Here is a 144,179-nt window from a genome sequence, read left to right on the forward strand (position 1 = left end):
CCATATGACCCAGCCATCCCACTCTTGGGAATTTACCCAAGAGAAATGAAACCAGTATACAAAAGAGTTATCTGTATCCCCAGCTCAGTTCACAATAGCTAAGATATGGAATCAACCCAAATGCCCATCAACAGAATACTGGATAAAGAAATTATGGTATGTACACCTTGTAATACTACATGGCAATAAAAATGATCTTGTCATTTGCAACAAAATGAATGAAACTGGAAATCATAACATTTAGTGAAATAAGCCAGTCCCAAAAGGACAAATACCATATGTTCTCCCTGATCTATGATAGCTAACAGAACACCTAAAAAGTAATCTATAGAATTAAGATTATTTTTTGACAGGCAGAGTGGACAGTGAGAGAGAAAGAGACAGAGAGAAAGGTCTCTGTTGGTTCACCTTCCAATGGCTGCTGCGGCCAGCGCACCATGCTGATCCGAAGCCAGGAGCCAGGTGCTTCCTCCTGATCTCCCATGCGGGTGCAGGGCCCAAGCACTTGGGCCATCCTCCACTGCACTTCTGGGACACAGCAGAGAGCTGGACAGGAAGAGGGACAACTGGGACAGAATCCGGTGCCCCGACCAGGACTAGAACCCGGTGTGCTGGTGCCGCAAGGTGGAGGATTAGCCTATTGAGCCGTGGCGCCGGCCCTATAGGATTAAGATTGACACTTTGAAATGCAATGACTCTGAACAGCCCTTATCTTGACTTTTAAGGAAAGGGTTTTTTTCATTTTATTTGTTGTGTATGAAGTTAATTAAAAATAGGTCTTAGAAATAAGTATGGCAATAGGAGAGGGAGGAGAAAGAGGGGTGGGATTGTGGGTGGGAGGGTGGGTATGGTGGGAAGAATCACTAAGTTCCTAGAGCAGTATTTATGAAATACAATAAGTTTGTATACCCTAAATAAAAGTCTTATGGGAAAAATAAAATAAAATAAAATGCTTTGCATCATTCTCCTAATATTTATTAAGCTTCTGCTCTGCCAGGCATTGTGGTTGGTACAGTGTTTGCCTTTGAAAAGCTTGCTTTATCCTTGCATGGGAAGCCTGTGCTTTTGTGTAGGGGGAGGGGACACCAGGGTCACTTTTCTGTACATGACAACTGGGTGACTTCAGGGGAACTGAAGAAAGAATGCTACTAAAGCTATGAGACAGGTGCAGAAGGTTCCTAGGACCCCTTCCACTTACGTCTTATCATTGGTTTTTATGGATACAGAGAGAAAAAAATAAATTCTACTTCTTAAATGGTGTTTGTTGTGATAAAAGAATGATTTTTTATTTTTTAAATAATTTAAAAAATCTATTATTGAGAATATACCTTGGAAACCAGCATTGTGGCACAGTGGATTATGCTGCTGCTTTTCATGCATCCAACCCACATCAGAGCACTGGTTTGAGTCTCTGCTGATGCACATGGAAAGGCAGTAGATGATAGCTCAAGAACTTCGGTCCCTACCATGCATGTGGGAGTCCAGGTTGAATTTCCTGGCTCCTGACTGTGACCTGATCTGGTCCTGGATGTTGTGGCCATTTGAAGAATGAACCAGTGAGTGGAAGATCTCTCCCTCTCTCTCTCTCTGTGACTCTCTCTGTTGAATAAATAAGTAAATGAATCTTTTAAAAATGGAGAAAAGAATCCAAAATGCAGATCACATTGAAAAATTATTAGGGAAGTTTGTAAAATATCACATGAAGGCAGCCACATTGCCTACCAGGTACAAGAAGCCATGTCCTGTTAAGGGAATTCAGAAAGAACTTTGATTTCAGGCACTATGTGCCTAGTCCAATGATTAGAAATAAAGAAAGCATGGGCTCCCCTTAGGCTTTCATTCTTACTGTTTGCAGTAACAAACCATGCCTCTTAGTCTTGCTAAGACTTTACAAGTGCTTCAGTAAAATGCATTGTTGGGGGCCGATGCCATGGCGCAGTAGGTTAATCCTCCGCCTGTGGTGCCGGCATCCCATATGGGTGCCGTTTCTAGTCCTGGCTCCTCCTCTTCCAATCCAGTTCTCTGCTGTGGCCTGGGAAAGCAGTAGAAGATGGCACAAGTTCTTGAGCCCCTGCACCCACATGGGAGACCAGGAAGAGTCACCTGGCTCCTGGCTTCGGATCTGCTCAGCTCTGGTCGTTGTGGCCACCTGGGGAGTGAACCAATGGATGGAAGACCTTTCTCTCTGCCTCTCCCTCTCACTATCTGTAACTCTCTCTCTCAAATAAATTCATAAAATCTTTTAAAAAAAGACAATAAATGCATTGTTGGAGCTGCATTCTGATTCTAAAGCCACCCAGTTCAAGGTCTCCCATCTGAGGAGAAATCAAAGCATGGAGAGGTTAAACCACTTGCTCAAGATCATAGCATTATTCTGGAGAGGATGCCTTACTTCCAATCCTGCTAGCTTTCCTTTGGGAGTTAATAAGAAGCAGTCGTAAGATCATTTAGATTTTTTTTTTTTCAACAGTCAATTTCTGTCTACTTATATTTTCTTACTCTCTCAAGGTAAATGCTGGTGTTGAGACCCTTGGTGATTCGAGCTTGAATTGTTTGAAGTGGAATTCGTTACCTTGTAAAACTTCTACTCTTTCCCATTGCAGGGTCCTTCTTCTGTAAATAGTTAGCTTGACATGATTTATTGGTCTATACCTCAGCCATTCCTCTAGCTATTCTTACTATTTAATTTCAGATTTTATTAACTACCAGGTGCTAAGCATCTGGACTCCTCATTTGGGTTCATTCTAATTTTGGGGTTCCTCTTTTATTAGCCTCTGTTTTGTATAGACTATCTGAATGGCTTGGCTTAGTTCCAAATTACAAAATAGGTTTGTAATTAGTTAGATGCTTGCCAAATCCAGTTGATTTCAGAATGAGTCATGGTTTTTCACTGTTTTCACTAATTTTTAATACTGGGCTTACATGACAACTGTATTTGTAATCTTGGATTAAAAAGAAAAAATAGTTATCTTGATGTTCAAGACTGGGAATGTCAAGTAATTCTAAGTTTGTTCTTCATGGTTCATAAGCCACAGGCATTCAAACAAAGGGATTATTATGTTAGCTTTGCATTTCTTAATAAAGCTGATTTCTTGCAGGCATTTGTTGGATAAATACCTGGTTTTATTAGTGTCAAGAAAGAAGAAGTCTCTATCTTTCCTCTGAAGATCCAAGAGATAAACTTTTTAGCTACCATGTCAACTGGTAGTGATGGACATTCTGGAAGTCTATATGGCAATGCATGTGATTTTATGTTGACAGTTATATAGCACATCAGTAAGCCTATTAAAAGGATTTTTTTTGGTTGCCAAAATCTTCCTCAGTTCAGATTAACTGCACTCAACCTAAGATGACCTGGAATCCTAAGAACCTAACTTGCCTGGCTGGGCTGAGTCCAGGTTTACCAGCCATGATTTTCCTGCTTTTTGCTCAAGGTCAGTCAGAAGATCCCTGGATGAAAGTGCTTTTGAAGAAGTGCTGTTCTTTCCACAAATCCCTCAGTAGTATCTCCAGCTGGATCACAGATCCACATTTCAGCAACAATTCTCTCTGGGAAGTTCATGGATGGCAGTCTGGAATACTCACCGAGCAACTTGTCTAAACTTTTATAGGAGAGGTTCGATCTACTAAATTTCTTATGACAAGGGACCATTTATTCTATTAATTCTTATTAGAATTAATAAGTTCAAGGTGTCTACTTCCATTTTCTAGCAGCTTAACTGTACCATATAATGTTTACACATAAAATCAAATTCTGTTTTAGATAGTTAAACCGTTTAAAACATATCCAACTTCCTCCTCCCACAGTCATGTTCTGGGAGTACCTAAGAGCTCTCAAGGGTGTTGACTCCCATCACTTGAATAACTGGGACCTCCTCATCATGTCAGGCTACCTTTTCTGCCATCCTTATTCCAACTCCTTTTTTGTGAGTGAGTGCCATGGCATGTGCCTTCATTAATTTTAAGGATATAATGTTACCATAAGGATGATTAAGACACTGCATTGAATATCGGAGTGCCTGAGTCCCAGCTCCACTTCCACTTCCAGCTTTCTGCTAATGCACACCCTGGGAGTTCGTAGGTGATGACTCAAGAACCTGGGCCCTTGCCACCCATCTGAGAGCCCTGGAGTTTCAGGCTCCTGGCTTCAGCCTGGCTCCACTTCAGCTGTTACAGACGTTTGGGGAGTCAATCAGTGGATGGAAAAAAAAATCTTCCTGTGTATGTCTCTCTGCCTTTCAAATAAGCAAATAAAAAAAGTAAAGACTTCAAAAAGTTTATAGAAGTGAAATTGAAAATAAATTTGTCTTTTAAAAATGTTTTAACATATGTTCCACTTTGTAGGAGCTCTGCATAGTGAAATACACTTAACTCTGCAAAAAATCCATTTTGTGTGACTATTAAGATTGGTTCTTTGGAGGATCAGTGTCTTACTGGGTCCTTGTGGTACAATTTGAAGATCAGTGAAATATTTTATACTGGATGAAAGTTATTGAAACCAAAATATGAAAGCTTTTATATAGTTAGACACACACTGTATTTCACATAGATTTTGAGCACATTTCAAAATGTTTAATGTAAAGTAGGGTGAAGCTTCTAAAAGTAAGAATCTATCAGGTCTCCTAAGCTTTTTTTTTAATGTTTTATTTTTTACTTATTTGAAAGGCAGGGTTACAGAGAGGCAGAGGCAGAGAGAGGGAGAGAGGTCTTCCATCCGCTGGTTCACTCCTCAAATGGCTGGAGTTGTGTTGATCTGAAGCCAGGAGCCAGGAGTTTGTTCTGGGTCTCCCACGAAGCTACATGGGGCCAAGCACCTGGGCCATCTTCCAGTGCTTTCCCAGGCCATAGCAGAGAGCTGGATTGGAAATGGAGCAGCCGGGACTCGAACCAATGCCCTTCTGGAATGCTGGCACTCCAGGTGGCAGCTTTGCCTGTTACGTCACAGTGCTGGCCCCAGGCCTCATAAGCTTTTGAAGCACCCTGATTTCTAGGCATGTGGACATCACTGAAGACACACAGTTTGAAATTGGAAATCCATTAAATATTAGATGTGGCAGACACCTCAGAAGTCATCCGGTGAGCTCCCTTCTCCAGCATTTGGTGATCTGCCGGCTTATTTACTCCAAGGTGAGGAAATGGGGCCAGGGAGGAACATTGCCTGCCTGAGAGCATGGCCTCCTGCTTCCTGGTTGGCTCTCTGTGAAAGGGGCTCGTCATGATACACAATAGTTCATGGGTGTATCTTGGAAAGGCCCACTCAATTCTCCATTGGAGCTTAAGTTTTACATAATTTTTTCAGCAAGAATTTTAAATAACGTGAGAAAAATAAATTTTGATCTGTAGCTCTCATAAAATTAGGGCCGGTGTTACAGAATGAGGACTGTTGTGGATCTTGCTCACTCTGACCTTTATTACAGACTACACTTCAGGACACACAAAGTTGCAGAGACTCAGGAATTTAAGGGACAATGAATTATAATTGATATGTTTTGGGATGCTGCATACCAGAACAGTCGCAATGCCTGTGTGGAAGAGTTGGCAATTACTCATGAATATTCATGAGACGTCCTGCATTTTGGCCTTGCATGTGCCTAGCTTTGATCAAGGAAATGTGGGTGCTCCCCAGTCTTCCTTTCTGGCCCCAAACATGTGGTCGGAGGTAAAGAATTCCAAGGTGATAAAAATACTAGAAGCCAAGGTAGTAGATTCAGAGGTTGGAAAAGAAGCATCCAGGAAACTTGCCGGGCCTGCATCAGATTTTGAGGAAGAATAAAACTTTTACTCTGTTCTCAAATTGTGGGAGTGTTTGTTGCAACAGTTGGTATTAATTATCCTGACAAATTTATAACTGCTTTCTAAATGTTATTTACTTATTAATTTTAGTATGTGAGAACTGGCCACAGAAGACATCATCAGGAAATTTATTTTTACATAATTACCTTTTGTCATGTTGAATTCTGAGCGGTGCTGATTTTCAAATGGTCATATAGGGTGTAATGTATAATATTTGAAGTTTACTTCCAAAGTTTTTCTTTCCAGTAGATACTTGTCCCACATCAACTGCTCATGATTCTCTGGTCAAATATATTTTTAAAATTTTTATTAATACAAAGAGAACAAATTTCATAGGTACAATTCTTAGAGGATAATCATACTTCTCTCCTTCCCTCCCTTCTTCCTTCCTTCCCTTCTTTTTTACCACCAAATTTTGCAAAAACATGATTACAATCACTCTATAATCACAGGGTTAATGTACCATTCACCATAATATTCAACACATAGAAAGTAGAACAACCACAGTTCCACAGGAGTGTAAACAAGGGTCAAGAACCACAACCAAATCACAAGATATCTGTTTCATCCCTATACATCATTTGTCTTCAATAAGCCAGTCCCAGAAAGACAAATATCATATGTTTTCTCTGATATGTAGTCATATTTTTAAACCTTTGCTCCTTCCTTCTGGAGACTGATAGCTTTGTACTGGCTACTTGTGTTTGTTAGCAGACTAAAATGCTGTAACACAGAATATGCCCCACTCCCACAAAAACCAAAAGCAGCAACTCAGACTCAAACAGGGGTGAGATGGGCCAGGGGCACAGGGGCTTTCTTGCCCCTTTACCATCAAACTTGAAGCAAGTTCATCAGCATGCCAGTTGTAAGTTCCTACCTGCTTCACGGAGTGCAAGTAATATGCTTCCTAAAGGATGTGACACAGAGCTGTGTATACAGCTTCTTTTCAGATTCTCTTGGGTAAACCACAGTCCACTCCTGGCTGGAAAGTGTGGTCTACTCAGATGGCCATGTGCGCAGACAAAACTCAGGATTCTGTTACAAAAGGAAGAAAAGAAGAATGGACATTGGGGTACCACTGACAGTTTTCACCCAGTGAATTTCATTGGCATCTTTTGGGCACATGTCAGTATTGTTGTATCCTATCCTATCCTATCTTATCCTATCCTATCCTATTTACTTTCAGTGAGTAGCATTGACATCTCCTAAAATAATTGTCAATACCTTCAGTATGAGGTAGTCATCTATGTTTTTTCCATTACTAAGGAACTAATCATGGATAATATGCTTGCTTGTGAAATTTTTTAAAGTGCCATTCAATCACCTCCACTCTGTTTACGCTTAGATTTAGACAGGCTTGCAAGCAGAGGACTAGCCAAAATAGTTAACACTAGTCAATCATATTGGGTGTCAGTTGTAAGCACATTGCATACCCATGTAGGCATGTACCAGCTGAGTGTCTTGCCTATCTAGAAGGGAGAGCATACCTGGCAGGGATTTTAGAGTGAAGTGGGAAGTAATTTCTCCTAAGGGAGGTGAGAAGTTTGTTTGCAAGAGTTGTCGGGGGGTTAAAGGGAAGAGGATAAGCATTTGGAGAAATTGTTACGATGTCCCTTGGAAGGCCTACATCACCTGTAGGAGTGCCTGGGTTCAGATCCTGACTACACACCTGATTCTAGCTTCATACTATTGCTCTGGGAGGCAACACTCTGGGAGGCAACACTCCACATGGGAGCCTGGAGTGAGTTCCTAGCTCTTGGCTTTGATCAGGAGCATTGTTGTTATGGGCATTTGAACCAGGGAATGGGAGCACTGCACACACACACACACTCACTCACTCTCTCTCTCTAACTCACAAATAAAAGGAATGAATAAATAAACACAGTTTTGAAAAATACTTTCAATGGTTTTATTGAGTGAAGGAAGATTGTGTTAAGATCCATGCAATGTCTGCCTGTCACTCAGAAAGTCATAGTAAGTTCACATTTGAGTTCTAGGTCAAGGGATTTTCAATAACAAGACAAATAAACATGATATATAGAGATACATTTCTCCTCCCCCATAAAAATCTCTGTGGAATGTAGGAATGCAAGAGTTCAATAACAGAGTAGTTGATGCAATGGAAAGATTCTATGCTGGAATCTTTGGCAGTAATGAGAGACACAGCCCTTGGGTCAGATGACAATGCCCTCAATGTCTGGCACCAGCATGTTCAGAGTTGTATCACTAGGGACAGGTAACAGAGGCTGTCTCTTTAGTGGGGCTAGAGGCACTAACACCCTCTGTGGGTTGGCCCTGCAGGAGTTACAGAAATACTCAGGAAGGTATTGAGCGGTCCTCCATGCTCCTACATTGAGGTTAGAGGTTTGTACAGAGGCTGTTCAATGGCATCTATGGCAACACTTTCTCTGCTATCTCTCCCTGCCTCTTCTACCTTCTATTGCTTATTTTATAAATAAGGACCTCACAGTTAACATTCTTAATCTATTTCATCTAGTGCTGAAGGCCTTCTTTGTTGGGGCACCAAGCCAGTAACCTTTGCTACCCCTTTACCCCTGAACTGTCATTGATCTGCCACGATTCCCAGAAGAGGGAAGAGTCCAGGGTAACATTCTTTTTATTCAGCAATAGATAACCCTGGGGATGAAGTCAAATGGGCCTCTTCATTAAAATATCCTTTAATGAAGGATATCATTTAATTCAACTTCCTCCCCCATACCCCTTTTTCTGGTGCTCCCCTGGCCTCACTTTGAGTACCGTTTACTAATTGCATGACAGAATGAGAACCACACTATTATGCAAGTCTCCCTGTTCCAGCTTTCTGTCAATAGCAAGCAAATGAATTTTCTATTTTAGTGTTGCTCTGCTTATCATTAATCTTGCCTCTTAACATTTTTAATCTGGCAATATATTTTCCCAGAGGAAAAGATGTAAGTCATTTTATAAAAGAAACGGTTTGTAGGTTGGTTTAGTTGGAATATATTTAAACTATTTTAACAGGTATATTTTGTGGTTGAAGGATTAAGGATGATGACTTAAACTCAATAAGCAGAAAAAACCTTGTGAGTGCTACGAGGTCCTGGGTGCTGTATCAAGCCTTGGAAAACACACTGCTAAAGAGTTGTGATCTCTGCTCTTCATTGTTTATTAGACCTTTGGTTTCAGGTTAGCATAACCCTCGTATTAGAAAATCAAGCTTTGAAATTTCAAATGCAGTTCTAAAATTAAACCTTTTTGGATTAGAATTCTAAACCCCCATGACTTGGTCCCAAACTATCTTGAAAAGTGAATTTTCTTCTGATTTGTTTGAAACAAGACAACTGGCTCTTTAAAGAACTGTTACAACACCTAGTAAATTCTCATTATACAATTTTTCCTTGGCAAAATATGTTTTTCTTTAAAATTGCTTCAATGAAACATCTTCCATAAGCTTTTGCAAATATGCACAAATGGATGTAATCTTGAGCTTCTTCATCACTTCATCATGAAGTCCTGTATCATATTCTAGTTATCCTGTACTGTGAGGGGTGCTTCAAAAAGTTCATAAAAATGTCCATCTTATTAAAACTATGCATGGATTTCAAATATCCTCTGTAGCTCAAGAAACCTATCTTTTAATTCAGTTTTTCTACAAACGTTCTGAATTATCCTTAGAAGACAATACTGGCTGCTATCAAAAAAAATGGCATAGGTTGAGTGGCATATAAACAACAAAATTTCTCAGTTCTGGAGAAGTGGAAGTTCATGATCATAGCTTCAGCAGATACACCATCTGGTGAGGGCCAGCTTCCTGCTTCATCACTGTCTACCTTCTCACTGTATCCTCTCGCATTGCAGGAGTGAGATATCTCTCTGTGTGTCTTTCATGAGGGCACTAATCTCAGTCAAGGGAGCGCTTCCATCATGAGTTAATCACCTCTCAAAATCCCCACCTCCTAACACAATTTCATTAGGGATTAAGTTTCAATATATGACACAAACATTCAGTCTGTATCATTGGCTTAGGTCAACCCACTCAAGTTAGCATCAATGCACACATGACCATTGTGTAGACTAGAAATAAGCACCCCTTCCTCAAGATACTTTCATCTGTTGGGAAACTGTAAACTATTGATTGTGTTAGAATATGAAAATAGCTAGCTTTGTGGGAAAAGTTACAAATAAGCAAATCTACTTGTCTAAGTCGCATACAAGTTCCCTAGATTGTGTATTTTATGGTGGTCCTGGTTTCACTTCCAAAACAACGAATTGTCTTTGATGTATTGGTAATTGCTGAACACTGATTCTCCGGGAAAAGTCAACCAACCCTCCCTGATTTTCAGTGTCGGCTGATTTCAAGCTATTAATACGACATCAGCTAGCTCACAAAATTCCTGCACATTTAACAATCAGCTCTGATGAGCAGTTGGCAGCTAGTTTCAGCATCCTATTGACTGGGTTTATTCACTCATTTTGCTCTTTACAGAACTCAATAAATATGGAAAAATCTCTGAGCACTGTAAGTACAGAACTTAAAGGTATATTCCATTAAGAAATCAGCAGCAGTCCTTGTGTTGCTATCAAGGACAGCACACACTTGCAGTGTGAACAGCCCATTTTCATTTTTAATATTGAGGGATTTGGGCAATATGTCTTTTTTTATTACACACTCCTTAAAGCTCAAGTGCAGAAGTTCTTGAGAACATAGCAATTCATTATCAGCTTGCCTAAGGTAAAAATATTTCCTATAAATAACCTTTCAAGAAAATGCAATGTGCCAAACAGAGAACAATTCCAAGGCTGCTTTATGATCAGTATTTCTACAAGCCTGGGTTTCTATTTCCTTAAAGCTTTTCCTAAACAATTTATGTTTTAGCTACTTTAGTAGATAAAGCCATAAATATTTTTTGACATATTGAGGCTTGTACAAGGAAAGTCCTCTCAGTGGCTAATGAGGTTGCATGCTGAGATGAAAGGTGGGTGACAGGCAAGGCTTGCTAATTGCCAGATACCTCACCTCTGTGTGATGAATTATGTTTATTTTATAAAGGCCAATGTGTTAGTCTTTGTGTGAGTGAACCAATTATGACTACCTATTTTAGTTTAAAATAATACCAACTCATATGTAGTTGTCTCAAAATGATACTGTATCCATAAGAGCACTATTTAGTACCAGATAAGTGGAGAATAGCAAATACCTTTGACTGAGTTTATATAATTGCATGTATTTCACCATTAGAATATAAGATCTGAGTTTAGCAGATTTTTAGAAGGTTAAGAGAATTCTTAAGCATATCTACTGAACATTTACTTATACTGGGTGTTTTTCTATAGCTGTTGTGATAAATTACTATGAACTTAGTGACTTTAAACTATGCAATTTTATTACTTATAGTTCTCAAAGAAGTATATATGTGGATGACAAAAATGCATGAGATTTGTAAACTTTATTTCTGAGCAAACTAGATTCTAAAGGTGCTAAGTAGCTTTCCTAAGGTCTCTGGGCCAAAGTGAAGATCCTTGCATTATAATGCAAACTGTTTTCTTCCAATTATCATCTTGCTCAAAACTTCAATTTTGTTTTGAGAGTGCTCTTGTTTTTGCTTTTTACTTTCGAACAAACCTCTTACTAGTTAAAGGATTGCACTTTTTGTGCCTTTTCTATATCAAGAGTATCTAGTGAGAAAAATAATTCAAAAGGGATCAAGAAAGTGACACATTTACAGCAACATGAAAGCCAATATGGTAAAAAGAAAAAACAAAATTCTAGTCTTTCAGCCAAAAGAGATCATGTTTTTAAAAGATCCATGGAGCTTAATTAGTGCCAGAGAAAAATCAGAGGTAACAATCAAAGTACTGAATCTCAATGCAATTGAAAATATAACTTGTTGGCAACGTGTACACTATCCTTCCCAGAGAGGAGCAGGTAATTATGACCATTTTGTAGAGAAGGCAATCGAGGCTTAGAGGAGCCAAACGCTTCCTGTGTAGCTATTTGGCTGGTCTTTGCTTTGACCCTAGATGTCCCTGGTTCTATCTGGCTCTCTCCGGATTCAGATTTTTCCACAACACTGTGCCCTAGTTTCTCTTCACTGATATATTTCGCCATTCTCAAAGTGGTTGGTTTGCAAAACATTCCACTTGCCTGCCTTCTGGTTTTTGAGAAGGCCTTGATCTTTCCTAGTTCTGATTTTAATTCTGAGACCATGGGCATGCAGAGAAATAAGCTATTTGCTCAGAGCAGTGAATTAGCAACAGGACTGGAATAAGAGCAGGATTCTAAATTCCCAGGAAAGGGATGAACTGTTCTGCTTATTATGTAACTTCTAATAAATGTGAGAAATGCACAAGACATCTTTGAAAGTAATATGATAAAGAATAAACTTTAAGAATAGCATAAGGTACTTGAACAGCACATTAAAGCAGGCAACTCTGAATAGTGAAATAACTGTGTCAATAATTCAGTACACCCTCCCTTTTGCTGTGGTCTTCCTGCTAGCAAAGCTACAGAGTGATTGTGGAGCTCTTCCTTATTTATTTGTTGCTTAGCTTTGTTTAGGAGGTACTGTTAGGTCAAAATACCTCCATATCACCTCTAATTATCAAAATCCCATCCATATGTCAAATGCAACATAAATGTTACTTCTTCTAGGATAAATTTGGCATGCCAGGAAATTCCTGCTAATTTTCCAATTTTACTTTCTCTAGATTGTACATATTTATTGTGTAATATGTTTACTTACATTCATTTATGGTAGCCTTACTATATATTAAAAGGTCAATTGTTTTCATTTATTTTCACTTTATAATGAATGTAGTATACTTTATCACACAAAAATGGTGCCCAGTGTTTGATCACTGAATAAATGAACAAATGTAGTGGACAGTGTGGTGCCAAAGAACATTACTTAATCTTGCTTTTGTTTTCTAATTACTTTTATTTTTGCTTTAATATATGGTAACATTGTTTTCACATTATAATTCATACTAATTTTGCTATTTTTATTAGAACTTCATGATTAAGACACTAAATTATAAATTCATATGGTCTATTTAGAAATTAAATTGTAAATTAATAAAAATACTTTTAAGATGGGATGTGCCAAAAAAAGTTTAAATTTTTGTCAATAATCAGGATTCAAATTTGGTCCAGGCAAACAATTTGGTTGATTCTGTGCTGCGCATAAAGGTTACAAAGAACAAGGGAGTGGGAAAATGTCTGTAAATAAATTATTCCCAGATACTTTTAAATCAAAAGAAGTTAATACAGTTTTCACATGGATTAAATTAATATTCTAGTCTGTTGGAACAATGTATAGAAAATGCTTACATGACAAGAGATTTTTCAAAAAAGTAAACAGCACCCTTACAAATGGTAATACTTCTTTAAGCATATGTTAAAGTAACAATGTGTTAAAAGATTAAGTGATTTTTTTTTTAAAAATATTTTATTTATTTATTTGAGAGGTAGAATTACAGACAAGGAGAGGGAAAGAAAGAAAGAAAGGTCTTCCTTCCGCTGGTTCACCCCCGAAATGGCGGCAACAGCCAGAGATGCACCAATCCGAAGCAAGGAGCCAGGAGCTTCTTCCAGGTCTTTTGCACGGGTGCAGGGGCCCAAGCACTTGGGCCATCTTCCACTGCTTTCCCAGACCATAGCAGAGAGTTGGGTGGGAAGAGGAGCAGCCAGGACTAAAACCGGCGCTCATATGGGATGCTAGCGCCACAGCAGAGGATTAACCTACAGCACCAAAGCGCTGGCCCCAAGATTGAATAATTTCGTGTTAAAGAGTTGAAAATGAATGTGGAGTTAGCATTTTGAACATAGCAGATATCAAGTAAGTTTCTAATATAATTACTTAAAATATCCAGTGTTCTTTTAAAAGTAACAAAGGATAATATAAAGTAATACAGACACTGGCAAATATTATTGCTTTTCATTAATTTTTTTGAAAAGGTACATGTTTTAGCAATTGTTAACCATAACGAATGAGTTGATTTTGAAATGGAAATTTGCATTTTCTAGTGCTGTAGAGAGCTTTGATAGCAAATATTCATAGATTTTGGACTTTACCATAACTTGGGTTTGGTCCCTGGTCTTATCTTTTACTAACTGTATGAATTTGGGCAAATCAGTTAACCATTCTGAAGTCTAAAGTTACCATCTGTAAAATTGCAAAATCAACATTTACTTCACAGATTAGTTGTATTAAATGAAAACTATACACAAGCAATCTAAATTTTATGTCCAGTTCACAAGAAGTACTGTTATTACTCTTCCTTCCTACCCTCCTTTACTAATGACTTAAATTTCTTAAATATGAATTCTAACTAAAATGCATAGTGTCTTAACAAAATTACAACTGAGATAACACATACTAAAATTTACATGTGTGATATAATCCACAGTGAGGTGTTTTTCAAGCATTTGAGAAATACACAGTTCTGAGGTTTTTGACATCTCTCTTTCAGGAATGATGCTCGGCTCTACAGGGAATCAAAGATCATTTCTACAACCTTCTCACTGCCCAGGCCTTATCCACAGGGATGGGCATGGTTTCAAAGGGGCCAGTTTTCCCCTAAGATTTGTCTAATGAGTACAGCAGTTAGAAGTCTGGCCTTCCCCAGGCCCAGGAGGCTTTTGGGGGAGAGTTGTATGGAGAATCTTTGAGCCTGGCTATGGTTGATGATTTATTTTGGAGAAAGCCAATCGTGACAATAAACACATCGAGAGAAGGCCCAATTACTCATATCCACCCCACATTTGGATATATATTTTAGCAAAATCTCTAGTTTAAACTAGCATGAGTTTTTCAAAATATGCAACTAGTCTTAACAAAAATAAGCATGTGAAATCACTGCGTGGACTGGGTTTAGCTGTATCCTGCTGTCTCCTCCCAATTCGATCTTTAAATTTTAGTTCTGATCACCAGTTGAATTGTGACACTTACCAGGTGAAGCATGAAGGTCTAATCACCAAATGATTCGGTTTCACAGGCTCATCCTATATCCTGAATCTTGGTCAGGGTTTGGAAAATGCTAGAGTTTTGACTGGGAGGAGTACCAAGAGGGAGCATGTGGCTGGGTCAGACAATCCTTTAGCATTTTCAGGGAAAAAAAAATCGCAAAACCCCTGTAGATCTCAAGCTTTGTTCTCACAGAATCACTTCAAGCACCATCAGGAGAGGGTCCACCAACTTCCCCTACTCTGTGTTAAGCAGTCTGTCAAAGTCCAGTGTTTGATCTGGCCTGTTCTGGGCTAGGGTCTCTTGAGCAAAATCTAGTGCATTGGGTGGATCCCTTATCTCTAAGTTGCCTGAGACAGTAAACTGCATAGTGACTTAAATGAATTAGCAAAGCTTAAATTCAAGGACATTATGCTTCTCTTTTTGATCAATTTCTTCTTTCATTGTCCTTTCATATTCCCTGCCTTCTTCCACTGAAATAACATTTTAAAAATAACTTTAAAAGAGTAATGTTTTCCCACTATAGCAAAAGTTAAAATACAGACTACCTCCCTGCCCCCTAAAACACAGTAACAATCACTTAGAATACTGACTCCTAGAGATAGTCCTACTTAATTAAAAAAAAAGAAGAAGAAGATTATTCCAGAGGTAGAGAACCAGAGGGAGGTAGGGGATGGGCAGGGGTTATGGTGGGGTTGGGGTGGGAGCATTCACTCTGAAAATGTCTCTAACAGCTGGGGCTGGACCAGCTTCAGCTGGGAGTAGGGAAATCAAACAAGGTCTTTCACAGTCATGACAGGAACCCACTTACTTGAGCTATCATTGCCACCTTCCAGAGTTTGCATTAGCAAGAAGCCAGCTCATCAGGGGCCAGAGCTGGCAATCAAATCTAAACACTGTGATGCACATCAGCATCATCATAGATGTCTTCAATACGAGGCCAAGTATTTGCTCCCTCATGCTTAATTTTTGACATATGCTTTTCCCACTCTTTTCCTGTGCAACAATATTTTAATATAGTTGAAACAATAGTGCATATCCAACATTGCATCATTTTTGTATTTTCATTTGACAAATCTAATATTTTCTGCTATTTAGTTTTCTTTATCCCCATTTCTTTGGTATTTTGTAGCTGCTGTGAACTCCCTAGCATTAAACTTTTGATGCCATATTTCAAATGACATAGAGCATTCATGGCACATGTGAAGGATTTACACCAAGGTAAATGATAATTCAGGTACCTCATCCTCATGTGTGTTTTCATGGATACTGCGTACAATTTTCGAACATATCATAATATGAGATGATGAGATTGGTGATGGTGTCAAAACGAATTTAGAAGTGCATTAAGATGTTAACATGCCAACACTTGTAAAAAACATTAGTTGCTGAATATAAAGGAAGTCTGGAATAAAAACTATGATTTCCATTGCTTCTACACTTCCCAAGCTGAGGGTTCATCAACATTTCTGTCAGGAGTCTCTTTTTCCATGGGGCTTCTCTTGTGCAACTGGGATCCATTTTATCAAACAAAATAGAAGTCCAGTACTTCGTGTATTGGATTGTCAATGAGAGTAGCATTTCTCATTGTTCTAGACGAAGAGCAAAATATTGAGGCGTTAAAACTAAGGAAACATATCAGAGACAAGGATGAAAAAAACATGTGACATTCCAACACCAGACTCTCTTCTTCTCCTGGCCAGCCAGTTCCCTCAGTCTCAGGATGGTGCACAAAAGTTTTGACCTGACTTCCTAAGTTTTGTGACTTCCTGAGAATCTTAAAACAACTTTACTTAACTTTTTAAAACAAAGCCAATCAGAAAACTATGGTAAGCTTTGGAAGAAGGGAAGCTGGTGAAAACAAGAACATACTAGAGAAATAGTTTCTATCACTCATCCCATAGCTACACTTAAATACATTTTAAAAGATGGACAGATCAATATGGAGATAGAAAGCAAGGTAACAAGGATTGCAAAAAAATCATCAATGTAGATCAATCCAATAAATCAAAACTTTGAGGCTGTCAGGAAGTGTCAGATCATATAAAGACAATGACTTCATTTACTCTTAAAACTTTCAAGACATAATTGGGAGGTAGACATACCTTGGTGTTTTCAGCCTGATACAGAATTGATTAGGCTTAGAAGAAATGATATGAAAAATGTTTGATTGATTTCATTTTGTATTTTTGAAACTGAAACCCAAGAAAGGTTTCTAATTATTTTTCATTGAGAGAGTGGAATTTTATTTTCCTCCCAAATTAACAGATGTCTTCTAATATGAGAATTCAACTGTGGGAACAGGAATTATAAATACTTTTGAGAAAATTAGCAAGATTTTGCCCTATCTGAACACCTACTATCAACAACAGCATAGAACCAAACTCAATGATGCTTTGGTCTTGTGGTCTAACTGGACTCAGGCATTCAGATGGAAGTTCTGATGTTGCATTGCCTACTTCTCCTCTGGGGAACACATTCAGGGTAAGGGAGCACTGCACATGTACTCATTTTCTTGCTGAGAACTACTGGAATTTAATTCTATTTTAGTTAAGTGAGATAAGCAGAGGTCCAGAAAAATATAGCAAATGCTAAAGGTCACCCTTTTTGTATGGTGGAAGAGGATCAGAACATGGACTCATCTCCCAGGATGGCCTCCTTTCCACCTTGCACCTAGGATCCTTGTGGACACTGTAGTATGAAGGCGGACTCCTCACCAATGAGTATTGCAAGGAGCTTTGTCCTCGATGGATGAATTGCAGTATAGTCACACAACAGAATACATTCAGCCATGAGAATGAAAGATCTACAATCAACTCAACAATAAGGATGAATCTCACAAATGTACAAATGAGAGAAAGATGCCAGATGTGAAAGAATATGTACTGATTGATTCTATTTACGTAAGATAGTAACAGGCAAAACTAGTGTTTCATGTTAGAAGTCAGGACAGGAATTGTTCTTGGAGGAATGAAATCACAAAGGGGCGCTGCTTCTCAGGTTTGGTAGTGTTCTGTTTCTTACAGGTGCTGGCTACAGGGTTGTGTGAGCGAGAGTACACCTACAGTATGTTATATTCTGATATCATTCTTACAAAGGAAGATGGGAATTTTCAAGGAGGAAAGAAAGCCAACATTGCACTGTGGATAGAAATCCATGTTCTGTTAGGAAAAGCAAAGATTTTGGAAGTGCATCTCTTGTAAATCTTCAGATAATAGAATGAACCAACTTAGCCAAGAGGACAGGGAAAGACAAGAATATCAAAGCCTCAACAAATGAACTGCCATCAGGGACTAGACAGTTCCCATCTATAATGCTATGTGACTTAGCATTCTAGGGCAGGCCCCTCACTTCTATTTAGAAATGCACTTTCCAAAGCTACAAGAATGGCACTGAGGCTTAGTGAGTAACAGGTTCAAAATTTCTGTTTATTATCAAAATATTTCCATCAGATGACAAACCTGAAAAGGTAGGAGATGTAGCGCTACATAGATGCAGTTTCACACTTTGATCACAGTCACCCCCAGGATAGATTTAATTTTGAAAATTTTGCTTGTAAACCACAAGTTTACGTATCTCCAGACAACCGTTCAATGACAATTTTTTACCCCAACATTTGTCATTAAAGCTTTTCACCAATATGATTTATAAGTTTAAAAAGTCTCAAATGTTTATCTGTACATCATTTTACAGTTCTTTATAACTGTTGGTTGTTCAAAACTGTTTATCTTGGACTGAAACTTCTGAAACTTTAATATTCAATGATTACCTATAATAACAATGACTTCGTCATAAATGTAGTTAACAATTAAATATAAAAGCTATTTATACATTACTACAAATCTCTTAAAAAGACCAAGTTGTGTCTGTGCATGTGTGTGTGTATGAGAGAGAGAGAGAGAGATAGGGAGAGGGAGAAATTGTTTAGAAATCTGCAGGGGCTTTCAGAAACTTCAGTATCTGATCGGGATAACAATCATTTGAGATGTCTATTTTGCTCAGAGTGCTTAAAAAATGCTATGATTGCAGAATGAATAACTGATACATGGCAAAGTGGATTTACAACTACCTAAGCCCCAAGGCCTCATATGTATAAGAATTCTTTGGAAGAGTTTTGAGGGAGCATAAATGTTGCAAATGAAAGTGAAAACAAGTATGTAGGCAATGTATTTTAAACTGTCATGTCACTTTGGTACCCAACTATATTATTCAATATCTCCTTTTTCCCTTTGATTAGAAATTTTTGTCTTCTTCAAGTGGTTAACATTGCTTTCTCGGGACAACATCAAACTGACAGGTAACATGAGAAATGGAAATGAATGGTAATATTATCTTTAGAAATTAAACATTAATTACCCCTTTTGAGAAGTCGAGAAGTGATTGATTTGACAGAACTTAGGCCCTCTCCTCCCTCCACATCCTTTTCGCAATAACCTAATTTCATTTGTACTCGGATGCCCTCATCTTTGTGAATTATCCCTAAGTAACTATGGTGACCCCCAGGGCCCACTTCTCCAGGCTAGCAGGTTCCCCATTTCTGAGATGTTGCAGGTCTAGCCAGGGGCTGCACTGCTTCTTCTGTAGATCACCAAACCCGGCATTTCTTTTCTGGATTCATGTATGAGTTCTTGGGGCACTGAAAGGCTTCTGAAAACTCAACAGAGTTCTGCAAAGATCCAATAATCCTTTGAAATAGATAAAAAAAAAAAAAACACAGTCACCATCAGCATTATGATACTATGTCCATATCACATGGCAGCCTGGTAGAATTTCTCTATGCAGGTCAAGTGAGTGAATTTGGAATTTAAATTTTAAAGGAAAAGAAATACCCACAACTAATCCAATGAATCAGCTCACATCATTTTAAAATGAAATGATAAAAAAGTGTATAAAGCAAGAAGACAGATTTTGGAGACAGCTGCTTGGTTTGAATCCAGGGTATGAGGCCTTTTTGTGCCTCAGTTTATTCATCTGAAAAATGTAAATAAGATTAAACCTGCATCTACGGTTGTCTTGGAGGGCTGATAATTTATAAACACTCAGCACATGTTCATAAAGTCAAAGAGTAATTCACATGTGGAGTTACAGTTATTCTAAGAATAAATCATGATTTTGCACTACATCTAGAAAGGCTCACAAAATAACTAAATAGATATTTGATTCGATTCAGTAGAGAAGATAGAAAATTATTATTTTCTTCCAAAAGGATTCCTTCAATATCAGAAATGGGATTCAGCCTGAATAACTGGAATGGGCTGGTCAAATGCCAATTTCTTCTTATCTCTGACTCCAATGGGCAAAAACAACACTGCCCAGCCCACTATCAGCACCAAACAGGATTTTCAAGGGAGATAGGTCAGCACAGGATGAAGCAGTGGTGTTTCCATACCAGCCCTGACCAGCACCTTTCCTTCTCCTGAGACAAGGCACCGCAGTCACCCAAGCTGGCGAAGAGGGGCCCGGAGGCAAGAGGCCAGGAGTGGAGGGAAGAGCAGGGACAAGTGACAGGAGAGGTCATCCTGACTCATGGGTATCTCCATAAACAGCAGGTACACTGCCCTGAATTCAACCTACCACTCCTCTTCCGCTGACCAATCTCAAGGCAACAGAGTAATTTTTAAACACTTAAATCAGATTCCATACACCTATGCAAGGGCTGGAAGGAAATTCAGACTCTCCTCCATGGCCTTAAGCACCCTGGTGGCCCCAGCCTATTGTCGCAGCCTCCTCAGGACACATTTGCTTCCATTACTTCTTGGGCTCAAAGTCCACTGACTTGCTTTTCATTTCTCAACCTGTCCAAGCTCTTTCCTCTTTACGGTCTGCTGCTCCTGCAGGTTTTACTCCCTGGAAAGTTATTCCCCAGGTGCTATGTGGTCAACCCCTTTTCATCCTTCATGTCTCTGCTTAAACATCATCCAAGGCCAGCATGGGGTGCTCTGGTTAAGCCATTGCTTGCCATGTAGGCATCCCATATCAAAGTGCTAAGCGTGCATGTTCAAGTCCCAGCCACTTTGCTTCTCATTCAACTTCCAGCTAATGTGCCTAGGAAGTGCTGGATGATGGCCCAAGTGCTTGGTCCTCTGCTATTCACAGGAGAGATCCACATGAAGTTCCTGTGTTTGGCCTGGCCCAGACCTGGCTATTGCAGCCAACTGGGAGAGTGAACCAACGGATGAAAGATCCCTCTTTTCTGCTTCACAAATATATGAATGGATGAATGAGTCTTGAAAAAACACCTCCTTTTCAGCTTCCTTTGACACTACCTAAACTTATTGCTCCCACTTTTACTATCCCTATCAAAGCACTTATTACAGGGGCCAGTGCTATGGAGTAATATGGCACTGGCATCCCATATAGGCACCGGTTCATGTCCCAGCTGCTCTTTTTCCAGTCTCTCTCTCTGCTCACGGTCTGGGAAAGCAGTAGAAGACAGCCCAAGTGCTTGGGCCCCTGCACCCACATGGGAGATTCAGAAGAAGCTCCTGGCTCCTGGTTTTGGATTGGCTCAGCTCCAGCCATTGCGGCCATTTGGGGAATGAACCAGCAGATGGAAGTCCTTTCTCTCTGTCTCTCCCTCTGGAACTCTACCTCTCAAGTAAATAAATAAATACAATCTTTAAAAAAAATCACTTAACTATAATCTGTGATGATTTTTTTTTTGCCTTCTTTGCTCCCTGACACACCCACTAAAGTGTAATTGCTACCAGGCAAGGTATGGTGATTACCTCGCTCCCTGTAGCAACCCCAAAGCCTATGACAGTGGTTTGCATCACAGCACCTATTGAATGAATGGACTTATAACCTGGTCATGGTGATAACCTATATCGGAGTAACAAGGCACTGTTTAGTAATTTGTTGTTTATTTGCTGCTATGTTCTAACTAGACATGAAAGGAAGCATTTCCTTGTCCTCTCCTCATTTCAGGAAAGACAGACCCATGTGGACTTTCTGAAAGTGTGACTTTCTAATATGACACTCATCAACACATCAACTAGCCCTCCATCCCCCTACACCACAACTCCTCTAGACTTTGGGGAGGGTGAAAATGTTCTCAGTTGTTTGATTTTTAGGACTCCTGGAGGAATCATAAAGCTGCATTTAATCCAATCCTCCTCCCAATTGAGGAAGCACTAGACGCTGGCTAAGGGTTAGCTGTCATGGTGGCCTACGCATTCAGCTCCCTCCTTGATGGGATAAGCATTTGAAAGTCACTGACTGAAACAATTGCACTTTTTTTGTTTTTATTTTATTAAATTTTTTCAAAGGATTGTTTCTTAGATTTAATTTTATAGAAATATGTGCTTCAATAAAATATTTGTATTTCTCTAAAAACATTAAAGCAAATAAAAACAAACAAACATTACTCAAATCCTCCCCATTCCCACCTCCCCCAAAAGCTAACCACCTCAAAGAAAGGAAAGTCTATACAAAACACCTCTGGGAGTTGGCAGTGCGAAAACACTCCACCTAATGTGCACTGAGCGCTCCATCCCATCTCCTCTCTTTCCATCCAAAGACTTCACGGAGCTAATTTGATTCTGAATAATTAGGTCAACTACACACCAGGGCTTCACTTACTTTCCTAAAACTCTGATTAATGTCTCATGTTTATAACATCAACTCTTTGGATGGATGATATGAATCATCTATTTTGAAAAGTGAATTTATTTTAATAAAATTAATCCCTTCCCTGAGTGAGATCATATTTCACTAATAGAACAGAACACTTACATGATCCCCAAGCTATATGAAAATGGTGTAGTTCTTGTGTTTGCACGTCTAATAATAGAGAATAACAGACTTCCATTGATTATTTATCAAGCTTATTTACATGAATTTTGAACTGCACTACACAAAATACTTTTTTGGGCTGTTGCTATTTATTCTCTTAGCAAATAACCACTTATATTAAAGACTCCTGAGAGACATGAAGCTGAATATCATGTGGCCAAGAATTGATTTTATACCCTATACTATACCTGACTACTCCTGTTTGCAATTTACTGTATTTTTGAGCTATTGAAGTAGCTTTTTTCAATGATGGAGTCATCTGACAACATTTTATTATTTCTTCTGAATTAATGGCTTGGATATAAGGTTAACTGTCTTTGTCATGAAACCCTCCTCCAATCTTTATTATGAACTACTTTTTATGCTCTTTCAAAGCAAAGTCACATTATTAAGTGAATGTCCCACTATCCACTCATAAAGAAATAAATGCTTGATTAAATTTCCAGGTCTGCATTAAAGATTAATAGGTATTAACAGGGAATGTACAAGGCTCACCAAACTCCCATCTGGTATTCATATAAAGTATCAGGAGACAATGTTCACATTTAAGGTAAATGGAAGAAATATTAGTATTTCCAGGGTTTAGCCTAAGCATACTAATTTACACAATAAAAGGGAACCAAATAGTCATTTAGTTGAAAATGCCTACATAACACCACAAAGAATATTCTTTCAAATGTATTGCAAATTTAGCCATGAGAAACATCTCTTGCCATGATAATGGCAGTAGTTCTATAAAATGCCCCCTCTACTTCTCAGAAAATCAAAATAATTTGGTTTTTTTATAACTTGCTTTAAAAATGTATCAAACCTTTATATATCATAGTGGCTGTGGATGGTTGGCCAAAACTGGATTTCTATAAAAGAAGTTAACATTTAAATTATGGGTCCAATTTCTAGAATATTCCATATTTTGTTTGTTTTGTGTAGTACAGATTTCAAAAATTCATTTTAAAGTACATGAAACTTTAGTTATGAGGAATACAGCAACTATCAGTTAGATATAAATATGGTTTTACAGATTTAGCTTTATGTCAAGTATATATTGCCTTGTTTTGATATTGTGGCTAAGGGGCTGGCGCTGTGGCATAGTGGGTAAAACTGTTGCCTGCAGTGCCGGCATCCCATATAGGTGTCGGTTCGAGTCCCGGCTTCTCCACTTCCGATCCAGCTCTCTGCTATGGCTTGGGAAAGCAGTAGAAGATGGCCCAAGTCTTTGGACCCCTGCACCCAAGTGGGAGACCCAGAAGAAGCTCCTGGTTTCTGGCTTCAGATTGGCTCAGCTCTAGCCATTGCAGCCAATCGGGGAGTGAACCAGCAGATGGAAGACCTCTCTCTCTTTTTCTCTCTCTGCCTCTACTTTTTCTGTGTAACTCTGACTTTCAAGTAAATAAATAAATCTTAAAAAAAAATACTGTGGCTAAGTATAGGTTATAAATTTTCTTCTATTTCAGAAATATTTCTACACAAAATGTCAAGCCCAATTTTTCAACAGTAACTCAATGTCTATTAGTTTTTAAAGCTCCTTTAAAAGTATGTTTTATTTTGTACAGCCAGGAAGCAGCCTGTTTCCAAAACTAAATGTAACTTCAACCTTTTGCCAAGGAAATCCCTTTACCTCCAGAGAAAATAGTAATTTCCTTGACAAAAGGTTGACATTCCATTTACCCTTAAAAAACATTCATAACTTTTCTTATTATGAATGAAAAATAGTCAAGCGGCATCTTTAGAACCAGGACAAAAGAAAATTAATGATACAAATAATTTTACATTTGTATTTATGTAAACAATTGTATTTATGTAAAAATATTGTTTTTGGTTTAAAATTGTGGGTAACAAAGGAATACATTAATAACTCTGGCTTTTTAAACAGATTTATTATATTTACTTAAAAGGCACTGTGACATAGAGAGGGAAATATATATAGAGAAAGAGATTTCCTATCCCTATATCACTCTCTAAATGACTACAATGGCCAGGGATGGGCCAGGATGAAACCAGGAACCAGATCTCTGTCTCCCACATGAGTGGCAAGGGTCCAAGTGCTTAAGCTACCTCCCATTGCTCTCCCAGGCACATTAGCAAGGAGTTGGCTTGGAAGTGGAGCAGCTGGAAGTCGAATGAGTGCTCTGACATGAAATGTTGGTGTTGGGGGCAACAGTTAAATCTTCTGCGCCAGAACACCAGCCCAATCCTACATATCTGGCAACTAGAAGTCATTTATTAATATTCTGGACTATGCAGAATAAAAGAAATGAACTATAAAAAGCCTATGATTATTAGGTAACAGGGAAATGTTGCAAAGTACATAAACCTTTTTCACAGGAATTCTTATTCTGTTCATACATATTATATAAAAAAAAACCCTAGTACTGATTTCCAAACACATATACAGGGCATTTCAAAACGTTTACTGAAAATAGAACTAAAAGTTAGGTTTGTGGTAGGCATTTGGTTCAGCATTCAAGATGACACTGTGACACCCACATCCCATAATAGACTCCCTGGACTAGCATTCATGCTGGGATCCTGATTGCAGGTTCATGGCTAATGCGCACTCTGAGAAGTAGCTGGTTCAAGTAGTGGGAAGTGATGGTTCAAGTAGTTGAGTTCCTGACACCCACGCGGGAGACCTGGATTGAGTTCCTGGCTCACAGCTTCAGCTTGGTCCATCCCTGGTGTGGAGAGCACTTAGGGAGTAAACCAGAGGATGAGAGCTCTGTATGTCTGTCTCTCAAAAATATAAATATATTAAATAAGTAAATGAATTTTTTTAAAGTTGGGATTACTGGGGCCAGTGCTGTGGAGAGTTGGCTAAGATTCCGCCTGTGGCCCTGGCATCCCATATGGGTGCCGTTTCATGTCCCGACTGTCCTCTTGTTATCCAGCTCTCTGTTTATAGCCTAGGAAAGCAGTGGAGGATGGCCCAAGTCCTTGGGACCCTGCACCCACGCGGGAGACCTGGAGGAAGTTCTGGCTCCTGGCTTCGGGTCAGTCCAGCTCCAGCCATTGCAGCCATTTGGAGAGTGAACCAACAGATGAAAAACCTTTACTCTGTCTCTCCCTCTCTCTGTCTGTAATTCTGTCTTTCTTTTTTTTTTTTTTTTTTTTTTTTTTTTGACAGGCAGAGTGGACAGTGAGAGAGAGAGAGACAGAGAGAAAGGTCTTCCTTTTGCCGTTGGTTCACCCTCCAATGGCCGCCGCGGCCGGCGCGCTGCGGCCGGCGCACCGCGCTGATCCGATGGCAGGAGCCAGGAGCCAGGTGCTTTTCCTGGTCTCCCATGGGGTGCAGGGCCCAAGCACCTGGGCCATCCTCCACTGCACTCCCTGGCCACAGCAGAGGGCTGGCCTGGAAGAGGGGCAGCCGGGACAGAATCCGGCGCCCCGACCGGGACTAGAACCCGGTGTGCCGGCGCCGCTAGGCGGAGGATTAGCCTAGTGAGCCGCGGCGCCGGCCCATGTCTTTCAAATAAATAAGTAAAATCTTAAAAAACAGAAAGTTGGGATTATTTTAGTGCAAAAAAAATTTGAGATCATACTATGAGGGATCTTCAAAAAGTTCATGGAAATGTGTTATAAAAACTGTACATAGATTTCAAAAATTATCTGTACTAAAATAAGTTATCTTTTAATTAAATTTTTCTACTAACTTTTGGAAATTTTGCACTCCATTTGCCTTAACATTAACCCTCTAGCAACTCTTATAACTTTATTCTCATTTTACATATCAAGAAACTGAGTCATAGAGGTTAAGCCATAGCTAGTAAATGGTGGAGCCATGGTTGGAACTTAAGTGTTTCTAACTTCAAAGTGTCTTTTATCATATAAGGGTAACAATATGTTTTCTGAGCTGATCCAAATGGGGGAATGAGTTAGCTTCCAGCAGGCAATACAGTAAAAGGAAAAAGAAATATGGTAGAGACAACCATACAGAAATACCAGAATGAAAAGTCAAAGTGAGAAGTCAAAACGTATTACCATTGATGAGGGAATAAATAATTCTACACATTGCAACTTTTAGTGATTTCAATGAAAAATAAATGGCAAAATCATAAGTAATGACCTTAACAATAGTCTGTATGATCAGAAAAAAGGGGCTAGGTTTTATTTAAGAATATTGGGTTAAGAGAGGAGGGCAAACAGAGAAGTTTTAATCCAGTGGTTAAAATAAAAAAGCTAGCACTCAAAAACAGACAAACTTTACCTATCAAACAATTTTGCAACCTCTCATTCTCCAAGGATCGAGTTGTATAAGTTATTACAATAATATTACTTAAATTCACCTAGGTTTTATGAATACATATTTCAGTTCATATGGATATAAAAGGCAAAGCTTTTTGACAAATTAGAGTTTATGGTGGTTTGTGTGAGTTTACAGATGCTTTCTATTATCCCCAGAATTTAATTCTTATACTTTAACTTTGGAACTTCAGTGAGGAAAAAGACAAGTTTTAAAAGTTAAAACTGAAAGTTTCTTCAACAAATCATAATGGGAATTGATCCAGTGGCTTTTATTGCTCATTTCATGAAAAGCAATTAAGTTGGATAATCTTAGCAGGACTTAATTTAGCTTGGATTACACAGATAACAGGCGTAAAATAATCAGTGGTTAAGTGAATCAATTTTGAAAGAACTGTTAAGGGAAATTCTAGGTGGCGATGATAACAATGACAATAAGGACACTAGAACAAACAGCACATTCTTCCATTTATAAATGTACTACATTTTTATTTCATAATTGAATGATTTTCTCTAGGAATGAATGATGTAGGCGGTGAGCTCACATCCATTTTAGGTAGAGCTTTCAAATTTAGCCCATTAGTTGTCTCTGGATCTCAAACTCCGTTTTGCAATCACCCTACATTTTTTTTTTCAGACATTCTTGCCTGAGAGGTGTTTCCAATCAATGAGTGACTAAATGTTACAGTACATGGAGAAAAGATAATTTTAGGAATTCAGTTCTAAAACACGCAGATACACATAGATTTAGGACTTAACATTCAGAGGTTGGTTAAAGTGATTCATTTTCAACCCACTGTTCTCAGATTTTCTCTGTTGGGAACCATAGGAATCTTCTAACTCTATCCTTCACTCTGTAGAACATTTTTCTCTGGCTTTTTTAACAAGCTGTTTTCCAATATCTTCTTCATTGTACTTTCTGCTAGAGCTTTGTGGATAATGCTATTTGATCTTGTAGAACCTCTAATTAATAGGTTTCCCTTCGTATTGAATGGAAATCTTTGTTGACAATTTGAAACTCCTGGGTCTAGGCCTAAACCATTCATAGCCTCGTAGACATGTCTCATGTCAACTTTAAATAGAGCCACTGTTCTGAAGCAACGTCTTTGTTGGGAGTCCATTAAGCACTGAGCCTGAGACACATGTATTGTGGGGAATAGAGCAGCCAAGGCCGCTTCAACAAACATCCTGATGTGCTTCAGTGAGCCTATCTGTGACCCTCAAACACTAAACAAACAAACAAAAATACTGCATCTCCCAATGTTGCAGAGTCAGAGTTAGAAAAGGCCAATCTCAAATGGTAAAGCAATGGAGCCAATGTTGGAGCACTCCAGCTGCTGTTCTTACTCACGTACCTGAAATTGCCTGGACTGTGCACATCTGTTTTAATGGAATTGACTGCATACTCTGGCCTGTAGGTCCCACACCATACCTAGGGGTAGGGAGAGAAAAAGCAAAGCACTGTGTTCAGATTCAAAGATTATTTGGGAAGAGTAGGGGAAAAACCTAGAATTCTGTACACATTGACCGTGGACTCTTCAAATAATGCTCAATAATGGATAACCAGAAACATAATTGCTTATCATTAATCTGAACCGACAATCTATTATTAACAATGAAAGTCAGTCAAATCAAATGCTCTGCCATATTTGATTAAGACAAGAAAACTCAGCATGCAATTTCTAACTTACTGTGAAATTATAACTCAAAATGATTTCCATAATTATCAGTGAAGAAAGATGTGATACCTGGGCAAAATTCAAGAAGAATAGTTGTTTGTGATTGAGGTCAATTCCAGGAAGTAATTTTTCTTCTCCATTCTTTTTAACATAATTCTGATAGGCCTAGGCAGTAAATGAAATAGAAACATAATGTTTATAATTTCTAAATTTCAATATAAACCTATGTAAAAGACCATATAACCAAGTAATTAATCTTTTATATCAAACTAATTATACCAATATATTCATGTTAACCTACTACTATCACAGATTATTTAAAAGTGCTCTGAAAGGAACAAGACACTGCCCAGCAGATGTTAAGAGACTGCACATGTCAGATGATCAATAAATATTAGTTGAATGAATTAATGACTTAAATAAGTGACAAAAACTTATCTAAAGGTTTTCTACAGATAGCAGGATAAGTTCAGCAAGTTGGACAAGTGGATTGCTGGGAGAATTAGAAGTTGCTATATTTAGCTTGATTACTACTCTTAGCAAAATAAACTCACACCAGACTTAAGGTTTGAGTGATCCTTGCCAAGAGTCAAGGGATTCTCTTGAGATTCCTTACAGGGCTAGTATCCCAAGAGTCTAAGGATAAGGGTAAGAAACTATTTTGGTCTCTTGAAGACAGGACAAAGTAGATTGAACCCCAATTACACTAAAATGTAGGAATTTAAGTAAATTGAATGTCAGAAAATATTCTTAATCCTTAAGGACTGTGGCCGGTTAGCTCAGTTGGTTAGAGCATGGTGCTAATAACACCAAGGTCGCGGGTTCGATCCCCGTATGGGCCAGTACATATCTAGGCCGGCGCCGCGTCTCACTAGGTTAATCCTCCGCCTTGCGGCGCTGGCACACCGGGTTCTAGTCCCAATCCGGGCGCCGGATTCTGTCCCGGTTGCCCCTCTTCCAGGCCAGCTCTCTGCTGTGGCCAGGGAGTGCAGTGGAGGATGGCCCAAGTGCTTGGGCCCTGCACCTGCATGGGAGACCAGGATAAGTACCTGGCTCCTGCCATTGGATCAGCGCAGTGCGCCGGCAGCAGCGCGCTGGCCACGGCGGCCATTGGAGGGTGAACCAACGGGAAAGGAAGACCTTTCTCTCTGTCTCTCTCTCTCACTGTCCTTTCTGCCTGTCAAAAAATAAAAAATAAAAAAAATCTTTAAGGACTTATGGACATGATTGAAAAAAATATACTTTTCTTCACTTAACTACATTTAAAGAGGGATTCACAAAACTTTTGCAGTTTTTCACTCCCAATTTAATACAACATAAGATGATCAATTAGATAAGTCACCATCAACATAGATGCACCAAGCCTTTACTTTGTAAAAATGCTGGGGGTGTGGGGAAGGCATGTGTCTGCTCCATCTTCGGGATCTCCTAAACTAGCAGGAGGGCAAGGCATTACTGCTCAGAATTCACATATTTTAAAGGTGCAATGAAATATTTCTACAATTGCAATTTGTATTATTACCATGCTTTACTTGCCCTAGGTGAAGATATCCATGGAAATAGCATCAGCCCACATTTTTTAGGCTGGAGTTTTACAGGAGTGTTTCTTAATCTGGCTGTATAATAGAATCATCTTGAGAATATTAAAAGTGTCAATGCCTTCAACTCCCAGCTAAAACAGAATGGCAGGGACTGTATTTAACATGCTACTGAAACAACCAACCAATGGGCAAAATATACCAAACAGTGATTCACATTACACAGAACATCCAGACAAAAAGGAGAATGATCCCTGGAAGACCATCAACAAAGACAATCCTATGATTGCCCCTGCTTATCACCTTGAGTTTTCATGCTACAATGTGGGAAGCAGAAACCCAGTTGGGACCCCCTGAGTCGAGGACAAGAAGCTGAGCATTCAGGGATCCAAGGACAGGGTACTGTACAGGAAAAAAATCTGCTCAAAAAGAGAACTTCCGAGGTCAGTGATGGGTACTCTCAAGTATTCAGCTTAGTATGGATCTTAAGTGTGTGATGGGTGTGTGAGCAAGCCACACCCTAACCAACAGATAAAAATGCTCAGGACTCACACAGGACAAGACTGGAAAACTTCCAGATTCATACAGCAGAGTCTTGCTACAGCAGAGTCTTGCTGCAGCTGTGGGGACTAATCTTCCAGAGACTGCACTGTCCCAGTCCCATATAACAAGTTACAAAAGCAAAGACCAAAAGAATATCAAACTATTTCTAAGGAATTTACCGGTATTTTAGAATAAAGATCGAGAGTATTTTTAGGAACACAAAGAATATCCAGTGGCAGACATTTGGCCTACTGGTTAATTTGCTGGGAATGCACTGCATTTTATATCAGAGTGCCTGAGTTTGATTCCTGGCTGTGGCTCCCAATTCCAGCTTTCTACTGAGGGAGATCCTGGGAGACAGCAGATAATTAGGTCAAACAATTAGGTCCCTACAACCGAGTGGCAGACCTGGATTGAGTACCTGGTTCCTGACTTTGACCTGGCACAGCCTTGACTGTTGGAGGCATTTGGGGAGTGAACTAATGGGTGGGAGATTTCTCTGACTGTGTGTCTCTCAAATAAACAAATAAAATTTTAAAATAAAATAATACCAGCATGCAAAGAGGTAAAAAGCATACAATAAAGAAAGAAAGCCATCCAGCTAAGTATCCACAATCTACCATCCCCTGGACTGGGTTAGGACTCACTCTTTCAGAAACCTGGTAGCTGGCTTAATCTCCCAAGCCTTGCATAAAGATCACCCTTAGTCCGCCAAATTGCAGGCCCTGCCAATCACCTCTCCTGGTCTTGCTCTGGTGCTTCCTCTTCCTGGTCCAACTACTGATGTTCTCCTTCTCCTCTCTAACCCAGACATTTCTGTGGTCAACAGATAACCCTGCATCGTCATCTACTCCACAAACATCTAGCCATCCTTGTCTTACAGAAGCCTCGCTCCTCCTAGGGAACCCCTCCTTTGTACCAATTTCAAGGTCACTCTGCTCATTTTCCTGCATGTGAGCTACTTTAGGATTGAAAGTATTCAAAATCATCCTCACTCCTTATTGCATGCAAGACCATTATTCCTCCAACCTTATGTAAGAATCTCTACTTTTTCTTGGGTATGTGACATACACGATCTTTAATCCTTGCTCACAAAATCAAATAATGAGTTCTTTTATAGAAGGCTCATTGCTGCAGTGTTAGCACCTAAGAGTAGTGCAAAAATGCAGTGTAAACTGCTCTGTTGAAGGCAAGAATGAATGGGAAGTTAAATGACAGTCTAAGGGATGCTCCACTGGTAACTTCTGGGGGTATAACAGTTTGGTTGATTACAATGCATATGCTGGAACCATATCTCTTCAGTGTCTCACTAAATCACTGAACATGGACGGGGGTTCAATATCATGCCCAAGGTGTATGCTACTATTGGCCCCATATGCTGCTTTGTTTGCTGCAAAACTAAGAGTTTTCCTATTCATCATATTGATCGATCACCCAGAAGTAATCCTTCTCATGTGACAACTTTTCTATTTTTTTAAGTTATACAAGTTTCATGGGTTTCATAAATACAGAATTAGAAACATAATGGTATGTCCTACCCTATCCGCCCTCCTGCCTATGCTCCAACCCTTCTTCCTCCATCTTCTCCTATCCCAACTCTTAATTTTTACAAAGATCTATTTTCAGTTTACTTAATACTCATAAGATTAGCCCTATGCTAAGTAAAGAGTTCAACAAATAATATGAAGAAAAAAATACCGTTCCTCAACAGAAAAGAAAAGGGCTAGAAATAATCACTGAATCTCAAAATGGGACATCTTTTCTAGAAAAGCCATTTCTGAGATTATTTCTTAGAAAAATATTGCTTCTATTAGAAAAAGAATTCCAGGTTTCTTCTTCTTTAGTTTTTTGAAACTTAAGAGACTGATGTTCTGGTCCATCACACCCACTATTATATTTACAATCTTCTTTCTCATCACATATTTTTCATTTTCCATTCATCATTTATTATTTATAATAAATGTACCTTTTACAAAATATAATACACAACCCAATCACAAAAATGGGAAGACAATATCACCTACTCTGTATGCTTGGCCAATGCCTCCATTATCAGCAATGTTTTCTCCCAGTGTGTTAATTCCGTTGAGCTGTTTAAAATAAGAGATTTTTTTTAGCATAATTCACCTAAGATTGAACATACTTTAAACTTTTCAAGAAAATGCTAATGACATACGTGTTGTCCACCTGCTAGATCCCAGGAGAAGTTTCCATACTGGTACACCATGCACTGGGACTGTTCTTTAAAATTATTTGCAGACTGTTGAGTCCACCAGTCAACAAGGTCTCCATCTTTATTAAAATTTCTGCCTGTAAAATATTTATTTAAGTAAGATGAATACTCACAACTATAAGATCTACAATAATATATATTTTATTCAAGGCAAGAACCGAAATTGATGTGAGTGGGAACATTCAATTGAACAGATTATAACAGAATCTCTTATCTTTCCTCATCCACAGAGTTAGTAACCTATAGGCTGGGCTGCCAGAGATTTCTTTGCTGATGTACCTTAGTATTGATCCTGATTACTCACTTGGTTTTTGATGTCTCAGATGAGGACATCAGATTAAACACTCATAAAATAATGTCTTGTTCTATTGGATGGTTTTCACCTGAACCAAGTGTGTTTAATTTGATATTTTTTGTGATTTCAAAAAGTTTATCCATTTTTTTTTTGACAGGCAGAGTGGACAGTGAGAGAGAGAGACAGAGAGAAAGGTCTTCCTTTTGCCATTGGTTCACCCTCCAATGGCCGCTGCGGCCGGCGTGCTGCGGCCGGCGCACCGCACTGATCCGATGGCAGGAGCCAGGTACTTATCCTGGTCTCCCATGCAGGTGCAGGGCCCAAGCACTTGGGCCATCCTCCACTGCACTCCCTGGCCACAGCAGAGAGCTGGCCTGGAAGAGGGGCAACTGGGACAGAATCCGGCGCCCGGACCAGGACTAGAACCCGGTGTGCCGGCGCCGCAAGGCGGAGGATTAGCCTAGTGAGCCGTGGCGCTGGCCAAGTTTATCCATTTTTATCTTGATATTATTGATATCAAGTATCTTGATATTCATATCCCCAGGCTCTTCAGGAAATACAGCAGTAATTTTCCTTTACTTCAAGTACAAAATTTTTTTTTTCTCTTGGCTTTCCGACAAATTCTAACCAACATGGAGCTCTCCTCTTTTTAAGCTCTAACCACATTAACAAATGTCATAGGTGCAGCTCTAATCACATTAACAAATGTCATGGGTGCTGATACTTTTTTCATCATATTTATCTATGATGTAGTGAATAGAAAAGGCTATGAAGTCAACTTACTTGGACTTACATACTAGCTGCACAAATTCCTAGCTTTGTAACTTCAAGCTATTTTTTTTTATTTCCAATTTGGAAAATTCAAATAGTATGAATACCTATATGTTAACACTGTTGCATAGTTTAAGAGTTTAATAGACACTTACTAAATCTTCTTAAATAGTGTACCCTTCCTGATTCTTTTTCTTTCTCTCACTCCCTAAAGTTGGTTCTAGTTAATACTCAACTAAACTATTTTCTCACTGTTGCTCTCTTCCTTCTTTCCTTATCCTTATGCATTAATCTTTGTCATAACTTCCATTATCACCTCTTTCTACATCTTGCCTATTTCTCTCAACTTCCATTGAAACTCTAAATTCACTTTGACAGTTAGGGACATGTATAAACATTTAATTGCCTACTGTTTGCAATGTTGTGTATTAAGTTAAGATGGGAAAACAGAAGTTTCTGACTTCAACCATCTCATGAGTCTTATAGGTACTTAGATAAGTACTACTACTGATTTTTCTTCTAATTTTAAGACACAGCCCCTGCCCTCTATGAGTCCAGTGAGACAGCACATATACAATCATGAAATAAGGCCAAGCATTATTTCTGATGTTGACAAATGTCACAGTATTTTTTCAGTGTGAATATTGGCTTTATGTATGAGTATAAAACAGATAGCTTACCTGATTCTTAGAAATCTTGTGAAACACAGTTTGAAGAGAACACTGAGAGGGTGGGTGTTTAGCAGTTAAGATGTCTGCATCCCACATCAGAGTGTGAGGGTTTGATTTCTGGTTCTAGTTTCTGACTACAGCTTCCTGATAATGCAGACCCTGGCAAACAGTGGTGATAGCTCAGGTAATTGGGGTTCTTTCACCTACATGGAAAACCTGGATTGTGTTCCTGGCTCCTGGCTGTGGCCTCAGCCCAGCCCAGCCATTGTGGGCACTTAGGGAGTGAAACAGCAGATGGGAGGTCTCTGTCACTCAAATAAATAAATACATTAAAAAAAAAAACAGGAAATACATGAAGTCTGAACATTAGATTGATGATATATTAAAAATGAAATTTTTATTAATAAATTATAACTCATGAAAGTTATGAAGATATATCTCAATCAATGGATAATGTCAAGTGCATTTTACCGTTATCATCGAAGCCGTGAGTGATTTCATGTCCTATGACCATGCCGATGCCCCCATAATTCAATGAGTTGGACTGTTGGGCACTAAAGAATGGGGGCTGCAGAATGCCAGCCGGGAAGACTACAAGGAGAGAAGACAGTCAAAGATTATTTGTGGCATGATTTCATAACAGTTCTGGTGTTGCCTTCTTGCTTGCTAAGCTGTTTTTCCAGTGTGTCATTTTCACTTGGGCATATCCCAAAATAGAAACAAATGTGGGTCTTTTATTATTGATAACAACAAACAGATGATCCTGAGTAGCATCATTATCTATGATTTATTCATCAAAAGCACTTTACAATCTCTTTTAAAATTGTTTTCTTGTTGTCAGGTGTTTAAAACAGGGAAATTTATAATCTTAATTTAAAAGACCATTTTCCCCCTATAAATATTTGGAAAAAAACAGGTATTCAATAATACAACCATCAGTTTTAATATTTTCTCTAAAAAACTGTGTCATCTATGATAGCATCTTAAAGAAACAACCACTCAATTGGAGGCACGTAATCATTTTATTTTCATCTGGGTACCTATGGCTACCTTATAATATCTCGATTTCTGTGTTTAGGCTGGAGTCCTTCCTTACTATTCTGCCCAACTCCCACCCCAGCACCTCAAATATTAGCCCTTTGGAAGCAGAGATCTCAGTGTCTGTAATTGCATTTATTTGTCTGTTTTTTGGCCAATCTGGCACCTTGTTCAGGTCACTATCTCCAGAATTTAAAACTCGAACACTGCCTGGAACACAATCAGTGCTCAGAAAATGTGACGAGTGAACATCAATGATCAATGAATAAATGATCACCTTAATTTATTAAAGTGCTCTAAATAGTTTCATCAATACATGAATTATAGTTTTAATGTGTACTCTTACCCCTGCATTAACTTGAGAACTTTCTCCATTTAGAGGTCTCACAAAACATTTTAAATTTAAGTGTCAAACAGCAAACTCATTTTCCCCACTAAGCCATAACTGTCTTGACTTTGTTATTTCTGCTAATGGCAGCTAAAGTGTCTTGGTCATCAACAGTGAACATTTTCTATTTATTTTAGATACCTCCTTTCTTTACAAAGTGTTTTACAGCCTACTGATGGCAGAGGCCAAGTGATGTACCTTCCCCGCAATAGCTTCTCTTATCTCCTGTCTGCTCCTACCCTGGTTCACACTCTCATTCACTGTCTCAAGAATTAATTGATTTCCTAGTCTGTCTTCCCTCTTCCTGTCTCATCCAACTACAGTCTATCCTAAATCTAATCTATGCTGCAGCCAGATTACAGTGCAATGCTGCTCATTATCCTCTTCCTGATGAAGAACTTTGGATGCCTTATCATTGCCCTCCAGCTAAACATAACATCTGCCTAAAGCCCTTGATTCCACCCTCCTTGCCCACTTCTTCACCTCTCTCATGCCCTCCACTCTCTTGCCACATCCATTATCACTTATAATATATCCTTGAGCTATGGAAATGTACTCATAATGTGCTTTCATTCTCTTCTCTGGGGATATATCTCTCCTGTTAAATAATAGTAGAAAAAAGAAAATCATCGTTTTGGAGCCATGTTATTCAGAGGTGGTTGATTTGGGGGGATAACTTGGAAAGCAGTTATGGGAAGGGGTGGATAAAATTGCCACCTGCAGCACCGGCTTCCCATATAGGCACCAGTTCAAGTCCTTGCTGTTCCTTTTCCTATCCAGCTCCCTGCTAATATGCCTGCTAAGGCAGTGGAAGATGGCCCAAATGCTTGGGGCTCTGTACCCACATGGAAGACCTGGAAGAAGCTCCTAGCTCCTGGCTTCAGTGAGGCTCGGCTGTAGCCATTGTGGTCATTTGAGTAGTGAACCAGCGGATGGAAGATCTCTCTTTCTCTTTCTCTCCACCCCCCTCTCTCTGTGACTCTACCTTCCAAATAAATAGATAAATATTTAAAAAAAACAACAACAACAAAAAGAAATTGTGGGACTGGTATTGTGGCTCAGCAGGTTTAGCTGCCACTTGCAGTGACACCAGAATCCCATTTGAGCACCAGTTTGAGTTCTGATTGCTCCACTTCCTACCTAGCTCCATGCTAATGCACTTGGGAAAGCTGCAGGAGATAGCCCAAGCCCTTGGGTCCCTGAACCCACATGAGAGACCAAGATGGAGTTCCAGTCTCCTGGCTTCAGCCTGGCCCAGCCCCAGACATGGAGTCCATTTGGGAAGTAAACCAGCAGACGGAAGATCTCGTTCTCTCTGTGTCTCTCCCTCTATTGTTCTAACTTTGTCTCTCAAATAAATAAATCTTTAAAAAAGAAAGAAATTAAAATTGATGTAAATAGATCACTAATTTTAGCCTTCATGTTTTAAAAGGAGTGTATCAGTATCCAATGAAGAAATGAAACACTATGTTCTGTAATAAAGCAATATTTTCATACTAACACCTATTATATGTTAAAAAGTTTTAGGCCAAACTATGTGGATATCAACAATATAAGACAAGGGCCCTGACCTTAAGACATTTAAGATCTAGCTAACACTCCACAGCAAATGTTTGTCTTTCAGGTGGCCTCAATATAACATAACTTTGCATGGGTTTTTGGGGGTAACTATTAGATATTTACAAAGGAGATTTTGAAGATACCCTGAGAAATTTAATTGCTCTCCAGACCTTTAAAAAAACTGAAAAGTTGCCATGACTTTCAAATGACCAAATAATAAAAGATGTACTTGTGTCCTTGGAGAATTTCGATGAAAGTTATACCTCACATGTAGCTGCCTGAACTAAACAGCGCCAAGAAATTATTTTTAGCCTAAAGTACAAAAATTATGTGCAGCACTTTATTAACTTAAAGTGAACACTATCTCCCACACTATGTACCTTGATTAAAATCCATCCATTATATAAAATGCTCTTATGAAATGTGTTATCAAGGCTAAACATTAACTATAAAGATCCGGCTGATATAATTATAACCCAATATGCTTTTCCTCAGGCAAGTGATAAGATTTTTAATGGCTCATATTAAGTAGTAGTCTTCAAGTTCAACTTTGCAAATTATGATTTCCCCTTTTATTTTGTCAGCCACTTCTCTATAATGAGGATTTCACACATTAGCCTTACTGCTGTTACTAGGAAACTTCACAAGTGTTGTTTATAACCAACTCCTTAGTTGAACATTTTTTATGCTCATGATTGTCAACAAGCCATTTAAAAAATATTAGCCCATGAAACAAAAGATTGTGCCTTACCTTCCCCTTTCTCTGAATTCTCCACTCATCCTACTTCCCTCGTCTATTTTTTAAGGTTGCAAATGATTCATTTTTAGAATATTTCTTATAAAGCTCAAGTTTGCAATCAGATAATTTTTTTGGTGGGAAATCAACATTTTTTTAATTAAATGGAGTGGCAATATGTTTGGAAACATTTACTCTTAATTTTCAAGTCTCAAAATAACATTCCTATGAATCCCATGATGAACCACTTTAGAAAATATAACTATTGGGGCTGGCGCTGTGGCGCAGCAGGTTAAAGCCCTGGCCTGAGGCGCCGGCATCCCATATGCAGTTCTAGTCCCGGCTGTTCCTCTTCTGATTCAGCTCTCGGCTGTGGCCTGAGAAAGCAATAGAAGATGGCCCGAGTCCTTGGGCCCCTGCACCCACGTGGGAGAACCAGAGGAGGCTCCTGGCTCCTGGCTTCGAATCGGCGCAGCTCCGGCCGTTGTGGCCATCTGGGGAGTGAACCAGCGGATGAAGGACCTCTCTCTCTGTCTCTACCTCTCTCTGTAGCACTGTATTTCAAATAAATAAAATAAATCTTTTTTTTAAAAAAAGGAAAATGTAACTATCTCAAGTATTCATAGAACCCACAGATTAAATACATTAAATAACTTAAACATTTCTGAAATCAGAAAAAAGATTTGTAAGGTTTCTTCTAGTGCAATTTTAATGAAAAAGGAGAATACAACATTTCCTAAGGTTACATCTGGCTTCACAATTTACTAGGACAGGAGTTTATGGTTTAGTAGGATGACTAAATCCTGCTTAGAATTTACAAAGAGACATTTAAATGCAGCTTTCCAAACAGTATGACATAGAGGGCTTCTAGAACTCTATAAAGCAAATGTGCAGGGAAGAGCAACAATGAATTAGATACTTTCAGTATCTTTCTTGCCCTAAACGTTGGTTTTTTTGTTCACATGAAAGGGTGGTGGGTGTACACAAACTAAAAGGCATGAAGTCTGACAAAAATGGAAGGGATTTAAGTAAGGAGGCAGAAATTATTGACATCAGTAAATCTCTGATAATTTGGAATATGTTTATGTCTATGTTGAGTGGAATCATTTATGTGGCAAATGCTGGAATATTCAAACTCTAATTTTGTAATGGACATCATACAAATCCATTAAGACAGTGTTACAGAAGATACATATTATCTGTATGTTTCCATCAAGATGAAAGATGGAGATCTGAATCTTCCATTATTTTTCATTATGGCAATCTTCACTTTGAAGATTTAAATGAACTGTCAAGGAGAAAAACTGCATATTTCAAAGATTTCTCCTCCTGCAAGACACTTTCCTCTTCTCCGAACTGCTATTATTAGCAGACAAGCATATAAAAATAGGTTAATAGGTTTTCTTAATTCATATTTCCATCACATGAATTTATGTAGAGAATTTTTAAAAAGGTCTTTCTTATACCTTAAGAAGAGTCATGATAGCAATTCTTTATTATTTCAAAAATGATTGTGTACTTTGTGAAATATTAGGCCGCTTTATTTTCTTTTTCATTTTTCTGTATGCCAGTTTGTTTTGAGGATCTTAAACTCAAATGAGAACAATCTCAGCTCTTTTCTGATCAGGGAAACTTTAAAGTGAACCAATTTTGAGCCAAACAAGGTAGACCAGCATAAATGCCTGAACCGGCTCCGGAGAAGGCAGAGGGGTGCATATGCGAGTCATCCTAGAGTATCTGTCTGACAACTCTTACTGAGTATACATCATCACCAGGTCTCATAGGATCCAGGATCTGCCCTGAGCTAGAGTTAAATGAAGCTTCAGCTTTTAGTCTGCCCCATCCCTAGTCTAGATGCCTTAATTTGCTTTGGGAGTGCACTGAAAGTTAATTATTCTGACTATATCTCAGTGTGGAATGATCTAGATCTTTGAGAAACAGAACTCCTATTAAAAAGAGATACACAGCAGACTTATAGAATGGCAGATGTCCTAAATAGCACTCTGGCCTCAGAATCAGCCCTTAAGGCATTCAGATATGGCTAAAGAGCCCATGAGAGTTTTTAGGCATGGAAAGCCAAGACACCCTGGAAAAAAAAAAGAAAAACATGTAAATGAAAGATCTCTGCGAGTGAGATCCCAGTGGAAAGAACAGGGCCATCAAAGAAGGAGGTACCTTTCTCTGAAGGGAGGAGAGAACTTCCCCTTTGACTATGACCCTGTCGGAATAAGATCAAAGTCAGAGAACTCAAAAGGCTTCCATAGCCTTGGCAACTCATGACAAGAGTCTAGGGAGATTACTGATGCCATAAATAAGAGTGCAAAATTGTTAAGGCAACAACAGGAGTCACTATGTACTTACTTCTCATGTGGGATCTGTCCTTAATGTGTTGTCCAATGTGAAGTAATGCTATAACTAGTTCTGAAACAGTATTTTACACTTTGTGTTTCTGTGTGGGTGCAAACTGATGAAATCTTTACTTAATATATACTAAATAGATCTTCTGTATATAAAGATAATTGAAAATTAATCTTGATGTGAAAGGAATAGGAGAGGGAGTGGGAGATGGGAGGGGTGTGAGTGGGAGGGAAGTTATGGGGGGGGAGCCATTGTAATCCATAAACTGTACTTTGGAAATTTATATTTACTAAATAAAAGTTAAAAAAGAGGTCTTTAAAGGGAAGAACTTTCAGAGATAAAGGCATTTCTAAGAAAATATCTGAGTGGTTTTAGGAATACATTATAAAGGATTGAGTGCAAGGGTTCTGAGGAGTTGATCATTAAGCAGGTTCTGGTCTGGCTTTAGGTTATCATTTCCTGTACTGAAAAACATCTGAGCCTAAACTTTGAGCTAACTGATTTTAACTTGGGTGCACATGTCTTATTTATTATCTATACATTATATAAAGACAACCTTTTCTGATTACTTTGTAAAATTCATTTTCATATCATGTACCAAAGTAAATCCCAGATGGAGTAAAGTTTTACTCCAAAATTAGAAACCATTAAAATACTAGAAGAGAATGCAGATAATTTCCTAACCTAACTCTTCTGAGATTTAAAAGCAATGAAGGAAGGCAAAATCAAACTTCATAATTAAAGGGCATAATGTTTTTAAGGCTTCTGTTTTACTCAACGATAAGTATCTTGCAAGATGTTTCATAACTGCTAATCAAATTGGTAACCAAATTCAAGAAAAGGGAGACAGGTGACAGACTCAGATATAAAGAATAGTTTGTCATGAGCTGCAAAGGCTATGGAAGCCTCTTGAGTTCACCAACTCCGATCTTATTTAGACAAAGCCATAGTCAAAGTGGACGTTCTCTCTTAGCTTCAGAGAAAGGTACCTCCTTCGGAGCCTTGGGTGATTACTGATGTCATAAATAAGAGTGTCAATTGCTAAATCAACAATGAGAGTCACTGTGCACCTACTCCCCAAGTATGCGAATTAACGGTAAAACTACTACTCAAATGGTACTCTATACTTTGTGTGTCTTTGTGGGTGCAGTCTGTTGAAATCTTTACTTAGTATATACTAAGTTGATATTCTGTATATAAAGATAATTGAAAATGAATCTTGATGAAGAATGGGATGGGAGAGGGAGTGGGAGATGGGATGGTTGCGGTGGGAGGGAGGTTATGGAAGGAAAAGCGCTATAATTCAAAAGTTGCACTTTGGGAATGTGTATTTATTAAATAAAAGTTGAAAAAAAGAATAGTTTGTAATAATGCTGAGATTATCTTTACTCTTGATTCTGAACACTCTTAGAACTGAAAGGCTGGCTCTTGGAACCTTAAACAGCTTGAATATGCTGATGCTTAGCAAGTCTGAAAGTCAATACAAGTTTGTAAAGCTATTTAAGGAACTTAAAAAAAGTTCTTAGAAAAATAACATTTTAGCTACAAATGAGAGTGTTAGAAAAGAAACAAAATTACTTGACCTGATTTATACCAATTAAAATTTTCCCAGTACAGTAAAAACAAAATAGGTGCATTTACTATCAATAACTGTATTCCATAAATTAATAACTCAGCCTTAGCTGTGCTTTTTGGGGGACTGCAAATTGGTCACATAATATACTATACAAATACTAAAGAATTATGTAGGAATATATCTTACCTATTTGATTTCTGCCTGAAGAATAAAATGCATTGACTATAGCTGCTCCAGTTATCCACCTGCAGAAAACATAAAAGCTCATCACAAATGATGTTTTATTATCTGACTCAGTCTACCAAAATAAAAGCATTATTATGGTTCTTAGATGAACCTTGACTTTCTGTTAGAAATATGATCAACAAATTAAAGTTATCTCACTATATGACAGCTTATTTGAAAGTATTTTTATCTCTTGAAAATCAATGTATTACCCAGGTCTGCAAACTAACTTCACTTGCATGAATTTATGTAGAGGAATCTGACAGTGAAAACCTAGTAAAATGTATCTTCTCAGAAATCACAATGGGTTAAGGTTCTGACATGTATTTAGCTTTACATTCGTGATTCAATGTAAGCAACTGTGAACATTTCAGAGAATACTGAATTACGGGTTATAAAAACTACAGATTCAAACATATTTAAAAGTTTTTAATTCCTGGTTTACAGAGAGTCTTTTGAGAGCTAAGACATCTCAGCAAGGATTAGTGGGCTTCTAATGCTTATCATTGAATACTAATTTTATTTTTATTTTTACAATGACATAGTTTCAGTTTATTTTATAATAATAAGCTTAACCCTCCACTAAGTATTCAACAAATAGTAGAAACAAGGGCTATGAACAATTCAATAGTAGAAACAATTGCTGTGAACAATAATCAAATCTCAAAATGTCCATTTTGCTCATATACATTACATCTGTTTTTACTCTATTAGTTACCACAGATAAGGTAAATATGATATTTGTCTTTTTGGGACTGGCTTATTTTAAAAAAATATAACAATCCAGCAAGTTAAGCAAAGGTGTATTTTTGATGATTCTAAAATGATCTCCAGGTGGTTCAACAGAGCTATCTGTCTATGCCATAGCTTAGGCTCCAAATAGAAACTAGAGATTATATAAAATCTAGTCTCATTGAGTTTTTGAGATGAGAAAGATGGATGAGAAAAGAGTGAACGAGAAAATTGAAAAAGTACCTCCTGAATGATCATTTGGGATTGAAGAATAGGAGCCTATGTCCCCATGTCTTTCTGCTCAATTGTTATGAAAACTGAATGTCAATGACTATGTGATAAGTGCTTTTGTGCAGCAGGAGTGATAATCTTACCCTAACAGATTATTATACACATCATTATGTATCCATTGAAAAAGGGACACTGCTTGACTTCAGAGAACCTCTTGAAACCAGCACACATGCAAACACTTAGGACAATCACCTATTATTATCTAATAGCTTCACTGTAGTCACCCCACTTCCAGAGCAACAGTTACTGTGACAGTTAGCATCCCATTCACAGAAGGAGTTTACAGTAATTAGTACAGGAGGTTAAATCAGAACCTTCCTATACCCTGCTTCGCCAGGTAAGCAGTACAAAATCAGTTGCTCAAATCAGCATTTTAGTTATAATGTCAGTAACTATTATGGGATGTCAGATGTGATCTTTTAAAAATAGATAAAAACATTCTGATCTTTTAAAAATAGGTGGCAGGGAGCCACATATAGCAACGGATAAATTCTGAGATAATATGGGATATGTGTCTTATAATTAAAATTTTTTTTTTCATGTAAAGGATTTGGGACATTTTTAAAAATCCAGTTAATATCTTTGTAAATTTTCTTTAAGAAGAAACTATGCTTGGACACGGGCTGACCAATCTGTTTCTTCTTTGGTTTGTTATTGCTGTTGTTTTAAATAGAGAAAAATATTTTTAAAGAAGATGGGGAGACTGATTTATCAGTACTCCCAAATTTCATCACAGCTGAGTCATCAATATTTTAATATTTCTTACAGGTTGAGGATTACAAGAATACGATCTTATTTATTTTAATTAAACACCACTTGCTTCCCACATAATCTGTGATGACTCACAAGAAAAACATGCATTTGCACACTCACAGGATGGAATAGACTAAGATCAAGTAAATGTGACTACGAAATATAAAAGAAAATATGAGAGTAATCTAAAGTTTGTGGAAAAACAGAATTGGAAGATAAATTTACATTGGTGTAAAGAATTTTTGAACTCAAAGTTCTAGTCCCATGATAATTAAATTGCTAAAAAGACACATGGACCTGTGTCCTATATAAACGAAATTCTGACACACTTAAAGAAAACCATTTATCCAACACAAAATGAAAGCAAAATAAAGTTAAAATAGAATAAAAGACCAAGTTTCTGTAACCCAACAATGCTCTGGCAGCATGTCAGAATACAGAGGGCTGGCATAAGACTAACAGAATTAGACAACTTGAAAACAATTTGCTGCAACCTCCTGCCATCTCTCCAGACACTTGAGTGGCATAAACCAACTTGTCTGTGAACAAAGATAACTCTCAAGTCAGTTTTCTGACTGAAGTTCTGTGTTAGGCTATTCGGCGTATTTTCTCACAGTGGGTCATGCCTCTCAGAACCATACAGGCCAGTCCTCCTCTATGGTGCTCCCAGGTTATCCTCATGGTATCCAAATCCAGGTGGTGTGGACAGAAGTACCCTTCTCCTCCATAAAATTGTCCTCCATATCCTTGCTCATACAGAAACAGCTATTAACATTGCACATTTTAATTCCTTCTGTATTACAGGAGAAACAACTTACACATACAAGAGCTTTTGCTTATTATACAGTCAATTTTGCACTAGCAACTATACATGTGGCAATTATCATTTTCTTCATTCTAAAGTTCAAATACAGAAGAACCTGGATGTTCGAATGTTAGTTCCCTGTCAGGAATAAACAGCACTGGATTATGTACAAGGGCACTTCAAAAAGGAAATAGAAACATGAAATTAAAAGCTTAGTTTATTTTGGTGTAAAAATTATTGAAATCCATCCCATAGAAAATTTATTTTATGAAAAAACTATGCATGGATTTCAAAATCTTTTGGCACCAAAATGCACTTACTTTTACTTACATTTTCTAAGAACTTTGTGAAGTACCTGCAAATATGTTAGCAGAGCTACTATGACTCAGGGTCAGATGCAGCTCCAAGTTCCCTGGCAAAAGGGTCAAAACAGAAAATGGCTCATACTACACTTGGGAGAAAAGGCTGTTCCTTGCATGGTTCACAAAAGGCATTTCTATGAGTCCTCAACAAGTTAATAGCAAAAATGCAGAACATTTTATATGTAAATAGTTTCTAATGGGCAAAATTTTAATTGTTAGGTTTCAGGGTTATATTTTTTAATTATGAACTTCTAATTTAGTGATGGCAAGCTCTGCATTGATTTTATGGGTAATTACAAATAAGACTTGCAAATTGTATGGCTCTGCACTGTCAAAAATCTTAATAATGAAATAGAAATGATGCCAATCCAAATTATTCTTAAATGCAGTGTTGTAGAGAAGAGGAAGGAAACACATGACACTAATGTTTCACACAATAGGTCTTAGAGGATACAGTTTATATATTATCCATCTTGAATTTATTGATTTTGATAAATAAATGTCAAATCTTTTGTTTCAGTGTTTTTCTGTTGATATGTCACATTATACTTTGAGGGGTTTAAGATTGTACTTTGATTAATGTTTGTAACTTTACAGTAGGAAGAGTTTTACATATTAAAAGGTCCACTGTGAATTATACCTCCTAGGTAACTATTTATGACCACAGCACACTTAAATAAAACAAGAATTACAGTGGTTGAATTTTCAGAGCTCTACTATAGTGCTTTTCTTTCCTGGGCTCTCTCTTGCTGTGTCCTCAGGCCATGCTGGAGAATTATCCAGAAGCACAGGGTATCCCCTGGTAATGACCAGAACCTCAAATACTGTGATTAGATCATTACCTCTTAAATAAGGCAACAGCAGTTGCTACAGACTCAATGTCCAATATTTGTAGTCAGATATGTAATATCTCAGTATGTTAATGTAAAGGCTAAATTAACTGAGGCAAAGAAAATATATTCCAAAATACCCAGTGAGGTAAGTGTAAGGAAAAGCTACAGTTCTTTTGCTTTGGTTGTAATCTTCATAAATTGAAATTTCTCCATTTGTTTCGCTCTGAAAATGCACACACAGAAGATAATATCAAATGGTGGTGACTCTTGTCCTAAAATAAAGTACATGTAGGTTACCTGAAGACACATTTACAGGCCATACACCCAGCCTCCACACAGCAGTACTGGATCTTTCTGACAGAGGGTGCAAAAGTATTCTGTTCCTGCATTCTCTTCTGGTCTCCAGGGTCTGTGTGTGTATGAGTGTGAGTGAGTGGGTGCTATAAAGTTAACAGTAAGAAACCAGGGAGTGAGCTACTTTATTTTTAATTTATGAGACATAATTTTGTCAGGTAGTTTTTTTCTTCTTTTGGACATTTAATGGTACAACAAAGAACAACCATTGAAGCAACAAGGTCCTCAAAGCTGAACTAACATTGTGGGTGGGAAACATAACTGCAATATACTTGAGAGAGGAACCAGGTGTTTCTTCTCTACCTCTTATTACCCTGAAGAAGTTAAGTGGTGAAGAAATGAAAGCACATGGACATCATTTTTATAGCAGGGAAGAAACTGACCGCCTGTTCCCATAGCCTTTGGGATAAAATAAAGTCACTGGATTGCAAAAACAGTTGGCATCAAATTTCTCTTTCACACACTCTTGTGTAACTTTAAAACTTAAAGCCATAAAATCCTTAATGCCTTTCCCCCTGCAAGTGTTCAGGTTCTAAGTATCCAGTGGTCTCAAAGCAGGTCCTTTGAAATCAGTGGTGCAACACAATAGTTTTTCTGTGTCTTCCTCAAGGATTCCTAGGTGGAAAGGAGAATTCTTGTCTTGTAACAACCACTGTAACCCTTTACAAGTATTAATGTTCTTTCATGAGGACCTCAAAGTTCTTATATATTTTCATTCATTTTTCAAATCATTTATATGATAAAGATGACTCCTCTAATTTGCAGGTGTAGAAACTGAGGCAGAGCTTGGTTATTAAAGTCATTTGCCTACACATAGAAAATCTCAGTGATATAAATGGAAAAGAATATTTAAGGAGAAAGAGAACCTGCTCCTCTTCCAATCACATCCCTACTAAACAGCCCAAGGTAGGTGTTTGGTAGAGGGGTTGAGATGCTGCCTGGGAATGGCCATGTCCCATCCTGAGCGCTGTATTTGAGTCGTAGCTCCACGCTAGATTCCAGATTATTGCTAATGTGTTCCTTGGGAGGCGGCAGTGATGACGCAATAGTTGGGTCTCCACCACCCATGTGGGAGATCCAAACTGAGTTCCCAGCTCCTGGCTTCAGCCAGGTTCAGCACTTAGGGAGTGAACCAGTGAACAAGAGGTGTCTCTGTGTGTGTGTGTGTGTGTGTGTGCCTTTCAAATAAAATAAATACTCTCTTGATCATGGCTAAATAAAAAATACATATAAAGATCTCCCAGCTTAAATGAACTTTTAGGACCTTTTTATTGCTTTGAGGTTAAAACAGTTATTTTAAAAAATTTCAAAACTTCCTAAAATTTCATCCTTTCAATTCTTCATTTTCCCTCCCCACTTCCTTTTCTTGTCTGAAAAAGAAAACTAAACAAAACCCCTTCTTGGGTGCTAATTAAAAAGCAGGCATGTTTTTGTTGACAAAATCGATTTTGCTTACAACTCAAAAACATACTGCACAGACTTTGTTGGCTTAATGGTACTATAAAAGTTGGAAATCTAAAATCTCCATCTATTACAATGTGTACAGAACATGAGCACACCGTGACAGTGACTGCCCTGGGAAGTTACTGATTTGTTCAAGTTTAGTGTAGCTACTTCTTATTCAGTCTTTCTGGCTGAGTAATGTTTGCTAAGTCAAATAACCATCTTTTCTTAAAATAAATCTCTATCTGAACTTATCGAGATGCTGCTGGGTCTCCAGTTCCAGGACTGTACAGATTCTCCCACCCTACCTAGAACAGTCTATCAGCTCTCTGTGTCTGTGCCATCACACGGACCTCTTTCTGTCTTGCATGATTGTTTTTCTTCTGATAACCAAGTCGAATGCTACAAGACTGAGAGAGAAGACTTGTTCCAGAAACATCAGTGAAGGGGAAAAATCAGAAGGGGCATTTCAGTAAGAGGTGAGCCACTTCCTGACCTCTCAAGAAAATATTCTTTTTCTTGTGGTCATCCAATATGGAAAAGCCAAGGAGGAAAACATCCTGGCTCTCACAAAACCTCACAGTGACGGCCATGGACTTTTAGTGCTTGAAAGAACCCTGGACACATCAGACAGTCTAGGGCAGCCTGCTCATCTTATAAATAAAGAGACCACATGGCCTTTAAATGCCACAGGTAGTAACTGGCAGTACTGTGACACTAAAAGTGTATTAGTGACTCAACGGCAATGGCAGAACCAAGAGGTTACCCCACAGAGTGCCAACCTCCCTGCCAGTATGTGTGGTGCTGGCTTCAGGAAGAACCACGGCTGTGGGATATCAGCCTCTGGGGTCCTACTTGTTTTACCCCATTAGCCCCCGTTAGAGAAAAAATATATATAAAAAACCAGCAGGCTTGGAGTCACCAAGAGGAGGACAGAAATGAACCAACCATTTTTGTTTGGCTTTGGTTTTAGTGAAACCTCTTCTCTCAATATTAATTTCAATGCTGACATGTTGTTTTTCAGAGAATGTTTTACTAATAAGTACAGGTTTAACTGTTTTTTAAGTGCTTTTCTTGCTGTTGTTGCTGTTTTTTTTTTTTAAATGCTTTTCTCCTTAGAATAATACTAACCAAACTCTGCCTTTCATCAGACTGAATTTCTGTAAGTAGACTGCAGGCACCGGAGTGAAAGACAACATCTTATTAATGTCTGTCCCTCGACTGTCTTTGGCAGTGTTTTGTACACGGTTGTTGCTCAACAAACGTTTATCGAATTGGAATTGGCTTGTGTCAACATCAGTGTGTGTATATTGTGATATAGAACAACAGGAGAGATGAAGCAATGGACTAAATCTTTGTAGGGTAGGAAAAGTAACTCCAGGGGTCGGTAGTCATTATTCACAAGTGCTGGCACCACCTCTATTGTAGCACAGAAGGCCCTGTCCTGAGAGCTAGCAACAGCAGATCTAAAGAGACTCATTTTATGTTGTTGTTATGTAGTTTTTTTCTCTGGAGATTTATGCTTGTTCTAGGAACTCTAAGTGGAAAATCATGTAACTAGAAGTAAATAACTTTAGATACATTACTAAATGATTTTGCCAACAGATATCATATTCTCAATTGAGCACTATTTCTAGCCTACACCATGACATAATTAAATCTTTTTACAAACTGTAATAAAATTTCTGGAAACACAAAATGTCTGAGACAATTATGTAAACATACACTCGACACTCAGAAACTATACAAACTAGAATGAGAACTTTCAGCATTTGAAAAACCAATACTCAGAGACATAACTAACCACAGACTGTGTGAACAAAGTAGAAATAATAGATATTATCTGTGTGAACACACACAATGAGAACTTCATGCTAAAGAAATAAGGAGAAGAAAAGTGTAGTGACTTTATTACAATTAAGCCAGTGCAAAAGAAGTCAAAAGCTTTCACTGCTTTATTGCAGTAGAATTAAGAGGAACTTTTATTTTGTTATATCCTGTAAGGCTTGGTCCGGGTGATTTGATGTCATTACTGTCAGAGTGTTTGTAATTATTTTGGAAAAGAAAAATAAATTTTAAACTTAAATAGCCAAATTAAAGGTATAATCTTGGGAAAAATTCCTTAGCATTAAACTTGAACAAGGATGATTCAATATAAAAAGGAATGAACACTAACTCAGAGGTTCTCACTTTGGGTGCTGTACTTAAATGGAATACCCGAATCTGTGGTCCCAGCCACAGAGCAATTACACTGCAATTTAAGGTGATGGAGCTTGGGAATCGGTAATTTTTTTTTCAGTGTTCTCAGGTGATTCTGATGTGCAGCTGGAGTTTTGAACCTTTGTATTCAGTATATAGGAAGAAGATGGGGAAGGAAAAAAAGCTAGCACTGTGTGTGGAAGGAGATCTCAGACGTCACGTTGCACCTGTGACTATCCGAAGCTTATGGAAAGGATCTCAAAAGCACCCAAACATTAAAATATAACATGCAATTCTGGCTTTTGATTGCTTATCATTTTTTTTTTTTTTGACAGGCAGAGTGGACAGTGAGAGAGAGAGAGACAGAGAGAAAGGTCTTCCTTTTGTCGTTGGTTCACCCTCCAATGGCCGCCGTGGCTGGTGCACTACAGCTGGCACATCGCACTGATCCGAAGGCAGGAGCCAGGTGCTTCTCCTGGTCTCCCATGGGGTGCAGGGCCCAAGCACTTGGGCCATCCTCCACTGCACTCCCTGGCCACAGCAGAGAGCTGGCCTGGAAGAGGGGGCAACCGGGACAGAATCCGGCACTCCGACCGGGACTAGAACCCGGTGTGCCGGCGCCACAGGCGGAGGATTAGCCTATTGAGCCACGGTGCCGGCATTGATTGCTTATCTTAAAGAAAAGGATTCAGAGAAAATCAATCCATGTAAGGAAGGGAAATGAATAGTGTAAACTGTATTACAAAACAGTTATGAAACTGAGACATATTAACTTCAAGAGAAAATGTCAAGCTGTAATTCAGCAACTATTTTTAAAGTTATGAAGAAATCTTCTGGTGTCCTATGGGTGCTAAGATATTTAAGCCATTTCAAAAAGAATATTTGACATTTGTCTGTAAATACTTTACGGTGCTATTATGAAACAGTCTAGGGTATATATTTTTAAAGAGATAAAAATATTCAGACTTACATGAAACTTCTTGGATCATAACATTACCAGGAGTATTTTTAATAACTTTTTGTGAGTTTCTAGAGACAGGATTGGATAATTTGATTATAGAATCAACCATATCTATTCACTTTCTTTCCTTCTTTTCCAGATGGGAAATTAAACAATCTCTGATATCTGCAGCCCCATTTTTAATAGCAGACAACACAACATTTTCTCCAGTACAAACCCAGGAGTCAGCAAGAGTCTCTTTGAAGGCATGTCTGTGTCGCAAGAGTTCAAAATGTTGAGTAAGACTGAAATGTACCAGCATTTCCAGCAGTAATTCTACTCTACCTGAACTTGGTTTACTGAGAACAGAACAGTGTTGTCATCAATCCCACTGCACTTTGTACCCTCCTCGGGACAATGGGAGTATTTCTCTCCTGTGGTTGTTTATTACATCATGTCTTGTCTGCCGTCTGTGGCTATAATCAAAGATTATCTTTGACCCTCCCAGTACCCAGTGACACCTGGACATAGTGTTCCAAACTATTGCTTAAATAAGCAATGAATGAAAGAATAAGTGGGTGCAGGAATGAATCAATCATCTCTTTGGCATGATTTTGTGTTAGTTACTATATAAATCAAGTTAGTACATTTATTTTTCACTTGCCCATTCACTCATTCAGTTTTAAATGAGAACTTTCCAAGTGCTGGGTACTGAGACTTGATAGTCAAACAGAATGACCTCTTTCCTATCAGGGCTATTTGGGACAGAAAGTCAACATAAGCAGTTCTAGGGATTTAGGTGCACAGACGCACAAGCTGATCAACACGTAAGTGAAAAATAAACACTAAAATAGTAGTTAACATGAAGTGGTGATGCCATTAATAAGCAGAGATTAAGAACATCTGAAGGCTAACTATAAGAGTCATTCCTGGAATCTCCTTTTTGGCTATTATGGGGTTAGATGAGTCTTACATGAACCAATCAGAGAAGGGGTAGTGGTTGGAGCCTTAACGCATAGAGAAAAGGTGGGGCTGGCAGCGGAAGAAAAGTCTGGATACAGAGTAAGGACTGAAAGAGGCAGCTGTGGGTTACTGAAGCTCTAGGATTTTTGAGAACCTTGCCCACAAACAAATGAGAGGGAATAGGCAATAATAGGAGGGAGAGAAAAATAAAGAGAAATCTGAGGACACTTTAACGAAAAAACCTTAACTTTTGTTAAATTGCTGACCTGAATCTACAGTACACTACAGTACACTATAATTCCAGCTCTTAGACATTCTCAATAGAAGGAGAATTCTGTAATTTATAGCATTTTTTTTCTTTATCAAGCTCTTTTTTCACTCCAACAAGTAAGGGAGAGAGAGCCACTTCTTGGAACTGGCATTTTAGGGACTTGGATATACATACTCATCCTTGTCCACCTTTTCTCGAAGCTTCTTTAGTTGTTTGCTTTGGCTGAATTTCAGATTTTGAATTATGTTCTCAAAGTATTCATCTTCTTTGTAGTTCAGCTGTATTATACAAAAGAATTGGTGAGATATTGAAAATTTTAGGTAAAAAACACATACCCACTTAATTTATGCATTAGTCTTCTTACATTCTTTCAAGTTCACAAAGTTAACCAAGGACATTAAAACACTTACTAAAGGAGGATTTAGTTCCAAGTAGCCTAGTTCCATATTACGGTTCAGTACTGTCCTAGCTGAATCATGACTCAGGTCTACTTTCTTGTAATCAATCAAATGAAACCAAGGGTTGATATTCAGCCATACATAACAGATGAGGATAACAGCATATTCTTAACAGCCAAGCACTGATGGAAGTACTTCAAATGTACATTATTCATTCAATCTTTCTATGAACCAAGGACTGCTATCTCCATTTTCAAGCTGAGGAACCTGAGGTACAGACATTTTAGTCACTTGACCAAGTTTAAATAAGTAGTGGAACTGGGATATGAATCCAAAGAATCTGGTATTGGAGTCTATTATTTTAACTACCACACTTCCACAATAAGAGTTCCCTGGACTTGCAAGCTGCAACCAGCTCATGCAAAAGAGCAAGCCAAATTTTTCAGAAAATGGAAAGGGAGAAGAGGGCATTATGGCTTACAAAACCCCATGACCGGCTGGTAATCAAAGCGCTAGGAATCATCTTCATCCTTGAAGCTCGGCAAGGAGCACCCTGTCGACACAAGGTGTTACGTGACTGTGGTGACTGCAAGGTAAGCAGAGCTGCTGGGACTCCAGTCAACTCTCTTCTGGTTGTTTCATTGCCAGGGGAGAATAAAATCAGTTTCTGGTTCTCAAATATTAGATTTGTTTTTTTTTTAATGGAGGAGGCAGGACTTCATTTATCCAGCAGGGGAATAATTAGGCAGTGGAAGGAAATCTGCCACTTGGACTTTCCGGCTGTGTAAGTTGTGATAAGGAGCCTGCTGTCCATCCCCTTGATGTCCACCCCCATGCTCTTTAAAGGACACCAGATTATTTTGATTAGTCTTAAAATGGAATATGTGGAAATCTAAATAACACAAACCAAATATAATCCAAGCTAATGAAACAAAAGGCTAAAACAAACATAGCCCTGGCATTAGTGTTCAAGACTGTATGTCATGTGACCTATGTGTTGAGGCTACTTCAAATAACCTCTGACACACCACAGGTACCAATGACATTGCAACTAGCCCCAGGTTTCACTGGCACAGAATCTTGGTAAGAGATACTTACCTCCAGGTATTCATTATTCAGTTTGTTATCATTCGAAACAATGTCATCAGGATAGCCAATCCTTTCCTTAATTGCTAAGGCCTATGAAAATTATAACACTGAATGTGAGAATGATTATGCAACTTTCAAATACAAAAACTATAATTTGCCCATGACTAGCAACTGAATAACCTGATCCATACTATTTGCTAAAAGAATATCTGACAGTACTTAAACAGATCTTTGCAATAGCTCCTTCTTAGAATTCAAAATAAAGGCCTGAAATTTAGCTAATATCCTGTGCTTATAGACTGAAGCTTTTTCAAGAAAAGTACAATGAAAACCGACAAAAGTCATTGTATCACATGTATTGTGCTTTCATGAAATTTTTCTCTGAAAGAATTTTTCTTTAATTTTACAGAAGGGCTAATATTTAGAGCTTCCATTCCAACAGGTTATAATTATCTTTCCACTTCATTGATTTGGATTGTAAAACAGATGGGTTTGCAGGGTTCGTGCTAATATTCATCCTGAATATTAGTTCCTGGAGGTTTATTTTCTCCAATGTAAGTTCATGTATCTTCCCAAGTTAAATGAGTGACATGAAGTAATTGAGTGGAAAAGAGTTTTCCTTGTTATGTCAGTTTATATTTACCACCTATTTGCTATTATTTTTAATTTTAATTTTTATTATTTGAACATTATTTATCTTATATTTATTATTTAATTATCACCACTTGTTTACTACTTTCTATTTCATTTTTTTCTCAAAAATATCTGACTTCTGATTCTATTATATCATATTGCTCTTAAATAATCTAATGAATTTGAAATTTTTCATAGGGAAAGAAGCTTGTATCTCTGAGTTACTTGGATTGGTTTTGTTACAAATCTGTTGAATAAGTCCAGGATTTCCTCAAGGGATTAGACTGCACATAAGTCACTAAAGTCATTTAGGCCAAACCCATTTTCTCCACTGGCTCATGACAAATTAGTCTCTTTTCAATGGCATTTTATTTCCTAGGACATATTTTCCCCAAAGCTACAGAAAAAGTATTCACTGTTAATATTGGCATATTTGTAAATATGTTAAATACTGTGGCATAAAACATTAGTCAGTTTCTTCCTTGCAGGACTTGGAATTGAAAATCAGTAATTTTTAAAACCTTTCATTTAATTTCATCTACTTTAATGTCTGAGAGAGAGATAGAGGGAAACTGAGAGAGAGATCTTCCATCTGCTAGTTCACCCCTCAAATTCAGATGACTGTTGTATATAGGTAGGTTTAGTTCTGAATGAAAACTGGACCAGAAGATGATTATATTATGACAATAGGTTTGTTACAGACTCCTTCTATATCAATCCTAAGAATGGTCTGTTCTTTTTTCCACCCTAACCACAGAGGAATAGTCAGGATGCACGTGATCTTGTCCATAACAGCATAGCCACAGTTTTCACGGGACATGTTCCCCTTAGTTTCTATATCATTATAAAGACAAAGGTCGCAGTAGATTTAAATCCTTAGGAATCCTAAATTTGTGAAATACTCTGGACACAGGAAGACAAATACTGCATGTTCTCATATGTAGAAACTTAAAAAGTTAACCTCAAAGTAGAAGAAAGCAGAACAGTGATTTCCAAAGGCCATGAAAGGGAGGCAGGAGGGAGGAGATAATAAAAAATAAATAAATAAATAATAAAAACACAGTTAGATGGGAGAAATAATTCTATTGTTTTACATCACAGAAGGTGACTACACTTTACAACCTATTATATGTTTTAGGAAGAACTGGAAGAAAAGAGCTGAAAGGCTCCCAGTATAAGGAAATGCTAAACACGAGGAAGGCTAATTACCTAATTTGATTGTTACACACTACATACATATATGAAAATATCACACTGTACCCTGTAAATATGTACAATTATTACATGCTAATTTAAAAGAAAAATAAAAAGTTCCAATGAAAGCCGTACAGTAATGGTTGATAGGTTTCCTCAACTTCCCTTTAACCATAATCTTATAATACACAAATAATATACCACATTATATTTTCTTGAATAGCGATTTATTTTTTTTGCTCCCTAGGCATTGTAAAAGAAAACTAAATAAGGGAGCAGATATTTGGCACAGGAGTTAGATGCAACTTGGGATTCCCATATCCCATATTGGAGTTCCTGGGTTTGAATCTTGGCTCTGCTCTGACTCCAGCTTCTTGCTAATATGTACCCTGGGAGGCAGCAGGTGTGGCTCAAGTACTTGGGTGCCTTCAACCTCTGTAACTGGATTGAACTCTGGACCCCTGGCTTTGGCCTGGCCCAGCCAATAGCTGTGGTAGGCGTTTGGGGTGTAAGTGGTAGATGAAAGACTTCACTCTCTCTGTTTCTCTGCCTTTCAACTAAATACTAGTTGAGAGGAAATTTTTAGCCATTGCACAGACTTTTAGGTGTTTTACAGGAGAAAAAATATGAACCATTGTTATAGTATATTTTAACTCTTTGTTCATACAAGATTTTTCTTTTATTTTCCAAGTCTTCATTAAAAGGAAAATAATATTACTTTCAGACTGTAAATTGAAAATGGTGTTGGTTAGAGGGATAAAAGATGAAAACTTTAGGAAAAATCTTTATTCATGAAAACTGGATACATTATGTCTTAAAGGAGCTAACAAGGTTTTTTATGCAACCTTACATTATATTTTCCCTAAATATTTTTAAAGTTAATATTTTGCTAAAAAGATTTTAAAAAATTTCTCTGCATTCTCCTTACCTTTTCTTCAGCTTTCTTTTTTGTTTCAGCATCCATCCAGGTGAGGTCATCTAAAGTCTGAATGAAAACTTCCCGGATCTGTGCAATCAAATCCTCAACCTCAAGTCAAAATTACAGAAGGCAGATTTGAGTAATTCATTCACTCTTTATAATGCAACATTTTAATAGAGAGACATGCCCTGTTTTTAATGCAACTCAATACTATGTTAACGCCTGTGAATTCATGGACAAACCAAAGAAAATGGATCTATGGGATCATTGTATTTTTAAGCCATTTTGCTACTATCAACACTCCTGATTACAGAGACTTTAATATATGAAAGAAATTTAAAGTTCTTCTCCAGGATGTAATGCTTTCCAACATCACATAGCACTATCATAAAACATTAGCTGTCTTTGCCATTAGTGGTTTAATTAAGCATGAAGTAGCATTTCAATAGATTCCTTCACCATATTGTCTAAGTTCCATTGTCATCATTTCAGTAAAAATGAAAAATGGAGTGAATTTCTTGTACTTTAAATAAACCCTGGTTTATTTTCTGGTTTGTAAGAAAACGCAAATTCTTGATCAAGTTTGATAATGGGAGAGTTTCTACGTGACTCTATCAATAGAATGTATGACTAGGTAATCTGAATACACTGGAAAATGGGCACTTGATTTTGGACTAAACAATAGTAAGAGCAAAAACAAAACTAGACCCTCAGGGGAGGTAGGGTGAGATTTATTGGAAAAGAAAGGCAGGTAATGATTCAGAGGTTCTCTGCCTAACTAAGCAAATTGTAACTAAATTATAAGCAATTACAATTTCCCATCAGTGTAAACAAACAGATAATGTACCGCATAACTGATAAGGTATTATGCTAAAGCCATTACCACATGTTTACTCTCTCCAGCAAACGCTGCTTCCACATAAAGCCTTCCCACAGCATTTTCCATATTCCCATTGACATAGTTTGCACAACGTCTCCAAGTTGCAGATTCTGATGTGGTGCCATAAAGGGCCTATGGAAGAGGAAGAAGATATGGCGTTTGATAGGAGTAGAGGGTTGGAGGATGGCAAGAGCACAAATTTCACACAAGTATTCTTTATGTCTCCATTAAGTTCTTGCAATACTCATGTCTTCTCACAGTGCAGGTATCCCTAGCCTATGATAAAATGCAATCCTCCTGGATCGTTTACTTAAATGATGTGAAAACAGGGCATATTTTCAGAGGTATAGAACTTTTGGTTATTACAAGTTAACATCCTTCTAGAAAGTTTTAGAAAAAAACATGACACTGTAACGACCTCATAACCATAAATGTGAAGTGATGTTCAATAAACGTAACAGGGGAGAAATCTGTCATACAAGAAAACACATTCCTGCTTTTGAATGTGTTAGCTGAACTTTGGGTGTTTTAGAAGAGCTGTATGTGTGTAAATTTATTTATTTATTTATTTATTTTTGACAGGCAGAGTGGACAGTGAGAGAGAGAGACAGAGAGAAAGGTCTTCCTTTTGCCGTTGGTTCATCCTCCAATGGCCGCCGCGGCCAGCGTGCTGCGGCCGGCGCACCGCGCTGATCCGGTGGCAGGAGCCAGGAGCCAGGTACTTCTCCTGGTCTCCCATGGGGTGCAGGGCCCAAGCACCTGGGCCATCCTCCGCCGCACTCCCTGGCCACAGCAGAGAGCTGGCCTGGAAGAGGGGCAACCGGGACAGAATCCGGCGCCCCGACCGGGACTAGAACCCGGTGTGCCGGCGCCGCTAGGCGGAGGATTAGCCTAGTGAGCCATGGCGCCGGCCGTGTGTAAATTTATTATCAACAAAGGGATTAACGTAAGTAAAGAAAATTAGCACAATATAATTCTTGCATTCTTGAATTTTAAAAAGGTGTCTGTATCTTCATTTAAGAGTAAAAATTATATGTTTCAATCAATCAAGGGTAATTTTCTTTCCATTACACTACCTGGTAGGTTTGCTAGAATCTCTTCTTCCTCAATCCCTCTGCCCAGTCCCTTCATAATAGGACTAAAATGATGATTGTTTAGATAATGCAGGTAAAGTCTTACAAAAGGTTACAAAGTTCTCTCCAAGGAGTTATACATTCAGTGGATTGTCTGAACCAATAATGTCCATTTGTGCTTATGTCCAGTGTGCTATGAGCACCTGAAAATCAGGTTAATTGAAACAAATACCCCTGCAATTACTTTTAACACAACAACAAAAAATCAAGGCATTCTTTCATGAACTGCTCAAATAAGATAACTGCTCTCAGGGCTATGGAAGTCTGGTGCCACTGGAGACTACCAATGAATGGCAAGGCCCATGAAGACTGGTATCCTTCCTAGGCAGTATCTCCTACATATGTGCACAGCAAGCAACATTTCACACTGTGTCTCTTGGCAAAGATCACCACATTCTAGCAGTGTACAGGCAAGCCTTCATAATCACGTATCTCCTTATGCTTTAAGTCTTAAGAAAAGAGATTTTTTCTTCACCTTGCGGAAAGCATTTCTGGAGTCCTTGTAGGTTCGGCTGAGGCTGCTTACAAGATCCATTATGAACCGCCAGGACATTAAATTTTGAAGATCTCTGTATAAAAAAACCCACCACCCAGCAACAGAAAAGATGAGGCTGCAAAGCTTCTAAAGAGTGACATGAAATGTAAACTTTGAGGACACGGGCACTCTGAGAGACTTACCTGGGAGAATATTTGGTAAGAATGGGCTTAAGTTTGATTAAATATTCTGGAGCATAAACAACCACATCTTCTTCATTTGGAATATTAATATTCACTGTTGACATGATTTCATTTGTGAAATTTGACCAGCTGAATGGCTGGAGAAAAAGTAGGCATAAAACACACAGTAATTACAGACTTCTCTTCTCCATTCCAAGATTCATTCACTTATGGTTAGAGGGTCAGACATTAAAGGGTGTCAAATCACTAAATAAATACCACAATGATCAGGCTGTTCTCTGTTGGAGATTATCCCTGTTCCAATAACTTTTTAACTAAAATTTATTTCTGCAACATGATTATTTAGATAGCAGAATTAAACCAACTATTTGAGAGCAAAAGCAAAACCACTAAGCTTAGAGAACACACAATTAGATATTGGGCAGTGTCCATCTTTTTGGTACAACCAATATTAAAAAAAAAGAGAAAGAAATTTAAATTCAAAAATATAGTTTCTAGGGTGGGTATTGGGTGCAGCACTTACGTTGCTGCTTGGAATGCCTTCATTCCATACTGGAGTGCCTGGATGTGAGGCCTGGCTCAGCTCCCAATTCCAGCTTTACAGTAATGCACACTCTGGGAGGCAATAGAGATGGCTCAACAACTGGGTTCTTGCCACCTACTTGGGAGACCACGATTGAGTTCACAGCTTCTGGTTTCAACCTTGCCCAGCTCTAACTGTTGTAGCATTTGGGGACTGAAGCAGCAGATGGGAGATCTCTGCTTCTCTGCCTGTCTCTATTTTTCTGCCTATTAAATAAACAAAGTAGCTCAATGAAAATTATAAAAAATAGTTTCTTTGATTTATGCAAAAATGAAAATATTTATCTTATAAGGTGGATGTTAATACAGCTCAGTGGAGCTCTTGCTATAAACGAAAACTTGCAGCACAGGTACAGTGATGTTATGAAGCCAACAATGCATTTTAAATGATCAAATTGGGTCTATGGGACCACATTAAAAACAACTCATTTATTTGAAAGGCAGAGAGACAGAGATTGCCAGAGATCTTCCATCCATTAATTTACTTCCTAAATGCCTGCAACGGTTGAAACCGGATCAAGCTGAAGCTAGGAGCCTGGAACCCATTCCAGGTCTCCTGCAGAGGTGGCAGGGACCCCAGCACTTGAACCTGCTGCCTCCCATGGTGCATGCTAGTAAGAAGAGGGAATTAGAAGTGGAACTGGGACTTGAACCTTGTTACACTGATGTGGGGGGCATGTGTCCCAAGTGATGTCTAAACTGCTGTGCCCAATGCCTTCCCCTGGCATGCAGGGTTCATACTTCAGAAATTAAGTTCAATGTTGCCAAAATATGGTACTCTTTCAGTTATGGTTTAAGTGAGAATTGAGAATGTTTAAGATTATCAATATCAGAGTCTCACCCATATATACCCACACACACATACTGATCATGTACTAAGTATGAATTGCTAGCCTACATACTTTTCTTGATTCTCCATGGTGGTTTAGACAATATTTTTCAAAACATATAGGTTAAATGTTCATTATATTAAAAATGTTCTATGTAAGAAATACTTAACTCAGTAGTTATGCCTTCTAAAAAGTCCTTATTCACTAGAATTAGTGCTAAAAAGAATTTTTTTCACTGATTGTGGTACTTTGTAGATTTACCTATGGATGTTGCTTCATTTCTCAACCACATGTATCAACCAATACACAAAAACAAGTGCATAAGCCCTACAGATTATTAGATACTAGTTAAGCAAAAATAAGTCAATTGCTATTTATAAATGGACACCATGGTGGAGATTTCTTCCTATTTCTGTGTTGTTTCTCTGTTATTGTTCTGAATACCCCCATACATGGTCTTGATGAGAACATGAAAGTTTCATGAGTAAAACTTCCTTTGTAGGAGTTTAAAAGAGATCTAGTGCTGGTCCCTTTGAAAGTGTTTCAGTTTTCATGTTTTCCACACACCCTTTTCTGATAGTCTCTAATATTATTTCATAGCTACACAACTGAAAGATATTGCACCTTTGAAATACAATCAACTTTATAATGTGCACACACATGCACACTCACACAAATTATGCATATATAAAAATTACAAATGTCTTTTTCAGATCTTGTTGTGAAATGGCTGGTATCTAATTCATTCTGAAGTGCAATTTATTTCAATAAATGAGAAATCTACAAATGTAAACAAACAGTATTTCAATGTTATAGTTTTAGGAAGTTGCACAATAAGAGGATACATACCTTCCCGTTGATCTCTAGTGAAAAGTTATTTTGGATCTGGGCCAATGTCATTTTGTTATAGAGAAGCATTGGATCATTTCTATCTTCAGATTTAGTCGTAGCCTATTGATTAATGTTTGATCATTATTTTAGAACTAAGAATTCTTCAGAAAAGTATAGTTACAATATAGGGAAAAACTATACAAGAAAAATACAACATAATAGGTTTAAGTGCTATTCAGTACTTGCTTTGTCACTTATTTTTTTTTTCATATCTGAAAGAAAAGTGAAATCTCAGAGATTTTCAGGAAATTCAATGACAGTAACTGAGATCTGGCTGGGTGTCAAGTCTGAAATTCTTCAAAAGTCTTTTTAAATTCTGATCACTGCTGAGACACATAAGTAGTACTTCTGGCTATGGCTAACAGCCAACTCATTTATGTCTGTAGCTGTTTCATATTTTAACTGTCTTAGATATAATCTTCTCCAATTTGTCTCAAATACTTTCTCTCTCACCCTCACCAATACTATTCAATGTCCTTGTTAAAATTGGCCAGGAAAAATAAAAGTGCAACCATTTCTATAGGAATTTATGGCAAGTAGCACAAAAAATTCCTAGTGAATAGTAGAGTTAGGTTGCAAGTTATCCAGGGAGAATGAAACACCATCTACTTTTGTGACTGTCCTGGCTGCCTAGCCAATTTCTTAGTGCTTTACATTCAACAGCATCCAATTTTATTTTGTCTTCACTGAAGCTAAAAAAAGGAATAAAGAAAACTGTGAAAGCAAGCCCCCAACTAGTGGTTGAAATGAGTAAACACAATTTAAGTGAGAAGAGACAAAAATTTCATGTTTAAAATGGAAATTATTTCTCAGTAACCATGGCACCAATTTTCCCTTTAGGGCACATGTTTATTTACTGAAATAAAAAATGATTTTCTGAATGTCTCCAGGATGGGGTGCCATATTGGACAATGTCAAGAGATACACAGGTGATTCCAAGATGACTAAGACCCTATGCCAATCTCCAAGTCAGTGGACAGGAGTGAATATATCAGTAGTCACTATTATTTCTGAGATAGCTTTCTGAAGGCCTAAGAATGAGCAAAGGGAGGGGAGCATGATCTGGAAAAATATGAGTTGTAAAAACCAAGGTCAGGAAACTGATCTCTAAGAATTCTGTTTTCAACATAGAGCCACATATAACCCATCAAACTGTCACTCATCGAGCTACAGCTCCGGGCATAGTCTAGCTCTGGAGAATTTTGATTTCATTTGGCCCCAGGAAAGCTATAATTGCTCTCAAAGATCTTCATTCTTCGCGAGTCTAATGAGTCCAAATTGCAAGGGTGAGTGGACCGGGAGCTAGCGGTGCAGGTTGTTGACTGCAATGTCAAAGAGAACTCCGAGGGTCCCAGACTGAATCAGACCATGGGTTCAATTAGTAACCTATCCAGATATTGCTCAGGCTCAGAGTTCACTTGCTTGAAACCGCAGGACCCCATCAGGGAGAGAGAACAGTCAGAGAAAAAAGTGCCAGCTCAGGCTCCAAGGGTTCAACTAGAATAGAGAAAATGCAGGAAAACACTGGCTTGGACTTTCTTGTTAAATTTTCCCTGTCTGATCTCTCTCAGCTCAGCAGCCAGGCAGTCTGAACCCAGTGGTATCACACTGCGACACAGAGGCTAATACTTATTAGCAAAGGGATAGATACAGTCTCTGTGACCATAAACCTTAAAATAAAGAAACATTCTATATATCAAAATCAAAGCAGCTTTGCATATACCTGGAGTCTCCAGGACATCAACTATAGGATTTTGATGTAATCCACTTATAATAAGCAACTAAGTATATTAGTTTAATATTTCTCAAATTCAGTGTAACTTTTGGATGTCAGTGGCCCAGTTTCCCATAATATTCTTAGTTTCAAAGATCTTGAAGCCAATTATTCAATACTGAGCTATGCATTCTTATCATCTGGTTAAACAACTGTACTTTTTACTCTTAAAATATGATAGTGATGGAAAAGGGGGGAAAAGTGGCTAAAATTATTCAGTGTATAAAAAAAAGATGTTTTACATTGGCTATTTCTTTTTCCAATTCCATAACTTTATTCATTTCCACAGAAATCTGGTTTTCATCAATAGGCAATCCTTCTTCCTGACGAATCAATTTGGCCACAGCAATCATAAAATCCACATATGCTGTACAAGCCTGTAAATAAATAACAGTAAATTGTTGTAGAATGTTATAAATATTCATCATGGCACTTTAACTTAAAGTCTCACTTGAAAAGTAATAAGTACTTTATAGAGATTTGGTTCTGGAGATTTTGGAATTTTCAATTTTCTTCCAGTTATTTTGTCCTGTAAGAATGCAATTGTAAAACCCTTGGTAAACAATACCAAATATTCCTCTGTCTTTAAATAGCAATGAATTTCTTTAAAAATCTTTTTCTGCACTCATATGTATCATAATTATTTTTTTCAATTTTTCATGAAGAGATGGCCACAAACATATCAAATGATTAGGGAATCTTTATATCCACCCCTTCTAGCCAAGCAGTATTTTTAATATGAAACAGCATTCTCAGGAGCTCTGCAGCACACACTGGTGCATATTACTTAAGTACCTTGCTCCTTTTGTGTTTTTGTGAAATTTCACCATAAAATACCATAGATTTAGACAAATTCTTTCTATTGTATCTTCAATTTGTAAAAGTAAGCTATAAACTGGTAGTAACCAAACTTTCCCTTGATATAGAACATCTTAGTTTGAAACACATCCCAGTTTGGGATGGAGGGAGTCTAAGGCTTGTTCAGAAAGTGAAAGGCTGTTTATATGTGGTAATGCGCTTAAAGTTTTCACAGCTTCAAGAGTGTTTTGTATCCCTACTAACTGATCATAAGTGAAAGAGGTTCCCTTCTATTCCCTGTGAGTGCAAAGTCACATCTGAATGTACAATGACACATAATCAAACCTAAAACTGACAGGGAAGAGAAAAAAAATATTTACCAAGCAAAAATCTAATCAAATGTAAAGTCAATTTAAAAGTCTGGAAGTTTATACACTGGTTCTTGTGACCTTTATTCAATATTAAGTAAATACTTCCCTGGAGAGAGGGGCTCTCTCTCTCTCTCTCTCTCTCTCTCTCTTTTTTTTTTTTCCCCCAGGGATATTCTGTGAAGCTGGGGCTATCTAGCTAGCATCTTTAGCCCTGGTCATGGGTCTGCTACTTAGTACACAAACTCTTTTTCAGCTGTTAAACTGCATTAAAAAACTAATTGCTAAGATCCCAGGAATGAAAAGATGATTGTATATAATTTCTTACCAAATCCATTCTTACTAAAATGTAACCAGGATTCTTGTTTCACTTTGAAGTAAACAAATATATCAGAGTTCATACCTCATGGGAATAACCATTCCAAAGCACTTGCATGCAGTGTCTGGAATCAACTGTATTTCAAAAGATATAAATTCATCTGCCTTCAGCAGGGAATTACCACTGACTATGAAAGAAATGGTAATTTGAAGTTTTCAATATCATTTTGTTGAGATTTTTCTTCATTATATGGGATGATTTTTATTAATGATGTGAGAAAACAATTACAGGAATCCCCTTGGGCACTTCTGTTAACTCTGCAAACTTGTTCTATTTTAGAATCATTATCCTAGATTTATTTAAAGAGCGTGGAACTTTGGTACAAAGCAAACAAACTCTGGACAAGGCTTCTGAACTGCTGAACTTGTAAAGTTCCTTAGGAAACCAGGCGCATAGGATATCACTGGCTTCTAGGATGTGAACATTTAATGTAGCTACAGGGAATACACTACTCCCTTCTATGAGTTCCACTGCCTGGTAGCTACTCTATTGTGACTGATTAAAACAAGTGTCTTGGGATCTTCATTATCTTCCCTGGCTTCCAAATTTATCTAATATTTAGAACACAAGCTTACTGTTGCTGTCAAATTCCTTTTAAAAGATAAGATTCTACCTTAAGGTTTTAATTTTTCTTAAGTTACTTCTAAATATGTAAAATGCTAAATGATTGTAATTGTCATGATTTTGGGAGAAAGGAATCTACATATATTTTAGTATTTAAATAGTACCTTGGCTAGGATTGATTTTAAATTATACTTTAATGTTTCTTTTATGTGACTGAGAGAGCAATTAGTTACTGGGACGTGGACCAGAGTCGGCAGTCATTTTTGACAGTCATAGGCAGCTTCTCTAAAGCCCTGAGAGAGTGAATCACTGATTCTTTATGTGAAAAACCCACTGAAACATCTAAATAGCCCTTCCTTAAAAACAATGAATCCCAACACTTATAATAGTAATTTCAAAGGTAATAATTGATTTTAAGTAAAATCCATGTAATAACTTTGGTGGGTTTCAAAATACACACTAGCAATGAGAATTCAATCTGGTTCTCTCACATGGATGGTAGGAATGCCAGAAGCTGGAATTAGAGGAATCAGGACTCAAACACAGACACTCTGAGATGAGATGTGTGCATCCCAAGAGTCATTCTAACAGCTGTGCCAAATGCCCACTTCTCACAATTCATCCTAGTTCTTTTAGTTACCTACCCATTTCTCTATTGTTTGTCTCCTCCCATTAGAACAAGAGTTCTGTGAGAACAAGGAACTTTTTTGCTTGGAATCTATTGCCTAGAACCTGTTGTCATAGGAGCTCTAGGAATATCAATTTTATGGAAAAAAATGAAGTTAAATTTTAAGGACGTCGTTTTACTCATTCCTATTTCAACAGAAATCTGTTCTCGCAATTTCTCAACTTGTATTTTGGGGAGTAAGCAAAGCCCTCTCTACATATAATCTCAGATCCAGCCTACATCTTGTCAACTAAAGGACTGTACATCCCAGTGTTCCTTCCCAGGTGGGTATAACTTAGAGAATTCTTCAGGCTGCCTTTTCTATAATCCAGACACAGAAACACTGGGTTATCCTTGCCTGGCTTCAGTTCATCCTGTCCTCATTCCAAGTCCTCCAACCTCAAGCCTGTAATGTCTCCGTTTTTAATGAATCCCTGAATTTTTTGTGTGCTTTCAACGTCTGCAATTCTGGCCCTCTCTCTCTTCCTGCTGTGCCCTGCTGTGTACATGGAGCTTCTAATCATCTCCTACCTCACCTCTGCAGGCTCTCATCCTCTAGCTCCTTTGTTTTTCTCACCTTTCTTTTAAGCCCTCAAATGCTCTCTGTTCGTGTAATTATCTAGTTAATATCTAAGCAAACAAATAAAATAAACCATGTGGCTTTTCTGATTGGTATCTGCACCTGTGGATGTGACAGCACAGAGTCCTGTCATTGGCAGACACACACACACAAAGCAGTGCTTAGACTTGGAAATCATGCTACCCTAACCTACTGGACATCCTCACACAGCCATCCTTATCAGGCACAAGCATATCTATAGCACTCAAATATTTTGGATTCCTCACCACAGATTTCCATGTGAATGTGCACCAGGTAACAAGCAGCCTTGACAGGCTCTGAATGTAGAGAAAAGGAAGCTTTGAGACCACTCTTCACACAGAATTCAGAGATCAACCTAAAGGTGGACAATTTCTTCGGGAAATTAACACAATCATTCTTCTCAAGGAATCAGTATACAAGAACTTTTAAATTGGTTGGTTCAATTTAAAAATTCTGTGAATGGGAATGAATGTATGTTTTATGAGCAATATGTTTCTTTCATACTGTTCTTCCAGAATAGAAATATATGCCCTTGTAAGGTATACAATTGTTTTAAATCTCATTTCTTCTGTCTTTTGGGGTTGCAATATGTTATTGGGAGATCTCTTCAGATCATCAGAATACCTCAGAACTCGGGCTTTCTCTTTAGCTAGAGAGACTTGGCATGAGAGATTCCCTGGTTAACCAATTTCGACAACACTGTGTTATCAAGTAGGCATGGTAAACATGTGTCCTTTTTGAAATGAAGGGGCTGTTTTGGATCATCTATCTTTCCTAGATTGCTTAGTGGTAGTTCATCTATAGACAGTTCTTTGGGATTCAATATGGACTCCTATTCCTAAACAGAGAAGGCAGAGAACAATCATAATTGTCTTTGTAATTGGATAAACCTCTCAAGGTGATCAAGGTACTCCCATGAGTGTTATCCAGGCTACTGAGATCACTAAATACCAACAAAAACATATTCTAGGCTGTTGAATTTATTGGAGTGCTAGGAGGAATGGGACCCATCAAACTCACAATGGAAAAGAGGGTAAAAACCCACTCATAAAGGTGTATACACGAATCAAGATTGCTACATTGCTGTTCTGTTTGAATGCCACTACTCTAAGCATTTAGCCAAATGCCTCAGTATTCTTCTCACAAGGGGGCAATGGATCTGTAATTCAGCCTCTTTTTTCCTGTAGTTGTTCTCTGAATTCTACAACTTGCCTCCAATTCTAGAGGGAAAAGTGCCAAGAAATCTCATCTACCTCTGATCAAAAACAAGATGTTCACAAATGCATTATTATAAGACCATTTGGAGCCAGTGCTGTGGCATAGTGAGATAGCCTCTATCTGTGGTGCTGCCATCCCATATGGGCACAGGTTCGTGTCCCATCTCCTCCTCTTCCTATCTAGCGCTCTGTCATGGCCTAGGAAAGTGGTGAGGACAGCCCAAGTGCTTTGGCCTCTACACTGAGTGGGTGACACAGAGGAAACTCCTGGCTCCTGGCTTGGGATCGGCCCAGCTCCAGCCATTGTGGCAATTTGGGGAGTGAACCAGGGAATGGAAGACCTTTCTCTCTATTTCTCCTCCTCTCTTTCTGAAACTCTGCCTCTCAAATAAATAAATAAAATTTTTTTTTTAAAAAAAGGTTCAACTCAAAAAAAGAAGTTGAAGTATCTTGGGTTTGAGGACCAAAATAATTCTGGAAAAATGGAAAATTCATATTAAAAATTTCAACTCTTCATATAAAACATAGCACACAAAAGATAACAGAATTCCTAAAGTAAATAATATGTTACTGCATGTGGTAAACTGCAAAACTTTGAACTTATCACTTTCAGAGATGTTATTTAATGTCAGTAAACTTTTGTTAAAAGCAAATCAAATGATATGAAATTGGCCCCCACATGTTAGAATAAGTTGCAATTATGTCATATTGCAGCATATTTAGTAAGAGTTGAGAAAAATCAGTCAATTGAATGCAAACATGTCTCTCTTTTGAAGTCTGTTGGTCTACAACTGCACAACCTCCAATTTCTCTAAGAATTAAGAATATCTCAGGTCCCTCATTACATTACGCATTGACTTTTCAGTTTTTACAAACACTTTCCATTGTCTTAGACTTTTCTAAGTATTTCAAGCCCTCACAATATTATAAAACCAATTTTCCTATTCCTATATTCCTAGGCTTGCTATTTTATTGCCGAAAAAAATAATATCTTCCATGATCAATATCTTCTTTATCCAGCCTCAGCAGTCACACAGGATGTGTAAGCAGGCTTTATCTTTGCTTACTAGAAACTCCTTTGGAAAATAGTACACTAAAGTCATGGAAAGTCAGGGGCACAAGATTTGTTCTTGGCTTCATTATCCAGTTATTGTAGATTGCCCCAGCAATGAATGCACAGTCCACCAGTACCCTGAGGCTGGGATACTTAGATCTCTGCTTTTATTATAGAATATGGTCATCTCTATATGATGACAACATGCAAAAATGCCTAATGATAATCTTCAAAGAAGGAAAAAGTACAATACATGTAAAAGGTAACAGTGAATTGCTACTTTGATACTGGACAAGCAATATTCATATGCCTTATCTCCTGTCAAAGGGACAAGGATCATCAAAGAAATATGTCTCTTTCCAGATGTCAGCTTGGTGTATTTCATGCTTTGAAATCAAAATTAGAGTTCAAAGTCACACAAGTAATTCTCAGCAAACCTCACTGCAACTAAGGCTTATATCACTGAGGCTAGAAAGGGCCTTATCCTATGATGTTTGTGAAGTTCTATTTAAATTTCCTCAGAGGTGAAGCTTTATATAAGATTTCACATGGATAAATCTTAAGTAATGAGATACACCAATTTTTTAATGTATGCATTTCTTCAGTAGTAACACAGATGTTTATGTTTCTCAGCTTGATATCTGGCCTCGGTAACCCGGAATTATCAGTTTTAGACTATGAACCCCAAGAAAAAATAGTGTTCCCTCATCTTTATTTATTTATTCATTAGAAATAATGTCATCTAGGATATAAGCCAGATTGGGAGACTGGACTGCAGTAGGGTGGCCATGGTGTTTTTATCTTGTTATAGCAGAATCCTCTGTTCGGTTTTCTTGTTTTGGAATGAGATGGGTGGGCATTACTAGCCAGTAACTTAGAGGACTAAGCTTCCTGGACACAGTGGCTGGTGAGGACAGTAGTAGATGGCTCCAGCAGAGCCAATCGGAGCCTTCCTCAGAAATTCCTAAGACATTGGGACAGACAGAGAATCTTTTTTCTGAGTTATGAAACTGGCAATGTTCATCTTTCATGCCACATTGGAGATCAAGAAGAAAGCCAAAGGGGAAGAAAGTAAAATATGACAATGGAAAAGAGAACTGACTCAATTGAACTCCTAGAGCCAACCATTCCTGATTGCTCCCTAGAACTTTTCAGCTCAGGGAGACAAACAATTTTTAAAATTTTGTCAAAAGCTTTTATTACAATCAATGTTTCTAACTAATACATAAATCTTGCAATCACTTTACTTCCTTGGGTCTCCTATTCCTTTGTAAACTGAAGGCTGGACTATATCAGCTAATGTTCCAATTAGTTCTTAAAGTTTGAGTACGATTAGTCTAAATTATTAAAGAAAACACAAAATTCTGTCATGTAAGAAACACACGTATATATATTTATCTTTGGGTTTCAATTGCTAGGATATGTTTCTACTTTAATTAAGGGAATGTACAGAATTGAAAAAGAACTGAAGAATTTAGGTTTGGAATGATAACAAGAAATAATACATGCATTTCTCAAAACATAACATTAGAACTGCAAGAGAAAAGCACATGATAAATTTGAAAGGCAGAAAGGCCTTTTACTAAAAGAAAAATGGTTTTGTCTTTAGGAAAAAGAGTGAGACACATTCCTTAAAATTTTTTATTACTTAGTGGTATAAAGACACAAGCATTTTACTATGTTTAAAGCTACACATATATTATAATACTAAGATTACATTCTGAGGATATCAAAGGGAAAAGAGAAAAAAGTGCTTCTATAAAGTGAAATTGGCTTTCTTATTAACTGTAGGTGCCATTGTCACTGTTCTTAAGCAATTTGGTTTTAGGACAATGGAAGGTGAGTCCCTGCCTGAGAAAGGTATCCATGAAGGAGAGATAGAGAGAATCTGGACAAATGGGCTTAGCTAATAATTTGATCAAGCAGATCTATGATTATGGCTCTCTTCACTAAAAAGGTCTGTGATCCTGCCAAATCCTGAGCCCCAGGAGTATATTTGCAGAATTTATACTGCATTCAAGAGTATGAAAATCCTGGGCGAGAGTGACAGGTAAAGAAGCCAGGCTTCTCTGGTAGAGTAGAGTACCTTTGTGCCAAAATCTTAGTCACCCCATATCAATCCCTGAAACTTCTCTTGGTTCGTTGCATTAAAGTAATTTATATACATATTTCACTAGAATGATTTCTTCAATAAAATAATATAGAATGCAAAAGTATGGAACCACTGAATGTGTTAAGTATACTTCATGAAAACTGAGTCTAGAAGGGACATAACTGGGGATGGAGAAGGGGAAAATGGACAAATGGTTTGTAAGATGCTTAGGATGTCTTGATGCTAGGGCTCATACTTTCCCAAAAACAAGGTGAGTCAACAGGAGGGAGCTGTAAGTGCCTGGATTCTTCTCCTTTTCTTTCCTCTCTTCCAGCCATCTTCCCCCTCCATCACTCACCCACAATAGTAGCACTTATTTAGTAAGTAGCACTTACTTGGTAATTACTAAGGGACAGAAAATAAGCAAAATATCTGGAAAAGAGCAATGGTTAAGGGAAACACAGCATTCCTTCCAATTTGCTTGCAGTTCTTTAGAAAAGAAAATTACATGAAATGAAAAGGTATACAGAAACAAAGATGCCAGGAAAATAGAGGTGTCTTCATCTAATTTAAAGTTCCAGGAAAGGCTTTTGTGAGGGAATGACCTTAAACTTAGATTTACGGGGTGAAGAAAAAAGTAGAAGATGAGCTGTTTCTCTCTTTCTCTCTCCCAATCACCCCCACATGTGTGTATGACATATTCTATATGAAACAACAACATAATAAACTTGTGAGAAAAATCAGTGAACACAATGATATCCTGATACAATGCTATTTAGATTTCTTCCAGGTATATAATTTCTCCATTTATCATTTTGTTATCATATCATTTTCATCATTTTTTTCTATGAAACACTAAAACCCTAAAAACACTTTAAGGAGATTTATTTCTTAGAGATAGCAAGGTAGTAGAAAAACTGAAGTAAACTTCTATTTGATAGCTGTCTTAAGATTCTAAGGAAACTAAATGAGCAGTTATCAATGGTAGTGATTGGTAGAGAATAGCAAATATTTCCCCCAGAAAGAACAGATTTAACAAGAGCAGAAAGGTGCAGAGATAATTCAGGTAAATCCCATTTATAGTTGCTACCAAAAATTACTAAGAAATAAATTTAACCAAGAAGGCTAAAGATACATACAATAACAACTACAAAACACTGATGAAAGAAATTGATGAAGGTACAAATATAAAGATTTCTGATGTTACGGATTTGGAGAATTAATATCGTTAAAGTACCCATACTACCCAAGGCAATCTACACATTTAATGCAATTCCTACTAAACTTCCAATATATTTTTTCACAAAAATGGAAAAAAATACTAAAATTCATATGGAAACAGAAAAGAGCCTGAACAACCAAAATATATACTAAGATGTTGTGATCAAAATAGACACACATCAACCAATGGAATAGGAAAGAGACCCAAGAAATAAATTTGAGTATTTATGGTCAATTGGTTTTTCAACAAGCATGCCAAGATCACAGAAAGGGGAAAGAGCATTCTTTAATGAATGGTGTTTTGAAAACTGGGCATCCACATGCAGAAGAAATATTAACAGATTTGAAGGAGTACATGGACTGTAATTTACTATGAGTAATTATAAGAGACTTGCATATCCCACTTTCAGCAATGAACAGATCATTGAGATAGAAAAATCAATATGGAGGCACTGGACTTGCACTACAATTTAGAACAAATGGATTAACAGATATTTACAGAGTGCTCCATTCAACAGCAATAGAATATGCACTCTTATCATTTGCCAGGAACCTTTGCCAGGATAGATCATATGTAAGGCGACAAAACAAGTCTTAACAAATTTAAGGAGACTGAAATTAATTTAATTAACTTTCCTGACCACAGTGGCATGAAATTAGAGACTAATAACAGGAAGAAACTTATAAAACTCATGAACTTGTGGAAATAAAGCAACCACGCTTCGGCCAACTGATGGATCAAAGAAGAAATTAAAAGGGAAATTTGAAAATATATTGAGACAAACAAAAGTGAAAACACTTTTAACAAAATTTATGGGATGCAGCAAAAGCAGTCTGGACAGGAAAGTTGCTATTGTTTCAGTTGGTAAAAGTTCATGGGTTGGACACTTAATTCCTCAATGTGGCAGTTGTTAGGAGGTGGGGCCTATTGGAAGGTGTTTGAGTTATGAAGGCGGAGCTCTCATGGATTAGTGCCTTTCTCACTGAGAGACTTCTTGTTCTTGTGGTGACAGTTTAGTTATCAAAAGAGTAGGTTCTTATAGAGTAGTTTCTCCTTCATGTTCTCTCTCTCACTTTGGAATGCACCCATTTGCCTACCAGTTTTTACATTGAGTTGAAACAGCAGAAGGCCCTTACCAAATGCAGCTCACTGATCTTGGATTTCCCAGCCTCCAGAACTATGGCCCAAAATAAATGTTCCTTTATCAGTGGAAATATGTACTAAGAGAGAGGATTACAGCAATAAATGTCTGCATTTTTTTTAAAAAAAGGGAAGATTGCAAATAGAACCTAACATTATACCTCAAGAAAGTGGAAAAAGAACAAGCAAGATCAAACAAAGTAGAAGGAAGAAAATAATAAAGTTCATAGAAGAAATAAGATAGAGACTGGAAAAATAATACTAAAAAAATCAAGGAAATTAAAAGCAGGTTTGAGTAAAAGACAATTAATTACCCATTAGCAAGAGTAACAAAGAAAAAAAGAGAGTACACTCAATCAAAACCAGAAATGAAAGAGAAGGCATTATAACTGATAGCACAGAAAAACAAAGACTATTAGGAGACTATTATGAACAACCATTCACAAATAAATTGGATAACCTAGAAGAAGTGGATGGATTCCTAGAAGCATGCAACCTCCCAAGACTGAATTGACAAGAAATGAAACAGATGAGCAGACCAGTAATTAGTAAGTCAATCAATAATAAAAATACCCTTTTTGTAAAAAAGGGAAAAAAAAAGCCTTAGGGTCAAATGACTTCACAGTTGAATTCAATTGAACATTTAAAGGAGGATTAACACTAGATCTTCCTTAAACTATTCCAGAAAGTTGAAAGGGATGGAAATCTTTCAAACTTATTCGTGTGAGCCCAGCCCTGCCCTGATACCAAAGCCAGATAAGGACACTATAAGAAAGAAAGCTACTGAGCAGTATCCTTGATGATCAAAGATACAAAAATCCTCAACAAAACATGAGCAGAGTTTAGCAGCACATTAAAAAGATATTGACTATGGTCAAGAGGGATTTATCACAGGGATGCAAGATGTTTCAACATATGTAGATTAATAAATGTGATACACTGTATTAACAAAATGAAAGGTGAAAGACCACATGAATACTTAATAGATGCACAAAGAGTGTTTAATAAAATTCAACATCCTCTTTCATGATAAAAACTCTCAAAAAATATAGAAGGAATGTATCTCAACACAATAAAGACTATATGTGATAAAAAGTTTAACATTTCCAACAGCAAAAAGTTGAAAGTGCTTCCTCTTCGATCAGGAACAAGGCAAGAATGCCCTCACTCACCCCTTCTATTCATTTTAGTACTTGAAGTCCTAGCCAGAACAATCAGGCAAGGAAAAGAAATAAAAGACATACATATAGAAAAGTAACAACTAAAATTATTTCTGTTGGATGATTGCATGATCTTACATACAGAAAACTCTAAAGACTTCACAAAAATTACTGGAACAAATAAATACAGTAAAGTTGCAGATTATAAAATTAATATACAAATATCAATAACACTTGAATGTACTAACAAGGAACTATCTTGAAAAAGAAAATAAGAAAATTCTATTTATAATAACATCAAAAACAACCTCCCCCCCCAAAAAAAAACCTTAGAAGTCAATTAAACCACCTTTTATCAAGGCACATACAATGGCCACTCAACTCAAGAGTATATTTCCCTGGGGCTGGTGTTGTGGCACAGCAGGTTAAGCCGCCACCTGCAATGCTGGCATCCCATAGGAGCCCTGGTTCAGTCCTGACTGCTCCACTTCCAATCCACTCTCTCCTAAAGCATCTAGGAAGGCAGCAGAAGATGACCGCAGTACTTGGGCCCCTGCCACCCACCTGGAGACCTAGAGGAGATCCAGCCTACTGGTTTGGGGCCTGATACAAATGGCCCATGGTGTGGCCATTTGGTGATTGAACCAGCACTTGAATATCTCTCTCTCTCTCTTTTTCTCTCTCTCTCTCTCCCTCTTTCTCTCTGTAACTCTGCCTTTCAAAGTAAAACAAATGGTAAAAATTGAGAAGACTGCATTTCCCAGTCCCCTATTATATTTGGATGTGGCCACATCACAATGTTCTAAACAATATAGCACGTGCAACTTCTGCATCACTTGCATAAAAGGAAATTATTTTCCACATTTTCGCTCTTTTTCCTGTGGTCTGAAATGAGCAGGGCCCTGGTGAACCAACTCTGATCAAATAGATCAACATGAAATGCCAAAGGAGGTTGGTGGTAGAGCACAATGTTAAGGAAAGCTAGGTTTCTGGACACTTCAATGGAGCAGAGCTTCCTACCTTACAGAGATCGCTTGACTGCTTCTGGACTGGAAATGGGAGATAGAAATAAACTCCTCTGTTGATAAAGTTACTGTGCTGCTAGTTGTCTTTATTACTGCAAAATTCAAACTAATATGCAAACTCTAGGGCCTACAGGGACCAGAAAGTCAATATAAATAAATAAATGAATCATCTAGATGACTGTTCAAACCTGGAGCACAAAGCTGTATCTAAAGGAAGCAACCACAACAGGTCTAGCTGACTGCTGCCATAGAAGCAAGCTTAGAATTTGCAATTCTGCTAATTATTAACTAATCTGGATTGGCAAGAGAAGTCTCTCAGTTTTGTAAAATATTACAAAACAATTATAAAGTTTAACTGCGGACAAAACAAAAATGTCTCTGTATAAGCTTCAAGGCAAAAAATTCCAGTGTGTAACCTGTTCAAGACTAAAGGATAGCACTGAATATAAAATGCATAAATATGGTTATCTCAACAACTTTCCTTATTTCTTAGAAATGCTTTCGTTTTTCTCTTGAGGATGGTCATCCTATCAATGGTAGCTCATTATTATATGTGATTTTAAGTGTTTGTCTTGTATAAAGAACATAAGAGGGTTGAGTTTAAATGGAGCTTTAGTCTTCTTCATTATCTATATGTTGACACCAGATAGTTCTGTAATTTGTTTTGGTTGTTTCTCTTTTCTTTTCTTTTTTTTTTTTTTGTATTTTTAAAAATTTTATTCGAGGTATATAATTTGCATGTATTTCTTATACACATATTTAGGAACAAAGTGATAATACCTACCTTATCCTCCCTCCCGACCAAACTCCCTTCCTTCTTTCTGTACACTCCCCTATTCCCACTGCTCCCACTCTTAATTTCTACAAAGATTTATTTTCAACTTACTTTATACTCATAATATTAACCCCACCATAGGTAAGGAGTTCAACAAATAGTATAGGAAAAAAAAAATACTGTTCCTTATCACTAGAGACAATAGAGACAAGGGCTGTAAACAATCATCAAATCTCAAAATGTCAATTTCACTCCAATACATTACATTTTAGGTACTCTATTTATTATGACAGATCAGGGGAAAAAAATTTTACCTCTTTATATATTCCAGTGCATTCATAGTAGTCTCTAGAAGGGAGGCCAAGTCGAGGTTGGTCAATCTATAACAAAAATACATAAAAGAAAATAAAATTGTTCCTCTGATATAGAACAGCTGGCCGATGTATGCACAGGATCCTAGTCTTCCTGTTTATAAGGGTAGCAGTCAAACACTGAGCTCATATATAACTAAAAAATGGTTTCTACAATGGTTTCAATGTTAAACTGATGAGCAATTAGATCATCTGGAAGACTGTGCTGCAAAAAATTGAGGAAAAGCAAAGAAACTTGAACAAAAAATACACTGTGAGGGAATTTTAACGCAGAGCAGAAGTGCAGATGAGTGGAAATATATTAGCATTCAAGACTAGGGAGCCTACAAATTATACATGTACAGGCTTCCCAGCATCATGAGATCCTAATATGCTCCCCTGGGAACCTTCTCATCCACTCCCACCCATAACTAGGACTCACTTACTAGAGGGAGTGGCTCATATCCTCCAAGTTTATTTGGATGGGTTGTGGGGGAGAAGTGGAAAACCTCTATGGTAAATGTAGAACTTTTGAAGCTAGCTTAAATCTATTTTTCCCTAGATACTTTTATATAAGGGATATAAACTTCATGTATTTCATAAATACAACCTTAGGAACATAGTGATTCTTCCCACCCTACCTGCGCTCCACCCCTCTTGCTTCTCCCTCTCCTATTCCCATTCTTATTTTTTACTAAGATCTATTTTCAATTAACTTTATATACACACAATTAACTCTATGTTAAGTAAAGAGTCCAACAAATTGCATGAAAAAGAAAAAAAAAAACTGTTCCTCAACCATCAAGACAAAGGCTGTTCAAAGTCATTGCATCTCAAAGTGTCAATTTCAATACTACAGCCGGTGCCATGGCTCACTAGGATAATCCTCCACCTGCGGTGCCAGCACCCCAGGTTCTAGTCCCTTTGGGGAGCCGGATTCTGTCCAGTTGCTCCTCTTCCAGTCCAGCTATCTGCTGTGGCCTGGGAAGGCAGTGGAGGAAGGCCCAGGTCCTTGGGCCCTGCACCCACATGGGAGACCAGGAGGAAGCACCTGGCTCCAGGCTTCAGATCAGCACAACGCCCCGGCTGCAACACACCAACCATAGCAGCCACTTGGGGGGTGAACCAACGGAAAAAGGAAGACCTTTCTCTCTGTCTCTCTCTCTCTCTCACTGTCTAACTCAACCTGTCAAAAAAAATTCACTACTATAGATGACCTTTTAGATGCTCTATGAGTTACCACAGATCAGGGATAACATATGGTGTTTGTCCTTTGGGACTAGCTTATTTCACTAAGCATGATGTTTTCCAGTAGATTTTGTTGCAAATGACAGGATTTCATTTTTTATGGCTTACATGTGATCTAGCCTAGAGAAAGTTCCATGAAATGGTGAGAAGAATTAGAAAGCTGAAACTGTAGGATGCAAAGTTCTTAGATATCCATTAGGTCTATTTGGTCTATAGTGTCAATTAACGCTGTTGTTTCCTTGCTGATTTTCTGTCTGGTTGATGTGTCCACTGATGAAAGTGGGATACTGAAGTTCCCCATTACTATGGTATTGGAGTCTATGTCTCCCTTTAGACCCATTATTTTTCTTTCAAATAATCAGGTGCCCTGTAGCTAGTTACATATATATTTACAATAGTCACATCTTCTTGTTGAATTGATCCCTTAATCATTGCATAGTGCCCTTCTTTGTCTCTTTGAACAGTTTTTGTGTTAAAGTCTATTTTGTCTGATATTAGGATGGCTACATCAGCTCTTTTTTTGGTTTCTCTTAGCATGGAATATCTTTTTCCATCATTCCACTTTCAATCTGTGTGTATCTTTGTTGGTAAGATGTGTTTCTTGTAGGCAGCAAATAGATGGGTTTTGATTTAATCCATTCAGCCAGTCTGTGTCTTTTAACTGGAGAGTTGAGGCCATTTACATTCAAGGTGACTACTGTTAAGTAACAACTTTACCCTGCCATTTTTCCATAAATATTCCTATTGGTTACTTTGGATTTGCTTCGTACTTACTGGGAGATTTTCAGTCTTCCTCTTCTTTCATAGTGATGATCATGTTTCTGTGTTTCTGTGTGTAGCACATCCTTAAGCATCTTTTGTAAGGTTGGATAAGTGGTGACAAATTCTTTCAATTTCTATTTGTTATGGAAGGTCTTTATTTCACCTCCATTCATAAATGAAAGCTTTGAAGCGTACAGTGTTCTGGGTTAACTGCTTTTTTCTCTTAAAACTTATAATATATCTTGCCATTCTCTCATAGCCTGAAGTATTTCTGATGAGAAGTCAGCTGTGAGTCTAATTGGAGATTCTCTGAAAGTAACCTGGCATTTCTCTTGTGTACATTTTAGAATCTTGTTCATGTTTTATTGTGAAGAATTTGACTACAATGTGTCATGGTAAAGATCTTTTCTGGTCATGTCTATTATAATTTCTATGTGCTTCCTGTATTTGGACATCCCTTTCTTTCTCCAAACTGGGGAAGTTTGCTGTAATTCTTTCACTAAAAAGGTCTTCTAATCCATTCTCTCTTTCCATGCTTTTAGGAACTCCTAAGACCTTTATGTTGGGTTGTTTGATAGTATCCTATAAATATCCAACACTGTTTTTTCAGTTTTCTAATTTCTTCTTCCTTTTTATTGTTCTGACTGTAAAATTTCCAAATTTACTTGCTGACTCTGATATTCTATATTCTGCATCACCAAGCTTTTATTTTTTTTTTAAGATTTATTTATTTACTTGAAAGGCAATGTTACAGAGGCAGAGGTAGAGAGAGAGAGAGGTCTTCCATTCGATGGTTCACTCCACAGAGGGCCGTAACAGCCAGAGCTGCATGGATCTGAAGCCAGGAGCCAGGAGCTTCCTCTAGGTTTTCCACACGGGTACAGAGGCCCAAGGACTTGGGTCATCTTCTACTACTTTCCCAGGCCATAGCAGAGAGCTGGATTGGCAGCGGAGCAGCCAGGTCTTAAACTGGCAGCACAGGTTGCGGCTTTACCTGCTATGCCACAATGCTGGCCCCTTCACTGAGTTTTTTGTTAAGGATTTCCAGCATATTTCTTATTTGATCTATTGAATTATTCATTTCCAATATTTCATTTTGATTTCATTTTAAAATCTCAATTTCATGGCGAAATTTTTCATTCAGAACATGTCTGGATTTCTTTAATTTGTGGATTTGCTTATTATTCTGAGTAATCCTATGATCAATTTTTTTTAATTCCATTTCTAGCATTTCTTCAATCTCTTCATCTTCACATTCTAGTATTGAAGTGTTGTTGTGTTCCTTTGGGGCATCATGTTGTCTTCCTTATTCTTGTTTCTTGAATTGTTGCATTTATTTTTAGGTATTGTGGAGATACTTGTTGTTTTTATTTTTCCTCTGCAATGATATTTATCCTTGGACCACACCTCTGTGGCATAGTGGAGTATCTGCTCTTTCAGTAAATACCTAGAGACATGTGTTGGGTGTGTCCAGGGAGCTCTGTTCAGTGCTCCAGGGTAAAGGGAATGTCCAAGGAGACATCCAAGTTGGGTGTGGTAAATCTCTCTTTTTTTTTTTAGTCAGAAAGGAAGTTGAATTAGCCCCATTGGCATAGTCTCACACACACCTCCTCTCCTCCAAGGAGACCAATGCTTTGTCATTAGCCCAAGTGGGTACAGTATTCCTCCACGCTGCCACAGGAACCACACCCAGGATCCTTGCTGTTCTGGCTGTGAGCATGGATCTCACAGCAATCACCCTCACCAGGGAATCAGGGAGCCAGAGCATGTGGAGCCACCTATAGGGATTGCTCAAAGACCAGCCACACCCTGTATCCTTCTACGTAGCCATAGTATTTTCACAGTTCCAGCATACAAGATTCCCACAGTCAGAAGCACCCAGTCCCTTGTCAATTCTCCCAGCCAGACTCAGGTGTCTCCTCTAGGCTGGTTGCTAGGCACAGGGACACAAGCTGGTGCAATTGTTACACATGTCCATAATGGTACCCGTTCTGTCTCGTCTAGCTATAGGATGCTGGTGCCAGGTGGTCAGGGAGAGAGAAATGTGTCCCTTTTTTCCCCTCTATGTTGGCAGATACACTGTCCCTCACAGGGCTCCAAGCCAGACTCATGCCAGGCTCTTCCTGTAGCTTTATCGTCAGTGGCATGCCTGCTGCAGTCTGGTCTCACCTCACTCTCCAAAGCTGGTGCTGAGGCTCTCAGCTGCTGGGGTCCTGAGTTGTGCATGTCCACACCCTCCACATAGATCCACAGTGTCCTAATTTTCATTGAGTTTCCTCTGTAGTTTTCTCCTTAACTCTTCTCTGAGATTGTACTCTCTCTACTTTTTCTTAAGTATCTTCCCCTAGACTAGAGCAGTAAGCTCCCTATTCCACCATCATAGGATCTCTGCAGCTCTTTAGCTAGTATACATCTTGCCAGAATTTTTTCTTTACCTCCTGTATTCTAGGAGCATGAAAAAGACTCTGCCTTATTTCCCCAAAAGTCATTCTGCAAAGCGCATCAGAAGACCCAGACAGCAGCTTGCTGTATGAGAGAGGAAGTTCAGTTCTGCTCAGTGCATCTGGCTCCCCTTCCTTACCCATGTGTAAGTTACCTGTGCACCTTCTCAGCTTTTTGAGATGGCTTCTAATTCACTGCACATTAAGATGGGTGCAGGGGTGAGCTGGAACATTTTAGTGAGAACCTTGTAGCTGTGAAATACCCAGGCCAATTCCAAAGAAATATAATGCAAAGGACTGGTGGACAGAGCCAGAAAGAGTCTCCACATAAAAGGCTCTGCTCCTTTCCCCACCTTGCTACCCTCAAGGTGATCATGTAGGATGTAGGCATTTGAGGGTTCAAGGAGAGATTTTCAGAAGGGAGAAAGGGAATCTGCCATAGGAGGGAGATGGGTTTTATTCCTTTCACAATTTTAATAAATATGAAGAATGAAATATAAAGGTTTACACTAAAGAGACAGATTTGACTCTATGACTTATCACTTTGAGTATAGTTTCTTTTACAAGAGACCAAAGAAAAGCTCTATAAAATTTTAGTTCGTCCCAAACATGTTGATTAATCTCATTTCAAGTGACACCTAAATAAATGGTTTACATTAAACAGAAAAATCTAACAAAGCCATTTAAAAAGAATTGCATTGTATTTTCCTTCATTGAGGAAAGGTATAGATATTCGTTAGGAATTTTTGTTTTCCACACCTGAATTACTTACAGAAACCAAAGCATGCTCCTTTTAAGAGACAGATAAAGTTATTGAGTGCCTTCTCTGAGTTGGAGGGCCATTGAGCACGTCCAATCATTTAATTAATAAAGGGAGAAGTATTTAAAACAAGGGTAGCAGAAGTGAGGTGAATGTCTAAAAGAGCATTAAGAAAATATTTTGAAAATTGGAACTCCAAGTAACAGGGACAGGGCAAGAATTTATTACCACCTAGATCATGAAATGCCAATGAAAATATGCATTAATCTTTCACATTACTTTTAAATATCAGTAACAACAAAGTGTATGGAAGCTCATTTCAATTTAAAGACAACTTTGGCTGTCAGCCATACAAACTTACATGAATTATATGGTTCATAGAGTTCTTATCATCAGTGCCAACAAAGAAATTAATCAGGACTTTTTTCCCATACTTAGAATTCAGTTGTGCAATAGATTTCTCAGCTGACCAAGAAGTACCTAAAGCAACAAAAGGTGAAATGCATGTTGAGGAGTTTTAGTTCATTATTATGAAACTGTAATGTAACATAGATTTTATGTGACAATTATTTTTAAAAAATAATGAAAACTGCCTTACCGTATGTTTGCTCCCAGTTTTGTGTTGCTACTGGCCACCCATACACATCTGGTAACAATTTGAGTAGAGGTTGTCCACCTCTACTGTCAATAGCAGCTTTGGAAAGCAATGAAAATGAATTTAAGATGAACTCTACACACATTCTGGCACAATAAATGCACACTCCTGACAAATCAATTCAAGAGCACTTACTTTCATTTACACAAGACCTGTACAGTGTTTTTGCTTTTTGCACTGCCACGATATCTTCGGTTTTGGGCTCCTGAAGGACATCTGAAAGAGGACATTTCAAAAAATGCATCAACATAATTGCTCATTTGCAATGGTACTAACATTTTCAATGTAAGTTCAATAAATTTTTTTTTTTTTTAGTATACATGTTCATTCCATCCTCATTCCAAACTCATAGGAAAACTCATACTCTTCACCAGATCACCATTCCTACTGCAGAATCGGGAGTTGGTCTCCTTAGATAAGTTAGTAGAGTCTTTTAGAGTAGATGGTCTCTTTTTGTGAATAGTGATGTGTACTTGTCTTATAATTGAAATAAAAAAGATGTTACTTTCTTGAAATTGAGATCAAAACAAATAATTATACAGAAGCATTTAGAATTGAATATGGATAGACATTTTCACAGCTGGAAAAATAATTATTTGTGTGATTGAACTGTTCATTCTCTAAACAAGCTGAATGAACTGTTCTTGTTTGGATGCTAAAAAAAAGTGAAAAAAATTATTCTTCTACAAAGTAACTTCTAGAAGAGGAAAGAATAGAGGCTGGAGGATAAGAGGGATTTGTCCATACTTTTTTTTTTTTTTTTTTTTTTTTTTGGACAGGCAAAGTTGGACAGTGAGAGAGAGAGAGAGACAGAGACAAAGGTCTTCCTTTTTCCTTTGGTTCACCCCCCAAGTGGCCGCTACAGCCAGTGCACTGCGCCGATCCGAAGCCAGGAGCCAGGTGCTTCCTCCTGGTCTCCCATGCGGGTGCAGGGCCCAAGGACCTGGGCCATCCTCCACTGCACTCCTGGGCCACAGCAGAGAGCTGGACTGGAAGAGGAGCAACCGGGACAGAATCCAACGCCCCAACCGGGACTAGAACCCGGGGGCTGGCGCCACAAGCGGAGGATTAGCCTAGTGAGCCGTGGCGCCGGCCCTGTCCATACTTTCTAAACTTGCCTGGAGAGTGTCTTAGCTGTGTGTACAGATACAAACACACAAACATACCGAGAAGTCAAATCTCAGTAACATTTTATAATGGCTTTAACATGGTTAGGGAAAGAAACCATCCAAGCAGTTTTTAATGGTAATCATTTAAATTTTTTCTTCTGTAAAATGGCATAAAATGCCATCTCAAGGAATGATAAAGTTTATGGTTTGCCTACCTATAAATGAAAGGGGGAATGCTACAAGATGCCAACATATCCTTCTTTTAAAGATTTGTTTATTTATTTATTTATTTGAGAGACAGAGTTAGAGAGAGAGGGAGAGAGAGAGAGAGTCTTGCATCTTCTGGTTCATTCCCCAAATGGCTGCAGCGGCTGGAGTTGAGCCAATCTGAAGCCAAGAGACAGGAGCTTCTTCCAGGTTTCCCATGTGTGTGCAGGGACCCAAGCACTTGGGCTATCTTCTACTGCTTTCCCAGGCTGTATCAGAGAGCTGGATCAGAAGAAGAGCAGCTGGGACTTGAACCAGTGCCCATATGGGATGCCTTTACTACAGGCAGTAGCATTACTGGTTCGTCCACAGGGCCAGCCCTAAGATGCCAACATATCTATTTCTGTGTCTAGCACTGTCAGCTTGACCCAGTGGTAGTACACAAATCCTGAAGAAATGATCAACTTTAATCTTTTGGATTAAAAGGCTGCAAGGCTAACCCCTGCAAGGCCAACAGTTTTATCTTACAAAATGAATCTATTAAGAGAGAAATCTTTGACACACAGACACAATCTCTACTAACCTTTCAAAATGACTTCTAGCTCATCTCTTAAAATGTCAAAGTTACTGTAACGGGAGCTGGTCTCCGGGATGACGTTGCGTTTCAGCCAACCACCACAGGCATACTTGAAAAAGTCTGTGCAGGGCTCAGCAGTGGCATCCATGTTCTGGATCAGTCGAGCAGCTGAAAGACCAGAAAAAGGACTTGATAAAATGAATGGCATATTTCTCATGTAGTTTAGAATGTTGAAAAAGAGGCATACTGCTACTTCTCTGTGATTACATCAATGGGACTAACATTCATTTTCCTTACATGCAACAGTCAATTCAAGTGGAATAATGAATACTGTCCGTACATAGTCCTCTACTATAGCTGGTTCACTTTATTCTTAAGTGGTCTGGCACCCCCTCACTCTATTTCCCAACCACCACCACCACCCCCTGAAAAATTGAATTTCTTGCTAGTTCTTCAGAAGAAAAAAAAATATAGGTCTACTTGGCCTTGGCCATGGTGAGCCTGGGGTTCACATTACGTCACTGTTCGCTGATAACTCTAGTTGCTGACTCTGGTTCTCAAGGTGCTGTGACTTATGAGTGCCTCTGAGACTGCAGGGAATGGGGGCCTGATACGGATTTCTATCATTTTAGTAAAGATCTGAGACCACAGGTATTTCTCCGTGGATTTTGCTCACGAATTTTTGCAACTAAAATTTGACCTCCAATTTGCATTTGTTTATGTAGAGTCTTATAAAATTGGCTGTAAGCTTGTTAGTTTTTCTTATGTCCACTCTTTTATCTTTGAGAAATATAATGGAAATATAAATTAGCCAACACTTAGTTTTTATAATGTGCAAGACACTGATTCTGCTACATTCTACAACTGCTAAAAAGATGAGTCAAATATGGATGCTTATCATTGAAAACAAGAGTGGCCCAATGCCCACAACGTCTACATCTGCTACTGTCTTTCCCACTTTCTTTCTCAACTTTCTTACAAGTTGAACTCTTTGGCAATGAAAACAGAAAACGCAATTGAGAATTCATCTGTATAAAGAGAGTATAAGTTCTCGGGCCAGTGTCATGGCTCACTAGGCTAATCCTCCACCTAGCGGTGCCGACACACCGGGTTCTAGTCCGGGTCGGGGAGCCAGATTCTTTCCCGGTTGCCCCTCTTCCAGGCCAGCTCTCTGCTGTGGCCAGGGAAGGCGGTGGAGGATGGCCCAAGTGCTTGGGCCCTGCACCCCATGGGAGACCAGGAGAAGCACCTGGCTCCTGCCTTCGGATCAGCACGGTGCACCAGCCGCAGCGTGCCAGCCGTGGCGGCCATTGGAGGGTGAACCAACAGCAAAGGAAGACCTTTCTCTCTGTCTCTCTCTCTCTCTCACTATCCACTCTGCCTGTCCAAAAAAAAAAAAAAAAAAAGAGTATAAGTTCTCAAATAAGCTTTTGAAAATACCTCATTTTCTGAATTAATTAATTAAAAACTTCAAACAATTGCTGAGCTGTGTGAATCTGCAAATGTGCCAGCTTGGATGGTAAATCGGTTTTCCAGATGAGCCGTAAGCCCCCACTTCTAACCACTTCTTGCACAAGTTTGCTTGTTGGCCATCTCAAGCCCCAGGTCTTTAATGCTAAACTATGCGGGTTATTTGAAAACCAATCCTCCTTTGATTTTATGTTCTGGTATACAGCACAGTTGTCATCACAGCCTTCCAGACTTGAAACTTTGGTTGAATCTCTTGCCTTACCCTACCTCCCAACATTGGACGTAATGGTACTTACTTAGCCTCTTTTCCATACTTCTCTTCCCATGGCCAGGGTCACCTTGTTCCCATTTTTATCCTGTTTTGATTGTAAGTCACCCTTATTTTATACATTTTGCAGATTTTTCACAGATTAAACTTCCCAAAAGACTTTTTTTCATAGTCCACAACTTTGTTCAAAAATGCCGATGGTTGGATGTTTCCTAGATTAAACTACAAACTCCTTAACCTGGTCATGAAATCTTTACCAGGCTAAGTCTAAGCTGCTACCTTCCCTTTTTACCCTCCATTTTTATAACAATTCTGTTCCCAAAAAGATGATCCATCTTAATGTGCCACAAACACGTCGAGCGTACTCCTAGTCCTCTGCCTTTGCTTCTGGCTCCTCACCTCCGCCCACGAACCCCCACCCCCTGTTTTAACTGCCCCTCCCTCCATTCTGTCCAAATAGTACCCACTGTTCAAGGCTCAGTTCATGCCCCTTCTCTTCCCTGAAGCTTCTGTGACTTCACACTTCAAACATTTCTTTATCTGAATTCCTGTGAGCTTGAGCTCATCGCCTTACTCAGCCATTAATGCTTAGAGGATGCTGCTTTGGGCTTTTCACTGTGGACACCTACTCTGTCTCCCTAATGGGTCTGTTGACATCACTAATATCTTTGCATTCCCATCACCCAACACCTGCTTCACAGAGGCCACTTTTGTTTACATGCTCCTGAGTCATCTAGGAGTCTTCTGAGTTCTCTTCTTTCACACACCCCACCGCTGCCCCTACAGGCCAGATCCATTCTCATTTCAACAACTCCAGAGTCCATTCCATTCTCTCCAGGCTCACCACTTCCATTCTTCCTCAGGCTGTTTTTGAGACCAAGCTATGGCCCCAAGCCTCTCCCTTCTGAGACCAGCCTGTGCTCCACAGGTAGACAAACATTCTAAACCATTTCTGCATGGCATCTACCACTCCAAGGTCTCCAGTACAGTCACAATTCAGCCTCCTTAGCATATTCTAACTTTATCTAATGAAGGCCCTCCCTTGATACAGTCACACCTGGGCCATGAATACACTGAACTTCTGTGAAACACTTGGCAGTTTTTCAAAATCTGTAACTTTTCCCAGGCTATTCCAGCCCCAACATCTACAAGTCTATCTTTTAGTATTTTTTTCACCTTCTGAAATTTCAGAGATTTCCAAAGCCCAGTTCAAGCCTCCTTCTTTGTGAAATTGTCCTAATGAAGTCTCTGAGATTTGTAAGCATCGCATTAGTTTTTTGCATTCAAATTATTTACTTCCTCACCTAGTCTAGCTCCATTTAGAGTAGAGAATGCATTTTCCAGTTCTCACAGAACCTAACACTCTCCTCAATCAAGACAATCAGATGAAGATTAAGAAACCATGGGTGGCACCATGGCATTGTCTGACTGACTCACCGGCATCCCATTTGAATGCTGGTTCAAGGCAGCTGTTCCACTTTACATGCAGCTCCCTGCTAACACACCTGAGAAAGCAGCCAAAGAAGGTCCAAGTACTTGGGCCTCCACTACCCATGTGGGAGACCTGGATGGCATTCCATGCTCCTGGCTCAGCCCTGGCTGTTGTGGCCATGTCTTGAATAAAGCAGCAGATAGCAAGTAGGTCTCACTCTCTCTGTGTCTCCATCTCTCTGTGTGACCTCTTCTTTCAAATACATTAATCTTTTTTTAAAAGGCAGCTGATCTCATAAAGGTACAGAAAAAGCAGTAATTCCCTTGAATTTTGAAGGACATAAAGATATGATGGGGGAACTGAAAATAAAGACCCTAAACACAGGATTTTCATGTCAAGCAGAAAAATAAAAAATGGACCCTGAGAGAAGTGCTAATGAAAGACATTATAATAACACACTTTTTGCCATTTTACATAACTTTTGGCTTTTAAAATACTTAAAAAATTTTCAACTGGATGTTGTAAAAGCTTCTGCCATTTGGGGGGCACTTCTCTCATCTTCCCCTCTCAGGGGAAACCACTGGTTTATGGTACGACACCACAGAGCCATCAACTTTTACTCCATAGAGTAGCAAACAAGCAATGAACAAGTGGAGTGAACCAGAAGAGTCATGTGCAAGTCTTATTGCTGTTGAGAAAACCACCTGAGCCTTTAAACACCTGTAAAGGATGGGTGCAGGTCCTGAGTGAATGCAGCTATACCTCCCACATCTTCCACTAGGAACAAAGATTAGCCCTCCCTGCTTCAGGTGAATTTCCTCACCTGATACCCAGTAGAGCTACACTACCTACCCCTGCACAAGGATCCAAAGAAACAGGGTTCAATTGGTGAGGAATACCCAATGGAGAGAGCAAAAGAGGCAACTTTGCTAACTCCTTCCTGTGCCACTTGGTAAACTGCTCTTTGACCAGAGCAGTTTGATTGAGCATGTGTGTTTCCAATCACTTCAAAGTGAGTTCTCTATTCTGATGAAAATTTTGGTGGAGAGTCCAAGGCAAGTCAACGGCTAGCACTTTGTTGCTAGGTCTTTGATCAACCTTCCTTTAATCTCTTATCATGGGTTAGACTCTCCTTTTGCACCTCATCCCCCAGACCTCCTCCTCCTCCGTGTTGACTTGTCTTTGAAGTCAGGGGTAGACTTGTGGGTAGAAGGGCCACAGGAAACAGATGCACAACTGTCAGACAGGCTGTAATTGTTTTGCTGTTTTGTACTTTGTTTTGAATTACTCAACCTCTCCACACTGCCACACCTGGGCTCTTCAGATGTTTCCTTACCTGTGGGTTTCTATCTTCTGAGTAAACAAATGTGGTTTAAAAATCAAACAAAATCTCTCTCCTTAATAAGCAGACGTAAAAATGACGTAGTAAAGATGAAAATGTAGTGACATGGAATGTTGTTGACCAGATGTTTAGAGTAAAAAAAAACTATACTCTGATCTTTAAAAATCTGAGAGTACTCACACAGTTAATGAAAAAATGGAATTAAAGGATGATAAGCTTCTTTTGGTGGCAATCTATGCATGGTTTTTCATGATACGCATCCTCTGTACATTTTCTGAGGACTCCTCACATATAAAAGTGCAGCAAGCCCACAAGGATAACACTAAGGCACCACAGCAGTCCCATCAGGGTAGAGGGATTATGAGTGTGCTGTATTTTGTATTATTTGCCTATCTTTCTTCCAAAATCCATATTAGATGAATACACATTGGTTTTCAACAAGGAAAAAAAGCTGATTTTTAATTTAAGAAAATAGTCACATAAAGACAAGAAAAGTAATCTTCTGTTAATAATGAGCTTATTTCCTACAAATGACAATTCTGAGTGTTCCAGGCTGATAATAAATGACACACCATTATTTCCCCTAATCTCCTTGTAACATTCTCCCAACTTATTTGACTGTAGAAATTTAAAAACAAACTCAGCTACCATCTGCAAAGTTATTAATTACTGCATTCATTACTGCAGGCCTATTGTGCAGGTATAAATTAGGAGATACTTTTATGAGCTGGAAAAATGTTTGGGTTAAGGCAGACAGACCTGTTTGGAATCCCAGTTTTTAGTTGGACAAGATTAAGTAGTTCCCCCCAAGACTAAGCAGCTAGTAAATGATGGATCCCTGAGACTGGCACTTTCATACGTGTGGCCCTGAGCTCACGCTCTTCCCTCCATACTTTGGACACCGAAGGATGGGGGCATGTGGGACGTAGTGCACAGCACTGTCCTCTTTTCCATCCTTCCCAATTCCCCTCTACCTTCTCTTGTCCTGCTCTCTTCTTCACTTCCTTTCTTTCTGGCCACTCTGTTGCCACAATGTCAGTCTTATCACCAGCAGTTCCTGCTGGGCCAAAGGCAGGAGAAAGTAACAGGAGATTGATTATTCGAATATGACTTCTTCTTAGCAGGGTAAGCAGACAAGAATGCGGTTGGAGGCTACTCATACTCACCAGCTCCTGCCTAACATGTCTTTAGAGTACACTGAATTATGGAGCGTGAAAGATCTTAGCAATACATTTACTTTTCAGCCCTGGCTAATCATGTAAATCATCTGAGAACTCTTAAACACACAGATGCCCAGGATCCACTCCTGATCAAATAATCAGAATCTCTGGAGTGAGTCTCTGCATTTTTAAAGTCTTTCTAATGTTCAGGCAGGGGAAGCACCAGATTAGACAATGGAGAAACACAAGTGAGGACAAGGATATGCAAAATCTGAAAGGAAAGATGGTCCCATTTCTTACAAAGGAGTAATTCCTATTTCAATTCGCAAACAGGCTGTCATCATGGTGACCCATTTTTTCTCTCTTAGTGACTTCAGTTTCCTAGGAGTGCCTGGCAAGTGATGCAGGGGACCTCATGTGTGTCTCCTGAATAAACCCAGCTCCCCCCAGGCCTCCACTCTGCTCTCCTGCCTTTAGTCTCTGCAACCTTCTGCCCAAACTCCACTCCGCAGTCTGGTAACCTCTGGGTTTTGAAACTGCATGACCCAGGGAAAATGTCATCCTTCACTGACTTGAGTCTCCAGCAGGGCTCGTGGACTTCCAACATAACTGCTCTGTTAATTTTTACCTTCTTCATGCCTTTCTTTGCCAAGAACAAGCACCAACATGCCTCATTTTGGAAAGACTGTAATGGCCATAGTTCTACAATATTCAGAACCTCTTCCCTGATGGCCAAGGGATCTTCCTCAGAAGAGACGTGAGGCACCCTCCTGCATCGGTCTGCCAGACATGAGTAGACTCAGGATTCTTGTTACACTGGACCCCCACTACAATTCTATCTTGAGAAGAGATCCTTGGTCTGCCATGAATGCCAATGGCTCCCATGCCACAAAATCTCCCCTTTCCTGTCTAAACGCCATGCTTTCCAGCAATAGCCATCCTTTGCTAATCGAAGGTAAAAGTTGGGGTACTATATACAACCCAAATTTCAATGTTGATGCATGTGCATTCCCTAACCACTAGTTTTCTCACCCTGTAGGTGTTTCTTTTATTATCATTTTCTTCTTTTTTTTCCTCTACGTCCTGGAAGGCACAGAAGACCTGACCTGGGGGCCTGAGCCTTTTCTCTCTGTCTCTGCACAGAATGGGGAGACCATGCACCCCCAGTCCTCACCAAGAGAAACAGGGTGATGTGAGTGTTTTAAAGGAAATTTCTCAAGTATTCCTGAGAATTTTATCATAAAAGGGAAGAAACCTGAAATAAATATGATTTCTATAAGCAGCAAATGGATAAACTAGTTCACATAAAATCTTATGTTACAGTACTTTTTTATAGATTCAATTTTCTTAAGTTGGTACCCACTTAGTAGGTCATTGATGCTTTCCCATATGAATAATTCATAGGAATTACAAGACAAATATGGTCGATTCTTGTTATTCGTGGGAGTTATTTTTGTACAGGGTCACCAACAACACAGAATTAGTGAATATTCAATCACTGCTCCTAGGAGAAATACAAGCACAGGTTCTTGTAAGCTTCATCACACCTGATCAATATATAACATTATTTTGTGTTTTTGTCTAAAGATATTGTATGAGATATACAAGGGAACTTCAAAAAAAATCTGTGAGAAAATGGAAGTAAAAAAGAGTTTATTTTGATGCAATTTTTTTAAAACCTATGCAGTCTGTTTCCTAACGAGCATTTTCTATGAACTTTTTGAAGACCCCTTCAGATTATTGGTTTATTAACATTCAGTTCACACCAGTCACAGTATAACTCATGTCTGAACACAGTTTATCTGATATCTGTACTTTCTGTGGAAAGCACATCACAGCCGTCTTGTACCCAGACACCATAGCATAACACTTCAACACTGTACTTGTGGGCCATTTTAAACACTGAAATCAGCAGTAACAAATGCAAAAGTGAGAAAATTTGCTACTAAAATGACTGCAAAAAGGACCCTTGTGGGCATTCTTCTTGTTTGTCTTCACCTAGGCACATGCAAGTAAGAAAACTCGAAAATTTTTCATTAATCTTTGTGTGTCTGCAAATGGCTGTGAAAGAGCTGAGAGTACTAATTTGAGGGTGATAGATAAACTTCAGTGATATGCAAATTAGCAAATATGGCATCCACAAATAATTTGCATTAATCATACTAACCACTTTGGTGATTTTTGAAACAGGTAGGAAAATGTAAAAGAGAGGCAACAAAAATTTAAATTGAAATGAAATACAGATAATGACTTTCTCAATTACTATTCTAATTTGAAAAACTTGCTCATTATATGTTAGCCACATTTTAAATGGGTTAGACATCTGGGGCAGGAGTGTGCCACAGTGGTTAAACTGCCAAGTGGGATGTCTGTACCCTGTGCCAGAGTGTCTGGGTTTGAGTCTGTTTTCTGTTCCAGCTCCTATTAATAAACACCCTGGGAAGCACTATGTGTGGTTGAAGTACCTGGGTCCCTGCCAAACATGGAGTGTACCCAGATTGAGTTCCTGGCTCCTGGCTTTGGCCTGGTCAAGCCCTGGAGGCTGCAGGCATTTGAGGAGTAAACCAGCATATGGAAGCATTCTCTCTGTCTCTCTCTACCTCCCTGTCTCTAGGTGTCTCTGCCTGTCAAATGAATTACTTTTGTTTGAAGAACTGAATAGGCTAGGCATCTATTTTCAACATATGCACCAAATATACACCCCTGACTCCATTAAACTCCTTAATTAACTATTATTGATCTACATGAAAGTAAAGGTTAGGGAATACTACCTGAGCAAAACTGTTTTCAGCATATTTTCTTCAAATTGGCCTAAGCCTCAGCTTCCTGAACCCTGGCACACAGCATTCCATAATTAGTCCGAGTTATGACTGCTGGGTAAGTGTCCAGAAGAGGTCAAAGGGATGCTGGGGCACACAAGAGCAAATACTTTTCTATTACAACCTTCAGATACCCATTTCTGACCCAACCTTCTGTCAGAGATAAGTGCTTTATTAGCAGATAATAATAGCTTGAGATTAGTAGACCATTTTTGACAATTTGAAAATGTCAGTTTGACAACATTCTGACTGTCCTGCTGCCCTCATTCCCCCGCTGCCACCCTCCTCTCACCATTCTCCAATCAAAATGAAGGCAAACTCAGAACATTTGGAAAGAACACAAGGAAAATGCAATGTAATCACAACGGTTCACAAAGGACTCCATTCAAATGGCAGCAGTGTGGAAACTAGAAGCTGGGGGACCATTCCTGAAGAGAAAATGACTGAAAATTAGCAAGCACATGGATGCTAATACTAATAAAAATCAAATGGCTTTCATTGTAAACATTCTAGATCTTCCACAGCCACTCTTCAATTTTAAATGAAAATATCTGCCCCCAAATTGCTTTTGTGATGTCTTCGTTGAAGAAAGGTGGGGAGTGGGAATAAACCAGATGCTTACTGTAATAATTCAAACTTCCTGACAATGACTAAGTTCCAGGTAAGTCAAGGTCAAATGTTGAACTTGCCTGATTTTCAGCAAGAACAGCCACATACAACTGTCCAGCAACTGCCTGCAGATTTACACAAGTAGGTCTAGGAGAAGTTTCTGAGCACAGTGAATTTCCCCTGTACAGCTGCACTCTCAAGTAAGGAGACCTATTTTTGGTGTTCTAGCCTGAGTAGTAGTTTAGAACTACATCCCATACACAGATACTCCTAGACTTATGATTGGGTTACAACCCAAAAAAACCCACTGTAAACTGAAGATAACTGTAAATTGAGAATGCACTTAACGTACCTAACCTATCGAACACCACTGTGTAGTTATCATTTGCTTCTCCCTCATGACTCCATGGCTGACTGAGAGCTTTGGCTCACTGCCACTGCCCAGCACCCCAAGAGAGAGAGGATCATATTTCCTATCACTAGCCCGGAAAAAGATCAAAATTCAAAGCGTAGCCTCTACTGGATTTGTACTGCTTTTGCACCATCATAAAGCTGAAAAATTCTAAGGTGAACTGTCATTAAGTCAAAGACGGCCTGTAGACATGTGACTAATTTATGCTTAATGCAGCAACATTATAGAAACAACACAAATATATATGTACACACACAGGCATGAGCCTGTAATAGTAAATCCAGAATCAATCTGCTATCAGACTTCTAGATAAACTCACTATCAGATTTATATATAAGATTCAAACAACATTATTTTTATTTGGGTTCAGCCAAAGATAAGTAAATGAAATAATGATGATAATAATAATTAAACCAATGTTTGACATGTCAGTCACCAAGCACTTACTTCTTGTTGGGCGGTTTTATGAATGCTTTATTGTTTGTTTTTGTTTAACCCTATATTGCAATTATATTCATGTCTACATTTTACAGATGTAGAATTGAAGGTAATTAATTTGTGCACATCATCCCAAAGCAAGTAACAAACTAAAATTTGAAGAGACCAGACCCAAGTAGTCTGGTCTTTTAAATTCTAAGTCAAATCGCCTCTTTGTTTTGTTTTCCTTGTTTACAACTACTCTATAGACTAGAACATATTGACCCTATTTTAAGAAAATCTAGACAAAATGCGGCTACATGCCCAAGGTCACCAATATGAATTCAGATTGGGCTTAGGTACATGTTAAGCTGTACTTTTTTTCTACAGTATCATTCTGCCATAACTCCAAATCACATTAAAGGATTTCCCAAAGCTCTACAGAGAAAGAGAAATCCAAATTAAGTTATTTAGCAACCACTGTTTTTCTTGACATCCAATTAAGATTTTAATTGTTCCATAACCTGCGCGTGGTTACATGGATTTTTTCACCTCATTTGGCACTGGGTTTTAGAATTCTCAAGTCTAATGGACCCACAATAATAATCTTTAGTTGGCACTCCCCAAATTAGTGAAATTCATCAGCCTTATCTCAGAGCCCATTTCAATGAATGGCTCACAGCCAAAGGAGGACTGGCAATAATTTTCCAGTGGGGATTCCTCCAAAATTCACAACCAAAACATATTCTGTTAATAAATGAAAGCACTGTAACTGTGTTACATTAAGTTAAAGTGCCATTAAATCTAAAAATACTTTTTCTTGATTAAGTCCAATTTGCATTTGGAATCCTAAAAGCCTGTTGGCAGAAAGCTGTTAGGGATTCCACTGTAATTTCAATACAATACTCATATAATTTATCAGATTTGCTCTTGATTATCATGTCAATCAATGACAATGTTCCTTTTTAAACTAAAGCTATAGAAGGTCATGAAACAGCTAAAGAGTTCCCACAGCAACACCCTTTTGGTAGCTCCCAAGCTCCCTGGATAATGGTGGAAAAGGAAGCAGTGAGACTACACACCCTTGTTCCTTCTGTTTAAACACTTTGTCATTTTGTGTAATGTCATTGGTCAAAAGTGACCAGCAGACCTGAATAATATGCAATTATTGAGAGTAACTCAATGCATTCTGCCTTTACATCAAAATTTGGTTAGGGAGTGGTGCAAAATGTCAACAGCAAGAGGACAAGTAAGGTCAGTGGCGCTTCCAGAATGCTGCCGAAAATGAAGTCAAATTGTAGAAAGGCTCTTCTACGGTGAGCACTATTAAATGTAGTACCTATTAATAGGTTGTGCATTTAGTTGACACAAGACAGCATTTGTCTTCTCATGTTTATAGTTTATGGGGAATAACAACATTCTTTTCTATTGTAGACGATCCAGAGGATTTTGTTAAATCGTTTGTCTTTCTATTTATTTTAATTAATATGCAACACTTGTATCTTTTATGGGGGTACTGTGAAATATTTTAACACATGCAAATAGTATAAACTGTTCAAATTAGACACTTTGCATTTCCATTTCCTTATCTTTTCTTTGTGTTTGGAGTCTATCAGCTCCCGTCTTCTAGGTCTTTAGAGTGTATAACTTGTCACTGTGAACTATAGCTGTGCTATGGAACTCTTGAACCTGCTACTTCTATCTGACTGTGTTGGTACCCTTTGTCCAAACTCCTTCTATTACCCCTCCTTCATCTGCCTTCTTCAAAAGATTTTTTTGCTATGGTGCATTAAAAGACTGAAACTTTTCATGTCATTTTGACAGAAATTTTTGTGTACCTCTGTATATCAGAAACTTCAGGAACCTAATATACCACGGTAAATAAAGACATAATCTCTGCTCTCACTGAGCATGTAGGTTTTCGTCTTAAGATTGTTTCTTTTAAAACTAAATTCCTATAATGTAACTGCATCTAGATATAAGGGGTTCTTTTGTTATACTTGGATCTCATTTTCAGTTCCCAAGCTTACCCAGTGTTCAGCTGCCAAGTGAAGTTTCACCTCTCTGTGTAAGCCAGTCAGGTGCAGCGTGCTTCCATAAATGAGTTTACACCTGTAAGTGTGGGCTGACTAGGAATTTGACTGGCATGTTGGGAACAAACTGACCCGGGACAGAGGAGTCTGAGAGGATGATGGTGATTGAAGAACAACATTTAGATAAATAATAGTGTCCAAGAGAAGAAGAGCTCAGACACTTAATTAAAAGAGGCCTAGAAATGAGAAGCAAGGAATTCAGAGCAAACTTACGAGGAGAACAGACCAGACTGGTACAGACTTTGGTCCTAGACAGCGAGAGATGCTTACCCATGCAGGAAATCAGCTGAAAATTCTCCCGACACTGGGAAAACAGAGGGAAAAGAGACACTCATAAAGAACCTGTTTTCTCGTTGACCTATTTTGAGCTTAGGAAGGTAGAATTAGCAAGGTGGTGAATTAGACAACTGAGGAAAAAGCAACCAACTTCACCACTAGCAAAGATTTTTGATGGATCAGACAGGAAGGGGCTAAGCCTAGGAACCTTGACAGAGGAATACAGAACTGAGAAACCTGACTTCCATAAGCAGGACAAAGCCAGAGTGAAGACAGTTTTTACCTCTGTATATTTCTATCAGGTGCCCTGACAGATCACCTTGTCAAGGTAACAGTGGTGTTGTGACTTCAAGATAAGGCACCTGAGAATATATTCATTTACTCAACCAATACTTACTGGTAACGTATTATGTGCTATGCACCTTGTTAATTACTGGACATAGAATGATGAATAAGATACAAACAGTCAGCACTTACATTTTAGGTGTTAGCACTTAACAGTGAAGACAACAGAGCAGTTGGGTTCAATATCCAGCCCTTGCTCATGCTAATGCAGATCCTGAGAGCCAGTGGTGATGGCTAAAGTAATTGAGCTCCTGCAACTCATGTGGGAGACCTGCACTGAATTCCTGGCTCCTGGCTTTGGCCTTCACCCAGCCCTGGCCCAGCTCCAGCTTTTGCAGGCATTTGTGAGTAAACAAGCAAATGGGAGCTCTGTCTCTCTCTCCCCTATCTTATCCCTCCCTCTCTCTCTCTCTGCCTCTCAAAATAAATTAAAAAATGAATTTAAAAACCTAGTTTAGTTAGCATAAACTCGATACTGGAAAACTAATAACAAGTATGTGAAGCATACTGGGTACAATAGGAGCAAAAGAGAAGTTTTAAGGCAAAGGCAATGGAGAGAATATTTTATTCATTGCTTCATTCATTCCTTAGGCCATTCAACAAATATTGGAGTCTAGTACTGAGCTATGCACCAGGTAATGGGTGACAACCTTGACAAATAAAGGAACCTGGAAGAGGACTGGCATGGAGAGTGCTTCTGGTGAGCATGGAGAACCAGGCCATCCTCTGAAGGAAGGGACAAACCTGGAAAGCTAAGTTCCCAAAGCTGAATGGTAGAAGCAGAGATCTGGCTTTTGTCAGTTTACCCAGTGCAGAGGATGGGTCTGATTATGGAAAAGAGGCCTCACTCCTACTGAGATTGCAGAAAACAGCCAACCCTGGCCTAGAAATCTTCGTCATGGGCACCTCACGGGCATAGCTTTCCTTCCATTCCAAGCTGTCATTGTGGCTGACCACAGAGTTCTAAATCATCTCTTTAACACATACCCTGCCAAGTCAACATAAGCTTTCATAAGCCCACGCTTGGGTAAGCTCTTTCCACAAAACCAGACAGAGTTCCCGTGGACTACAGATATGAAGCTGCCAGTTGCCCTCAAGGTTCACACATCAGGGCATACAAAGGGTGACCACATAGTGAGGTGAGGGGGTGGAGCCTCAGCCCATGAACATGGAAATGGATTATTAAATCAGTATGGGATGGGAGAGGGAGTAGGAGGTGGGATGGGAGTTGGGGTGGGAGGGCGAGAAAGGGGGGGAAGAACCGCTATAATCCAAGAGCTGTACCTATGAAATTTATATTTATTAAATAAAAACTTTCTTAAAAAATCAGTATGGGATGAACAATTTCTGAGAACTCAAAGTAAACTTCAAGGTAACCCAAATTATAAAAGCAATGATAACTGTAACAGACCAGGACTCAAACAAACAAACACCCACCTAGGGCAGGAACTTTAATCCTCAACACTTAGAATAATGACTGTCCTATTACGGATACTCCCAAATGATCCTTCATTCTCAATTAATTAAGTCTTCCTCTAGTTAGTTATCACCATCTGCTATTTACAAAACTAAATCCCACACAGGCGCAGTAGCAGAATCTGAAAAATATTTTGATTATGGTTTATTTTTGTTACTCATTAATTTTTAGAATTGATTTGTATTGCTCATTTAAAGCCAGATAGGTAGTATCTATAATATTTTTTTAACTTGTCACACATAATTAGATTTTTCTCTTACTGAATAAAACATGGCAAAAAAAAAAAAAAAGATTAATCTCTACTGTTTTGTAAATCACCAGGTGTGGTACAGAGCTGGCTATGTTGGCATATATCCTGAATGAAGCCGCCCCTTTCCCAGTGAGTGACAAAACATTTTCTTCACTTAAAATGTGTGTCCCTTACACAAACGCAGCTCAGGTGTAAGTGGACTGCCCAGCTTGGTGAAAGGGAATTCTGTTTCAAGAATACAAGGGATCAGGGGAAGTTACTGGTGAAAAACAGCAGAAAGAAACTACAGAAAGGGAGAGGACCAACAGGAAGCTGTGAGGAAGGAGCTAAAACCAGCAAACATGTGGTGACCTAAGGAAGTTTTAGTTCTTCAGGGTCTGGTAAAAAGTTACGAGGTTAGAAGCTAAGCTATATTTCAACCCCAGGAAAGAAACGCAGAAATTTAGCTTCCAGAATTAGAGGAGATCCCTGAGGATCTGAGGCAAAAACCTGACTGCCAAGGCGGAGGTCACAGGCAGCTCACCAGGAGTGGGGCCAATGAGCCACTGACCTTGGCCCCAGGGACTACCAGGCCTGGAATGGGGCTGGAACTGCACAAGGGCCCCACTTGGAAGTCAACCAGAGTTTGTCAGCTTTCCAAATCTTCTCACTTCTTTTCTTTATATCCATTTTATTACTATGGTTGATATGTACCATCAACATATCCTAACACTTCACAACTATCTTTTATTCTCCTTTAAAAGATTCATATTTGCACATTTATGAGTTTGTTGAAGGTGACTTTCAAGGCTTGGTTTTTTCTCAATATTTTTCAAGTCCTTTCTATAGAATATTATGCACATCGCTTTTCGGAAATTTACACGAGTTAATTACTATGTGTATATTACATTCTTTACTAAATTCATTCTACTATGATTAAATTATTGCTATTTCACACATACAATGGTTACCATTTTGTTCCTTGGCTGCTAAGTAAGCAAAATCAGAAATCACCATATACAAGGCTATTTCAAAAAAAAGGCTATTTGCAGAAAATGAAATTTTAAAGTTGTTTATTTTGTTGCAAAAAAATTGGAGCTCATGCAGTTTTTTTCACAATATGCAATTTTCGTGAACTTTTCAAAACTACTTCATACATATGTTCTAGAGATAATGAATTCATTTTAGCTTCCTCACTGACATAGTTATCAGAAATATCCTAATTTCATTATATCATAAAATTAAGCCAAAGAAATAAATAAATCTTTCTTTTTTAGAAGTATTTTTAAGTCACTGCTGGATGTCTTATTTTAAGTCTTTTTAATGATTTAGGAGTTCTTTAAATAAGAATTGATTTGAAGTTCAGGAAAGCCTTGATTAACAACAACACCAACAATTACTTAAAGGTAGGACCTGGCCCACATCTAGCATTTAATACTTGGCTTGCTCATTTTCCATTAAGGATCAAGCACAGAGAAACAGATCCACTCCTGGCTGTTGGTTACCCCTTAATTGACTTCAATTTGATTTCCCTATCATTTAGTCTGTGCTATGACCCACCCTCTTTGTCATTAGCTTCAGAAGAGTGCTGTAGTCAGACTCTGAACTGAAGACGTTTTGACTTCTGAAATACGACAATCTTGCTTTGTTTTGAATTTTGAAGGATGACTGTATCTCTGATAAATGTTTGAACAAAATATTTTAGGTAAAAACTGTTTGAATTTTTATCTAAGCTTGTGGAGAGTCCAATAAATTAATTAATTAATAATTCTAATTCTATCCAATAGAATCCCACAGCAATGCGAGACAGGAGCCACCGCTCTCTCTCCAGCATCTCCTCTTACTGGTTGCCATTCTCCCTTCTGAGTGACAATTACACATGATGGCTCATGAATCAAAAACTCTGCTTCATCCCTGTCATCTATTGATTTTCCAGTAATTTCATCTCTTTTTTAAAGGCTTTGACACTCACTTCACATTCTCCTCTTCCACACAAGTTCTACCATCTTCCCAGGTAATATCAGAGACAATGTGGACAACTTCTACTACATTCTAGCATGAGAATTTCTTGACCTGAAGCTGGAGTTGATGGGTTGCAGGTTAACCTGTGCTTGCAGCACTGGCATCCCACATCTCCGAGCATCTTTTTGAATTCCAGATGCTCCACTTCCCATGCAGGTCCCTGTTAATGTTCTTGGAAATGCAACAGAAGATGGCCCAAGTACCTGGACTCCTGCCACCCACATGGGAGACCCAGATGGAGTTCCTGGTCCTGATTTCAGCCTGGCCCAGCTCCAGCCATTGTAGCCAACCAGTGGATGGAAGATCTCCATCTCTTTTTCCTCTTTTGTCTCTTTTACTCTGCCTTTCAAATAAATAAAATAAATCTTTAAAATAAATAAATAAAAATAAATGAAAGGAATTTCTTGACCTTTGAGCTGTCTTAACCTTCACCTCCACTCCACATTGGTATGTGAATTTTCATGGCAACATCTGATGTTGACATCACCCCAGAAGACTTACTTCTGAACGTGTCAGCTCAACTAACCTCCTCTCCGACCTTTCAATTCTTAGAAGTTTTTCATTTCTTTATTCTCTCTATCCTGCTCTTCAAATTCTCTGAGCACTCTCACTCCATGTTCACTCTATTTTTACTTTTCCTTTCTTTTATCTTCAATCCACCCTATATCCTGTGATACCATCACTGAAACTCTCAGCTCACCAAAGGATTTAATTCCTCTGTACCCTAAGAAACAGCCTAACTTGAGTTGGTCTAGCTGCCTTTCCTTTCCCTTCCAACTCTAGTCTAGGATGTTTAACGATGTGTTTTATGTATGTATTGATTTGTCTATTATCTGTCTCTTATTTTACTGTAAGTTCCCTGTAAGAAGAGTCTTATGTTGTTCCCTTTTGAATCCCCAGTATCAAAACAATGCCTGACCATAAATACGTACTGAAGACATCATCAGTGATGTTGTTGAAAACCCACAATTGCTGGGTTTAATGCAATTTCAAAGTATGGCCTCAGTTTCAACATGGTCCTTGGTCTTGGTAACAATGGCTCACTTCTCATATTGGCCAGTTCCAGTCTTCTTTCTCTGCCTTGCTTTCTTTTGCTACCAGTTCATTCCCAGGAGCAGATTTTGCCTCTTAATTCACAGTAAACCAAAGCAACTGGATCATGATCTACTCAGTTTCCTATCCTTGCCAGCCTCCAAACCTATCTTGCACTCACTGCCTCCTTCCCCCAGTCTTAGAGGCAGAGGATGCAGTCCCCTGTCCAAGAGTAACCCTGTCTTCTTTTCTCTCTACCTGTCTTCTCTCAGTTGCCCATGGACAAGATCTTTCCCATCTTCCATCTGAATCGTCAACCTCTTCCACTCTGCTCTCAAGGTATGTAGCAGAAAGTCCCCTGACTGCGCAGGAATAGCAAAGATTTTGTCACTCGTCTCTTGGTGCAGGCCTCTGGCTTATTTACTCCTAAGGTTTAATCAGTGACAAGGGAAGGGCTGACATCAAGGGTCTGTAAGGGTTAAGTCTTCACATCAAGGTTGCCAGTGGTAAGTTGTGCTTTACAAGAAAAAGATTAAGTTGCTCATTTCTGATTGTTCTCATTTAACTGATTCAAAGTGTGACCTGTTACTCTCTACGCCAAGATAGAACACAACAGCCACAGAGAATGTCAATAAAGGATGGCACACCTGTATCTGGGAATATCTAAGACATATTACATTTTCACCTTTTCTCTCTCATCTGCTCATTTTCTGTCTGGCTACATCCTCCTCTTCAAAAACAGATAGTTTGCTTTTTGATTCCCATGAAAAATCTTTAGAGAGTACATCTGAAATTTTCATAAACTAAAGTGTTAAATGAAATATAACTGTGCATTTTACCTACAGTACAACTCCCAGAAGGATGTGTAACATGAAATGGGCTGTCATAACTCTTTGCTGTTTCCCTGTAAAATGATATGTTTTTAATTCCAATTTTGAAGATAGGGAAATGAAATAAAGGAGGCTAAACTGGCTTAATTAAGATCACATACCAATAACACAGAATGTAGCCAAAACTTACATCATAACTCTCTGAATTAAAATTGACATAGTGGAAAAGCTTTCAAAAGATTGTGCCTTAATTATTCATAACACTTGCACCTTTTTGAAACAAAGTTCACAATTTAACAGTTCTTCTCCTGCACATATGTCTTACTGGGATTTGTCTATCTACAAGCAATTCATCTGATTAGTAACCTACCGTGTTCCTAAAAGAATTCAAAATGACCTTACGGTAAGGGATATATAAAATAAACTCATATACATTACACAAGAAAGGAAAATCGTGACTGGAAACATACTAATGAATCCAATTAATACAAAGAAGTGCTACGTTTACAAATTGAAAGTAAATTTGATTCTTGACTCTGCTGGTCAAGGTGAAAAGGGAAACATCTCACAATATCTGTATGAAACCCACATCTTTTTGAAGAAGCAGGTCTACCTCTGGAAACTGCCCTACGGTACATCTAGGAGTCTGGCATAGATTCAGGCAGGTACTATACCTGGCCACATATGTCTCTGGCTTCTTCTGCATGTAAAATAGCAAGGGATGCAAACAACACTTCCAATAACTAATCTTGAAATAATTTTAATTTCATAGTTAATTTACTATTTCCACAGGTTTTCAACAATGTAATTTTTATAAAACCATTTATCACTTAACAACAAGGATCTTTCCTGAGAAATATGTCATTAGGAAAATTCCTCATTGTGTGACATCACAGAAATCACACAAACTACAATGTCACTGGGAGATAGAATCTTATTGTACCACCATTGCATATGTGGTCTGTCACTGGCTGAAACATTGTTACATTCAACATGATTGTATAATCAAGTAACAATAGCTCATTCAAACTGAGAAGTGTAAGTTAATTTATTAAGCAAAGATTTAGGAGATATTGAAAACTACATGTAATATTTTAATTGTGAAAATATAATTCCATAAAAATATTTAAGAGCAAACATAAGATGAAAATATAATTAATGAAAAATGGACATAGGACACATAGAAAAAAGATGAGGGTTCTTTTTTATTTGTTTTTAAGCAGCTTTGGAGTTACTAATTGGCATACCCAAAAATGCAACCAGTGTTTTTGGTAAACATTCACAGTGGTGACAACCATCACTATAATCTGATTTTCGAATACCAGCACCACCCCAGAAATCTTCCTCATACCCAATTGGTGCCAATCCCTGTTTCACCTCCAACCCTAGGCAGCCACTGCTCTGCTTTCTTCCTCTATAAATTTTGCCTTTTCTGGAAATTGCATATAACTGGAATTATACAAGTAGTCTTTTGTGTCTGGATTATTGCATTTGACATGATACTTTTGAATACCTCTACAATTCTGCACGTATCTGGAGTTTGTTCCTTTTGATTGCTGGGTAGTATTCCAGTTTAGAGCAATACTGCATTTTGTTTATTCACCTTTCCTTAGACTTTTGAGATGCTTCTATGTTTTGGCTTTTATGAATAATGCTATAATGAACAATCACATAAAATTCTCTGTGAGGACGACTGTTTTCGTTTCTCTTAGGTAATAACTAGGAGTTGAACTGCTTGGCTGTATGCTTGGAATGTTTAACTTCATGTAAAAACTGCCAATTTGTTTTCCAAAATGGTTCTCAAATTTTTAGGTAGGCTGTATTTAGGTAGGCTGTATTTACATTTCCACCAGCAATGTATGATGGCTCAGTGTCTCCTCATCCTTATGAATAGTTGGTACTGTCTCACTTTTTATTACAACTTGTGATGATTAATTTTAAGTATGTATTTGACTGAGTTAAGGAATATCCAGATAGCTCATAAAGTCCTATGTCTGCTTATATCTCTGAGGGTATTTTTGGAAGAGACTGGCATTTGAATCAGTGGACTGAGAAATAAATATCACCCTCAGCATGATAGGTGAGTATCATCCAATACACTGAGAGCAAAGTTGGAACAAAAAGTAGGAGGCAGGACAGATTCTTTTTTCCAAAGCTGGGACATCCATTTTTCTCCTGAGGTAGGATATCAGAATTCTAGGTTCTTACGTCTTTAAAATCTAGGATTTACATGCTGGGTTCCGCTAGCTAAGACTTCAGACACAGTCTGAGAATCACATCACTGCTCTCCTGAGTCTCCAGCCTGCAGAAAGCAGATGCTGAGACCTTTAGCCTCCACAATCACATGAATGATTCCCATAATAAGTTCTTGCATATAGATTGATGGGTAGAGAGAAGATAGGTAGATAGCTAGCCCATTGATTTTGTTTCTCTAGAAAAACTTGACTAATATGCAGCCCTTCCAGTAGGGATGCAATAGGGAGTTTTGTTTTTTTTTTTCAACAGAGAGAATATAATCTACTTTTCAATCAACTCAGAAATAGAATCAAAATAAGCCCCCACCAACCCCCCACTCAAACTCTGAATAGTCTTAAAGAATGAAGACTTTCAGGATTTAAGTGCTTATGTTTCTTCTTGTTTTGTATTTTTCAATTTCCTTAAAGTAATCTGTTACTTTTATCAACTTGAGCTTCATATTACATCAAAGTCTTGGTAAAAAACACCTTGTTACCGCCGTGGCTCAATAGGCTAATCCTCCACCTTGCGGCGCCGGCACACCGGGTTCTAGTCCCGGTTGGGGCGCCGGATTCTGTCCCGGTTGCCCCTCTTCCAGGCCAGCTCTCTGCTATGGCCAGGGAGTGCAGTGGAGGATGGCCCAGGTGCTTGGGCCCTGCACCCCATGGGAGACCAGGAAAAGCACCTGGCTCCTGGCTCCTGCCAGGATCAGCGCGGTGCGCCGGCTGCAGCGGCGGCCATTGGAGGGTGAACCAACGGCAAAGGAAGACCTTTCTCTCTGTCTCTCTCTCTCACTGTCCACTCTGCCTGTCAAAAAAAAAAAAAAAAAAAAAAAAAAAAAAAAAAAAAACACCTTGTTACCTTGCAGATGAGCAGGGCAAATCAAAAACACTTCAGCTACAGAGTGATCTTTCCATATCTCTCAATCTAAAATGCTAAGTGTTACACTACAGCTTATATCACCCCCTTGTCATATAGGTAATTTTTGCAGCTATAAAACAAAATTGAATTTCCTATAAGCTTACCAGGCCCTGCTAATTTTCTTTCCCTATAACTACTCAATTCAACTTATCTATGTTTTCCATTCCTTAACCGTGCATTAAAAATATACATATCTGGTGAACTACTGCTTCAAATTCTCCTAGAAGGTAAGAAAAACATTACATATGGATCTACTTACATAATCGACTCCCTTTCATAGAAGGGATTTGATTGGCAGATATTAATTTTAGCTGGAGACATTTTAAGGCAAGTAATACTACACAGCTATCTTGAGAACTGTGTTAGAGAAGCTGCCCAAAGCAAACTCACATGTCATATTTAAATTAGCAAAGGCGGGCTGCAACGGTCTTTTCACCAAGTTACCTGCTGCATTGTCCTTGCCTGAAGGTTTATTTCAAAACTAATAAACAATGAGATAGCCTCATTTCCTACTTTGAAAGGTTCCTAAAGGGTCCACAGCCCCCAAAATTCAGTGTGTAGTCTTTCCTGTATTTGTCTAATGGTGCCACTGGAAACTTTAGGGTGTTAACAGGCAAGAAGGGGACATCATGGCCTACAGTCAGAGATACCCCATTGCTGCCAGGGAAGACCAGCTGGTACCCCTTCACTTAAGCAATAACATGATCTGGTACTGGCAGAAATGACCGGGCATTTAGACAGTTAATTTCATTTCAATGATCACTGCTCATGCCATGCAAAAGAGGTAACTAAATCAGAATATGAAGACATTATCTCCTCATACTGAAAATATCTTTCCAGTGAACAGAATGCCTCCTTTCCTTATGTTAATAATTAAGTATTCATTATAAGTTTACTTGGTATGTAAAGAATTAAAGTAAAGGAGTAGAAAAGTTCTGAGAAGTATTTTATTCACATCTTAACCCTCCACATATCTGTTTTTATTTTATTTTTTTTTAAGGTTTTATTTATTTATTTGGGAGGTAGAGCCACAGACAGTGAGAGGGAGAGACAGAGAGAAAGGTATTCCTTCCACTGGTTCACTCTCCAAATGGCCACAATGGCTGGAGCTGTGCCAATCCAAAGCCAGGAACCAGTAGCTTCTTCCTGGTCTCCTATGCGGGTGCAGGGGCCCAAGGACTTGGGCCATCCTCCACTGCTTTCCCAGGCCATAGCAGAGAACTGGATTGGAAGAGGAGCAGCTGGGACTAGAACTGGCACCCACCTGGGATGCTGGTTCCGCAGGCGGAGGATTAACCTACTGTGCCACGGCGCCGGCCCCCACCTATCTGTTTTTCAGGGCTGCCATAGACATTTGTGCAGTGTACAACCTGCACAGCCACACAGGTGGTCTTTTTCTCTCTTGGGAACTATATTGCTCATGTATCTTAACCTGGTTTCTCCATCCCCTGGATAATACAGGACCACATTGCTAAAACTCACGTTTAAACCTGTAAGTCCCTGTTGCATGTTGATGTGCTAATATCACTGATTAAGTTGTTGACTGATCTTAGTAAAGTAGCTGGTTTCTAGCGCTTAAGAGACATTTAATCTTCTGCTTCTCAGTGTGGTTTAATTATTTCAGTTCCCTGAAAGTCTTCTTATATCTCTTAGCTCTACTTTCTACTCAGAAGGAACTCATTCTCATAAACTATATATATAGGCATAAGGATTAACTTCTTGACAGACCCTAGTCTCCTTTGAGGCAACACCAAGAAGTGGTCATAAACACAGGCTCTGAAGCTAGGCTGCCTGGGTTAGATCCCCAGCCCACATCTGTTCATCTGTAAAAAGAAGGTATAATGACACCACCTCACAGAATCATTACCAGTATCATTTGTGTTAATGCATGTAAACCTCTTACAACAGTGCTGGACACATAAGCACTCAGTAAGTACAAACTATTACTATTCTGCCTTTATTTTATTAATCTATTATTATCCTCCTGCAATTTAGTATCACAGTTATTCCTTGATTTCTCTCTTTTTGTGTTGCTATGACAGATTATCTGAGACTGGGTAATTTATAAAACACAAAACAGAAATTCTTTTTCTCATAGTCCTAGGGGTAGGAGGTCCAAGACCAAGGTGCTGGCCTCCAGTGAGGGCTTTCTTGTTAGGTCCCCAAATGGCAAAAGATGGAAGGGCAAAAGAATCAATCTCCTCCATCCAGACCTCTTTATAAGGGCACTTGATTCCACTAACAATGGAGGGGCCCCATGGCCCAATCACCTCCTCAAGGCCCCACCTTTTAATACTACCACTTTGGCAACAGCAGAATTTTGGAGAGGACACATTCGAAGCACGACATCCATTCAACATTCCCTATCTCTGTATGTTGTATGACTTTTTAGTAACAAAACAGCCATGTTGATGGGAAGTATATGTGCACATGTTCTTTAACAGACTTAAAATAAAGGAATGATGGGAGGGTGCAATAATTCCCCGTAGCTGCTATTACAAATTACTTGAGGTAATTATTGAGTGGCTTAAAACAACACAAGTTTATTATCTTACAGTTCTATAGGTCAGAAGTCAAAAAAGAGTCAGCAGGGACAGCCATTTGACCTGGCGGTTAAGATGCAACTTGGAATGCCTACATCCCACAGCAGAGAGCCTGTTTCAAGTTCCAGCTCCTCCACTCTGTCCCAGCTTCCTGCTAATGTGCAACCTGCGAGACAGCAGGCAGTGGTTCAAGTGCTTGGGTCCCTGACACCCACATGGGAGACTTGATTGAGTTCTAGGCTCCTGAGTTCAGCCTGGCTCAGCCCCGGCTGTGTCTCTCTGTCTGTTTCTGTCTCTCTCTACATTTCAAATAAAGACAGACACAGAGTCAGCAGAGCTGCGTTTCTTCTGAATGGGGACGGCAGTTCTTTCACACTCTAGCTTCTAGGTGCACACATTCCTTGCTTGGTGGCTGCATCACTCAGACCTCTGCTTGCTCTGCTTCTGTTGTCACACTGTCTTCTGCTATGGTTTAGATATGATTTGTCTCTCAAAGGCCTATGTGCTGGAGGCATGGTCCCCAGTATGGCAGTGTTGACAACCTACTGGAAGATGGCTAGGTCATGGGGGTATCACCCTCACAAGGAACTAATCTTGGTCTCACGAAGTGAGTTCTTTCTGAAAGTGGGTTGGGGTGTTCACAAAGCAAAACCACACTTCTGCACACAGCCAGTTCCTTCTCTGACTCTGATTTTCCTGCTTCCCTCCTCTCATAAGCACACTTGTGATTTCACAAAGCCACACAAATAATTCAAAGTATTCTCTTCATTTCCAGAACCTTCACTTAATCCCTTTTACCATGTAAGGTAGCGCATTCACAGGAACTGGGATTGGACATGAACATATTTGGAAGGCCATTATTCTGCCTATCACAAAAGGAAAAGCCCTGGCTATGACCTGAAATCACTGAAACCAGTGGTCCCCAATCACAGGGGATTCCACTGCTCCCAGGTATGTCTGGTCCTATATGCAGACACTGGTTGTCACAACTGCAAGGGGCTGCTACTGGAAACCTAGTGGGCAGAGACCGCAGGTGATGCTAAGTATGCATAGAACAGCACCCACAGCAAAGAATTACCCAAACCAAGATATTAACAGTGAAGCTAAGAAACCCTGATGTAAAACATAAGATTTCTTGAAATCTTCTGAGGTAGGAAGGGTACAGTGCAATGGCAGCCAATTTCAGGATTTAGACTTATATCAAGAAGTCTATAAAATTCTATACAAGTTCCAAAACTCCAAGTTTCTGTCAATGTTATGTGGTAAGTAAGTCATGAATAGTATAGTTAATAGGATTTGAACCCTATCCAAATTTTTATATGCTAAGTTGTATTTGCCTTATTTCAGCTCTGGTGTAGTAACCCATATTAATACATTTGCCACATGGGCAATTAACTTAAAGTGTGTATTGTAAATATAATTTTATGTGCATTATAAATATTTAAATCATAGATGCTCAGATTTTAAATGGATGACACCAAACAGATTTCAAGATGGTCCACAGTCTTCTGCAATATTTTATTTTTGCCATAGAATGACTTCACTTCTATTCCTTGACATCAAAGGATTAAAGAGAGAGGTACACTTGCAGTGACATTCCCTTCCACTGGGAGAAATATTCAAGTTAGAATCAACTTTCATTAAAGTAAGCACCTGGGGTATCAATACCTACTTTTCCAATTCTCAAGAATGTCTGTGCTTAAATTTGAACTCTCCTAGTCTTTTAAAGACATCTGTACAATTGTTGGTTGAATATTTTATATTTTTTCAACAACATTACTTGCATCTTTCTTATTTTCATCTATTTCATTCTTCTCACTCTTCTTTATTACCTACTTCTGCCCAAGATATTCTCTAGTGTTTTCCTAAAAGAAATGTCTGTATTTTCTGTGGCAGAAAGGAGGACTAAGTGTGCGTAAGGGCATGAAGGTTGTATCATTGGGGGTATACAGAATCTTCCCTTTTTCCACCAAGAAAAGCAGTAACTACAAATATGAAAATATTCTAACAGCTTGTGAACCAACACAGCAGATTGAAGACAAACACACAGCTATACAGCAATCTGATTTACCACCTATGCTATTTCCATCATATACATTTCTCTGCCAAGATATAGTTTTGAAAAATGCTTTACATTGGGTAGGATTTCCAAGACACAATTAAAGAACACAGGTTAAATATATTTTAGTAAGTTGAGATTTGCCAAACACTATGTAAAAACTATATCCCTAAACATTAAGTCACATTTAAGACTCCAGATTCAGAGTGTCACGTTGCTCCTTGAGGTATACACTACTAGAGGATGATGCCTAGATCTCTGGCCCAAAATTACCTTCAGAAATTTGCAAAATATGCAATCCTACTCAAAGAACCCAGTTTCTACAAAATGAAATGTAGACAATAGAATAAAGTGAGGGAGGAAAGAGAGAACCTATAGATAAAGAGACTTTAAAGACAGGCCAAAAATATTATGGATAGAGAAATTAACCATCAGAGGTCAATACATAAGTGGAAGTTTCTCAGGCATAGACATGGTAGAGAAAGAAAGGAGTGGGAGGATTTGGGGAGAGAGTAAATGGTAACTTGAGCACATAATATCTTGCAATCTCCCAATTCAGCAACCTGTACAGTCACTTCCCTTGGAAGTAAAGGTCTTTCTCTGGGAGCAGGCATATTTGGCCTACAGGTTAAAACCCCCTGGTTCCACTGCACAGTGCCTGTTCTCATTCCCAGCGCCAGAACCTGACTCCAATTTTCTACCAGTAAAGACTCTGTGAGGCAGTGGTGGTGGCTCCAGTGATGAGGTTCCTGCCACCCTCCCAAGAAATCTGAATAGTGTTCCTGCTTGCAACTCGGACCCTGGACCAGCCCCAGCTGTTGCAAGCATTTCAGAAATGAACCAGTGATTGGATTTTTTTCTCCCTCTGTCCTCTCCCTCCACCAACTCACCTTCCTATCTCTCTCTCCCTTTCCCTCCTCCCCTCCCTTCCTCTCAACACCTTAAATAGGAAAGTGAACATATTTATGTAAAGCAGCAAATGGCTGATCAACAAATCAGGTCTTCCTCAAACTCTTTGCGTCATTTCTCAGCGTAAACAATCATTGCTCTTGAAATCCAGAGCAAAATACCCATCAAGAGACAGTACAGAAAAAGCAAACGACACATATTCAACACATTAGACTGTAACTTAGAATTCCAAGATCTTTTCCCACCATTATTTTGCAAAGGTAAGCGAATAAGCACAAATAACTAGAAAAGAACAACCAATAGAAAATAGTGGAAATGATTCAAAATACTTTATGCAGACCTAAAAGGGACTTAGGAATCCCTAGTTAGCACTGTGTCTGCAAGGTTGGAGTCCCAGCTGTTCCACTTCTAACCCAGCTCCCTGCTAATGTGCCTGGGAAAATAGTAGAAGATGGGCCCTAGAGCTAGGCCACCATCATCTTCATAGGACGAGTCCTGTATGAAGTTCCAGGCTCCTGGCTTCAGCATGGCTTAGCTCTGGCCATTACAGCCATTTGAAGAGTGAACCAGTGGATGGAAGACCTCTCTCTCCCTACCTCTCTCCCTTTCTCCCACCCTGTCTGTAACTCTACCTTTAAAAAAAAAAAAAAGGATTTATTTATTTATTTGAAAGTCAGAGTTACAGAGAGAGAGGGGAGACAGAGAGAGAGAGGTCTTCCATCCGATGGTTCACTCCGCAATTGGCCGCAACGGCCGGAGCTGCGCTGATCCAAAACCAGGAGCCAGGAGCCAGGAGCCAAGAGCCAAGAGCCAAGAGCTTCTTTTGGGTCTCCCACATGGGTGCAGGGGCCCAAGGACTTGGGCCATCTTCCACGCTTTCCCAGGCCGTAGCAGAGAGCTGGATTGGGAGTGGAGCAGCTGGGTCTTGAGCCAGTGCCCATATGGGATGCCGGTGCTTCAGGCCAGGGCGTTAACCCACTGTGCCACAGCGCTGGCCCCTGTAACTCTACCTTTAAAAAAAATCTTAAAAAAAAGAAGAATCACTTGTTAAAGTTTATAAATATTGTATTCACCTCCTATGATGCTCATGCAGTCACCATCTTTCTCCTCTTTGAAGAAAGTACAAATGCTCTTGTCTTTATCTCACCACAGTCTACATGATGCAACTCTATGGCTTCTCTGTTTCCTTCTCTGGCTTTTGTTTTCCTTCTATCCTAATAACTGATGTCATCTTAAATTCAGCCCTTGCACCTCTTCTCTTCTTCTTGGGACTCAAATATCTTCATGGCTTCTACCCCCATGGCTTCCACTATCACCCCTAAACTGACAGACTTTAAATTTAAATTCTAGCCCCGGATGCCCCATTTCTGTCTGCCATCTACTTTCACTTGGCTGTTACTCCTGATTCAGACAAAACATCCAAATCCACCCCTAGTTTCTCTGTGTGTGGGTTGTCATCATGCCTCCTGCATCCCTGGGTTTTAAAGCGTGCCATTATATTCATTTCATTCTTATTCTTCACTTCACATAGGGAGTCAGTTCCCCCAGGCATCCAGTGCTGCCTCTGGATGTTTCAGTAGGGCACCCACCCCCTCCCACAGATCCTAGCTCACATCCTGAGCACAGCAACAGCCCCCCCCCCCCCCCCCGCTTGCCTTCCCAGGCTTATCACTTCCTAATCCAACCAGGCAGCCTAGCGCTCCCTGAATCCTCTTTCAACTTTCACCCGATCACTCCCGTGTTCACAAACAAGTCTGTTTGTCCTTTAGTTCAACACCAAGGCTAAACACGGATTTTTCAAGGTTCTCTAAAATGTGCCCCTATATACCAAGCCAACATTTTTATTGTTTCCCATTAAATGATTTTTGGCTATGCTTTCTCTTTGTTTGGAATTCCTTCTTTTATATTTCCATTTCCAACTCTTAGCACTTGAATCAAGGCCCTTCCCAAATCTCGACTTCTTTACCTACCCTTACATGACTAAAGGTGACTCTCTTCTTGGTTCTCACGCCTCTAATGATTTACAAGACATTTAATGCTTGGCAGAATGCGTGGCATGGCGATTGAGACACCTCTTGGGACACCTGCATCTCACACTAGAGTGCCTGGGTTCAACTCCTGGCTCCACTTCCGTCGTCTTGTTAATGTACCCTGGGATGCAGCAGGTGATGGCTCAAGTACCTGCGTACCTGCCAACCATGTGGTAGGCCCGGGCTGAGCTACTAGCTCCTGGCTTCAGTCTGGCCCAGTCCTGACTTTTGTGGACACTCGAAGAGTGAACTGGCAAATGGAAGCTCTCTCTCTGTTTCCCTCTGTTTCTCTGTCTCTGTGCCTTACAAGTAAATAAAAATAATTTTTTAAAAATAAATTTAACACATACTGATATGATGCTTACTATTCTATGTTCATGTTTTTTCTCCAATTACATGGCAAGTTCCACTCCCCACCCCACAAAAAGAAAGAGAGTTCTCTATCACCCTACCGCACATCCCAGGGTTGAACACTAACTTTTAAGGATATCCATGTTGATTAATCTACTAGTTAGATATATTTTTGATTTTCATCTACTAGACACATAGGTAAGTGATTTATAACAAATAAGAGTAAAAACAATGCCACTGTAGAGAAACCTATATGCCTATGGCATCTGACTTCTTTTAATAAAAAAGATTCCTTTATTTGAAAGTTGGATTTACAGAGTGAGAGAGTGAGAGAGACTGAGCTTCCATTTGCTGCTTCACTTCCCAAATGGCTGCAATGGCCAGGGCTGGGTCAGGCCAAAGCCAGGAGCCAAAAGCTTTATCTGGGCCTCCCACTTGGGCAATTTTCTGCTGCTTTTCCCAGGACATTAGCAGGAAGTTAGCCGGCGCCGTGGCTCACTAGGCTAATCCTCCACCTTGCGGCGCCGGCACACCGGGTTCTAGTCCCGGTTGGGGCGCCGGATTCTGTCCCGGTTGCCCCTCTTCCAGGCCAGCTCTCTGCTATGGCCAGGGAGTGCAGTGGAGGATGGCCCAGGTGCTTGGGCCCTGCACCCCAGGGGAGACCAGGAAAAGCACCTGGCTCCTGGCTCCTGCCAGGATCAGCGCGGTGCGCCGGCTGCAGCGGCGGCCATTGGAGGGTGAACCAGCGGCAAAGGAAGACCTTTCTCTCTCTGTCTCTCTCTCACTGTCCACTCTGCCTGTCAAAAAAAAAAAAAAAAAAAAAAAGCAGGAAGCTGGGTCAGAAGTGGAGCATCTGGGACATAAAGGGCACCCAAATGGGATGCCAGCAACCCGGTAGCAGCTTTAACTGTTATGCCACAATGCCATCCCCAGCATTTCATTTTTAAATATTATACAATTGAGGCTGGTGCTGTGGCATAGCGGGTAAGGCAGCCACCTGCAGTGCTGGCATCCCATATGGGCATCTATTCAGGTCCTGGCTGCTCCATTTCTGATACAGCTCTCTTCTGTGGCCTGGGAAAGCAGTGAAAGTTGGCCCAACACCTTGCGCCCCTGCACCCGCGTGGGAGACCTGGAGGAGGCTCCTAGCTCCTGGCTTCAGATCGGCGCATCTCCAGCTGTTGCAGCCAAATGAGGAGTGAACCAGCAGATGGAGGACCTCTCTTTCTCTCTGCCTCTCCTTCTCTCTCTATGTAACACTTACTTTCAAGTAAATAAATAAATCTTTTTTAAAAAGTTATACACTTAACTGTAAAACTTTAAATGTAAAAATTATTTCTTACCTGATTTTATGCAGTCTGATGATTTGCAAATACCATCTAGAAAAAGGAGGGTATATGCATAAATATTTAAAATACATGCCTAGTAATTTCTCCCTATCTTTTATTCTTTTAAAAACTGCCAATTAAAGAAACAATTTTTTAAAGAACAAACTAAAAGCTGAGTGTTACATATCATAGTCATTGGTTGCAAAAAAAGAAGAAATATATATATAGGGCAATAATATACAAGTCCTAAATTTAGAGTTTTGATTATCAAGAAAAAATGTGCTATTATATCATCCTACCAATCAAGTCATAGGACTATTATTGAAATAATCAGTTTTGTTTAGTAGTTGTTTTTTTTTCCCTACACAATAAGAAACCAATCTTTACTAATTCTTACTGTGGAAAAAAAAAAAAAACTTTCAACACTCAAATTAGACGTCTTAAATTCCTTTGAAGCCCTTTATCATTTCAATGATACAACAAAAGTTGACTAATGACTATTACTGAAGTGGGTGATAAAATTGTGTTTACTTTAATCTAATAAACATACCCATAATAGAATCCTCATAAAGTAAGCAGGAGTGACCTAAATATGCTTGGCAATTAATAACTCAGCTCCAACATAAAAGACACTCTGCTTTACTCCAAACTAATTGTTTTGACATACTACTGTTACATTTTAGTAAGGAATATTTATACCATCATGGACACCTGTTAGTTGGATGGTAAGAGCCCAAGATGAATATTTCATTCTCTTCTGCATTTAGGACTGCTCAGGTACAAGAGGAACCTACCGTCATAGGTTGCATAGAGTGCTATCATCGTCACAGCTATGACAGTGAGGAGCAGGACAAGGACTGAGAGACTGATCTCCAGAGGAGTCCATCGCTGTTTCTTCTTTGGCTTTGGAGTGTTGATATCAGTTATATCCATCTGACTTTCTGATCTTCCCATCACCTAAAATCTGCAAAAAATAAAAATATTAATAACAAACAGACAAAAAGAAGAAACACACAAATTTAAAGCAAAAATAAAGGAATTTTGTTGACAAATCAAAATTTTGATTCTACAAGTAAATAATTTAGAGCCAGATGAATCTGACAAGTCTTGGTCACAATCTTTTGTTTTTTTTTGGATCACTGAAGAGTCCAACAAAAGTGGATGACCTGGCCAGTTTAAATACTCACATATGATTACTTCAGCAGTTCATAAGCAAAAATTGCTGTACCATCATTAGGGAAGTCTTAAACTCACCTTTCTAAACTGTGGACTCACATCAAAGGTTAATTTTATAACTTGCTCCAGTGGTTTCTTTTATAAGCTCAAAAATCAATGACTAATACCTTGAAGTGTTGACTAAGCAATACTTTGAAATATGAATACAAACACAAAATCAAAAGGAACAAGCAACTTGAAGTAGTTTACATAAACAACTTTTATTTTTACAGTTCAGAATTAATATTCCTTGTTCATGAGGTTATCTATTAACTAGCTAGACAACATTTAGAAAATGGTCAGTGGTTTACACCTTGAGATGAAAGATGTGAACCATGTCAATGTTTCCTTGTGCAACTGAAGGAGGAGAACATGATTAAAAAACAATTCTACCTTGCAAGTCAGGGTGCCAGGCACTAAAATAATGCAACTTATATTTAAAATAATAATGTTAATACTTCTAATGATGGCTGACATTTATTGAGCTCTTCTCATGTGGCAATCCCAGGTCTTTGTGCCTTACACAAACTAATTATTCTAAGCTTCATGAAGTAGATATTTCTAGTCCAATTCTATACCTTAAGAGCACACAAGTCAAGTAACTTGCCCGAGCCCATACAAGTAAACATTATTTGTAAAAAAATGCATTTGATTGCTGTTTGGAAAAAAAAAATGTTTAATTATGCAGTAAAAGCTATTTTAGACCTTACTGCAGAAATTCAGGGGGAAAATTAAGGGCAATCTAACCTAAATATTAAATTCCATTGTATCCTTTAGAGGCCTAGTGACTCTATCTGTTTACTAGTCACTCACCACAGCTTTGAATGAACAATTTCATTTTGTCGTCAGTGACTGTACAAGAGAACATCTTAAACGAACAGACTAGTTGTTAATAACTCAATCCAAATTCATCATAAAATTTAGTTCCTAGATGAAGGGACTGCTTAGAAACGCTCTAATAGATCTTCGTTAAATACACACAGTTCCTTGAGGATGTGTTTTGTGTAAACTGAGGCAGATAAGAGAGCAGAAGATTCTACTTTGGAAGTGTGGTCTGGAAGATCTAGCCATAACTAAGAATTTAATCTCTAATGAACCATTAATAAGCAAACCACAGCTACAGAATGTTAAAGTCCTAGATACAAAGTCTTAATTATGCTGTTTACTTGATTACATGAGGCTAAAAGCATGGACAGACTATCAAATAAAAATATTTTATCACACAATGAAAACCATGCCTGCTTCATAAAAGTGGAATGTAATGTACCTGAATGTTAAAAATGTAACTCTTGTTAGCTGAGTCTCACAGTCGCAGAGGAGGGGTGTGGGGATAGGCTATGGAATTGCCTTGATTATAATCCTACTTTAATAGGGGTGATGGTTGGGTAAAGAGAAGATGGAAGTATATTTAATACTTGAACACCCTACAGAGAGGTAAACAATAAAAAAGACTAATTTTCCTAGTCTTCCAGATTTCAAGACTGACTTAAAGAATGAATACATTTAATCACATTTGCTCACCTATTTCCCTTTCTTAAAGATCGCTCCTCCTGTTCTAATAAGATTTTGAAAGACAATATAGATAAATGTTTTACTGCTATAAACTTTATTATTATTATTATTTCTTTCTTAGACTTGGCAGGGGAATCAGGGCAGCCAATGGTAAATTAGAGGTTCTCTTTACCACTGCCACAGTTTCTGGTGCAGCAGATCCAGTAGATATTAGTAGGCAAGCATTTCTCCCTTCCTGGTTACTTTTCCATGGCTTCTCCCCTTATCCTTGAAAATGGGGTGCCAGGGAAGATGGGTTCTAGCGCTTGGCACCTAACACTGCAGAAATAGTGACATGGAAATTAAGGCAGTATCTGATGTTGTTTAGTCCTTTTACATGCATCATCTTTGAATCATCTGAAAACTTTCTTCCATAGTCCCACTTCTTCAAAGTAATCTTTTGCTCCTAAACAGCACTTTACCACAACATTGGACAAAAGTAGCAGCAATGCATGTTTAACCTCATAACCAACTTCGTCAGTGACCTCTAGGTAATTGTCAATGATTCATTATTTTCTCTTAAGAAAACAGGAGTCAGAATTCAGGGCACATATCACCGACTCCCACTCCCTTACCTGCACATCCAACTCAACCACCACCAATCACAAGTAAGAGGGGGGAGGAGGGAACAGGGAAACAAATAAACAAAACTCCAAAAAGCTATACAGTGATACTAGTAGTCCCATTTAAGGCAGAGTGTGCAAAAACGTGCCTACATGGTTAAACTGCTTCATCTCAACTGGAAATGCGTTAAAATGTGTAAACTGAACAGTAGACACTGCCATAGAAGACAAGATCAGAGAATTAGCAGCTCTAACCCAGCAAGAATCCTGCTAACTACAGCTTGACGGCATCACCGAAAGAATAAATTCTTTTGCTAGAGGATAAGCTAAATTTCAAAGCACTGTTAAGCAGCAGTTCTTAGAGCAGCTGAGCATAAGCATGACTTTATCAGATAGCTGAATCCTGGAATGTGGAAGATAACTGATTGGTTAAAGGGAAGCCTGACTCTGAGCAATTTTCATTTTCCCAGCACATGACAGCATTAAGTTATTTCAAGTCCTTGAAGATGTGCTGTGTAACTACAGGTTGCATTATGGAAACTGAGGCACAGGAAGGAGGAACAGGTTCCACATTGACTATGTTTGCAGAAGCTGAGCAGGTAGGTTCGCAGGTAGGTTCTCAGGAGAAATCTTTTTTTTTTTTCCTCCAGACATTAATTTCTAGGCGTTTTCCGTGTACGAAATACGGAGATCTGGACACAAAGTCCCAACCACACTGCTCCCATGTGTAGTGTAGCTCTAGGACCAGACACACAGCTTCCAGTCCGAGAAGGTATTAGACCATTTTTTAAACTGCTGGAACCTGGCAACAGAGTAAGGGAGCCACGCTACCCGCCTGGATAGCCCATTTGCCATTCAGCAGCTGCCAATGTTGACGTTGGAAGTCTGGAACTAGTTTTCAGTTGAGTAAAATTGCCATTTGAATCGCCCGAACATAGAGAAGAGGAATGGAGTCCATAAGAGGCTGAAGAGAGATGTTCCGTTGCAATCCCCCCCCCCTTTTTTTTTCAAAGAATACAAGTAGATTGATACCGGTTAAGGAGCCCTTCTTTAAAAAACTTACACCTACAAAAGAACACTCCCACCCACCCCGCGCCAACCCACCCTTGGGTGATTGAAGCATAAATTATATAATAGGAAATCCAGGTTGCAAAGCGAGATGAGTAGGTGGGATCGCGGAAAGATCTTCAGGTTAAGAAAAGTAAAAATAGAAAAGTGAGTTAACAAAACGAGAAGAAAATCCAACAGAAACCAAAATGAACACAAACCTTGCTGTTAACAAAACCAGTGTCTGTACAGCGGAATGGCAAATCCCCAGCCCCCAGATCAGCCCCGCCGCAGTTAGGTAGCGCTGATCTCGGTAACCAAACATAACTCCCGGAGTCACAGGCTGCAGGGAGCTCTGGTAATAAACCTGAAGAGTCGACCTGACATCACTCGCAGAGCCCTCCTCCAGGTCACCCTCGCTGCCCCTTCCCTCCCCCGCTCCCTCCCTCCCTCCTCAGGTCCCAGCCACAGCTCTTTCCCAGGGCACGCCTCCTCCGCCTCCGGCCGCGGGTCCCGGGCGCGCAGGTCGCGCGGGACCCGGACCGAGGACCCTGCTCCACGCGCCGGCGGCAGCCGCTCCTCTGGCCCGGCGCTGCTCCCCCTCGGGCCCGTCCCAGCGGCTCCCGACTCCCAGGGCGCTCGAGCCCTTTGGACCCTTCTCCCCCAGCTCCCAGGTGCCGGCTTGCTCTCCCGGGACTCACCAGTGGGATTCGGGAGAAGTTGGAGGCTGCAGAGCAGGCACATCCGGACCAATGAGCGCGCGGGGCCGGGCGGCGGGCGGGTGGGCGGTTGGGGAGCCCCGCCGAGCGCGGGTCGGTCCGTGGGTCCCCCGGCGCACCCGGAGCGCCGAGGGATCCGGGCGGCTGGCGGCGGCGCCGAGTTCAGCCGAGGCCGGACGCCGGGGAGGTTCCGCGCCAGCCACGGCCCGGACAGGGGGGCGGCCCGGCACCCCAGGCATCCCTGGGACCCGCACACGGAGAGACTCACCGTGGCCGCTCAGCAGATCCCGCGCCGGGAGTTGGGCGGCTGCTCCCGCCTGCGCTCGGTCAAGCCTCGCCACTTGCACATCTCCGCGCCCCGCGCGTCTCGGCGCTCCTACCCTCTGCCTCGCCGCGGCAGGACCGAGGAGAGGAGCAGTTCCCCGGGTGACCTGAAGGTTTCCGCTGGGTCTCCCAAATGCTGCCACACCGTGTGAGGGGGCCCCGGGGGAGGGGGCGGCGAGAAAGTCTCCCCACGCCCCCAGTTTCCCCACCTCATCATTCCCAAAAGGGCCTCGCCAAACATTCTTGGGATTGCTTAGCTTCGGGGCTTTCAGGAAAACAATACTGGGTCTCTTTGGGATTCTGCAGCGCTGAAGTGGGCTCTGCCTCTCTTGTGAGTGCACCGCAGACAACAATGCTTCTCTCTCTCTTCGCTCCTTTCTCTCCCAGCATCCACGCTTCCTTCCTCCCTTTCTCGGCTTTAATTTTTCTCTTTCATTCCCTTCTAACTTTTGCTGTATTTTCTTTTCCTTCCCTCCTTCACCTTTTCCTTCCTTCCTTTAACCACTTCTTTCCTTGGTCAGAGCAGTAGGATAGTAAGCTCTGTCCAGAAACTCTCCGCTCCCACCTCTCCACTCTGGGGAATCTTGAAACCGTGGAGACTTGGGGTGTTGGCAGTGGGGAGCGACAAGGAGAGGGAACAAAAAGCTAAGGTGTGTCTGCTACACCTACCAAAATTATCTGTGCCTTGTCTGGACCCTTGTCAATATCAATCCGCCGCCAAGCAACACAACATTTTCACTTAAGACACTCCTTCCTTCTAAGGGGGGTTTAAAATACAATAAGAAACAAGGAAATACTTTTTGCACAAAGGCAGTTTATAAAAGAAAGCTTCAGCAGCATTAACTGGCAAGGTGCTCAGAGGAACCCAGCCTCCTGCTGCCCCGCCCCACCCCTTTTTTTCTTTCTAAGGTTTTAAATTCAATTATAAAATGCCAACTATATAAGGAGCTTTACCATTGATCCCTTTCTTCCTTTGAATTATATATAATTGCAAACACACATACTCTGCGGAATTCATACTGAAACACTACGGGGTTTTCCAAACTTGCAATTATCTGTTTTAAACATCAGAATTACTTACTGCTTGAGAAGAGTCCCTTGGCACTAACAAATTTTACATCATTTTTCTAGAAGACAAAACTGAAAAGCCAGGAGAAGTGGTTAATAAATTAAATGAAAATGAAAAGTGCTAATAAATTAAATGAAATAAAATGGAGACTTCCTTAAAAAGTTAACCAATCTTTAGGTAATTAAGTTAATAAAGAAATCTGATGGATGGACATGAAAAGTACTACTTGTATTTCTGTACTTTCCTCCTTCTGTGTGCAGATTATAGACTCTTAAGGCTCATAATAACCCTAAAATCCTGGTCTAAGTCCCCACCAAAGGAGCATGGAACTTAGCCAATGCCCTGGGGAAGCACTCCACTGAACTGACCAGGAAGCCTGGTTACTTTTGCATAAACTGATTCACTCAGCTCCATTAGTTGAGAAATCTCGGTCTTCTGACACTTCTTAAACACTATTACTTTTCAGATAAAAATTACAATTTTATTTTAACTGGACATCATCAACAATGAATTTGATGAGTTAGAAAATATTTTCTCTTATTTTTTCCCATTTAGCCGGTTCTCAGTTTCTTCATATACAGCCATATGTATGAACACTTACATGCATACCTGATTAATGCAAGAGAATTAAGCTCATGTGCTTGGCCTTAACCTTCATATTTAAACTTTTCAAGTTAAGTTCTTGCACTAAATTTTATTTTATTTTTAACTTTTTAAATACTTATTTTATGTATTTGAAAGGCAGGCTTACAGAGAGAGAGGGAAAGACACAAGAGAGATCTTCTATCTGCTTGTTCACTCCTCAAATGCTTGCAAGGACTTGGTGGGCGCAGGCTGAAGTCAGGAGCCTGGAATTCCATCAAGGTCTCCCACATAGATATCGAGGGATCAAACATTTGGAATGTCTTCTGCTGCTTTTCCAGGCACATTGGCAGGGAGCTGAATGAAAAGTGCAACATCCAGGAATCGTACAGTTGCTCATATGGGATGCTGGCATCGCAGGCCACTGCTTAACCAGATGTGCCACAATGCTGGCACAAAATTTTAAACAGATGAAATTCTGTTGGAAGGTAAGTATTCCCTTGCAGTTCAGGAATAGAAAATAGGATGATCTGGTTTATTTATAGAGCCTCTGAACTTTGACTTGAAGATGTAATTTATTTTTTTAAGTCATTAATGGAAACTTTCCACAGTATTCCATTATGAACACATGTCATATTTTCATTTCAGGAGAAAAATCTGCAGGAAGCCAATTTCAAAGTTCATTCCTGGTGGGGACTTTTACAAGCAAAAGAATGATGTTAGTTAGGATGGGCATCAAAAGACAAAATGGCTTCATCACTGGCAGGCATTTGGCACATTTGTTAAGATGCTACTTGGGACATCTGCTGCCATCTCATATCAGCAGAGTGCCTGGGTTTGAGTTCTGACTCTATTCATCCCCAACTCCAGCTTCCTGCCAGTGTGCACACTGGGAGTCAGCAGGTAATGGCTCATGTACTTGGGTTCCTGTCACTCACATGGGAGAGCTCTAATGAGTTCCTGGCCTGGACTGTTGTGAGTATCTGGGGCATGAACTAGCAAATGAGAGATCCCTCTTTCAAAAAAGAAATATATAAAAATTTTAAAAAAAGCTAAACCAAATAAGGCCTAGTTACAGTTATTTTTAGACTCTTTCAAGTGGTAGTCAAGAGTATAGATGGGTAACTGCCTTCCCATAAATACTGATCTCATGAAAGTTCATTAGAAACATACGGGTTTTTATCAAGAATGTGAAATCTCTTTCTAGTAGGAGGTTATGCAGATTTGAGATAATTTCGCTTGTAAGGGATCTATTAAGGAACCCCCAGACACATCAAGTAAGTAAATCAGTAAGCTTAAGTTGTCCAGAGTCACTCAGTTTGGTCAATGCAGGAACAGAGGAGAAAGTAGTCTTCCCAGGGGCCAAACTTTACTTACTAACAGTGGAATGCCTGGATTCTGGCAATATGGAAATAAAGGACCCTGCCTGGAACACTTGCAAATGTTTGATCAACTGTTTTTGAAAAGGATCATTAGGAGCAGTTATTGTGTGGGTAGTGGATCCCACTTGCAGCACCACATCCCATGTCTGAGTGCCAGTTGTATTCCTGGCTACTCCAATACTGAACCCACTTGCTGCTATTAGACCAAGACAACAGCAGATGATGACTTAAGTCCCTGGGTCTGCCACCCATGTGGGAGACTAGGAGTTCTGGGCTCCTGGTGTAGGCATGGCCCTTCCCTGGCTGGTGTTGTCATTCAGGGAGTGAAATAGTAGATGAAAGATCTCTGTCTCTGTCTCTCTCACACTGCTTTTCAAATAAGTAAAAGGATCAAGAAACATTTCAAAAGAAAAAAAGGCCCTCTAAATGTATCCTTGAACTAGTGAGAAAGTGAAAGAAAACCTTGGGAGTCAAAAACAAGAACAGCCACAAATCTGAAAGTATGTGAGTGCTAAAGATGACACCTATTGATCTCAGGAGGCCTCATGGAACCTAAGAGATCTGAAGCCTTAGTTGTTAACAGGAATTATAAGTCCCAGCGTACTTATACAGAGTTTAGTCCAGAAGAAGGTGAAAAGTTAGATCAAAGATTCGTACATAAAGCTCAACCCACTGAAAAGAAACTTCTGCAATGAAAACCTGAACTAACAAAAACCAAAACTAAAATCCCACCCATATTTCCTCCCCTACCTCCCAATTCCATCTGCACTATGACCCTTTAAGTTAGTCCAATTGATTCCAAGCCCCTCCACTCAGAATTTGCCTCACCAGGTGTGAAGGGGTGTCCTGCATATCAGCTCCTTCTCCCTAGTCCATAAAACTCCCACTCAAACCCACGTGGTTGGTAGGGGAGGTAAATTTGAGTCATCTGCACCTTGCTAGTTAATAATAAAGCTTTCTCCTCTTAGAAGACTGGCATCAAGCCGGCGCTGCGGCTCACTAGGCTAATACTCCGCCTTGCGGCACAGGCACCCCGGGTTCTAGTCCCAGTCGGGGCGCCAGATTCTGTCCCGGTTGCCCCTCTTCCAGGCCAGCTCTCTGCTGTGGCCAGGGAGTGCAGTGGAGGATGGCCCAAGTGCTTGGGCCCTGTACCCCATGGGAGACCAGGAGAAGTACCTGGCTCCTGCCTTCGGATCAGCGCACTGCGCTGGCCGCAGCGCGCCAGCTACGGCGGCCATTGGAGGGTGAACCAAAGGCAAAAGGAAGACCTTTCTCTCTGTCTCTCTCTCTCACTGTCCACTCTGCCTGTCAAATAAAAAAAAAAAAAGAAAAGAAAAAAAGACTGGCATCACCCAAAACATTGGGAATCCCCTTGTGCTGTTACAGAAACAAATATATTTGCCTTTTTCAGCCTTGACTCAGGATTCAGTGTACAGCAAAGACTTCCTGTGAGAATTCATGATCAGATAATGCGCTAATTGAGTGGCCTGACTATTCCTAAATTAAACAGCTACCAACTAATGATCTCAGCTAGACTGTGTCAATAGAAATTAAGGGAATTTCTACCACCTGGCTCTCACTAGAGGAAGTTCATGATAATAAATTTATGAGACAAGATAACAACTAATGGAAGGTCTAATATGAATCAAAGAATGTTAAGCAAACAATATTGTAACAATATAGGTAGATCGAGGGAATCATGGTGGGGGAAGGTAAGACCAACTGAAATAATGTAATAACGATAATGATAATGTATATGTTGGGAGAGTGTTAATTAAACTGATAATTAATCTGTTTGTTGAGATGCCTATGTACCATACCAGAATACCTGGGTTTTAGATGGGAGCTCTCTCTTGGTATCTCAAAAGCAAACAAAAAGCCACTCTGAAGTTCTTACTTATCTTTATTGGAAAAGCAGCCAAAGACACTGATTAAATTTAGACTTTGCATTTGATTGAGTTAATTATGAATGTGAGAATTACTTGGGGCTGGCGCTGTGGTGTAGCAGGTAAGGCTGCCACCTGCAATACCAGCATCCCATATAGGCACCAATTAGAGCCTCAGCTGCTCTTCTTCCGATCCAGCTCTCTGCTATGGCCTGGGAAGGCAGTAGAGGATGGCCTGAGTGCTTGGGCCTCTGTGTCCACGTGAGAGACCTGGAAGAAGCTCCTGGCTCATGGCTTCAGATCAGCGCAATTCCAGCCATTCCGGCTATTTGGGGAGTAATTCAGCAGATGGAAGACCTTTCTCTCTCTCTCTCTCTCTCTCTCTCTCTCTCTCTCTCCTTCTGCCTCTCTATAAATCTGCCTTTCAAATAAATCTTTAAAAAAATGAATTACTATTTTAACCACTAAATGAATAAAAATAGACTGCATAAGGTCAAATCTTGCAGAAAGAAAAATTCAACCAAGAATCTATCTAAATGATAAGGAAAGAAAAAATAAAATATTAGAAAAGGATCTAAGAGAAGTATAAATTAAGATGATGGAAACAAGTTAAAATATAAACTAATCACAATAAATATAACTGAGCTAAATTATTCAGTTGGAAGACAAAGATTGGAATAAAGCAAACAAATAAGCAAAATCCAGCTTTCTCTGTTTAAAAGAGACATATCTAAAATTGGGCTATAAAATAGCTGAAGGCAAAACAATGGAAAATATATGTCAAATCTATAACTAAAGGATTGCTGCTACAGCAATATATTAGAACAAAATAGACTAAAGTTTTGCTAAACAAAATTAAGTAAGCAATTAAACAGGATAATATAATTTAAAACTTGATCATATCTTATAGCACGAATTGTTAAATATGTACTGCCAAAAATGATACAAGAACTAAAAGAGAAAATTGGTAATCCACAATTTTGATGGATGATTTTAATACATCTTTCTTAATTTTTGCTGAATCAAGTGTATAAATCAGAAGTAATATAGGTCTGAATAACAATATTAAAAGTTTATCTAATGGAAATATATGGACCATTTAACTCAAGAATTGAAAAAAAAACCACACTTTTTCTCCAATATCCATGAAGTGTTTATAAACACTTACTAGGTTAAAGGTGAGACTACTAAACAGGCTTCAATAAAGTTCTAAGAATTTTTCGTTATAAAGAGCACATTTTGGCCGGTGCTGCAGCTCACTAGGCTAATTCTCTGCCTTGCGGCACCAGCACACCAGGTTCTAGTCTCAGTCGGGGCGCCAGATTCTGTCCCGGTTGCCCCTCTTCCAGGCCAGCTCTCTGCTGTGGCCAGGGAGTGCAGTGGAGGATGGCCCAAGTCCTTGGGCCCTGCACCCCATGGGAGACCAGGAGAAGCACCTGGCTTCTGCCATCAGATCAGCGTGGTGCGCCGGCCGCAGCTCGCTGGCCGCGGCGGCCATTGGAGGGTGAACCAATGGCAAAAGGAAGACCTTTCTCTCTGTCTCTCTCTCTCACTGTCCACTCTGCCTGTCAAAAAAAAAAAAAAAAAAAAAAAAAAAAAAAAAAAAAAAAAAAACATTCTTGGACCTTAACAACACTAAAGAAAGGTAAATCAAAACCATAAATACATTTAGCAAACAAACTATTTTTTTTTTTTTTTTTTTTTTTTGACAGGCAGAGTGGACAGTGAGAGAGAGAGACAGAGAGAGAAAGGTCTTCCTTTGCCGTTGGTTCACCCTCCAATGGCCGCCGCTGCAGCCGGCGCACCGCGCTGATCCTGGCAGGAGCCAGGAGCCAGGTGCTTTTCCTGGTCTCCCATGGGGTGCAGGGCCCAAGCACCTGGGCCATCCTCCACTGCACTCCCTGGCCATAGCAGAGAGCTGGCCTGGAAGAGGGGCAACCGGGACAGAATCCGGCGCCCCAACCGGGACTAGAACCCGGTGTGCCGGCGCCGCTAGGTGGAGGATTAGCCTATTGAGCCACGGCGCCGGCTAGCAAACAAACTATTCGTAGATTTTCAAGATAGTGTGCTCCTATTTTCTTAATGAGAACATGAAGTACCAGAAGAAAATGTGTGATGATGTGTGTTGTTTTTACAGAATGACAAGCAGTGACACATGGGGCGATTTTCTACTTCCTTGTCTTCCTTTTCCTGAAAGAGGATGGGCTAGAACTCCTGGCTAGATCTGGAAATAACAAAGTTTTAAAAGGAAAAATGCCATCTGAATTTCAAGTCCAAATTTGCAATAATATGCTTTCTTTTGAGAATGAGATTTTTGATCATAGTCCAATTATGAATAACTAGGTCCATTGCTCACAAACTATCCCTTTTTCTCTTGGGTTTGATGAAGCATGAGCAGCTATGAAGAAGTATGACTGGAAAATACAATGTGATCTAATAGTGATAAACCTACTGGGAAATCCAGCAAGGCCAGTCTGCTTAGCTTCCTCTGGGCCCCACTGTTGTTAACGTTTCTTCTCTCCCAACCCCCACCGTGGGGCAAGACCCTTTGGAATGAGGGTCTTAATTTCTTTATGGCTGGCTCTTACAATCCAGGGAAAGCTAAGAGTTATATTTTTGGGCTTTATGGCTGGCTGAGAGAAGGGTTCCAGTTTCTATGACCTGCCTTGGGGAAATGAAATTCTAGTTTCTCTGGCTTGCTTCCAGGGAGATTGAGGGGAGAGAGATAGGATCACAGGAGAAGGTCAGAGAGAAACTTTGCTTCTGCTGCTGCTTCTAAGTCCTACACTTTGGGGTAAAGATTTCTGAGCCCAAAATATGCAAAGTGGGCATTACACATCAATAAGAAAAGGAGAAAGTCTTTCAAATAGAACTGAGATCTTCAGAAAGTAAACAAAATTGTACTCTTTAGTACTACACAAATAAGAAATTTAAATGTGACACAAGCAAATATTTTTAAGGTGCTAAAAATGTTAAAAGTATGAAAAGTATATAAAAGAATTTTTTATAACACATTGTGACAGGGAAACATTTCAAAGCCTCAATTCAAACAATAATGACATTGATATATCACAAATTAAATTATTTAATTGAAGAATTTAATTAGAAACGAAATTCTACTTCTGTTTGCCAAAAAACACTAAGGAAATTCAACCTATAAGCCAAATACTAAGGAAAGATATATTCCAACAAATAAAAGTGGGAAGTTATTTGTGTCCAGAATACATAAAAATCTACAAATAAATAAAACAATCTCAAAATGTGGATAAAAGACATGAACAGGCATTAAAATGAAAAATAAATAAAAATGATCATGAACAGAAAGTGCACAATTTCATTAATAGTTAAGTGCTAATTAAAACTCCCACATAAAACCGAATTTTGCTTACCTGACTTCACCTCTTGTAAGGGTAGTCATTGCGAGGATAAAAAAGAAATCGTTCTTGTAAGAGCAATTATTCGTTGTCTTAGTGGAATACTGTGTCTTGGTTAGCCCAGGGTAGAGAGGCTTACTCTGTAAAGGGCCAAAGAGTAAATGCATTAGGCTTGGAAGGCCACAGAAGTCTCTCTTGTGTGTCCTTTTTTTTTTTTTTTTTTCACAACCTCTTAAAAATGTAAAACAGAGGGAGGACCAGGGCTGTGGCACAGCAGTTTAAACTGCCTCCTATAGGGCAGGCTAGCAAAGTTTCTACAGATTCCATTCTATTGGAATTCCACCTTTGGTGGACATTGCACTGACCAGGCTAATTTACAAGACTATAAAGGTTTCCCTCCTATAAAGTGATAATTATACAAATTATCCTTGTTTAAAATCATACAAAGATAAATTTTTTGTATTATAATTTATAGGCCAATACAAGTTTTGATAGGGCAATATAGTTTCAAAAATAGCTGTACTTTGGCAGGCCATTTTAGGAATCATCTACATTATCTAGAAATGTTTAAGAAACACACCTCAACAGTTCTACTTTTAGACATAAAATTTGGAGGAAAAAAAACCCTACACACATGCACCTGGAGAAATGTGCAAAATTTCATAGCAGCATTGTCTGTCATAATTTTTTTTTCTTTTTCTTTTTTTTCTTTTATTTATTTATTTATTTATTTTATTTATTTATTTATTTTTTTGACAGGCAGAGTGGACAGTGAGAGAGAGAGACAGAGAGAAAGGTCTTCCTTTTGCCTTTGGTTCACCCTCCAATGGCCACCGCGGCCAGTGCGCTGCGGCCGACGCACCGCGTTGATCCGAAGGCAGAAGTCAGGTACTTCTCCTGGTCTCCCATGGGGTGCAGGGCACAAGGACTTGGGCCATCCTCCACTGCACTCCCTGGCCACAGCAGAGAGCTGGCCTGGAAGAGGGGCAACCGGGATAGAATCCGGCGCCCCGACCGGGACTAGAACCTGGTGTGCCGGCACCGCAAGGCAGAGGATTAGCCTAGTGAGCCGCGACGCCGGCCGTCTGTCATAATTTTTTAAAAACTAGGAACATCAAAAAAGCCCACTAATGGGAGAATGAATAAAATATTGTAATACACTCATAAAATAACACAATGCAGAAAGCAAAATAACCAACTGCAGCTAAACAAATCAACTGTATGACTGTCACAAAAATAATGTTGAGTAAAAAAGCCACTACATTTTTGCATGATATTATAGATACTGTAGAAAGAAAACAGAAGATGTAATAATCAGGTATTCAAGAAATTCATAATTTAGTGGATAAGAGAAAAGCAAACAAGCACTTGCAATGGTAATTTTGATAACTGAGTTATATGCAAAGGTCATTTGAAATATGTTAGGACAACTTTTTTTTTTATGGTGCACAAAGTGATAATTTATTTAAAAGGTGAGAATCCAGACACACACCTATGGGCCATAGTTGAGGAGTGGAATGGGCCAGAGGAGGGGAAAAGCAGTTGGGAGGAAGTAGACAGAGGACACCTTCAGTGCCTCCTGCCTTCCTGGTCTTTGACTGAAGAAGAATAAGGTTGGGGTCGGCGTTGTGGCCTAGCAGTTAAAGCCACTGCCTGAAGTGCCAGCATCTCTTATGTGCAGCAGGTTCAAGTCCCAGCTGCTCCGCTTCTGATCCAGCTCTCTGCTATGGCCTGGGAAAGCAGCAGAAGATGGCCCAAGTTCTTGGGCCCCTGCATGCTTGGGAGACCTGAAGAAACTCCTGGCTCCAGGCTTCGGATCAGCACAGCTCCAGCCACTGGGGCCAGTTGGGGAGTGAACCAGCAGATAGAAGACCTATCTCTTCTCTCTTTTCCTCTACTTCTCTCTCTGTGTAACTCTGACTTTCAAATAAATAAATAAATCTTTAAGAAAAATAGTAATGTTGCTCCCAGTTCCTGGCCTCTTTTTATTTTATAAGGTTGAAAGAGGTGTGGCTACATGGCACCTCCCACCCTAGGTCCCAGATGAGAGACTCATGAGAAGGAAGAGGTTCTGGTTAACAGGTGGCTGGATAGGATTACATAGGGCGGGGACTTAGGGTTTCCAGTTCATGGCCTTAATCTGGCTATCCCATATTAGCCCCCCTCAGAGACTTCTGACCACTATTCTTAAGGGGATACTGAAGTGTGAGACTCCATCTTCTGTATCTGCTTCTTGCTCATCAGCGGCATGGTGCCTGCCTATCTTGGGTTCAGAGATCTTTTTTTAATTCATCTAATGTATCTATCTCATGAGTCAGAATTTTTATCCTTCATTGCCAATGCCTGTGGCCCCTGCATGGTCATCATTATTTTGGGAAGCTGTCAAATTCTGAAACAGACAATTTTATAAATCAGTATGAGCATAATTGGAAAAGCATAAATTGCAAGTAGAGTGGTTAAGGTAACCTTTTTAAAAAAAGATTTATTTATTTACTTATTTGAAAGAATTAGAGAATAAGAGAAAGAGAGACAGAGAGAGATCTTCCATCTACTGGTTCACTCCCCAAATGGTGGCAATGGTCAGAGCTGGGCCAGGCTGAAGCCAGAAGTCAGGAGCTTTTTCCAGTCTTCCACATGGGTACAGGAGCCCAATCACTTTGGCCATCAGCTGCTGCTTTCTCACGTTCACTAGCAGGAAGCTGGATCAGAAATAGAGCAACCAGGACTTGAACTGGTGATGCCAGTGCTGCAGACAGCAGCTTAATCCACTGTGCCATAATGCCAGCCCTAGAGCAACTTTTTATCACTGGGTATATCAGAAAACTTCATCCTCTAATATATTTCTTATTTGATTTGAGGAATACATGGAACTCTGATTGATGAAATGATAAGGACATCTTTCTGACAACAGAAACACACAGAATGTTTTCTGTGTGTTGAATATTGTATACAATATAGTGGAAATTTTGATGGTGTCCCACTGCTGAAGTGAGGTGTGGGGAGGGAGGAGAGATCAGGAGCACCTGGCCCTGCTGTGTTGATGGGAATCAGAAGGGAAGATGGATGGGGACAGGGCTAGTGCAGTAATTACTTTTTAAATAAACTTGCTTATTTATTTATTAATTTGAAAAGCAGCGAGAGAGAGAGAGAGAGAGAACAAGAGTGAGCGAGAGAGACAGAGAATCTTCCATTTGTTGATTCTCTCCCCAAATGATCACAACACCGAGAGCTAGATCAGACAGAAACCAGGAGCCGGGCACTTCATCCAGATCTGCCAGGTATAACTAGAGTGCTTGGGCCATCATTGACCTCCCAGGCACAATAGCAGGAAATTGGATCAGAAACACAGAATAACCAGGACTCAAGCCAGGCACTACAATAAAGGGTTCAGGAGTCCCAAGCAGTGCCCTAACCACAGCACCAATCTCCTGGCCCTGGGTTCACTCATTCTTAAGAGAATTGTTTTAACAATAAAGAAGTTAACTAAAGTGAGGAGAGGAGAGAGTTTTGAGGTGGAATCAACAGGATGTAAGTGATTTTTTTTATATTGAAGGTAGAGAAGAAGGAGGCTAGAATCACACCTGTGGTTTCAGGCAAATGGATAAAAGTTTTACTTCCCAGGGATAAGGAGCACTGGTGGTGGTGGTGGTGGTGGTGGTGGTGCTGGTGAGCTGTGGCTAGGATGCTGGATGTCTTGTTGAAACTGTAGCATTTCTGCCACATGCAGAACAAAATAGTGGAATATTTGTTGCTTCTAACAACCCCATAAAATATCTAAATATTTGTTACATGCTTGGTGCAATGATTAATGTGATGATGGGACAAACGTCTCAGAAGTATTAGAACCTCAAGTTTTACTGAAGACAAAATAACTATTAATCACCCAAAGATTATTTTGAAAACAGTTACTCACCAAGCAGTTTTCAATGGACTGTGACTGAGTGACTGAACATTACATTTGAAAACACAGAACTGAGCCTGCTTCTAGCTAAACTGTCCCAAGTGCTGTAATATGTGGGGCAAAAATGTCCCGGTGGGGACAGACTGCCCTCTGCCCTCCATGAATACATGTCTAAGCCCCATTATGAGATATACACAGCCCTACACATAGATGAGATGATTTTGTCTCTCATCCGGGCAGCACAGTAAAATTCCTTTTTGGCCATGTATGTGGAGACGAGAGGGGATGGGCCATTGCATAGCACAACTTGTGTGGGCATTTGGCACTCAGCTCACAAGACTGGAATCAATTCTGGCCTGAAGGGAGGCCTGTTCTGAGCCTCTGGCGCTTCCAAGCACATACCATAGAACATGTGCAGCTGACTCACTCCCATGAGGCCTCTCTGATGCATTTCCTGTGGACATATGTAGCCTTGGCTTCGGAGGAAAGAGCAAGGAATTAAATACTATACAGGAGCAGCCACAGGAACAACCCAAACACCCTAGATCTTTCTCAGGGGGCAGTTACAGGGGGCAGTCTGGGCACCTATGGTAATCTTTAAATCTCTGGTTCTTTCTGAGTCCAACCTTGGGCAGAGTTGCTAATTCCAAATAGTCAAAACTAGCGCGAACAAGAGAAGGTAACGTGGCTTCTAAGCAGCCCCTGACTGAGCAAGTTTGCATCTTCGAAATAATCATGTTCTACATGTAATTGATTCCCAGGTCCACTTGGATGTATAAAGTTTCCAGGAAAGGTGCCTAGTGAAATAGCAATAGCTAGATTTCCAACTATTATACTTATTTATTTAAGCTTGTGCTATAACAATCTTTCTGTAGATTAAGCTTGTTTTAACCCCATCATTTTTAATCCTCCTCATCATTTTTGCAGTAAACATTCTTATTAGTTCAGATTATTCCATTTATCTAGTCCTTAAGTCTAGACAAAAAGAATCTCCTTTTAAATTCCACCTGAATTGCTCATGCAGATGTATGTATGGCTTTTAGTATAATAATGTTTAAAATATCTTAATGTCTAATCTTCACTGTTGCAAGATGCTTTTTAACGTAAAAATTCTTTTCAAGTATAGTGATTTGGGTTGCTGTTTCACAAAGGCTTTTTCAATACCTGTTAGGACTCTGTAAGTTTTTATAAGTTATACATTTATTTGAGATGCAGAGACAGAATGTGTGCCCATCTGCTGGTTCACTCCCCGGTTGCCCACAATAGCTGGGGTTGGACCAGGAAAAAGCCAAGAGCCAGGGACTCAACCTAAGTCCCCCATGTGAGTGGCAGGGGGTGGACTAAGCACTTCAGCCTTCACCTGCTGCCTCCCAAGGAGGGCATGCGCAGGGAGGTGGAATCTGGAGCATAGCTGGGACAGGAATTCAGGTACTGCAGGATGGACTGTGGGCACCTCAAGTGGTGCTTTGACCACTAGGCCAAAAACTGCCCCCAATATTTGTAACTTTTTTTTAAAACTTGGTAGACCAGAGAAATTAAAGTTCTATTAAGACCCATTTGACTGACCAGTTCACAATGAATATGACTGAAGGATTGCTTCAAAAACATTACATAGTGTGAGCTTTCTTGATTGTTGACCCTTTCAAGCTGACTGTATCATTAGAGAAGTGTTGCCGGTTCCTTGGTCTACCTGCAATACCAGATGGATATTGGTAAAGGCAGCAGTTTCATTTCCAAGGGAAAAATATCTCTTTCTGTTCCCACTGGTGATGCCTGTTTCCTGTTGCTTCAGGTACTGCCTGGGAGGCAGTTCTCAGTGAAGTCTTTCTGTTAGGATTGACTGACACCACAAGATAGGAGATAGGTACAGTTACATTCCTGTTGAGTGAGTATCAGGGTATTAAAATAGCTGAAGGCAATGGAGCCTTCCTAGTCAATCTGATGGCATTGCTGTTTACTCCTCTGAACCTTGGTAAGTTCCTGTTAAAGAGATTCAAGGTCATATTAATTTTTCCATTAACTCTTTAAAAGTAGATGTTAATAAAAATAGAAAGGGTCTTTTTTGATAAAGTACTACTTCTTATAATATTACCGATAAATGGCTAAGGGACAATTTCACATTCTAGCAGGGAATGATTAATATTATTTTAAGGTGCTGCAGAAAAAGAAGCCCAGGTCAGTACTCTGCAATTATAAGGACGCTCATCTTGCCTCCAAATCAGTGACTCATGGCCTTTGTCTTATCCTGGACCTTGGCAAACTTAAGTGTTCTTGTCTCACTGTGACCAATGCTTTCAACTGCTTACTGAAAACAGTCTTCCAATTCTTCCTGTGATTTTTCCCATCCGAGTACTAACCAGGCCCAACCCTGCTTGACCTTCTGAGATCAGACGAGATCGGGCACATTCAGGGTGGTATGGCTGTAGACTCCCTGTGATTTCTAGTCCCATGACATTTCTCAACCTTTAGTCCAGCTATTTTTTTTTTTTAAGATTTATTTATTTGCAAGGCAGAGTTACAGAGAGGGAGAGACATAGAGAGATCTTTCATCTACTGGTTCACTCCCCAGATGTCCACAACAGCCAGGGCTGGGCCAGGTTCAAAGCAGGAAGCAGGAGCTCCCTCTGGGTCTTCCACAGGGTACAGGGACTCAAGTAGTGGGTCATCTGATGCTGCTTTCCCAGGCACCTTAACAGGGAGCTGGATCAGAAGTGCAGCAGGTGGGACAGGAAGCAGCACCCATATGGGACGCCTGTGCCACGGGCAGTAACTTAGTGCCCTACACCACAGCTCTGCTGCCTGGTCCATTGTTTCTTGGACTTGAGTTTCCTCAGCTTCCACAACACTGTATCTCCTTCCCCTCATTGGCTTTGTAAACATCTCTTTTCTTTATTCTTCTTTCTACCCTTTCTTCCTTGATTGTTTATGACTACTCACATCTTACAGTTTGATTTCATAGCAGACAACTTCTAAACCTACACTAATCAACATACTTTTCTTGCTGCATTAGTCCATTTTGTGTTATTCTAATGGAACATCAGAGACGGGATAATTTATTTTTTTTTATTTTTTGACAGGCAGAGTGGACAGTGAGAAAGAGAGAGACAGAGGCAGGTCTTCCTCCTTTCTCTCTGTCTCTCTCTCACTGTCCACTCTGCCTGTCAAAAAAATAAATAAAGAAAAAAATAAAAAGAGAAAGGTCTTCTTTGCTGTTGGTTCACCCTCCAATGGCTGCCGCAGCCAGCCGGCGCGCTGCGGCCGGCGCACCGCGCTGATCTGAAGCTAGGAGCCAGGTGCTTATCCTGGTCTCCCATGGGGTGCAGGGCCCAAGCTCTTGGGCCATCCTCCACTGCACTCCCTGGCCACAGCAGAGAGCTGGCCTGGAAGAGAGGCAACCGGGGCAGAATCCTGCACCCCGACCGGGACTAGAACCCGGTGTGCCAGCGCCGCAGGTGGAGGATTAGCCAATTGAGGCACGGTGCCAGCCAGAGACTGAATAATTAATACAAAATAGTTTATTTGGCTCATGGTTCTGGAGAACAGAAAGTCCAAGATCAGGGGCCTGTATTTGGCAAGGGCCTGTGTTCTCATAAGGTGGCTGAAGGCACCATATGAGGAGAGAGTGAGAACAATATGAGCATGAACTCAATTTTATGATAAACTACTCTGAAGATAAAGAACCCATTCTTTCTTCTAATGCATTAATCCATTCATACAGGCAGAGTGCTCATGACTTAATCACCTCTGAAAGTCCCACCTCTCAACACTGTTGCATAGGGAATTAAGTTTCCAACACACGAGCTTTGGGAAACACATTCAAACCACAGCACCTTCCATCTGCAGGATACATCACCTACTCCTGCTCCTGAAAACCTGTAAACTTTATAGACTCAGTATTGTCCTAATTCATCTAGCTCACCCCATCCAAGTGGCCTTTAATGAACTTTATTACTCCCCATACAGTAAGTTTTCAACTCCTGAAATTCACACAGGATCTCTTGATTGCTGCCCCTACATTCCTTCCAAGTCCAACATTAGCCAGCTTGAGTGCTATTCTTTATGTTTCCTAGACTATTATAACATTTTTAACTCTTATAAGAACACTATTCATCTTTTCTTTACCTCAAATGAAAGTTCACATTACTGTTTGGTTGATTGTCTTAAACTGAAGCTCAATTTCTACACTTACTCAGCTTATCAAAAACTTTCAATAATGCCCAAGTGCTGTAAAATTCTCTATTTTCAAAATTCACTCATGGTAAGATGAATTTAGCAAAACTTGCACTCATCAAATGTTGTTAAGCATGTTAGAATGGGAAATGTGATTAAAACTACAGAAAATTTTAAAATGTCAACCGTTAATAACATCAATGATGCTATAAAAGACGAGCCTACAACATCCAAACTTTGGACAAGTCATTTTGGTTTCAGCAGCTTCATTAATGCATTATTGATGTACAATAAGCTTCATATAGTCAAGTGTACAATTGGATAAATTTTAGCATATGTATGAAAAAATGGGAAAAATCACCATAATCAGAATAGCAAATTTATCCATCGCCCTCCGAAATATCTCCTGTCCCTTGGTAATCTCTGTCTCCTATCCATCCCACCCCTATCTCATTTGCCCTACCATTGGTTTGGCTCTCTGTCACTATATATTTGTTTGCATTTCCTATAATTTTTATATATGCTCTTTTTATTGCCTGGCCTTTTTTCCACTCATTGCAATTATTTTCATATTAATACATGTAATATCAATAGTTCATGCTTTTTACTGCTGAACAGTATTCCATTTTATGAGTGAGCCACAGTTTTTAAAACCTGTATATCTGTTAGTGAATGCTTGTATACTGTCTAACTTAGACCTGCTACAAAGGAAAAAACGGTGCATTGAAAATTCAGGTACCAGTCTTTTTATGAGAATATAATTTCACTTCTCCTTTTGCAAAATTAGGCATGCAAATGCTGGATCATATGGCAATTATATTGAACTTCCTGACAAACTTTCAACTGTTTTCCAAGTGATGGTAGCATTTTTTTTTAGTAGTAGTGAATTAGAGTTCCATTTTCCCTATACCCTTGTTAACACTTAGTGTGATCCATCTTTAATTTTAGCCATTGTAATGACTATGAAGTAGTGTCTAATTTTGGTTTTAATTTGCATTTCCTTAATAAGTAATAAAGTTGAGCATAGTTTCATGTGCTTATTTGCTATTTGTATATTTTGTTTGTTGAAATGTTCAAAAGCATTTTAAAAGAAAAATAAATTTAAAAGCTAAACCTGGTGTATACATTTGTAAAATATGTAAAAATCTCTCTATTTTGATTTTGGGTGAAAGTTTTTCAGTTATCTTTGTCTTCACCCCAATAAAAGTTGTTAATAATAGCCAAAAGTAAAGTTTCTAGGAGAATCTATTGCAAAGCCCAAGGAAAACACAGCTTTCATCAATGTTACCTACATTTAAAAAACAAATTACATGAGTCTCACCCAATATTCTGACTTATTGCGTGGTGCTTCTTTAATATCAAGTAAGAGAATTCTAAAATCTGCCATGAGTTCTGTCATGGTAGGTAAGATGGTGGTTGTTGTACACAAAAGTATTAAACAAGGATAAATCCCACTGTGAGAATGGTATTCTATTTGGGCTTCTCTTTAGATTCCTTGAGTTATGTCAAGTAAAAAGTCTCAGCTTTGAAATCATGTTTGTGTAACACCTCTGTAAGTAGTGTTGAACACATTTATTAGTAAAGAAGAAAGCAGTCTTCAGGTTCAGAGCCTTCAGCAGGTAAGAACACCCAGCCAGGATTATTTGATTATACTTTTCCTTGTTACTTTCAGAGTAAGTGACATAGATTTTCAATTAATCAACCAGTGATAATAATGTAAAATTTCATTACAATGTACTGTAAGTTTTTTAGATATTACATAAGTAAAACTTTATTGGCATTGAGATCTGCCAAAAGTTATTAAGATAATATGCAAGTGACTGAATTTTGGGAAAGTTATTTGATGTTTAACCCAGTAGCTCTACAATCATGCCCACTCTGTGGAAAACAAGAGTTTACAAAGAGATGCCTCCATTACTTCTTTGGGGGAGAGGTGATGGATAGGCAAGAAATGGTAAGCAAATAAATTTAGAGAATCCAGTCCTAGAATCATTCAGGGCAATCGTATCATTTGTTTATGGGAAACTTCAGGAAATGTAAAGAAGACAGTAGTCATAAATATTCATATCTGCATTATTTCCTTTCCCTTTTCTAATTGCTTTCTAAGTTCATATACATTATTTTAAAGTTATGTAATAATCTTTTCATACTTCTTTGTAAAATGAGCACTGTAAAACATTCGTTTGCTGTCATTGAATGCTCTTTAAAAGTTGAGTTTGAACTGCAGAATATTTACCTAAGTTGTGAGTTTCAGTTTCATGGCTATAAAATGTAGAATACCTTCCTGGTCCAACAATCCTTCATGTAGTTAAGTGAACCAGTTAGATACTCATGAGTTGCTTTAAAAATTAAATCCCTGCCTTATTCATCTGGAAAGATATGACATGTAACTGTTCACGTAAAAAGCAGTTCCACCACACAGCAACTACAAATTGGAACATCAATCCACGTCTCTACAATTTGAGTTCATATTTCAAACCACTGTTGCTTGTGACCAGAATGTCTTATTGTGGATGGAATGCTTCTCCTAATTACTCACTGCCTTCTCACTTCAGCTTTAACTTGTCTGGAGTATGACTGACTGTCTGTCTATGCACCTCCCTGGGCTCTAAAAAGTGGCTTTTGCTTATGTCATGTAACCCGTATTTTAAGTTATGCAATTTAAACCTGAACTTTGAAATTTAGTGAGACTCTATCATACTACTTTTTTTGTTACGTGTTAATAGATAACTAGACAAAATTTTCCTTTATTTATATAGATTTTAAGAAGAGGTAAGGGAAATTATAGCCTTTCTTGAAAGCTGTGTCTGACTATGTACCCTCCCAGGTTTTCTTAGTTTGAGATTTGGGGGAGTTCATCTCAATTGATCCTTATAATTTTAGGGTCTTCAGGACCTAAGAGAAGAATTATCTAATCATTTCAGTTCACAAATATGATGAATATGTTCTCCCTCCTTTTGTTTTTAAAGATTTATTTATTTATTTGAAAGGCAGCATTTACAAAGAGAGAATGGGAGAGAGAGAGAGAGAGAGAGAGAGAGAGAGAGGGAGTAGCTTCCATCCACTGGCTCATTCTCCAAATGGCTGCAATGGCTGGAGCTGGGCCTATCTGAAGCCAGGAGTCAGAAGCTTCTCCAGGGTCTCCCACATAGGTATAGGGGCCCCAACACTTGGGCCATCTTCCAATACTTTCTCAGGAATATTAGCAGGAAGCTAGATGGGACTCAAACTGGAACCCAGATGGGATGCCAGCATCACAGACTGCACCTTTACTCACTACACCACAATACTGGCACTCTCCTTCAGTATCAGCCTAGAAGAGGAGAGAGGAACAGTAGCTATAGTTATATCTATATATAAGAATCACAGTGGAAGAATGTCCAAAGTATCATTTAAAATTTTTTTTTTATTTTTTATTTTTTTTTTAATTTTTGACAGGCAGAGTGGACAGTGAGAGGGAGAGACAGAGAGAAAGGTCTTCCTTTGCCGTTGGTTCACCCTCCAATGGCCGCCGCGGCTGGCACGCTGTGGCCGATGTGCTGTGGCCAACGCACCGCGCTGATCCAATGGCAGGAGCCAGGTGCTTCTCCTGGTCTCCCATGGGGTGCAGGGCCCAAGGACTTGGACCATCCTCCACTGCACTCCCAGGTCACAGCAGAGAGCTGGCCTGGAAGAGGGGCAACTGGGATAGAATCCGATGCCCAGACTGGAACTAGAGCCTGGTGTGCCAGCACCGCAAGGCGGAAGATTAGCCTATTGAGCCGCGGCGCCGGCCCAAAGTATCATTTAAAAACAAAACAAAATAAACATTACCCTTCAATAATAAGACAATCTTTGAAGAAACCCCAAGTTGCATGCCATTCCTGGAACCAAGGCATGTGATCTTATTTGGAAATAACATCGTTGAAAACGTAATTAATCAAGAGTTCATACTGGAGTAGATTGGGCCTTATCCTACAAGACTGGTACCCTTAAAAGATAAGGAGATGGGACCGGTGCCGTGGTGCAGTAGGTTAATCCTCTGCCTGAGGCGCCTGCATCCCATATGGATACCCGTTCTAGTCCCGTCTGCTCCTCTTCCAATCCAGCTTTCTGCTATGGCTTGGGAAAGAAGTAGAGGATGGTCCAAAGTGCTTGGGCCCCTACAACCATGTGGGAGACCCAGAAGAACACCTGGCTCCTGGCTTCAGATTGGTGCAGCTCTGGCTATTGTGGCCACTTGGGGAGTGAACCAACGGAAGGAAGACCTTTCTCTCTGTCTCTCCCTCTCACTGACTGTAATTCTACTTCTCAAATAAATAAATAAAATCTTTAAAAAGAAAAGATAAGGAGATATGACATATAAATATGTACTTGGGGAGAATGCCCAAGCAATGAGAGAAACAGATTTAATGCTGCACCTACAAGCCAAGGACAACCAAAGATTGCTGAAAAACCCCAAAGACTAGTAGAGTCAAGGAAGATTATTTGTTGCATTTTTTTCCGTCAATATTTAATGTCAGACTTTTAGCCTTTAAAACTATGAGACAATATATTTTTGCTCTTTAAGACACCAATATGTTGTCCTTTGTTATAGTAACCCTAGGATACAGATACAGACACCTCGAAGTTCATCCAGAGGATTTCAGGGAAAAATTGAGTGAAGGTAACAGTATGTTCAAAGGCATGAGTAGTACCTGGGAACCCATTTGAGTTCTTTAAATTTAGCAATATATGTCATTCAATATAATATTGTATACTGAATTGTATATTATATATTGAGTTGCACATACACACATGCACACTCACATGCAACCTGTGATGTTTCTCATGATTCCACAGTAAACTGATTATACACATCAGAATAAACAGGAGAAATGAGATACAAATAGTTATTTCCTTAGCTTTGCTCAGTGTTATCATTCAATCTCTGTCTCTGTCACTGAATGGCCATCTTTTCATGTGTCTTTCACCATTGATTATTTCACCAACCAGAAAGTTAGTACCATTGTTAAATTTGCTTCTTTAAAAAAATGTTCCCTAGGGATAGGCATTGTGGTGCAGCAGGTTAAGCCACCACTTTGGACATGTGCATCGCATATTGCAGTGCCTAGAGTTGCCTCATCTCTGCTTCCAATCTTGCTTCCTGCTGATGCATACCCTGAAAGGCAGCAGACGACGACTCCAGGATGTGGGTTCCTGCCACCCTTGTGGGAGACTAAGATGGAGTTCCTGACTCCTGGCTTTGGTCTGGCCTGGTCCTGGCCCCTGCAGGCATTTGGGAAGTGAACCCATAGATGAAAGATCTCTCTGCTCTAGTCTGTCTCACATACTCTCTCTGACTTTCAAATAAATAAAAATAAATAAAAACTTTTTAAGAAAAAGCATAAAGTTAAAAAAGTAATATTCTTAAACATGAGCCATAAGTGTTAATCTGATGCTGTCTATTCTAATCTGAAACAAAGCATTGGGTGTAGTTTAATTACTGAGATGGCTCCCGCATGTTTCCAAATTAGCACTATCCTGATGGGTTTTCAACTGTAATTTGATACTACATGATTTTTGTCTACCCACTGAGTTGAGAATCTTTTAAGTGAGATTCAACTTCATGACATAAGGTTATGTGATGACAAATTTTCATTGTATAGTTTTCAAATTGGAGTATGAGGTAGGGGGTCACCATCATGGAGACATTTTAATTTTCTATTTCACCAGGCCAATGAAATTTCAGAAAATTTACAGATATACTTTTCCAAATTTATGAATGTGTGATGCTTTTAAATATATGAATATGTTCCTCATATAGCTAAATATATTCACTCACTTTTCCTCCAATTTTGCTCATATACTTTGAGGGTTTTTTGTAGTTTATATATTAACTACCACAAATTAGAGAAAATATACTGTGTTTTTCTTTTTAAATCTGTCTTATTTCACTAAGCATAATGGTCTCCAGTTGCATCCATTTTTCTTGTGACAGATAAGATTTTATTATCTTTTGTGGCTAAGTTGTATTCCATCTTACATAAATACCATGTTTTCTCTATCCATTCATTAGCTGATGAACATACATCAGGGTTGATTCCATATCTTAGCTGTTGTAAGTTGAGCTGATAAAAGCAGAGGGGTACAGATAACTGTTTCATGTACTTACTTCATTTCCCTTGAGTATATTCCCAGTAATGGGATATCTGGGTCGTATAGTAGATCTATTTTCAGATTTCTGAGGAATCTCAATGCTGTCTTCCATAACTGTTGTACTAGTTTACATCCCCACTAACAGTGTGTTAGGGTATCTTTTTTCTCCACATCCTTGCCAGCATTATTTTCTGATTGTTGGATGATAGCCATTCTAACTGGGTAAGGTGAAACCTCATTGTGGTTTTAATTTACATTTCCCTGATGCCTAGTGATCCTGAGCATTTTTATATGTCTATTGGCCATTTATATTTCACCCTTTGAAAAAGCCAGGTTTATGTCTTTTGCCCATTTTCTAATTGGATTATTTGTTCTGTTGTTGAGTTTCTTGAACACTTTATATATTCTAGATGTTAGTCCTTTATCAGTCGCATAGTTTGCAAATAATTTCTCCCATTCTGTTGGTTGCCTCTTCACTTTGCTGGGTATTTCTTTAGCAGTGCAGAAGATTCTCAATTTGATGTAATCCCATTTGTCTGTTTTTGCTTTAATTTCCCATGCTGGTGGGTCTTATCAAGAACATGTGCCTATGCCAATGTCTTTCAGTGTTTATATTATGTGTTACTCTAACAATTTGATTTTATCAGCTCATAGATTTAGATGCTTAATCCATTGTGAGTTGATTTTTGTGTATATCTTGTTTCATAATTCTGCATGCAGAGATTCAACTTTACCAACACCATTTTTTGAAGAGACTATCCTTTCTCCAAGGAGTGATTTTAGCTCATTTGTCAAAGATTCCTTGGTTGTAGACACATAGATTAGTTTATGGGGTTCAATTCTGTTCAGTTGGTCTACATGCCTAGTTTTGTGCTGATGCCAAGCTGTTTTGATTATAATGGCCATATAGTATGTCTTGAAATCTGGTATTGTGTTGCCTCCAGCTTTGTTTTTTATTGCTTAAAATTGCTTTAGCTATTCAGGGTCTTGTGTTTTCCATACAAATTTTAGAATGTTTTTCTAGATCTGGAATGTCCTTGATAATTTGATTGAGACCACATTGTATCTGTAAATTGTTTTGGCCAGTATGAACATTTGATGATATTAATTATTCCAATCCAAGAATGTGGAAGATTTTTCTGGTGTGTGTGTGTGTGTGTGTTGTGTGTA

At 39.2% G+C, this 144,179-nt stretch overlaps 1 protein-coding gene, 1 long non-coding RNA gene and 1 other non-coding gene across 7 annotated transcripts; 1 reads left to right on the forward strand and 2 right to left on the reverse strand.

Moving 5' to 3' along the window:
* Window positions 1–4,628: 4,628 nt before the first annotated feature.
* On the reverse strand, window positions 4,629–6,977 carry LOC138849356 (uncharacterized). Of its 2 annotated transcripts, none has more exons than XR_011388105.1 (3): window positions 6,671–6,977; window positions 5,940–6,074; window positions 4,629–4,855 (listed from the first exon to the last, which is right to left on the reverse strand). It is a non-coding gene; the product is annotated as an uncharacterized lncRNA (long non-coding RNA). The 2 variants fall into 2 exon arrangements; XR_011388104.1 differs by having other exon boundaries at window positions 4,629–5,747.
* An 11,168-nt stretch (window positions 6,978–18,145) lies between these two features.
* Window positions 18,146–120,612, reverse strand: MME (membrane metalloendopeptidase). 4 transcript variants are annotated; one of them, XM_008266181.4, is made up of 23 exons: window positions 120,473–120,612; window positions 115,904–116,073; window positions 115,125–115,160; window positions 84,507–84,668; window positions 82,743–82,823; window positions 82,551–82,646; window positions 82,314–82,432; window positions 76,706–76,771; window positions 63,572–63,706; window positions 61,514–61,615; window positions 59,253–59,389; window positions 59,050–59,143; window positions 57,445–57,573; window positions 56,571–56,669; window positions 53,825–53,905; window positions 52,503–52,606; window positions 42,344–42,402; window positions 34,973–35,092; window positions 32,708–32,841; window positions 32,556–32,621; window positions 28,520–28,615; window positions 28,127–28,203; window positions 18,146–19,423 (listed from the first exon to the last, which is right to left on the reverse strand). In XM_008266181.4, exons 2-23 carry the CDS (start codon window positions 116,061–116,063, stop codon window positions 19,324–19,326), a joined length of 2,253 nt encoding a protein of 750 aa, XP_008264403.1. In that variant the 5' UTR covers window positions 116,064–116,073; window positions 120,473–120,612; the 3' UTR covers window positions 18,146–19,323.
* Window positions 29,219–29,292, forward strand: TRNAI-AAU (transfer RNA isoleucine (anticodon AAU)). The gene has a single exon. It is a non-coding gene; the product is annotated as a tRNA-Ile (tRNA).
* Window positions 120,613–144,179: the final 23,567 nt, after the last annotated feature.

This window comes from Oryctolagus cuniculus, chromosome 4 (assembly GCF_964237555.1).
Source record: "Oryctolagus cuniculus chromosome 4, mOryCun1.1, whole genome shotgun sequence".
NCBI lineage: Eukaryota > Metazoa > Chordata > Mammalia > Lagomorpha > Leporidae > Oryctolagus > Oryctolagus cuniculus.

What these genes read in the sequence shown, in the direction of transcription:
- MME (XM_008266181.4), bottom strand. Translation starts at nt 116,063, where the DNA reads ATGGGAAGATCAGAAAGTCAGATGGATATAACTGATATCAACACTCCA. An exon ending in TGGAAAAAGAAATAGCCAAT is followed by an intron (nt 61,616 to 63,571) that starts GTAAAACATCTT and finishes ATTAATCAATAG; the next exon opens with GCTACGACTAAATCTGAAGA. An exon ending in ATCTAGCAGGTGGACAACAC is followed by an intron (nt 32,622 to 32,707) that starts GTATGTCATTAG and finishes TATTTTAAACAG; the next exon opens with CTCAACGGAATTAACACACT.